The sequence below is a fragment of the Oreochromis aureus genome, linkage group 8 (assembly GCF_013358895.1).
Source record: "Oreochromis aureus strain Israel breed Guangdong linkage group 8, ZZ_aureus, whole genome shotgun sequence".
NCBI classification, from domain to species: Eukaryota; Metazoa; Chordata; class Actinopteri; order Cichliformes; family Cichlidae; genus Oreochromis; species Oreochromis aureus.
Window position 1 is genome coordinate 4,988,567 of NC_052949.1, and position 135,839 is coordinate 5,124,405.

General features: G+C 41.2%; 2 protein-coding genes and 1 long non-coding RNA gene across 5 annotated transcripts; all 3 read left to right on the plus strand.

The window, feature by feature from the left end:
- Nucleotides 1-21,457: 21,457 nt before the first annotated feature.
- On the plus strand, nucleotides 21,458-100,758 carry LOC120441427 (PH and SEC7 domain-containing protein 1-like). 3 transcript variants are annotated; one of them, XM_039616418.1, is made up of 17 exons: nucleotides 21,458-21,583; nucleotides 36,022-38,415; nucleotides 38,551-38,668; nucleotides 39,262-39,817; nucleotides 40,041-40,508; nucleotides 51,220-51,414; nucleotides 52,394-52,474; nucleotides 55,736-55,848; nucleotides 56,276-56,334; nucleotides 58,133-58,222; nucleotides 81,650-81,693; nucleotides 92,768-92,961; nucleotides 94,451-94,521; nucleotides 96,657-96,814; nucleotides 98,338-98,482; nucleotides 98,636-98,779; nucleotides 98,870-100,758. In XM_039616418.1, exons 2-17 carry the CDS (start codon nucleotides 36,286-36,288, stop codon nucleotides 99,131-99,133), a joined length of 4,830 nt encoding a protein of 1,609 aa, XP_039472352.1. In that variant the 5' UTR covers nucleotides 21,458-21,583; nucleotides 36,022-36,285; the 3' UTR covers nucleotides 99,134-100,758. The 3 variants fall into 3 exon arrangements, with proteins under 3 accessions (XP_039472352.1, XP_039472354.1, XP_039472353.1); XM_039616420.1 differs by lacking the exons at nucleotides 21,458-21,583; nucleotides 36,022-38,415; nucleotides 38,551-38,668; nucleotides 39,262-39,817; nucleotides 40,041-40,508 and adding an exon at nucleotides 45,947-46,426; XM_039616419.1 differs by lacking the exons at nucleotides 21,458-21,583; nucleotides 36,022-38,415; nucleotides 38,551-38,668; nucleotides 39,262-39,817; nucleotides 40,041-40,508 and adding an exon at nucleotides 45,948-46,456.
- On the plus strand, nucleotides 48,114-49,250 carry LOC120441430. Its single transcript, XR_005614080.1, has 2 exons — nucleotides 48,114-48,736; nucleotides 49,015-49,250. It is a non-coding gene; the product is annotated as an uncharacterized LOC120441430 (long non-coding RNA).
- A 6,271-nt stretch (nucleotides 100,759-107,029) lies between the features above and the next one.
- LOC116321245 (inhibitor of nuclear factor kappa-B kinase subunit alpha-like) lies at nucleotides 107,030-132,787 on the plus strand. Its single transcript, XM_031741038.2, has 22 exons — nucleotides 107,030-107,383; nucleotides 107,806-107,925; nucleotides 108,084-108,178; nucleotides 110,633-110,750; nucleotides 111,352-111,421; nucleotides 111,509-111,597; nucleotides 112,236-112,325; nucleotides 114,634-114,758; nucleotides 114,988-115,095; nucleotides 115,298-115,433; nucleotides 117,244-117,438; nucleotides 118,267-118,369; nucleotides 118,480-118,603; nucleotides 120,262-120,413; nucleotides 120,507-120,568; nucleotides 121,015-121,124; nucleotides 124,440-124,489; nucleotides 124,604-124,709; nucleotides 125,458-125,605; nucleotides 126,136-126,272; nucleotides 128,029-128,128; nucleotides 129,802-132,787. Exons 2-22 carry the CDS (start codon nucleotides 107,821-107,823, stop codon nucleotides 129,865-129,867), a joined length of 2,289 nt encoding a protein of 762 aa, XP_031596898.1. The 5' UTR covers nucleotides 107,030-107,383; nucleotides 107,806-107,820; the 3' UTR covers nucleotides 129,868-132,787.
- Nucleotides 132,788-135,839: the final 3,052 nt, after the last annotated feature.

Sequence of the window (135,839 nt, forward strand, 5' to 3'; positions counted from 1 at the left end):
AAAATAAGCATTACATTATTAAACAAAGTGAGGAACAAGCCTTTATTTGCATTTAAGTTTCCCTTTCACGTGCCTGCTCAATGAATCCTTTTCTCCGCTGGCAGTCTGCAGTGCTCCTATCTGTAATAAGATCACAAAAATTGACTTTCTGCATTGATCTGCTCTTTGATCCTGTACAAAGAACACAAGGAGTCCCTTGAAGTACATCTGGAACAGCTTGGTGTACAGTTTCATAAGACATCACCTGTCAGCATCGGAAGCACTGCACATGAAACCTGATAAAGGAAGCTGGGAGAGTCTCAGCGATAATGTGGTGATGTGATAAGTTCTTATTTTAATATCTACTTTTAATACACGCACAAAGACCAGGAAACTCTGAGCAGCAGATGCTTCACTTCCTGCACAAAGGTGTTTTTTCTATGCACCATTTCAACCGTTGAACACATTTCATAAGCAAAACAACCGACTGTAGAATAACTTTAGTATAATGAAGCATGCAAAATCTTACCTTCATACAGGCCTGTGAGACAGGCTGGGTCCAAATGTTGTCACTTTTTTATTTAGCTTATTTTTTCCAGCATTTTTGAGCCCTCATTCCTTCATGAGTACAGGAGATAGACACTTGAGATTTTGTGGGATGAAAAATACATTTGCACTCTGTTAATAACTACAGCTGCAAACTGCATTGGGGGATACCCTCGTCACTGTTTTCTTCATCGCCCGTTCAGCTTGAGGGAATTTTCTTTTGCCCTAAGATGGCGTGATCCTGTTACTCACTAGGAAAGATCCAGTCGCTGTGACGCTCTGTGTTCATACTCACTGTCCAGACCCTTCAAGGGTTTCTGAAAAACTGCTTCAGGACTTAGATTGTTAGATCAGCGTGACTCTCCAAACTGTTTCGCAGAGCATATGAACACCAAAGTTGTTTCTCTATTTCCCTGCAGTGCAAAAATATGACTATATTAGAAAAATTAGAAAGAAGGAACCATGCAGTTTATTGAAACTATGGTTTCCATCCTCTCATGCAGTTCAGTAGTTATGACAGACAACCATTTACATCCACACCTTTAGAACTGACATTTAACCTAACCACAAGCATGTCTTTGGACTGTGGGAGGAAACCACAGTGACAAGGGGGAACTTGCAAACTGCACATAAAAAGGCCCAAACCCATGCTCTGCTTGTTGTGAGGCAACAGTGCTAACTGTGGAAAACTATGGTATGTATCCCATCATACTGATACTCAAACTTGGTCACAAGAAAAAAAACTGTGGTGCACAAAACCTTTAAAGACTTTGGCTTTAGATTGTGATGCTTCGGAGTGTGTGTGAAATTGTTTTGGCTGTAGTTTTTAACAGAATTTAAATGCGTTTTTCAGCCCTGAAGATCTCGTGTGGATATGTCCCGCACGTATGAAGTTATAAGTGGTGAAAAACACAGCAAGAATCCAAAATTTTGGCACACCTTTATGTACTTCAACTCAGAAAATATCCACAGTGTTAAACGGATACGTAAAAGGTTTTGCATAGTGTAACGACTTTTGTACATCATTACAATCCCTGCCCCCTTAAAGATGGTGACGCTGTGCTATTTATTGTGTAAAAAATACAAACGCAGTAAAAATGTGTTAATAAAGGTTAAGAAGAGTTAAGGTGCCCAAGGACATGCACCTATGAATTATTCCAGCCGTGTATATGGTACCCAACTTAGTAGATCAATGAAACACGTGTTCAAACTGTCAAATTTCATATTTTAAGTAACCTGACATCATATCTGTAAGATCACCAAAGAAAATAACTTAAAACATTAATAAATTCAGGCTCTGAATGCAACTCAGCAAAGTGTGAACAGGATGAGTGCAGGAGGCCATCTGCTGGACAAACCATGAAGTTTGAGCCAGTCTGTAAATATTTCTTCTTTTATTTATTTTATTTCTGAAAGGAGTAAGCTCATTATGTTTCCAAACAGGTGCTCAGTGCAGCAAACTGATGGATGTTTGTATGAGAAGGTTTAATTGCATTTTAGTATCAGAGCAGCATGAATCCTAATAAAGGAAGCACCTTTCATTGGTATTTGGAGAATGAGGAACCTAGCAAACTCAATGTGACCGTTCACCTGCACTCACGGGTAAAACCTGTTAATCCATTTTCCTTGTCTGGATGAGCTGGAGTCTATCCCAGCTGTCATTCTGTTCTATCCCACGAGGGCGAACTAGTTGTGAAATGATAACCACACTGCCTTGAAAATTTAACTTAGCTCAACAACAAGTTTAAGTCTGACATACTTTATACCTTTACACTTTGCTGTCTGGGTTGAGAATTTCCTTAGTTTCCAAACCGAATTTTGATCTATAAGTCAGTTTAGTAACCAGTCTGCATGACAAGAACGGATGACTAATCATTAATTAATGTTTCAAAGAGCAGAGACCGTATTTTGGGGGGTTTATAACACCCATTTTCAGAGAGGGACATCTACTATCACACAGTATCATGTCCTGTTTTACAATATAATACGATATACTTTGTTGTCCCCTTAGGGAAATGTGTTGTGGAGTCAGGTACTGTCACAGAAGCTGACTTCACGGACTAAATACACATTGGCTACAGCATAGACTCTGTTACACACACACAACTTATTTCAGTTCCATGTGAGCATTGGGTACAATGCTGCCCTCTGGTGGTAGAAGAACCTATAAGCCTGTATTAAGAGAGAAACTAGACAGTACATAACATGCCAGCAAGCTAGCAGTGTTGCATTGTGTGATTGAGATGGTTTTCAGAATGGAGGGATTACATGGAGACCTGCAGTGAAGACAGACACACTAATGCCTTAGATCAAAGATGTCAGCAGGTACAATGCAGCTGATCTGCCTCCCACTGTAGATATCTCTAAATAATTCATTTTTCTGTCACAGCTCAGACTTCTTTTATGGCACAACAAGATCCAAAGGGATTAGAGCAGGAATTAAGGCAATCAAAATGCCTTTTAGATCAGTGTACAGTAAATTGGCATTAATGCCTCTGGCAGGAAATGATGTTGACAATTTAGACAGGCATGAACATCTCCTACAGTCTCAGTTGTCACTGTGGTCTGAAAGGAAGCAAATTTCAGAGGGAACAAATATGAGTACACTGGGCTCCCAGGCTTTAACGGCATTCAGATCACAGTGACCTGAAGATGAGTGCATTACTAGTTCAGCCAAACAAAAGCAAAGCTACCAGAGGACAGTGTGATGATGCTCATGATGTCCTAATGTGTCTCAGCGCTGCTTTATTTTTAGAAATCTTTTTGATATCATTTTTGGTCGAGAGGCACCAGAACAGATTTGCCTGTGTTTGCTGTACAAGCCACGTACGAAGGATGATGAAGGCAGAGCTGCCAGGCAGGAAGAAAAGACGAAGCCCACAGAGAAGATTCGTGGATGTGGTTAAGGAGAACGTGCAGGGGGTTGGCGTGACATGTTAGCGATAGGGAGATGGAGGCAGATGATCTGCTGTGGCGACTCCTAAAGGGAGCAGCTGAAAGAAGAAGACGATGGTTGTACATGCCAGCGAATTTCACTGTACTGTCTATCAACTTGAGGCTAAATATGAATGCACAACCGGCACCTTAAAGATGTATTAACCTCTTTCTGCAGCGCTCTGTGGTGTTTGCGTGCAGACAGCTTGAGTGCTTACATAAATGCCATTATTTTTTTAATCAAAGAGTCCCTGATATGCTTATTGCCCACTTTTTATTTTTGGACTCTGCTAGAATAGCTTTGGATGATTCACTGGTAAATAATTCTTTTTCTACATTACACTTTGCCTTGGAGCAGCCTCTCCTGGTCTGAAACTATAGCCGTATATAAAACATAGACATGACAATAGCACCCAGTGGTTTCTGGGCCCTGTAAAAAGCTTTTATCCTTTGCAACCCTGGCAGTGTTTAACAGTCTGAGAGTAAAGATTGAAAATATAAAAACAAATGTTGATTTAGTCGCATAATTCTCTTTAGGGTCTTTTATTAATACTTGTAGAAAAATAAAATTGTTTGCAGAAATAAGTGAAAAACTTTAGATCCTCCTATCCACACACAGAATGGTGATGCTTTTTCCAAGATAAGTGATCGGCCAGTAGGTGGTGACCTGTTGATCTCTCATTTTGAACAGAATCTGTTCCAGAGCAGGTTAGGTTTACAGCATAAGCTACTGTGACATCTTATCCAGGTAATCCTGATGTTACCTGGATAAGATGTCACAAGTTACCTTATCCAGGTAACTCCAGGATTACCTGGATAAGACAAAATCCTGCATTTTTACTTTTATTGCAGACCTCTGTATTCCATATGTTGAAGACTCTGCGCTTTTTTCAGTTCAAATCAATTTTGTTTGTATAGCCTCGAACATGAGGTGACTGTTCTGGACAAGATGGGTGAGTGGCAAATTATCAGTGAGCAAGAAAACGTTTGGTCAGCAAGCAACAGGTGAATGATTAAAAACAACAACAGCAGGACAGTTGCGATGAAAGACCAGGGTTGAAACATAAATTCTGCAAAGTTGGACATTTTAATTTAGGCGTCTGTGGTTACTGATTCCCAGCCAGCCTGAAGTGGTCATTAGAGGAACTGCGGCTTTTATCTGATGGGCTGAATAAAAAAACACATTTTAGCTACAATTAAGCCAACCTTTACTGTGTGGTTATCTCAAAGAAAACAAAAGGTTTGACCAACAGGTTGGTGAGATGTCTGTGCTTACAGCTGTGTGCCAGAGATATATATTAGGGAAGCCAAGTATATTATCATTACTGTTAAAACCAGACTAACCAACAGCAGAAGAGAAAACTGTCTGAAGACTTGGCCTTTGGTTCAGAGAGATACAAACTCTGTCCTCTTTATTTGAAATTTTGACCATATTTAATGAGAATCCGCCACTGTAACAGTGCAGATATGACAGAAAATAAGCACTATTAAAGACTCTTAACAAAATTATAAAATAGTGTATGTAAAACTATTGCCTGTGAGCCAAAAGCGCACAAAAGTTTTGTTTTTCTGTCTTTGGCTCTGTGTGACGTCATGAAGAGAGGATGTCCCTAATATGGTAATCTCAGAGGCCTCACCCACCATATCTTTTTTCAAGCACCAACCAATCAGAGAGCAGGCTTAAAGGCAAGGTGGCCTCAATGGTGGAGGATGAACTGAGGAGCTGCATCAAGACTGAGTATATGATAAACAAGGATTATGATGAACTGTGAATCATGCAAAGCTCCTATAACAGAACTCAAATATACAAATATGGAGCTGGAGAATGTGCGTAACTCCCCCATTAATGATTTTATATACTTAAAATTTAATTTAACCAATCACACCTTACTACTGTTATTTAAAAGCTGCATAAAATGTTTAGATTTTGTATTCTACAAATACAAAAAAAACAAAACAAAAACAACTGCATTTGCGCTGGGTTATTTATTTTTGAACTGGCCACTTTTAGGATGTAAGTGCTTCTTCTTCCACTACAGCTTGCAAGTCATAAGTTGGTGCTCACGAAGAGGCACAGACTGGGCATGCCCAGCCTGAAGGGGAGGGAGAGGAGAGGAGACTGCCTGGCAAAGACGAAGAGAGAGGCAGAGAGTGGAAGAGTTGAGATGTCTGACAGAAAATTCCCGACGAGGAGGAGATGCTCATTTCACAGCAACGCGTCACTTTCCACCTGACGTGAAACACAGCGAGGCTCTCTTCTCTTCACGCGACACACACACGCACACGCGAGCGCGCGCACACAGAGCGGATAAATGTGGACCGCAGTGGCACTCTCAGCGTGCCGCCTGCAGCAGACAGCGATGCAACAGCGTCTCATCATCTCCTGGACCGGGTAGACAAGAAGCTGCTCCGGAGCACGTTTCCTGGTGAGTAGACGCTTTCCTGTCGGCTATGTCTCACCTTCGTGCAGGAGACGGAGCAGCTCTCAGCCCTACTGTGTGTGTGCGTGCACACTTAAGTTGAAGCACTGCATCACTGGCACATCGACCTGTAGGATACGGAACCGCCGGAGAAAGGTCACAACAGCGCACTGATACCTGTGTCATTGACGCATCTGTGCGTGCCATTCACAGCTCCAGCCAAGTTTTGCCCTTGGCACCAAAAGTTGGCGCTGCACTGTTTTAGCTAAGGTGAGTGTAGACGTGAGAGGATTCCAGATAAGTTGGTCTGCACCTGGAGACACGCAGGCGAATGCACCTTGGTCCCGATTTCAGGCAGATGAAAGGATGAGGTGATTTTTTTGGATATGCATCTTTCCGCCCAACCATGAATATTCCCCCAGATCTAAGATTTAAAAAGCTAAAAACACTGAGATGTAACAGCAACAGCTCAATCCGTAATGATTACTTAATGTTTGTGTGGTGCATTCATTAATCATTGAAACAGATTTCAGATTGTTTTAAATTCTGATTTTCTTAATTTCACTTTTACAGTAAAAAAAAAAATGTAATTTTACAATAGAGTAAGAACTTGCACTTTACAGTACAATGCCTCAGTCCAGTAGGCTGTGTATATATTTTACATACTGCAACGCACAAGTGCTTAAACCTGCATTTTATTAATGGCCAGCAGGGGGCGACTCCTCTAGGTGTAAGAAGACTCGTGGCACGATGTGATGTCGCCATGTTGGTGTTGTTCCTGTATCATCAAAACTAATGTAGGTCCAGGTTCAACATTGCAGGTCACCAATCAGGTTATTGTGTTTCCAATGTTTTGGACGTGGAAACACCATCAGACCATGCACCAAGGCCTAACTCCAACCCGTTAAATCTGTAAACATGTTCCATTTTAAGAAAAATACTAGGTCATCTGTCAGAAAAGCTGGTACAGGGCCACGTTTGCCACCACGTAGCATCTGCTTTTAACAACAGCTTGTAAACATCTGGGAACTGAGGAGAACAGCTGTTGGACGTTTGGGAGAGGAAGGTCGTCCCATCCTTGTCTGATGGAGGATTCTAGCTGCTTGCTGTACTTCAGTAGGAAGTATATTTCATGCCTGCAGCATCTATGTTATCCAGACACTGCAGGAGGCGTTACTGTGGCAACCAAGTAAGCTTTAAAAAAAAGTGGCAAGTGTTTTTCTTAAACCTAACCAAGTAGTTTGTCTGAAAAGGAATAAAGTTTTGAAAATCTGTAATCAAAAAATCTATCAAAAATTACAACTGAAGTGCAGAAGTCTTTGATGTGATGGATTCACGCCATCATCAACCAGTCCAAATGTGGAATTTTGTCACCCTTCAAAAATTTATGAGCATGAACAGATATAAGTACACACGAGAACAAATAGATTAAAAAAGCTTTCAGCTGTGTCACATGCATGCTGCTGTGAGACTGCGTTTTAATATCTGCAGAATTTGCAGAAATTTCTTCGCTCCTGATAAATTACACTGCAGAAAAAATGTCATCTGCTCTGCTGTTCAGAAAGGACAAAGCTGTGTGAAAAGTCAGAGACCCTGTCGAACGTCCCAAGAGCAGATCCATTCCCTCCACCAAGGGCAGCTGGAAGCATTTTGTCTTCCTTTGTTGCAGTTTATAAATCCCCTGTGTGGGGCTCAGTCTAGACCCAGCTTCTGGGTTTTAGGGAGTGGATGGTGGGGGTAGAAAAAGACTCTATTCTTCCCATCATTCCTGGTTTCCAGGAGGAGTAAAACACACATAAACGCACAGCTACTCCATCATGTTTGCAGGACTGTTAGTCAGTGCCTCTCTCCGAGGAGGCTGGAGCTGCTGGTGTGTGTTACACTGCAGCCCCATAATTTCATATCACTTTATTTCTTTGATTCTGTAACAAATAGCATCAATTTCAGGTATTAAAAGCTGCTGAATGCCCTCACAAGGGCAAAGGGCTAATTATAGTATAAAGACAAGGATTTCCAGGATTTCCAGAACTTTCTGTGTAGTCTGCACCACAGTGTGCAAGCCCCAAGTTCAAAAATACTTAAAAAAAAAAAAAAGGGGCTCAGTAATTTCCTGCAACAGCAGTTTTCTGCAAACTTTACTATAGGAAACATAAATAAAGTATTTGTTGGGGACTATTTTTTGCTGCAGATCAATACAGACTTCAACTATATGCAGCACAGTACATGCAGCAACCTGCTCTTTAAATTCAAACTAAAGGACAATTTTGTTTTACTGTTTGGATTTATTTACTTTAACCAGCAATATGAAAAAAGTTATAAAGCTTTAAAAGACATACCTGCTGAAGAGAGACAGCAAAAGAGCATCCAGGACATCCTAAACATAAGTAGCATTAAAATGACAAAAAATAAATAAATAAATAACCTGCAAAGTGGTGTGTTTGGTTCCTTAATTAAAATTTTAGCTACTGTTATCAGGTGAATTTGATGATAGTATTTTATATTGATTATCCAAATCTGTAAAATAAAACAGTAGAATTAACACACTGGATACCTACTTCTAAAATGTGGAAAAGTAGAAATGTAAGGTGACATATAATGTCCATCCATCCATTCGCTTCCGCTTCTCCTTTTCAGGGTCGCGGGGGGCGCTGGAGCCTATCCCAGCTGTCATGGGGCGAGAGGCGGGGTACACCCTGGACAGGTCGCCAGTCTGTCGCAGGGCCAACACACAAGGACAGACAACCATTCACACTCACATTCGCTCGCACATTCACACCTAGTGGCAATTTGGTTTATCCAATTAACCTATCCCCACATATAATGTAAATACATAAATAAAAACCTAATTTATAATAATTTACAAATAAGCCAAACTTTTTATTCTTGGTCTTATCACCAAGTAGTAGGAAACAATATCTTCTAAATGTTTTCAATAGATGTACATTTTATTGAAAATATTAATAAAATATTTCAAAAACCAAAAACAATCATGATGTACCTTCTGCACATAAATAAATAAAGACATAGACGATATCCTGATAAATACCATCTCTGTCTGCTTTGTTGAATCTGTAACTGCATGTGAAGGTCAATCTTATCCCTTAACAAAAACTCTAAACTAACTACACCTTCGGTTATGACGAATATTTTAATTTAAATGTCTTCCAGCTGCAAAATTAGTTCAAACGAAGTGTTTAAAGTCACCAAATTCTGGCCTTGCTGTTGTGTTTTTTAGCAACTTATTAGTTTTTTTGCACTTCATGGATAGAGACTGGTCAGTGCTCTGTGTACGACTTATTTAGTGACTCAAAAATGCACAGCAGTGGCAGTGCAGGTTAAAGTTTTACAGTTTTATTACTGTTTATATTCATTGCTGCTATCTTGGATTGCTAGCTCTGGCTATGTTGGACGGCTCCAACTTTCTGAGTAGGAAGTCCAAGTTGAGGGGATGTTCCATGAAAAATTTTCGACTGGGAACAGAGTTTTCGTGTAGGTGTCCTCAAGACCCTAATATCACTGAAAAGCACAGAGTTGCTGCTTTCAGGAACCGTTGGAATTGTGCGATTTTGATATTGGTTCAAGAGTTGCTCAATCATCCGGGTAAGGAAATCCCAAAATGTTGATTCTGTTCATCTGGACGTAGTCTCGATCAAAGACGTCAAGACTGAGGTCACATTACGTCGTGCATCCAAGTGATGAAACGTTTTCCCACTGAAAACGCTACATCTAGATGAACACAATCAACTCTTGGGGGTTCAAGAGTTACGGTAGTTTGACTTAAAAGTTTGAGCTAAAACAGCGGTCCCCAACTCCCGGGCCATGGACCGGTATCAGTTCGTCAGTCTTTTGGTACCGGGCCGCTAGAGTTGAGGCTCAGGTGTGAAATTTATGGTTTTCAGGGGGTTTATCGTTAACTCGGTCTTTTCCCGTGTTGTAGTTGTGTGTCTTATTTTGAAAGAAATATTTACGCATTACCATAGCGACCAGAGAGCATTAAGGGGCAGAGACGAGGATGTTACTCTGAATGTTGTTGGCGCATTTCAGGAGGACACTTCTAATAAAGTTACATAATTACACAGTGAATTTGCGTTTATTATTATATTTACAAAATACCACAGTTTTTGTCTTGGTCGTATCATTTTATTTTGTTGTATTTATCCACGACACCTTAATGGCTGGTCCGTGAATATATTGTTGGACATTAAACTGGTCCGTGGGGGGAAAAAGGTTGGGGACCGCTGAGCTAAAATAATCTCTGTGGGTCTTGATGCATTCTCAATCATCCAGGAAAGTAAATCTCCAAAAGTTGAAAGGTGGGTTTTGGTCAGTGATTGTTGATCAATGGTCATGGGAATTTGCATAATTATGATTAAGGAACTGACCTCACAGCCCATTGTTCCTTCAGTGGGCTGGTTTCAGTCATTATGCAAATGTACTGTTTATAAGGTTTGGGGAAACCTGCAGTCAGCTGAGACTGAAGAAGTCACTTGGATGAGTGACGAAACGTTTCTCCCACAAAACGCTACGTCCAGATGAACAGATTCAACTTTTGGAGAAATCTCTTTGGGTGTGGAAGTGCCAGAAACTGCAGTTCCTGTAATGGCCACTTGAGGCCAACTCCAAGACCAATGTGTGATGTCATGGTGGCCACGTTCATCTTTCATATACAGTCTCTGATTTTAGGCTATATGAAGTAAAAATTTATTATTCTCAAATCCAGTAAAAGAAAAGAATTTAATTACAAAGTAACTGTAAAAGTCATATTTTTGACATTTTTCTAGCTGCTAGAGCTGCATTTACAATTTCCTATATTCCTCGTACACATATACACATTTTGAAAGGCGAAGAAACAAAAAGATCCTGCTTGTTATTCAAATAAGTCACATTTGAGTAGCTGGAACCAGCAAATCGTGGACATTTTTGCTCACAAAAGACTAAATCGATTTTAGAATTTCTTCTGAACAGAAAATTGTTGTAGTTTTGCAACAGTCAAACCAAAGTAACTGTTTAGAAGTTATTTCTCTCTCTAGTTGATCAGCAAAGTCAATCTCATCCTGTTTGTTTTTCATTTCAAGCACAGAACGTCAGACACACTCTTTGAAAAAGAGATGCAGGCAGGGATTCAGGCTGTATTTGTGGAACATGTTGTTCAGTGCGGCTCATATTTGCTGACAGTTAGCAAAAAATATAATTATCAACAGCTTGGCGCTTCGGTTAGTGGATAACAGGTTATATTGATGCCTCGGTGGCCTGTGTGTGAGCTACGATAACAAAGTGGTTAACGCTAACAATGTTTGTGTTCCCATCAGTTCTTATTGGAAGATTGAACTGGTCAGCCCTGTTGCTGTTCTCATGATGTTAATGGTGCTGAGAAAACAGCATTAGGGACAAGAGCAGTCTTGAATTACAGTTTTTTCTCCTTCCCACGTCTGTTTTTATTTCTTCCTACACTCTCCCACTCCTTGCTCTCTCCAGCCCATGGTTACTAATGTCTCTTTTCTTTCTTTTCTTTCAACGAATGAGCAGTAAGTAAGCCCACCCCTGAAGTAACTGTTATGAAGAGCCGTAAGGTGTATTTTCTACTCATAACAGGCCCAGGAATACGTTTTGGAGGTGTGGTACTAGTGGGAGTATTTCAGAGGCGACAGTGCTGGCAATGAAAGGGGCCTTTTAGCATTTGGATAGCAGCAGGCTTGTGTGATGATGGAGAGTATTAGCATTTTACATTCCTGCTGTGTTTCCCTGTAATGACTGGTCATGTGCTGCTCACCCCTCCAATCTCTATAGCTTTTTCTGGATGTTGGCTGCGGTGCAGATGGAGCGCTTTGCAGTGGCCTGGATCCTGTGTGATTAATGAAATGCAAATCTGTCGTAGAGGCGCTTTCGGCTTGTTACGTGCTGAAACGCCTCCTTGTTTGTGTCATGCTGGCCACTAAGTAACGGTGCAATATGAGTGTGGGGATCATTCTTGGCTGTTTGGTCACATTTCACTGCCAGTAATTGATTTTTCCTGATGCTTGATAGCCCACAGCACCCTGCTAAAGTGTCCGGCGGCAAGTGATATTGCTGTTTATCTGAGCTTAACTGAGCAGTACAGTTGCATATATCACAAGCTCCGTTACACACTGTTTTGATTGTCGGTATACTCAAGTTTTTATAGTGCACTTGATTGTCAGGAATCTGTTTTACAAGGCTGCTTTTATTTTCTAGAAGATTCTATTTCCTGTACAGTGTACACAATGATTTCAGTAAATATTTTGCATAAAATGCAGCAAACTCACAGGGAGTTTTGCATTACGTGCATCACTTAAAGGCAAACAAACTGTGACTTGAATTTCCTGCAAATATTTATAATTACAGTTTTTATTGTTCAAGCTGTGAGAAAGCTTTTAATTTCCTCTCCACATTGCATGTGGAGGATCCAGCGCACACTCTGCTGTATCACCTGACTGCCCCTGGATGTGTTGGTGGAGCATTTAGAAACCTGGACATGTTCTATGTGTGTGCATTAATGTTTGCATGAAAAACAACTTGTTGCACCTGTAGCAATGAGTATTATCAGCATACACTACAGTGAGATGTATCCACACGCTTGAACATTTAGTTTCTTTGTTACTAAGACCAAGGTATCTGTGTTGGTGTTTGACTGCATGGTGCTGCAGCTGTGCGAAAGACAGATGCCTCACACAATCGCTCAGAGACAGACCTGGCTACAAAGTGCACCTCCTACCTTCACAATGGTACACGATTGCCCCACCCTGCAATTTTAGGGTGTTTTCACACCAGTTCGATTACTCTGGTACGAATCAGTTAATGAGTTTGTAAACTGTGGTTTAGTTTCTTTTCACACAGGGAAAAATCCAAGTGAATCAAAATATGTCACTACAAACCAACAGAGAATGTCACTTACCCCCAGATGTGTCCCAGGCGGGAGAAACAAAAACAAACAGAGAACTTCCGTTCATTTCACAGCTAGTTGCTAGCCCGTGCATACCTTTGCACATCTATAGTACCTTGCCACATTCCTGAATACAAACCATACGTGGCTACAGGAAGCTTTTTAATGCAAACTTGCAGCGTACATCTGGTAGTTGGTTCGTGCCAAGAACAAACTTCTCTGGAGTTAATAGACCTTTTGAAGGAGGTGGTTTTGGTGCAGTTGTTTTGGTTCACATCCGAGTGCGATTACTGCGTTCACATCTACACAAATGAACCCCACTGGGGGAAAAACAAACCAGAGTTCAGTTTAAACAGACTAAACTCCACAGGTGTAAAAACACCCTTAGACTGACTTACAGTTTAGTTCAGCTCGTGGCGGTATGAATGAAAGAGACAGGCTTTGGTCCAGAAGTTCTCTCCGGGGTTCTAGAGATCATTAGTGGTTTATTCTGTCTTTATTTCTGGACTTGCAGTTTCTGACCCAGTCCTCTTTAAGCTGTTGTGTAGCTGCTGACTTTCCCTCACTCCCTACATGGCTACTGTATGAATTTCCAAGTCCAGTAACACTTGGGTCTGTCGTTACTTGCTATCTCCCACAGGAACCGACGCTTGCCTTTATGAGACAGACTTTACAGTGAAAAACACTGAAACACTGGGTCTAATTCCTATGAGACAAACCTATGTCCATTTATTTATTTGTTTTGTGCACACAGGTCTTTAGAATTCCAAAATATGTACTTTTACAGTTGATTTCCTTGATCTTTACCCCTAAGGAATCCACAGACTGAAGGAGTCTGAGTATGAAGTCTACTCCAGGGTAGCTGGATGGGACGGAAGCTAAATCCATCTATTTATAAACAGTTTCATGGTCCAAAAAGAAATTCCACGCATGCATTAACTTGAAAGAAGCATCTTTAAAACAGGGTTTAGAATGTAGTCCATTAACATTTGTCTAGGAAAGTCGTCTTATTATTTAAATTACAAGCCAACTGGAAGTCAGGTGTGTTACAGAGGGGGAGCTTGGATCTCTGCATGGCCGACAGTAAAGGATGATAATGAGCATGCTCTAGTCTAAGTATTTTAAATTAGCTCTGAGACAGACTCAGAGACGAGCATTGAAAGTGATGTATTGTTCGGATCAAGCAGCTTGCCTTAGTGTATGTTGTCTTGGTGATTTTCATTTCCTTTCATCATTTAATAAGCAGAAGAAGTCACAGATTTAACAAGTGCAAAGTATTTAAAATAGTCAGTCACGGTTTCCCAGGGCAGAAGACGACGTCTTAAAACTGCATTACACTGTGAAAATAATAGGAAAGCAAATTCTGGAGTCAAGGACATCCAGTGTTGATCCTCTGCTTGTCACAACAAGGAGTTTATTTTTACAACTCCATCGATCAATGAGTGCCGTTGTTCCCAAGATCACCCTCAAAGATCGTCACTGGCCGGTGGAGACAGTCGACATAATCTTTTAATTTGATTGTCCTTAACGTTATTTGTCTAAATTAGAACAGCGGTCAAACATGAGAGAGCTGTTGCTGTCCTGCAGGCTCGCCGCTTTTCCAAACTCTCATCCGCATCTGCCTCAGGAGTGCTGACGCTGCTGGAGGGCGAAAGCTGGCTTGGTGTTGGCTGGCGCAGTCTGCAGAGAGAGAAAGAGACATAGAGGGAAAGAGAGAGAGAGGATGAGGTGGGCTGGTGCTGATTTCTGCCTGTCATTTTCACCTATGTCACCTCAGAGGAAACCAAGTGAAGTCTTTAGATTTTCCAGAAGGAATAACACCATGATGTCAGAGGTACATCACTTGCAAACATCTCCAAACTTTTTGAGGTATTAATACGGGTACATTTAAGCTGCTTTAGCTCTAACTTTGTCTTCTTAGAGGACCGGATTAGCTGGTATTGTTACTCAGAACCAGACATGATCCTTGTGCTCGGTGGAGGAGGAGGATGCACGTTGACTGTGCTGACGTTTCATAGAGCCGTGGAGCTTTATTTACATAAACGATGACTCTGCTTCCAGGGCTAAACTAGATGTCAAAGCATAAAGTACCTCTGTGTTTAATGAAATGAAATTTCTTCCCTTTTCATCTTTTCTGGCTGCTTTTCACCAGTTTTGTATTTGGCTAGGGTCAGTGTCACTACTGGTTGCATGAAGTGATACCTGGACCCTGCTAAGGTTGCACAGGTAGTCCAACTTCTCCAGGATGCTGTTGCCAGAAGGTTTGCTGTGTCTTCCTTTGTCCAAGGAGGAACAGGATGAGCACTGTCATAGCTACAAAATGACCTCTAGCAAGACACTGATGGGAATGTCTCTGACCAAGCAATCAGAAACAGACTTCATGAGGGTGGTTTGAGGACCCAACATCCTCTACTGGGCCCTGTGGCACTGCCTGACACTGTGGAGCCTAACTGGGATTTGCCATAAAATACTAGAATTGGCAGGTCCACTACTGGTTCCCTGTGCTTTTCACAGATGAGAGCAGGTTCACCTTGAGGACATGTGACAGACTTGAAAGGGTCTGGAGAACCCATGCAGAACATTCTGCCTGTAACATTGTTCAAGATGACTGGTTTGGTGGTGGGTGAGTGACACAGACACAGTCCTCTACAGGCAAGGCAATGGCACCCTGACTGCCATGAGGTATCGCGATGAAATCCATGGACCCAGTGTTGGACCTTGTGCTGGTGCAGTGGGCTCTGGGTTTGTCCTGGTGAACCACACTGCCCGTCTCATGTGGTGAGAGTATGCAGGACATTCCTGCAGGATGAAGAAATCCTGATGCCACTGAGTGATGCCCTGGTCCAGACCTGCGATCCCCCAGAACACCATCTGTCGTCTCATTAGGAGCATGTCCCAATTCAGCCCTTTATGGCTTGATACCCAGTCCAGTATAGACATCCAGCAGTGTTCCTTTTATTTTTCTAAACAGTGTACTTTTGGTATGTATACAACTGATAATATTTCACACTCCATCTCAGCTTACAAACTTTTAAACTCACTTTGATGAGTTAAACTTTGATTCGAGCGTCTTTCGTGCTTACGAGCTGTCCAGAGGCCATCTGAGAAGACAGGAGAAGGACAAAGTCTTAGTTGAGAAGGCCACAGTGTAAATCTGAGATGTTACGGGTCAGTCGCACTGGCATTAAACATCACAGAGAGACAAACAGGTCAGACACAACTGCAAACATTATTTGCTTTTGAGTCTGAATCAAATATCATACAGTGTATGTTACGACTTTGATGTATTGACTGTCTGATGACGACCCAGCAGGATCAATAATGTCGCTATTAGTCGGGGTAAAATTGATTCTCATGACCCAGAGCTGACCTGAATGACGTCGGGGATTGTGCATGATCGTTTGTTGTTAATTTAGTCCACCAAAAGTGTTCGCGTATTATATTTCCTTATTGTCGTAAAGTTAATCATTTATTTAAAAATTTATTAAGAAAATAAAGTCACCATCACAATAAATGTCCACCCAATGCAGGATATTATTATATACTGTGTGTAAATTTAAGAACATCTGTTTGGTCATTTCCTGTTTTATTTTGTAATTCTTTGCATGTTGTTACACTGTTGTCAGTTTAACTTCCTGATGTTGCCCGTGATTGAGATTTCAGATAAGCCCTGGAAACAAAGAGTAATACATCACAATGAATATTGTGCTGTGGTCTCAACTTGGGAGGAGTTGTTCTACGCATAACTAATTAACCATTATATGCAATTTTTTAAGTAAAGCTTTAAAAGGTTTAAAGACCCACATACATGATATCATCAAATGTGTCTCTGCAGATGGAAACGTGTTTTTTCTTGTACCTGTTACATGTGGAGGTGGCGAGTCTGGTTTCTGCTATACGTGGAAAGCTCTCTGTGACATCTCACTTTGTGCTGATGGAAGTGCTTTTTATGGCCCAGTGATATAATATTCAACAATAACTCGATCGGCTTGTTAAAAAGCAGATTTTGCTCGTGGTTTAGGTGTCTGATATTATTAAAGGAATGCCTTTAAATGTTTGTATGGAAAGAGTCATGTTTGTGTGGGGAGGAAAAAAAGTGAAAAATGCTTTTTCTCTGAAATATTTCAGGGGAATGAGAGCGTGCTTGTACCTGCTTTTATATCTCTGATGTGTTCAGCTCATACGAGAGGACTGATTTAAGAGCTCACGTGTCGTTCAACTTCCTTCATGTCATGTAAATTATTGAACATCTGTTATATAGTGTCAGCATCCAATAAGTCTTCTCCAGCAGCATCTGTTTTGTGGTCACTGAATTATTTAAAAGCTGCTGCAAAATAAAATAAAAAAAATGCTGGTATTGCTGTATGTTCCAAATATACAAGCTGTTAGATAACACGACCCAGATTAGCTAAATATTAAGTATAAATGTGAATTTTTCAGCTTGTTATGAAGTAACAGTGGAGAAAATTAGATGAATTGTACAGTCCTCATAGACTGTATATAAAAGTTCGAGGACAGTACATTCTTTTTAATAGCCAGCAGGGGGTGTAACTCTTTTCTTGATGGGTTTATGGACTCAATTGCTATTTACACATCTTACTGAATAAAACATGTTTATCTGTCTTTAATAGTCAGAAAGAAAGATAAACCAGTCTGTGTTCTTATTTTAATCACCTATTGTTATCCAGTGAATGTGGAGTAACGGGGTATGCACAAAGGAAGAGGTGTAGGGACCATAGATGTGGAAAATTAATGACATTTGGCAACTTTTAGCAACAAGAAGCAAAAGTGACCATTTGTGCCACAAAATTAGGCCTGTCTCGAAGACCAACATTTCTCAACTTTGAAGTAAAGCATGAAGGATGCTGCTGGGTGGCATAATAGAACAAAACTAAACAACTAAAAGTAAAGGATCCCACTAGTGAAGAGACAAATACTTAACTGAAAATGAGCTTTTATACACCCACCTTTACTTGACATGTTTTATCTTAATAACCAAAAGCAGATGCACCAGATTTATATAACAAAACAAATGTCAGTTACTTACATAACTTTTCAGTATATTTATAACTTCTAAAACCCTGCTTTAGCCTTAGCAACTTAGCTTTTTTAGCTTTTTATAAATCTCTGTGTTCGGCTGGGTGAGGGTAATGTCTAATTAGACTTATTGTTACAGTTGCCAAGAAAAGGTGTATTTCATTGAGGTGTTGTGCAAGTTGCTGGCAGTCACTAGTGTTATCTTGGTTTGCAAAAATGTATACAATGCTGCACTTTCGAGCTTCACTACAGCTCGGAGGGTAAAGTGAGTGTTTGCAGACAGGTTGGCGTCTTCCAATATGCTAGCGACCAAAGCAATCGAAGGGAGGATTTTAGTGGAGCACCATCTGGTGTCAGCCAGCAACTCCTCGCAACCGAGTCGCTGAACGGTCTCTAGGCCTGTGTAACTGAAGCCTCACCTGTTCACCTGATACTTTTCCTTAGATAAATTTGGGTTAAATATTTGGTGGATGTATTTAAAGGAGGTTAAATATGAGTCAGTGCTCTCCTGCTGGTTTTTATATAGCATTCCTGAAGTGGGAATTAAAACTCGCTGTTGTCGCTCCTGATGTCTACTCCTATGAGCAGAGCTGCACTTAGGCACAGTCCTGTCTGTCTCACCTAAGGATAAGAAAAAAAGACTGTGCACAAGGACATGCTGAAACGTGAATCCGTCATCAGTAAACAGTTTACATATGTTATTGGGTTAAGTCACTAGTTTCAGCTCATACTGAGTAAAATATTACGTTAATTTTAGTCTTAATGTGCTATTATTAACTATTTGCACCTGTTTAGTATTTTTTTTCTTATTTGTATTTAAGGTGTTTAGGGTAAGGAACTGTTATTGTGCTGCTAGAACCATCATTTCCCTAAGGGGACCTCCCCAGGGGATTAATACAATTCAATTCCATTCTCTGCTATTCTTTATTAGAGTCACAAATGAGAATTATCCAAGATATGCTAATTGGTTTAAAAGCTTTTAGACAACCATCATGCCAAAATATGAAGGTCTCAGCTGAAAACTTCATAACAGGATGTCATTACCAGTGAGCAGTGTTGGGTAAGTTACTTTAAATTAGTAACTTAGTTACATTACTAGTTACTTCTCTAAAAAAGTAACTCAGTTACTTCAAGTTACTCGTTACTTTCAGAGTAACTAGTTACTAGGGAAAGTAACTTTGGTTTTACTCAGAATTCTCTTGTTAATGTGTTGCTTCCGTAACTGGATACCCAACAAGATTGCCAGTCTTCTATCTTGCTTACTTGCCACAAGTGCACTGTGCCACCTACCAATAGAAAGGAAAAATAATGTGCACATTTCCACGAGAGAAATCACGCCTGGACCGTCGTTGACCGCCGCCATGATTCTAGCCTGCTTTTACATCCAACACAAAAACTGCAGTCGTGGTGCTTTTGATTGTACTCAGAACTTGGAAATTCTGCCTTCTGAATAGGAAGATGTAGGTAACACCAGACTGCAGATGAGCTGCATCCAGGGCTGGACTGGGACAAAAAAAAAATCGTCCCCGGCATTTTGACTAGAGACCGCCCACCATTATAGGAAAAATCATAAAGCCTTTGAATGAAAATAAACACTGTTGTGACAGTGATGTACACTGTTCTGATGGTATATATGTATCAATCTATCAATTGTTTGTTGTAAGACTCAGATAATTATTTTTTTAAAAGCGAGACATTTTAAATGAGAATAATAAAGAAAAGTATTTCCTTGTGCCCCCCTTTCCCTGTTAATGCCCTACCTGGCCCCCTGGCAACACTTTGCTAGACCCGCCCCTGCACAGTTACCAGCTGTCAGCTACGTAGAAAAGGATCCTGGTGTTATTTGTCTCTCAGAAACAGCTCATAACTTCCTTCAACTCATTCATGTCACCTAAAAGGTAAACCTGTTTCTCCATCACCTGTTCAGCTCTGATGATTCAGTAAGGACATCTCCTGGTTTCATCTGCATGTTTCCCTCTCACCAGATAACCAAACCGATATCATGACCAGCAGCTTTACTGCTGTGGCTCCAGCAAACATCAGCTGATACTAGAAATTAATATTAAATAAATTCTAACAACAGCTGATCAAGCTTAAATGTGCTGCTGTTGTTTAACGCGACATCCGCTGGTTTCCTCTTTCTGGCGCAAAGTGGGCGATAAACAAACAAGAGAGAAAAGCCGATCAGCTGATCATTGATCAGTTTCGTGATTGAAGTAGAAACGGGAGAGAATGAGAGAGAAAGAGAGCAGCTGTGCAGCTTCAGCTTTGTGTCTTTTTCATTGTAGCTGAAGTCCGGGACAAACTGTGTTCCTTTTCACCTCAGTACGAAACGCGTAATATTTTCTCTGAATACCAGACGATTCTGTTTTTTACGGGACGGTTGGCAACTCTAATAATTAACCGTATGAAGAAAATAAAGTTTAACATCAGTAACATAGCACCCACCCAGCTGTATAGAAACTCCGTCATGCTAGCTAGCACGCAGTACGAAAGAGTCAGCATACCGAAAATAAACTCCACCTAAACTTGGTTTATATCTGACTCAGACTGCAGGTCATAACTTCTTACCTGAAGTTCAGTTCACCTGACACGCGGACCGGCGGCCGCTTCGGGTCTCTCCTCTTGCCTCCCTTTTCCTTCATCCACCTGCTGGCCTCCACCACTTGCTAATGTTATTGAATCTGTGGAAGCTCCGCGATATCCACCACACGAAGTAACGAGTAACGAGCCTATCTAAATCCCAGTAACGAGTAACGCGTTCCTGGTTTTGGCATAATAACTAGTTACCGTGCTCGTTACCACAATAATAACGTAGTTACTGTAACGCGTTACTTAATAACGCGTTAGTCCCAACACTGCCAGTGAGTGACATTCCAGCAGCTCGGTCCATCTTTTATATACAGTCTGTGGTGCCACTATATAATTACAGGTTAGCAGCAGAATGGTTTTATGTGAATAAAGGATGACAACGTTTATTTAGAACAAAGGATTTTTAGAAATCTGGTCTCAAACTGAGGATTTTTAACATTTTAGGCAAATGCATTAACTACTACAGAAGACACATCCAGAAAAATGTACTACAGAAGCTGCTTTATATGTATAAAATGTATCTTTTCTCATTAGAATATATGAAACGCTTGTAGTCTTAAAATCAAAGGTGTTATACACGAGATATTTCCATCTTTTTGTAAGTAATATCACTTTGATTTATCTTTAAAATGTTTTATATTTGTCTAATGTTGTGACGTCAGTGGATCTTTTCCATTTACCACCATATTGTTTCAGAGGAGAGGTTCACACCTGCTCGTGATGTCACTACCCTGCAGAGGATACCGCATGCCCTTGCATCTTTTCAACCTCTTACATCTGCCACTTTTATTTTGAACTGCTTCCCATGTGGAGGTGGGGGTGGTCGTAGCAGTGCCTTTAAACACTTCACGCCCCCGCCGTCTTGCACGTTCCTCCTCGCAGCACCTCCCAAGCCCCATAAAAACACTCCACACTGACTCAGCATGTGTGTGACAGGCAGAGGGGCGGGAAAGGGGCAGGGCAGTAGGTTATATGAGTGTGCTAATTGGCTGAGTGTGAGCATGTAGCTGGTTGTGCTGGTTGGACAGGTCTGCACTAACTGCTCAGCTGGAGAGAAGGAAGGAAGGAGCTGAAGATGAGAGTGGAGGAAGAGGGAAGAGGAGAAAGGATGAGACGAGATAAACCATGTGGGAGGTGTAAATCCTGTATGGATGAAGCGGCTGTGAGAGGAGGAGAGGTGAGTGTGAGATTGAGATGGAGGGGGGAGGAGGACAGTGGAGAGGAGAGGCAAGATTTTGTGAGTCTCTGTAGTACAAATGTAGCTGTGAGTGTCTCAGGTTTCTGCTGACAGCGCAGGGTGATAAAGAGCCACTACTGAGGCAGCTGACAGCCCTGCACAATGATGCCGATAATACAGATGTGCATGTCATGCTGTTGGACTTACAGACAGATGACTAATGCACGGGAAAAAGTGGCGCTCTACACTATATTGTGTGTGTTTGTGTGGGTGGATGAGAGGGTAAGTGTGAAACCATGAATGACATTACATGTGTGAGGAAAGGGACTGCATATTTTTGTATAATCAGTTTGTGTGGGCATGTCAATGCACGCAGCCCCTCCTGGACTCGTGTATACCATTACTGAGCTGCTGTACTCTAGAGCATGGTGACCGTTCAGGATAATTAGTTACTTATAAATCATATATTCACGATATAATCATTTTATAGCTGTAAAATTTTGCATGTGGTCAAGTGCACTTATCATTACACTGTTGTCAGTTTTTTAAAAGTTGTCTATATTTAAATGTTAATTAATGCAAAGGTGTTAAATTTAAATGTTGTCGAACATGGATAGAAGACATAAATATTTAAAGAAGTAGTCACATTTTTAGACTGTTAAGGAGCCCTTCTCTGCTGTGCTTTGCTTTAACTTGCATCATAATGGATACATAATTTTTAGTGTTGCAAATTAATATTATTAATACTGGAGAAACCCAAAGGTATCGCCTCTTTTTGCTGCTCAAATCAGCATTATTAGCTATTTTCATACATGCACCGCATCTCTGCAACTTTCTTTTCACTGAGGGAGGTGGATATCCAGCGCGTTAGCTGCTTTTTAGTCTGGCAGCTCCACAGTGCAAGAGCTGCATTACATTTAAAGTGTGAAGTTGTAATTTCCCAGTTTCCAGTTGGAATTTTCAATGGGAACGCCCCCTCAAGTCAGACTTTCCACACCAACCCAGACTTCATAATTCAAGATGGCAGCAGCACTTGCAAACATGAGCAAAGCTGCTGAACTGTTGTGCATTTGTGACTCACTAAATAGGCTGGGCTCTATGAATGAAGGCACTGCAGTGGTATTTTCAATGTTAAAAAAAACAAACAGGCGGGTTGTGTTCCAGGTGTTGCAGCCGGTTGGGGCTGAGAAGAGAAATACTACTACTAGAACACAGCAGTCATCCATTATCTGACTTTAAACTTAAAAGGGATGCAGCGATGTTGAATTGCACCAAAGTGAGAATAAGCCGCATTTACTGCCGGTGAACTCAGTCTTAAAAAGCAAGATAGTCATGAAAAAGTGACTTTTCTCCATGTTCATGTCAGAAAGAAAACAGAGCTTTATAAAAAAAAAAGGCAAAAATTATATTTTAACTTTTTAAATAAGTTTAAAGTGAGTGACCTACAGGTCTCAAACTTCTGAGTTCTTCTGAGTGAGTGTTTGTTATTATTTTATGCACACTTAGATCAAACAGATGAAAACTCACAGGGACAAACGTCTCTTACGCAGTATAATTTCACACCTCCTTGAAAGTTAAAAGTCTCTCACTGTCTCATACCCCAGCATGTCTCCATAGTGTAGTGGTTAACATGTTTGCTTGGTAAATGAAAGGTCACTGATTTGATTTCAGCCAGAGACCAAAGTTAAACATGCAGAGGTATCTGCTGTGGAGAGCTAAGATAAGTGATCGTCGTCTGATGGCGAAAAGCCCGACTCCAAATAAATGCTAATGTTGCTCCAGATGTGTGCACATTGTCCACTGTTCCTTCCTGTAGACATGAGACATTTTTATTGTCTGGATGTTTGCAGTCAAAGTTTGCTTTTATCTTAACCTCTCACTATGGATGTGCAGTCCTCCTAAGTCCATTGGCTTGAATGGGTAGTTTTGGTTTATCTAGGAAAATGGTTAAAATCTCTTTGGTATGGAGAAGAAAAAATGCTTTTTTTGACCTTTGACCGAGCTGCTGTCCTCTCTAAAGTCTGGTACATTTACCCATTTGATGGAAAATGACTCCTCAGCAGGGCAGAGCGTGCAAGGTCGAACGCTGGCAAAAGTGGGCTTTGATGAGCTTTGATGTGGGAGTTGTTTCGTGAGATTTCAAAGAAGTTGGTGGCTCGAAAATGCATCTGAAAACACATTTCATGAAAACCACAGTGAGCTCGGAGATGGACATGACAGACATGACTGACTGCGGAGCAGATTCAAACTGATTATTTAATGGGTCATAATGGTCTGCTATCCCTACAGGCATGAAATTCTATTAATGCCCATAATGCTGTTTGGATCAATACATGACTACTGCACTTTTAAACCACGATGGCTTTGCAGATGCTAATACGGCTCTGAAAGTCTCTAGGCAAAATATCTTGTCATAAATAGTCATGAATGTGGTAGATGGATCTGTTTACTCTCTAATGTCTCTGGGAGGTTGGTAATTGTCTCATAAAATTGCTCTGAAACATTTGCATGGATTAGTGTGAACTTTGCAGGTGTTTTTTCTGTTTCAAGGTGATTTTTAATCACTTCTGCAAGCCCATAATGTTTCATTTACCGTCATTACGTTTGATACCAACGAGCAAATCGAGGTGAGATAATCAAAAAGTTCAAAAACTGGTGACAGCACAGTGGTTGTGTTAACCAAACATATGACGTTGCATGCAGTAACTGTTAATGGAACAGTGATCTTGTCTAATCTATGCATGCAATCCATAGATTGTTTGCAAAGATTGAATGCTGTTGTAGTGTAGCATTGACTTTGAATCCATGCATGATCCATCTGCTGGTTCTTTCTGAGTACTCCTGCTTCCTCCCACAGTCCAAAAGCTGAGGGTTGTTAGGTTAATTGGTGATTCTCTCTGTGTTAGCCATCCTCTTGCCCTACGACAAATGGGTTAGGCTCCAGCACCACTGCGATGTAAGAAGATGGATGGGTGTTGTCAGCTTACTCTAGCAAGCTTAGTTAGAAAGCTGAGTCCACACACTGTGCTGGTGCTCATTAATTCTAAAGAACAGAGTCATCAGAGTATCAGACTTTTACTCATTAAACCTGTAATATTTTTTTGTCAGATAATTCTTTGAAAATGCTTCAAAACGCCACTAACACGTCAGCAAAGTCCAGTTTAATTACTGAAATTGGCAGAGATGAGGCCTAGCTGACACTAATCAGCTATATCTTCCACATGTTGGTAATTTAAGCTAAACAGTTTCATAAAAACAAACATCCATAGAAAGCAAAACCAGGCTATAAAAACGTTTGTTTTGCAGTGAGCTTGGGCATTTTGACAGTCTCTGGGGGAGTCTGTGGGCACTGACTCAGGTGGCCACTAGAAGAACTGCAGTTTTTCTGCACTTGTGCATTTTTCCTTCATTTCTCTTACCTGAGATGTTGCAGCAAATATGCAGCTATGAGACATGAGCAGGTGGAAGCGGCACTCCATTTCTGTCACTGTTGCATAACGCAACATCGTACTTTTCTGCGATTCGAGGAAAGAACAGTTTGTTGTCTCGTTACTTGTTTAGTGTTTTGGTCTAAGTGTGGTTCTTCATTCACTGAGTCAAGGTAGTGAGTGGAGGAGTTGTAGCAGCAGCAAGGTCACGGCCAACGTGGTGCTGATTGAATGTCTCCCCCTTCTTTTCTTTGCCAATAAGCCTCTCTGCATCTCCTCATACGCACTGCTGCTGCCTCTGCATGAGTCAGAGGACCAATCAGCTTTTGTCTGAAAATGCCTTTGAAGGCACCGTGAGAAGGAAAGGAAGCGATCCGGCCTTGTAACAAGTGCAAACAACAAAGTCGTGCTTCGAAGAAAGCTCTGGCACGGCTTTCTTTCATTTTGGTTCATCCTCTTCAGTCGGTGCTTGGTTAATTATGATTCAGCAGAGTTCACAGGGTTTAAGCGACACGTTTGTGGTGCAACGGTTAACGTTCAGCCATTTCTTGGGAATTTATAAGAGTAGGCAGTTCTGCCAGATACAGTACATGATGTAACATAATAGTACATGCAGATAAATCGATAGTCCATGAGTGAGAGGATGATAAGGGTGCTTCGCGTTGCAGTGTGAATGCCTCTGAGTATCCCTCGCCATCCATTAACTTAACACAAACCTCCTAATCTCCCCTCGGGTTTTTAATGTGCACAACCTGTCATGTTGCTGAAATCATAGCTGCTAGTGCACAGCGCCGGCAACAAGCAAGCTGAGAGCTAATATTAGCACCAGCTCCCCCATCATGTGCAGGGAGCTAATATTAGAGCTGCACTCTTTGGCTTGGGTTTAATTACCTGTGTGATTTGACTCATGAAAGCCTGGCCCAAGGACCCAGAGGAGTTTATCCGTGTGTGTGTGTGTGTGTGTGTCCCTTGTGTCAGCATTATAACCCACAGGAACAACAAGAAGATGAGTCATCTTTATTGAGCAGCTGTGGCTTTCTGTTTATTGAGGTTTGATCAAAGGTGCGCCATCCTTCAGGCTCCCCATCGAGTCTGTCGCTATTTTTAAAACCAAAGAACATAAACAGCCTTCACCAAACAAGTATTGAAAAAAAAGAGTATGACAGTGAATAAAAGCTGTTGACATCAAAAATGCACTCAAAGATTTTCGGTAGAGGTGGATAGATATGTCTGTGATTTGTTGAATTCTTTGCATTCTTTTTGCTGCTGTTGTTGTTTTTCTGTATTTACTGGTAGTTATTTTGTGACCTACCGGTTACTCTGCCTGTGAAATGCAATTCAAAGTATGCTAATATTTTTATTTATTTGTATTTTTAAGCACAGTCCAATCAAGCAGCAACCACTAATGAAGGCTTAAGGTCAAGGTCAAGTTTATTTTTTATAGCACATTTCCAACAGCTCATGCTGCACAAAGAGTCACAGGTTTAATCAGCAGCCTTACCACACGTACAGCTTTTACTCTATAAATATTGTTTAGGAACTTAACCAGCTGTTTCTGAACAGGTACAGCTGAAGCATCAACATCATAACTGTAAATCTAATATGCTCTCTTCTGCCACTTTGTTAGATACAACTGCTTTTTAACAAAAAGCGGCAACTCAGTGTGTTTAGGCAAGTAGATGTGACTGATATGATCTGACGTTCAAACTGAGCATCAGGATGGGGAATAAAGGTGATTTAAGTGACTTTGAACGCAGCGTGGCTATTAGTGCCAGCTGGACTGGTCTGAGTATTTCAGAAACTGCTGGTCTACTGGGATTTTCCCACACAACCATATCTAGGTTTAGTGGAAATGGTGTGAAAAAGGGAAACTATCCAGTGAGCACCAGTTCTGAGGATGAAAATGTTTTGTTTATATCAGTCAGAGGAGAATTTGAGCTGATAGGAAGGGAAGACTAACTCACTAAATGCTCGCTACAGTCAGGGTATGCAGAAGAGCATCTATGAATGTACAACACATCCAGCCTTGAAGCAGATGGACGGCAGCAGAAGACCACACTGGCACATTAACAGTGGCATAAACAGCATGAAAACACGGCTCCATCCTGCCTTGTCTCAAAGGTGGTGGTTGAGCCCATCAGTACAAATTCAGCATCACAACACCGCTGAGTATAGTTACTGACAATGCAAAATAATATGCTATGTCACAAACAGTTTTGAGGTTGTTAGTAAAAAAAAGTAATCTATTACACATTACTTGTTATTTTTCTTAAAAGTAATCAAATTGCTTCCTGGATAAAGTAATTTGTTGACTATATTTTCACATTGCTGCATAAATCAAAACACATTGTCTCAAAATTACCAGTTAACAATATAAATGTGAGGCTACAGTTCCACTTATCAACAAAAGTCCTTATTATGAACACAAAGCAAAAATGAAAATCAGTCTATTAAGACTTTAAAGTGGTAATTGTACTTTGGAAACATGTACAGGAAGAAACAGAGGCTACGGTGCTGCAAGCCTGACTGTTCATCACTGTCTTTATTAGCTGCTGAAGTTCAGGCTGTGGCTGCTGGGCTGGGGTCAGTACACACTCAGCTTTATCATCACTCTGAGGCAGGGGTAGGGAACTCCAGGCCTCGAGAGCCGGTGTCCTGCAGGTTTTAGATGTGTCCTTGATCCAACACATCTGATTTCAATGACTAAATTACCTCCTCAACATGTCTTGAAGTTCTCCAGAGGCCTGGTAATGAACTAATCATTTGATTCAGGTGTGTTGACCCAGGGTGAGATCTAAAACCTGCAGGACACTGGCTCTCGAGGCCTGGAGTTCCCTACCCCTGCTCTGGGGTCTTGGCTAGCTTAGCGTTAGCATGCTCACTGGGCAGGTGCTTACAAAGAGCCAAAGTTATCTCGCGCCACCATTTTCCTCCTCCTGACACAAACTGAAATCAGCTGATTGTGGTGCAGGTGTGCAGGAAGGTGTGTCTGACATTGTTATTTATTTGTATCATAACTACAGAACAAGTAACTACATAATAGTAGTCATGCATTGCATTACTTTACACCCAACGTTACACTGTTACACCCAACACTGGTTACAAAGATTTAATCAACTAATTAATGTTCTCAAACGACCTCCACAGTCACCAGATCTCAATGCAGTAGAGCGACTTTGGGAGGTGGAACAGGAGATTTGCTTGTTGTACAGCTGACAAATCTTCAGCAGCTGTTTAGCCACATATTTACAAAGAATTAGGGCGAAAGGCAGCCACACCTGTAACCTGCAAGGTTTGCAAACTGTCCACTGTGTCCAGTCACTGTTTCATGTAACCGTGTACACCCTCACTTTTTAAAAACCTAGCTATCTGCTTCACATGAATATTGATACTACTATATTAATACTGATATAGTTAGCCTAAAGTGTCCGATTATCAGCCAAGTGACATATCTACTAAAGATAAACCATAAAATGGGATGAATAACGCTAGGCTAAATTTTGAAAATCAGAGTGTAGCTAAAAATTACTTTTCCATTTGGATAAGTGGAAAAAGATTAATAGTCATAAACGGCTGAGATATTTAGCCAAAAAGTAGAAAATGGCAAACATCAGGGACATGTTTTAACAGACTCGCTCCGATCGCACACTCAGGCGTCCTGCACAAACTCTCCTCCCTTGGTCTAATATTTTTGGCTTTACCATAGTGCAATGTCTGAAACTGACATGACTACAGCTAATGATAAAAATGTAACAATAAGAAACTTTTGTCAAAGTGTTTTATTTCAGTACACATTTTAAATCTCAGATTTGTTTTAAGGTGTAAAAGTCATTCCCTATACATGCACATAATAAAAATTGGTCTTAATTATTTAAAGTAGGCTTGCTGCACATTTGCATTCTTCTGCATTTCAAAATAATAGTAGTAGTAAAAATATTAAAAATCACTTTAAATAGTGTGTTCATAATACACAATCTAAAAGTAAAACATGTCTCTGTTGTCCAAAACCAAATCCGATTAGAGACAGTCATTTCTCTGTTTTGCTTTTTAGCCAAACTGTCAGTAACGATGACTCAACAGTCAGTTAGAATTGCTGTGCATGCTGCATGTCCAGACACGCCTGCAAAATGCACACCCGAGCTTGTATTTGGGCTTAAAATTTTTTTAACATTGTGGGCAGAAAAAATTTTGATTAATATCAATCTAAATTTAGCCAGTACTAAATGCAGTAGCTTGAGATTTTGCTGGGACACAGCTGATTGATTCCCAACCTAAATGCATTCCACTAACACACAAAGCAATGGCTAAGTCTGAATTGCTGAAATAGCTACTGGATAAAAAAGTTTGGCTATAAAAGTAGTTAGTAAAACTAAATTGTGGAACAAATCTCACGTGACTGTTGAAGAGGTCAGAAACCTTTAGATGTAAAAGCTTAAAAATAAAAATGATGTCGTTTATCGAATAGTTTCTGATGCAAATAATCTGCAAATAAACAACACAGTACTTTGCCCCAAGCACTTGTCCTACAAACCTCTTAGCTATGAAGTGAAAACCTCACTCAGTGCATCCGCACGTGCTCTTTGGGTGCAATCGGTTAGCCAGTGAAATTTACCCCCTCAGTGATGCTGCCAGCTTTCCATTTTTAGCTTGTGGTTGATGGACAGTTTCTTGTAAAGCTAGTTGAGTTTTTTTACATGCTAGTATAGAAGTTGAAATGATAGGAAACATGCAAAGCAATGAGACTGAGTGTGGCAGGTGGAGCTGGTAAATGGATTGTTTCTCTTGTAACTCCTGGCACAGCAGTGGCGCTCCCACCAGACTTCATGCCAAGTTGTCCAGAATTACTGGCAAGCTGGACAGCTGACAGGAAACGGAGCACTCAAGCACTGCTGCACCCAGGATTTAACATTACAGTCTGGATACAGGAAGATTGGTAATAACTCCACCACTGTTTACTGTGTAGTATTTATTTCTTCTTATCTCAGCCTTAAAATTGGGAAGTCACATTTTTTTGACACATCTTATTTATTGTTGTTTTTTATGGTTGCATCATAAAAACAATGCCTTATGCACCACTTTTGACACATTTCACCGAAATTAAGGCTCCAACTTGAAATACCAATTACAAAACAACAGAACCACAGGGAAACATTACATTTCCCACATGTGTAGCTTACAAGTTGTTAGAGATTTTGATGCTGGCATCCAGACTCAGTTGGTTAAGCTTAGGTTAAAGCTGTTTCTTGGGACTCATGAATGATTCGGTGTTTGTAATTAGGTTCAGTTGTAATTTTCCTATATGATTGTGTCACTGTGAGTGTGGAAAGTTTTATTAAAGTAAATCTCCACTAGCTATCTGTATGACTAGATGCCAGCAGGAGTTGGTGGGGAAAAGGTAGCCAAGCAGTGTTTTCTTTGTGTTTTCTGACAGAAGAAAAGTGGGGTTGTGTTACATCAGCAGTTGTGTTGCTGCTTTTAACTCTGGCCTTCCTGTAACTCTACACTCCCATCACTCTGGCTTCCTGCCAGCAGAGCTCTCTCCTTCACTTACACGACTCCCTCCTCCTTCTGTCTTTTATCTATTTATCTATCTCTTGTGGTCTTTCTCTCATCGCCCAACTTCATCTCGCTCGCTCCCATCAGCTCCCACCTCGGTCAGATGACGAATAACTGGATGAAAGAGGCCCAAATTAAGTTCATGCTCATCCGCGCTCTCTCTGAATCAATACTGACTGGCATACTTCAACCTCTTCGTGGTGGAAAATCATAAGCACAGATGATCTCTGAGGATCTGTGCCTCAAACGGATATTTACATTAATAAAAAGCTCCGCATTTTTATGTGTTAGTTACTGAAAAATCTGTTTGATGAGGTTTATCATGTGTGAGAGTTGTCCGCCACATTGATGTGATACAACTACTGGTTTCTTGAGAACAATGTGTAATTTCCAACTGGTTGGCAGTGGTTCCTGCAGGTTGCTGACTCTCATTATGTGTACTGTCGTAGGGATTTCTTTGGTTGCAATTGGTTGTAATTTTTCGTGTTTAAGTGCTAGGCGGCCAAAGCAGGCGGGCTGAGGTTTTTGCCAACTGGTTGGGGAATACACATTTTGCCAGGGGCTCACTGAGCAATCTGTAGGTATGAGTGGCTGAGACTTTAGGAATTATTTTCCCAACAACTGCCATCAGCCTAGGGCAACCATTTGCAACCAACTGGGCAAAACAAATTTTTCCCCCATGACTGGTGGTTGCCAGATGGTTGCAGACCAGTCTCTAGGCCTGCAGGATTGGGGTCTTATTCACTTGATCCTAGATTGTCCCCATGATTGTCACACATCCAAAATGGTCTGTAAGTTAACCTCACATGGTTAGTGATCACATGTCTGCAAAACCTACTAATGCTTTTTAAATGTCTGCCTGGGGCACAACGACCAGCTCACATTATAAATGATAAATCATAATTGAAATTGAGAATTCATCTTTAGTTCAGCCACTCATTTATACGACAGTATCATCCCTTATTTACGGCCAAACCATTAACCCCACCACCCTCCCATGCAGCTCTCTGAACATAATACAGATATAACTTTACACCGAAATAGAACCAAGAGGAAATTAAGGCATACAAATTATTTTGCAGTACATTCATACAGTTTTGTGCAGGTGTAAGCAGACCCTAGGGTACTGGCATGGTAGCAGATTGGGGAGCTTTAGCCCTCAAGGATAAGGTTTCCACCTTAGTCTCAGCTACTTCTGTCATATTTAGAGCTAAGGAGCCACTTTGTCTTCCTCACACCTTTTTACAGAGGCCCCCAGGGAGCTACCAACGACTGGACAAAGGCCAGTTGTTGGCGGTGAATAGTGTAGCTGTGGGAAGACTAGCTGCAAAGTGTGAAAATGACAGATAATGTGACTAATGCAGAGGCAGTGAAATGCACTAAGACAGAGACGTTTTATTGCGGGTGAAGCTCAATGCTGCCATCCGCAACAAATAGGAAAGGATTTATTAAAAATTGCATGCAAGGGCTCAAACCTGCTGCAAACATCCAAACAAATGTTGTGGAAATAATTAAACGTCACAGGGAGAATTTGTCAGCTCGGTGAGACTGATGTCTTTGAAGTGAGGGCAGAAACATGAGTTGGGGTTAAGGGAGGGAAAGTTTGGTCGCTCGGCGTGCCAACTTACTCACAAGTTCTCTTTGTTCTGTCGGCTTCAGTTATGAGCGTGCACGTTCTCTCCCACTGCTACCATAAGGCAGCTCCAATCTGTCACTGCTGGCAGCAGGCTGGAGTTCACCGTCCTCATTTGAGTGACTTCTTTTTTTTTAACACAAGAGTTCTGTTGTCTGCGTCGTCACTGGCGTGGAAAGTCATTCTGCATCAATGTTAAACAGAATGGAGACGATTGGAAAGAAGTCAGCTCGGCCAAGATGAGTAACCGCCAGGGGATTTAGCTCGAAAGAGAAAACGAGGACTATAACAAAGAGAATAACAATGAGATTTCTGTGCTTAGAGTTTAGCTTCATGTGCATGTTGTGGCTGAGCAGCCAGCTGGATCTGATGGTGGACTTGTCAGTGAACAGACAGGAACTAAATATTACTTAATTCAATATCTTTGCACAGAGAAAGTCCTCTTCATCATCGTTGCATCAGTGTCACGGCGATTCCTGAATAAAATCTGATCACGCTAATCCGATCAGAGTTTCCATGAATCATTTGAACCTGCCTCATTTTCTCATTTTCCCTGTGAGTCCAGAGCCTTTAATTGTTTTATTCAGAATGTAAATCGATCCCGGTCATCAGCTCTTTTCAGAGAGCGGGAGAGGACGTGAGGGGATAATTTCTTGCTTCCTCTACAGGATGGCAGGATGAGCTCATTTTCTCTCTGACATCATAAAAAAGCTGCATTATTTACTTTTTTGGAAGTATCTGTCATTGGAAATAACAGAGGCCTTTTATTTTTCTTTCTATCATTTGTCTCCAATTGAAACTTTCATTTATTTATTTGCCTTTTTCCTTGGCTGAGATTTTAGCAGTGCAGCTACAGCGCACAGTCATACGAGCTCTGCCTCCAAAACAACCCAGGAACCATGAATTTGTTTTATGCATACTTTCAATAAAAATCAATTGTATACAAAAAAGAAAATATTTGAAAAAGAAAAGAAAAACACAACTGACTGAGGTGGAAAGCTTGATGTAACAATGAAAGCAGAGCGACAAAGTGCAAACAATGTTACTAAATCCTGCAGTGTTGATATCAGCCAAGTGTCCATTGAAGATAAAGTTCAACTCATTTATGTAACACCAAATCACAGCATCAGTCACCTCAAGGTGCTTTACATTGTAAGGTAAAGACCCCACAATAATATATAGAAACCTCAACAATCTTGGCAACGGCAGGAAGAAAAAACTCCCTTTTAATAGGAAGAAAGCTCCTGCAGAACCAGGCGCAGGGAGAGGCAGCCATCTGCCGTGAATGGTTGGGGGTGAGGGGAGAAGGGAAATGATGAGGACCTGATCATGAGGAGACTCCATCCTCTCTCACTTAACCATCAGAGAACTTTGGTTTATTGCAGGAGTGTCAGCTCATTTCAGCTCATGGAGCCACATACAGTCCTCAGGTTGACTGTCACTGTAGTTTTCCTTTCTTCCTTTTCACTGAGCTTTACATTTTATATTTCTGCAACCACACATTGTGCTTCATTTTAGGTTTTTCTGTGTTTTTAACGCACACACCATGCATTTCTTCTTCGACTGCTCCTGTTAGGGTTCACAACACAGCAGATCATCTGTGTCCGTCTAACCCTATACCCAGAATCCTCCTCTGTCACACCAACCTTCTGCATGTCCTCCGTCACTACACCATGAATCTTTTCCTCCTGCCTTGCAGCTCCATATCCAGCATCCTTTGTCCACTGTATCCACTGTCCCTCCTTTGCACATGTCCAAAGCATCTCAGCCTTGCTGCTGTACATTTGTCTCACACTAACAACCTGAGCTGTCCCTCTGATGTAATCATTACTAATCCCGTCCATTCTGCTCACTCCCAATGAAAATCTTAACATCTTCAGCTCGGCCTCCTGTCTTTTTGTCAGTGTCAGCATCTCCAAACCTTACATCATAGCAGGTCTCACTACCATCTTGGAAACCTTCTGTCACAAATCACCTCTGACGCTGGTTTCCACCACCCGCGCCACCTGGCCTGCACACTCTTCTTCGCCTTCTCATGATGCACGTGTTTAGGAAACAAGTGTGCACCCTTTAAACATATTATTTGTATTGACTTTATATGAAGCGATGCAGTCACTAAAACAATCTGTGAGACTTGGTTGTGTGCACTTGTGCGTCATACAGTGGAAACTATTTTAAGGTGCCATTACCACAGCAACAATAGTTTGTTGTACACAGAGTACATTTCTCCGCTGTTTGTTCACTGTAAAACTTCAACAGCTAAAATACTGCCAAGCTTTTAGTATTTCTGAAGTTACAAAGTGGGGAAACGTTACAGGGTCAAAGTATTTTTACAGCTGTCTATAATGTTTGGCATCATTGTGTGTGTGTGTGTGTGTGTGTGTGTGTGTGTGTGTGTGTGTGTGTGTGTGTGTGTGTGTGTGTGTGTGTGTTATTTAGCTTTTATCAATTAAAAACAGGTTCTCGTTTTGCCCGTTTTTACGTGATTACGTTCACAGGCCTTCACCAGATTTATCTCTGATCATTTAAGATCAAATCATTTAAAACACTAAGTATGCTTCATAATTACATTTTTACTTTTTTTAAGTACAAAAAGGAGCCACAGACAGGCTCAAACAAAATGCATACATGTAAAATGTTTCATGTAGTTTTGTTTTATAACTACAGTGTAAAATGTTACATTTAATTGAATCTGATCAAATTGTCTGTTTAGAAGCACATTTTCCTTCATGGTTAATTATTAATTAATAAACATTTAATTTGTTATATTTTTTCATATTTCAGTTGCGTTTTACTCAGAGTTGTTGCTTCATATTTATTGATCATGACAGTTATATGCCATGGGTATGTATGGCTGCCAGTGGAAGCAGATCACTGCTGTTTATTGATGACGTGACTGCATTAATAGAAACAGCAGCAGGATGAATCCTGAAGGACAGAGCTTCACAGTGCAAATGGATAATGACCCAAACCAAACTGCATAAACTGAGATAGCCAAGAAAGTATAGAGACCCACAAACAATTAGCAGCTGAAGGTGGCTTTAGTCTCAAAGGACGATATGCAGCAGTTGGTGTTCTCCATTGGTTCTAGACTTGAAACACTCATTGACTGCAAAGTATTTTCGCCAGTTACTTTAGAGTCTCTGTAAATTGGGTACTTTGTATAAAAATAGCTACAATGTTTTTATTAAAACCCTTGAATCAAAGTTCAAAGTCTGTACTTTAGTCACATCTTAACTCTTTCAAACTCCATGGAAAAAAAAAAACAAGATTGAATTTGTTTCATTTTGTTGTCTTAAACTTCTGGACCTAACTCTGTAATTGCACCACATAACATCACTGACTTTGAAGAGTCTCTTTAAGGTCATTCAATGTTTTACCATATAGTTTTAAAAATAATTGGGAATAATAAAAAAAATGTTCAGAAAGAAGCAGCAAAGTAAAACGTGGATGAAATCACACTGAAAGCAGGAGAGGAAAAAGCTGGCCACCATAAACACTGGAGAGGCACAATATCGTGGGAATATGTTGAGAAAACAGGGCAATCATGGAAGATACTCAATATATTTGCTCCAGTGTTTACATGAATAATGACAGAAATAGCTGACACAGTTTAGGAGTGAACTGTGTCTAGATGGCGGTTACAGAAAGCATCGAACACAGCTGACAAATTAAGACTTCCGAAATGTGTGAGTGGGTTTCCAGAGAGTAAGCTGATGCTTGGTCCTTTTGAGCATCGTAAATACTGAATCATCCAGTGTGTATCAGGAGTCATCTGAGGATACATAAAGATAACAACAGCTCCTCTCTTTCATTCACAGGTATGAAGAATAGGGAGCTGCTGGAGTCGTCCCGTGGGCATGTTTGTCCTCTGGCCGTTCAGCCTGTGTGTCTCTGCCGTGCACACAGGAGGGAGAAGAAAGACCGTCTAAAAATAAACTGACACCCACCACCAGCAGGAAAACAACATCCGAACCGACAAAAACAGAGAAAAAGAGCAAAGAAGAGCCCTCTTTCCACCCTGTCTGCCTCTTTCTCTGCTCCATTTCTGTTTCTGTGTCCTCATTACGTGCTGAGAGGAGGTCATGTCCCAGTCTGGAAAAGTCCTTCATCTGTATGTGGAAGTGAGGTCTGCCCCAGATCAGAATGGAGGAAAGAGGGAGAGTGAAGAAGGGATTGCTCAGGGGCATTCGGTTCAGGACAGTCCCGCGGAGCTCCTCTCTCAGCTAACGAGCCAGACGACACGCCAGATCGTCAGCAAAGCCTCCACGGCTCGCCGCCTGGCTCAGGACTGCACGCACGGCCAGTCTCCCTATCGAAATACCGTTAGCTTTCAGCTCCAGCAAACCAGCAGCTCACCTACGATCAGCAAGCGTTGGAGTTCACCCCTGCACCCTTCACCAGCGACCTCTTCGGGAAAAGTCAGTGTCCCTCACACCCCTCCTATTCACAAGAGGCTTAATGAAGAGGAAGTCAGTGATGGGAAGCGGAGTGTGGTCACCTTCAGTTACGTCGAGAAGTCAAATGTGAAGAAAGTGGAGAGTCCGCGCAACTCTGTGTGCGAGAGACGAGCCAGAGAGGAATATTCCACGCCTTCCCGCTTTCGAAAACGCCTCAGTGACCCAGTTTGGTTTGGGAGTCCCGATTCATCGTGCAGCTCCAGTCCCAAGCTGACTTTCCAGAGTCCAGGAAGTCACCAGCAGACGTTCTCCCCTGGCCTTTGCCAGCCACACTTTGACCCCATCGGCAGGGCAGCTACCAAGAGGGCTGTAGAGGAGTTTGGATCCCCCTTATTGAGGATTAAACTGGCCCACGCACTTGAGCACACCTCAGCTTCATGCTACTACCAACAACCGCGCTGTCAGTCCTGGGCTGGATCTCCCGTTCAGCGTCAGAACATCAGCGTAAACCCCAAAGATCTGGCTCAATGTGGGCTGCCTCGGAGCCCAGCCTCAGACCAGCTATCCTCACAGTCCAAGCAGTCCTCCCTTGAGAGATCCGGGCCCCCTGAGCCCCAAAGCCCTCTTCTGGCTGGAAGTCCAGTTGTCAACAGACACATTAAGAGGACCTGCAATATGAGCACTTCACCGCAGGGCGCAATCCTCCAACTTGGCAATAATGGAGTCGACGGTTTGAACCAGTTAAGCAACAGCAAATCTTCCTCTCCAGCTCACAGTCCTGAAGTTGCTCGCCGGCTGGCTGAGGAGGCCACCAAAGCATCTTCGGTTCTCACAGAGGCGAGGAGGTCCTCGTTGCACAATGCTTTAGGAGAGCTCACAAGCAGCTCAAACTCTGGAGAACCAGCTCCAAATGCACAACAGTTTAAGCAAACGCTCAGAATGAACATCCCTTTAAACGACCAACAACACACGCCAGCAACCGACAACACAGACTCGCACCAGCCTGAAAACTCACAATCACAAGAGACAAACTGTCACACTAATCATGACACAATGCAGCAGAGCTCCATTTTATCAGCCACTCAGAATTCCCCCGCCCTTCCTTCACGTGTCCTTCGTCCCTCTCATCCTCCCACAGAGCTCAGCTCCCCCATTAGGGACCCGAGGCTATTCCAAGCTGAGCTCCGACCGCCAGATACCCCCACCCTGCATCGCCGTCAACCGCCACAGTACACCGGAGACTCCTGGTCCCCAGGCCTGGACAGGAGAGGAGATCCGAGCTGTTTCGAGAAAGGGGATTGCACAGAGCTCGCTCGCAGGCTCTTTATCAATCAAAGTGTTGAGGAGGCACCGGTCAGCTGGACTTCCAGGCAGCAGTGGGGGAATGACATGGAAAACAGCCCCAAGCCAAGCCCCGAGCCCGGATTAGAGTCTAAAAGGGTCCAAACACCTGATCAACAATCCAGGCAGTGCCGCAGGCCTCTCAGCCCGACAGCACAGCAGAAGCGGGCTGAGCAGAGGAGGAGGGAGATCCTTCTTCTGGGTCCCGTGGTCCTGGACTCTGGAGAGGAGGATGAGGGCTGTGATGAGGGAGGACAAGGTAACGAGGGGGAGGGATACGGTGCAGCGCTGCAGCCTCGTTCACGGAGGGCCGAAGAGCCTCCTGAGGGGGAGCAGAATGGCGTCATGGGAGGGTCGTCACGCAGCTCCAGTGGGGTAACGGGGAGCTTGGGAGACAGGGACTGTGTGTCCCCAGAGTCCAGCCAGTCCAGTCACCAGAGCAACGAGACCGGGGCTGCCACCTCAGGAATACAGGTGGGTTCTGCTGATCCCAAAAAAGAAGGAAGGAAGGTATACCTGGAATTTTGACTGTTTGTTAACAACCTTTTCCCCTCCTGCCCATTAATGCTGCACTGAGTTAGGCTTTAAGTTAGTGTGTGTCTCTTGCAGACGGACAGTGGATGTGCAGCGCCCATGCCCTCGCTGCACTGTCAGAAGATCGCTCGTGCTAAGTGGGAGTTTTTATTTGGGACCCCTGCTGAGGAGGCTGCTGGCAGGGGGGAGAAACGTGAGAGCATTTCTATCCTACTTATATTGAGTTTCTGCACATTCTGCCTTCATGTTCTTCCTTCCTCATCCTTCCTCTCACGGGAACATTTCACACAGAGATAGAGAAGCCAGTGAAGTAGCAGTACTGCTTTCAATGTCACAGTGTGTCGTTCAGGGAAACATATTCAGGTGTGATGTGTCAGCTGATACAGGAACAGGGCAGCAGGGATTTCGTCACAAAAGCTTTTCTGTTTAACTAAGGAAAATAAAATCAGTGAGCTTCCTAATATAATTCTCCCGTTTATTGTAAACATTTTAGTTTCAACAAGGATTTCTGTGAATTTTATTTATTGTTATCATCACAGAAATATTTGAAAAAAGTCAAAAAAAATCAAGTTGACCAAATTTGCAAAGTCAACAATAACATTCACAATTTGAGAAAATGGTGTTTAGCAGCACAATGCAAGAAAGAAGTGTGCTACTCCCTGCCATTTACAAAGGGAAACCAATCAGAAGAAAGCTTGCTTAAACAAAGGATGGTCTTAAAGGGGGAGGAGAGCAAAAAGAGCTTGTTTCTTTTAAGTGGTCATAAATGATTTTCTTCCTCTGCAGATTCTCCAGAGGGAACCTCCACAGCTCCTCCTAGTGGTAACTCCAGCGAGTCTCCCACCCCGACTCCGCCATCCTCCCTGCCTCTGCTTTCAGCCAACCACGAGGTGCAGCACGTGGAGGTAGAGCTGGTGACCCCTCCCCCAGCCGTCATAGGAACATCGCCCAAAACGGGCATCATTCGCAGGACACTGAAGTATTCAGAAACTGACCTGGACGCTGTCCCGCTTCGATGCTACCGTGAGACGGACATAGACGAGGTGCTGCTGGCCGAGCAGGAAGACGCCGACTCTGCATTTGGGAGCAACCGCAGCGTGCAGGGAACCTCAGGGACGGGCAGCAGCCCTCTGGGAGGGCTGGCTTATGGGAGAACAGATGGGGAGGAGGAGGCGATAAGGGAAGGAAGAGCTGTGGAGGAAGAAGGAGAAGAAGATGAGGAGGAAGAGGAAGAAGAGGAAGAAATGGTGAGCTGGGCAAGTGTGAGGATGCAGGGAGACAGCAGGAAGCAGCAGTATGCAGCTGAGGAGGAGCCTGAGGTGTTTGGACACCTTCTGAAGAGGTGAGCAGACGTCTCGTGCGAGGCTGTAAACACAAACAGGAGAATTCTGGTGATGCAGGATGTTCCCCTGACCTACATGTAGGGATCTCATCCCTAACCTATTTTTCAAGTTGGTCATAATCAGGAAGTTAAAGTCACAACTTTTCAAGAGTTCAGTAAATTCCATTTAAAAAACATCTTATCAAAAGTCTCTTTTTCTTTATTTTCTATCCTGTCTGTTCAGACCAGTGGAAACCTTTTTCGACAACCACCATCCAGCCTTGAAATCCCCCATCTTGGTATCCGGACCCCGCCTCGCCACAGAGGACACCTTCAGTCGCCACTTTGAGAGCATCATGGAGTCGCATCGAGCCAAAGGGACGTCATACAACAGCCTGGACAGCGAGGAGCTGCTCACCTCCAGCACCCACACTGTCCTGACCTTTGACCTGCCCACGCTAACACCCGCTATCCACGGCCCCGTGTGCCAGAGCGCCAGACAGATCGTCCAGCTCAGCTTTGCCCCGCTGGCGCACGATGAGAGGCCCAGTTTGTCTGACTCTATCTTTACTGTGACGGGGGACTCGGACGCCACCCGAGCTCCCTCCAGCGAGAGGCTGAGCAGCGGATCAGATGATACCCCGCCCAGAGGGCAGGAGCGTTCACAGCTGGGGAGCAGCTGGTACAGCAACCCCTCCTTCTCCTTACCCAGGTGAGATCCTGTCAGGTGGGAAGTTCACTGATTAGTATTTTTGGTGAGTCTGAGATATTATTCATGTACAAAAATCTGGGGGAGGATTCTGAAAAATTCTGCATCACTTTCAATGGGATCTTAAGAGGAGGAGCAGGTTCAAAAAAAGCTATTCATTAAACCAAACTAGGGAGAAAATAACACTAAACTACAGAAAACACAGCTTCACATCAAGCTGCCACCTCCTCCATGGGTCTAACGCTTAATCACAGTATAAAAAGTACAGCTGGGGGCTGTGGCTCGGGAGGCAGAGCAGGTTTGGTGGTTCGATTGCTCCAGTCTTCATCCCAAAGGATCCTTGGGCAAGATACCAAACCTCAAGTTGCTCCCGATGCATGAATGTTAGATATAAAACACTTAGATAAAGAAAAAGTGTTTGTATCAATGTGTGTGAGTAAGTAAATGAGGCATGAAGTATAAAGTGCTTCGGTGCTCAAGTAGAGGAGAAAAGTGCTGTTTGAGAACCGGTCATTCAAACAGTGCCAGTGGTTACAGAAAACCCCTTTCATTTTCTCCTGCACTGCTACTGTGCTCCAGCCCTTTACTACTCAGGAAATAATCATCCAAACTTGTCTTCACTGCCATTATAATCCGCTGATTTCCAGGAAACACATGTAAAACACATCAGAAGAGCGGGAAATACAATCCCCAAAACATCAACCTTATTCTGACTAACAGAGCACGTCACAAACCCACAAACAGAGAACAGAAACTTGATAACGAATAAGCTTATCGCTGTTTCTCTTTGAGATCAGGGTCTGATGAAAAGGGGGAAGGATCTATTTCACATGTAAAGGTTAATGTGTCCTGATGGAGCCGTGATGGGAAAATACACCATCGTCACAGGATGTGGTGGCCGTTTTTCATCTGTTCGTGCTCCTTTTTGCTTCTCTCAAATGACCTCACCCTGCCAATGTCAACATTCGAATAAGCCGCACATGAGCAAAAGCTTTAAATTTAGCTCTCGCTCTTGACTGGCGATAAATTCGCCGGTCGAGGCCATTTTTTTATGAGAAGAAGTGACACAGACCGTAATGAAATCTGAACACAAGGAGACTCCTTGGACACACGGCCGTAAACGCCGACGTGTCTCCAGTGTCCACTTACGATCCGACCGCACAACATGTAACAAGTGTAGACAGAGTTAATATGTCACCATAGTGATACTAAAAGCGCTCCATTGCATCTCTGTATCTTTATCCTTTCACTCTACTGCATCAGCTTTGCAGTTCAAAGCCTAATTTATCATATAGTGGGCTTAGTAAAGCCCATCAGTTCATCTTCTACCTGAAATAAGCTGTTGTAGTGTTCCTTCCATCTCCCTATAAGCCAACTTACTGTATTAGGGAGGGATCCCCCTTTCTATGACATTATGCAGAGCCAAAAGTATATATGTGAATATCGTAAGGAAAATATGATGAAATAATATTAATATAAACCTCTTTGGACAGGCAAAGCTACAGTATGTATACAGCACCTTATCTTTTGTGCTTCTGAATCCTTTTTCCCTTTAAATACTAATTCTACAACACACAATAAACAAATCCAGGTCTGCCTAGTATGCTTGAAGTTGACTCTTTCACTGAGTCGACCCCCTACCTGCCACCCAGCCTGTCATAATGAGCCAACATCAGTGCCGGACCTCACTAACGCTCCTGTGGCTGAATGGCAGCAAGTCCCTGCAGCCAGGATCTGGCAGAGAGCCTGAAACCAGAAGGCAGGGGAGGCTGCTCCAGCAGGAGATTAATCTGGGTTTTTGGAAGGAGATGTTCCAACGGTCATAAGCTGTTTTCCCACACGGACAGATTCAGATAATTTTAGGAGAATCAGATCCAGATATTTTACAGTTTTTGTAAAACTTGTATCACACAGCAGGAAATAGTTCACATAAAAGGAAAAATTCTCAGTTTGGTCCTGAGTGGATGGACTCATGATGCCCACTCAGAGGTCAACACACCACACTGTCAGCTGAGCAGCTCATTCGCACATCAGCACAACAGGACATCACACTGAGTTTAAGAGGGAGCTGTCAGGTTATAGCAGACATTTACATTTCTGACATGCACTTCACATGTCTGGAAGTTGAAGGTCAAGAACCTTTATTGTCACATTGCAAACACAATAAAATGACAGTTATAGCAACCTTAGATGGTGTGTGGTGTTTAAAACAAGACAGTGCTACTTGGTTGAAAACCCTTTGCTGGCAATGGCAGCCTGAAGTCTTGAACTCATGGTTATCACCAGGTTTCCTCCTTTTTAATGCTGTGCTAGGTTTTTACTGCAGCGGCTTTCAGTTGCTGTTTGTTTGTTTGTTCTGTCCAAACTTTAGTCTTTGACAAGTGAAATGCTCAGTTGGGTTAAGATCAGGTGTCCGACTTGGCCATTTAAGAATATTCCACTTCTTTGCTTTAATAAACTCCTGGGTTGCTTTGGCTGTATGTTTCGGGTCATTGTCCATCTATATTATGAAACACCGCCCAATCCATTTGACTGCATTTAACTGGATTTGAGCAGACAGTAAGTCTCTGAATATCTCAGAATTCATTCAGTTGTTTCTGTCCTGTGTCACATCATCAGTAAACACTAGTGTCCCAGTGCCATGGCAGCCATGCACACCCAAGCCATCACACTGTGTCTGCCATGTTTTACAGATGATGTGGTATCCTTTGGATCATGAGCTGTTCCATACTTTTTTCCTGCCATCATTCTGGTAGAGGTTGATCTTGGTTTCATCTGTACAAAGAATGTTTCTCTAGCCTTCCTATTCTTGAGGTTTATGGGTGTCTTGCACCTTGCAGTGAACCTTCTGTATTTACTTTCATGTAGTCTTCTCTTTATGGTAGACGTGGATATTGATATGGCTTCCTCCTGGAGAGTATTATTCACTTGATTGGCTGCTGTGAAGGGGTTTCTCTTCACCATGGAAATGAATCTGCGATGTTAATGTGTAATGTTTTTAGTTTAATTTTTTAAAAATACTATTGAACTGCATACTCCAAAAAGTAAACTGTATTCTTTCCTCATCAGCACTTTTCTGTTTACATTTACAGCCACTTTATTAGGTACACCAGTTCAAAATTAGAGAACAGAAGATTTGAAAAACTTTTTCTGGGTCTGCTGTAACATTTAGATAATAGGGTCACAATGTTATGGAGGGAAAACAAGGTCCAATCAGGTAGTAGCAAGGTATGCCCAATAAATTGGCCGGTGGTTTTATTTCTGAAATATCATGACATGTCATTCTGTAAACATGGTAAGATGAGGTACTTTTCATATCCCAAAGGATTGTTACAGCAACCAAGACTTGGAAAATAAACACATCTCATAAAAACACAAAAAAACACACAAAGGGAGCTAAAAAAAAATAGAAAGAAAGTGAAGAGCCTGTCCAGTAAGTGGTGGTGGGGAACATCCATAACCACTGACCAGCACTGCAGTCAATCAGGTGACCTCAGTATCAGCTGATGGAGGAGTCCAACAGTGTATTGATTCATAAAGCAAATACAAGACAGTAGTTTAGATGTTTGAGGATACAATGGTTCGGTCTAGTTTACATGTCTGTCCAGTCCTCCTGCCACCCCCACAGTATTTAATGATATTTATCACATCCTGTGTTGTTATTGTTTGCTGTTTCAGTGTCGTGGCACCTGTTCTGGCTTCACAGCTGAGCACATACAGACCAGAGATGCTTGGTTTAACAGTTTCATGCATTCATTCATCTTGAAAAATCAACTCCGGTTGGGAATGAAAAAAAGAAAACAGTAAAACAGGATGATCCAAAGTCAGATCTGTTCTCTCTGAATGCAGTTATAAATCACAGTTTCTGAAGTAGATTCAGTTCTAATGCAGCGCTGATTGTCTCCTATCTGAGGTCAGAGCCCTGTTAATGGACTGTTGTCAGGCTCCAGACTAACGAGCGTCTCTGCCTCTATCCGTCTCCCTGCACAGAGCACTGCTGCAGTGCTATTCTGGAGAGTCAAGTAGCCTAAAGTGAAGGTCGTTAGAAGGCCGCCTGTGGTCCCTCTGCTGTCTGCCAGGCGTGTATGGGTGTATCCATCTGTCTGCGCATGTGTTTGTGCATGCACATGCACCCTTTTCTTTGGGTTTGTGTGTGCGTGAAGTGCATGCACGGATGTGTGATGCACAGCAGATGGCGGCTGCAGCAGTGACAGACTCACCTTGACTGTCCCAAAGACGTCATTTTGACTCTCTGCAGAGTGTTTATCTGTATGCAGATAGCCCTGACACGCACATGCCGGTATATGTGACAGATTCCACCTGTTTCTGCTTCTTGGTGTCTCCAACTCTGCTTATGTGTGACTGCTTTGTGAATGTCACCCTAACTTAGTGTGACAGCACTGCAGAGGTGGAGTGAGTGCACTGCTGCTTCTTTCACCACAAGATGGCGCAAGAGGACAGCAGTCTTGCTACCAAGTGCTGTTTGGAAAGAGTGAGCATAATATGCTGCAGGTGTGTGACTTGCAGCCTGAGCACAGTGTTTTGTTTTAGTGTGTTTGTGTGTCCAAGGTCTCAAGTTTCAGCTGATTCATAGTCAAAATCTGACAAAACAAAGCAGCTTCATTTTTTCTCATTTTGTAAACCTGAACTCGTACTTTAGTTTCAGATTTTTTCCTGATGAACTAAACAGTGAAGGCAAATGTTTGCTAAGTGCTGATCTTATCGCACTCTTGCTGGCCTGAAGCTGTGGAATCCAGGAGTGAGACGGCCAGGCAAATATCCCTGAAGGCTTGTCCATACTTTGATAAAAGTTGGAATTTCGGTCCCCTCCTCCCTCTCCGCCTACTCCTCCTCTTCCTCCTTCCCTCACATCACCCTTTTCAGATGCTCTGTACCATTAGACAGTGGCTCATTGTGTCGAGCTGCCCAGTGGACTGAGAGGGGGTTCAATTATCCGTGGACACCGTTAAAGCAGAGGCTGACACTGGGAATTCTCTCAGGCCCTCTCGGCATTGTGCTGGCTCTCGATGGGACAATGCTAACAGGTGGCAGAGCCTAAGCTACAGTGCTGGCTTAATCTTATAATTATGAACACTCCTGCAGGCCCAGATGAAGCGTATGCTGTAAACAGATGTAGACAAAAGGCCACCTCTTCTTTGCCCGAGGCAGCAGAGCAAACCGTTTGGGCGCACACACCCAGCAGTTTAAACCTGACACTTCACACTTTTGGTGTTCTGTGTAGGTGTGTGAAAAAAAGCTTACATCACAAACAAGGTAGACTACAATTTGCACAACACTCAAAGGATGGACACGCCAAGTGCGTGTAATTGGAGATGCATGTAGACGGAGAGAGGGAGAAAGGAATGAATGCAGGAGGGTGATTTTTAGGGAACAGACAAGCCAAGTCTCATGCCATGCTTTGAATCCAAGGTCAGTAGGGGACAGTGAGAGTTTACACAGTGGAACAGGGAGGGAGAAAGAGAGAGGGAGGAGTGAAAAGAGGGAAGAGAAACAACAGCAAACAGACTCAGAGGGGAAAAGATAGAGAGTGAGAGGCATTGCAGGACAAACAGCTCTTTTACTTTGGGGGGAGAGGAGGCTTGCTGAGAAGATCAAATGACAGCAAACACAGGGGGAGAGTGAGAAAGTGGACGGAAAGAAAAGAGGCACCCATGAAGTCTCAGTCAGCTTCGAGACCCGGGAGAGGAGCGTCAAAGCCTGCCGGCCTCCTGGGAGAGAGTGCAGGTGTTCTCCTACATTAGGCCTGCCAAGTGGATGGCGATGCGTTCAGGGTACGAGGCGAGGGGGAGAAGAAGGTTCAGTCGGGCGAGCGGTCAGAGGAGAAGCGCCGGCCATGTGACGCCAGCGAGGACGCCGGCCGTCTTCTGTTGTCAGGGCTCGTCTGCAGCCGGAGAGGAGAGGTACTTAGCAAATAGGCGGTCTTGCCACAGGTAGGTCACCACCCAGGAACCTGTCTCACCTGTCTGTCGTGTATATGTGAACATTTGAATATCATGTTTGTGGAACAGACGTGCAGATATGCAGATAACAGTAATTCTGGGAAAATTGTCTGACTGCCCATGTAGCTCTCGTGAACCCGAGGCCTCTGAATAAAATGGGAAAACCAAGACGTTTGCCAAACTTTTTCTTTTGCTTTGGACTTTTAATTTCAAGTTAGTGATGACGGCTGATCACGGGATGGTTCAGAACTTTATGTCATTGTAAATTTTGGCATGGATTGCTATAAAGTTCCAGACATCCATTGCCATCAGGCTTTGAACAGTCACGACTCCCAGATGTTATATCAGCACTTGGTTATTATAGTTAACTAAATCTAGCTGTGAAAAAAACATTGTAGTTAACAAAAATACAAAACAGACCTTTTAAAAATTAAAAATAGCTACAATCAAACCAAGAAATATCCTTATTTTTTTGGTATTTGTACATTTGGTAAATTAGCTTTAAATGAGCTTTAAAAAATCTGTTTAGATTGTAATATCCCTTTCCTGTAAGGGCTTTGACTTCTTGGGTTCACGTTTGGATTTTTATTTAAACTTTCTCATAAATTATTCGATGTTTTGTGAATACATACACTTCCTGGAGTGTGAAGTCTAGTGAGAGAGGGCTTCACTCTTCCTCAGCTCTAGCACCACCAGCAGGCCATCACTTCTTTTACTATTTCAGTATCTTCCGGGACATTCATGGTCCCGGGTCATGAATGCCCACGATTCCTGTTGATCCCCTGACCTTGTATCTAAAGCTAGCAGCAGGCTGACATGTTTTGGCTCTTAGTGGATTGTCTTAACAGCTGTTGAACTCATATTATTTAAGAGACCCCCCGACTTTTCCTCCAGCAGCCTGTACCAGCAGGCCACATCAGAATATCTGTTTGAAGCAATGGTGCACAGATTTCTGCAGTTAACAGATGGAAAATTAAACAGTAAAAAAAATCAGTTTTGCTGTGAGATGGTGGCCCAGTTTCTTCTTTTTCCATTAGGGTGAGATTCACTCTGTATTTTATCCAACACAGTGTCACAAATGTATTGATCATTCTTCTGATTTTTATGACCCTGACCCTGTCTCCCCTCATGTGCACTGATTCTTGTCCACATTTAGAGGTCGGAGCAGAGCTCATCAGAGATCCAAGTTTGAGTTATGACCACAGACCGTTTTTTTTTTTTTTTTTTACTACTTCACATTTTTCTACGGCGCTGGGCTGATTCTGTTCAATTTCTCAACATCTATTGACTGCATTGCTGTAGAATTCACTAAACAACAAGAGATCTGGTGGATTGGCCATCACTGACCACTCAAAGAAAACACGAATTGTATATTTTCCTCTATAAACCCATTTGTTCTCTTTCCAGTACCAACAGTTAGCAGCTACGTTCCTCTGAGCGGTTGCACCTTGGACATGAAATAATTTAAATATCTTAAGTTGTATTTGTTGCATTTTCAGCTTTTATGCCTCCTATCTTGGTTATGTCTTTTATGTAAAAGAGATCTCAGTTGGACTTTCTGGTAGAATAGAGGTAATGATAAATAATAATAAAAGACACACTTTATTCCACATTTGGGAAATTCTTTCTATTTAAAAAGTAATGAAATAATCAGGCATTCACTCCTCCCACATGTACTCATCCTTCCACTTTCATCTTGGATCACAATCTCGTAAAAATGCACACTTCTCCATTATCTTGTTTTTTTAAACTCAAAATAAAAATATTTTCAAAATAAAGGCACACATCCGCCGAACTGCACTGTGTTTGCTGCAAATTAGCATGCTAACACAAGGACCTCAGACTCAGTCTCAGTAAACATTTTACCGGCTGATCCTCTGTGTGCTTTGTGAAACCTCAGTTGACCTTTGAACCCTTGTGGCTTTCTGTTTTTAATCTCTGTTTGCTCTGGTGTGATTTGCCTGACTCAAGTACAGTATGAGAATGTGTGAATGAGCGAAGCGAAGCCTGTGGGTTTTCTTGGCTCGCTCCTCATGCTGAGAAATCCAAGTGAGAGCTCGCCTTATTCAGGAAGTGTTTTCGTTCTTTCTTTCTTTCTTTTTGGATTACATCTCTGGGCTGCTGGACTGTCTTTGTTTTCTCTGGCGTGACCAGAATGGCCACGCAGCTCTCGATGGCACAGACCAAAAAAAACAAAAAAGCCAACGTCATGTTGAGTTTTCGGAAAGTGAACTCAGAGACCTCGTTCATCTTTAAGAAGAGGATGGAAAAGTACTTCTCTTTTAGCTCGGTGTGACATAACATGCTTAAATTATTATCACAGGAATAATTCAGATGTAATAAGTTTCACACTTCTGAACTGGCTAACGCTTTGAAAGGGCTTAATTAGGATGTGATAACAAAAGTGGGAACTCTGGCAACGGAGGAGATTCTGAATGCAGTTAATAAACTACATAATCTTACAGCATGCTGTGTTTGAATATAAAATTAAAGATCTGCATATGTTCTGATGTATGTGATGCTCAGCTTGTTTATTCGGTTGTTTCCAGCACATTCAGGATTCATCACGTGTCTTTAGTAGTGATGGTGAGATGAAGCCTCGTGATGAGCTGAAGCTTTCCATCCAACTGGTCGACTCATGGTTCGAAGCATTGTGATGATTCATTTGCTCTACTGCGCCATCAAGTGGACGATTTAAGTGAAATAGGCTCTGTGATTATAATGATGTGATGTGTAAACCTCTAAACTGAATAAATAGATTGTTTTCGTGGTTATTTATCCCAAATATTGTCTCAGTATGTCTGATACAAAAGAGAAAGTGGAAACTATTAGGACAGAGTTTTGGTATGATTGTGTAACTGTTAGGCCTGCGTATTGTCACTGATTTCTAGAATCGATTCGATCAGGGGAAATTGTGCCTCAGTCAGAAATATTATAATTCAGATCATGGATCAGTACATTTCTATATTTTTATATCTATAAAAAGAAAACTGACACTTGCGAGACTTTATCGAAGGTGTGAGCATCACAGCAGATGCCTTTGTGTCAAAGCAGCTAAGGATAAAACAGAAATACGATTTATAAAAATATTCTGCAGCAGATCAAAACGAAAGAAAACCATTCATCAACATATGAACATTACCTGATGCTGCTGAATGAAGCAAAGCAAAGTTACAGAGGTTTAGAGACACGGCTAAGCGTTTTGCAATTTTGCATAATTTTAAAAAGTTTAAATTTGTTTGGTAGCCTATTGAACAGCAGAAATTAGGTTTTCTTTTCGGTAGTAAGTAAAAGGAAAAAACAGCGGCTGACAGCGCTGTAAACAACGGTAGACTTGTGCGTAACAAGCAAGGGAATAATGCAGAAAACAGATTTTTAGACGGGAAACTGTTCTTCAAGTACAGAGAGAGAGAGAGAGAGAGAGAGAGCTGTGCATGAAGTGTGATTTTTATCGTGGTGGAAGCAAAACAGCAAAAGTCAGAGGGAATTCATGACGATGTTTATGTGAAGCGTAGTTTGGATCTTCTTTTGCTGCTGGTTCGGTCAATATTGTTTGGAGAGAAATAAAACCTGCAGCGTCAGAATCAGCGCAAAAAGACGTAAAAACGAAGCGCGGACCCGCCGACACATGAGAATCAGTGAGCTGTCCTTTCAGCCCCGACCGTGTCCGTGTCGTCGGGTGAGAAAGGCGACATCTCACTGATTCTGATCCGTCAGCGGTTCCGCGCTTTGTGTTTGCGTCTTTGTGCAGAATCCGTGTACCTGCTGTCACTTACTGTTTTAGCTGTTTGGTGGTTGTTGAAATTTTTGTGAGGTTTAACCTGAGATTCTGGCATTTCGGGCAAAATAAAGTTATATTAAAAATCGATTCAGGATTTTAATTAAACAATATCACGTTTTCCAAGCGAGAATCGATTTTAATCGATAATCAAAACCCGCCCCTATAACTGTGTAATCATGCTTATGTACATCTGGATAATGACACAAACTGTGTGGCGCTTCACTTTTAATAAACTAAAAGACATAAATCAGGTTATAGGATCTGTAGTGTTGTTTATTTATATTATGGTACTTATCATTTGTGATATTTATTACTGTGTGCATACTTTATTAGAAGAGAAAACAAATCTCTTCCTTGCTGGCTCAAGTAACTATGTAGCACGTAAACAATCCAATTCCGCAACACAATGTGATGGGGGAATCAGCTGTGTTTTGCTGCCCATTTTATTTCGAATCTGGCGCGAACCAGTGAACCAGTTCCCGAATCAGTCACGTGGTACGGACTGCCCGCGAAGCCTCGAAAGTCACTGCATACGTAATCAAAGCAAGCCTCGATACGCACTTCACAGACACGCCCCCGAGATTACCCGAAGCGCGATTCGAAGCTTCGACACACAGGACACATCACTAGTCTTTAGTCTTATTTTATTTTACATTTTCACATTTTCTTAGCCGCTTTTCCCCGATCAGGCTCGCTGTTTTCATCTCTCTTTTATCTGTTCTCGTTTTCTTTACTTGAACTCTTTAAGCACACAGGAGACATTAATATCATTAAATTATTGATAAACTGGATTTATGGAGTTTATTATATCAGTGTCATTCTTTGTTCCCCCTTTTATCCTTTTGTGCACTGTCCCTTTGAATTATTCACCATTTCTGTTAACCATAATGTGCTTTATTTCCTTCTCAGCACCTGATTTTAATAACTCTTTCCACTTTGTCTTCCACTACCACCTTCCCATCTTACCCCTCAGCAGGGAGAAGGCCCGTCTTGCGACCGACTCCGAGCTGGACCAGGACCTCAGCGACAGGCTGGGACTGGGCAGCAGTGACACCCTGACCAACGGCAGCCATCGTGCCGACGTGGCAGCGGCCAAACGCCTGGCCAAACGCCTCTTCAACTTGGACGGCTTCAGGAAGTCGGATGTGGCACGCCACCTCAGCAAGAAGTAAGCTGCTGTATTGTGATAAAATCCTTGTGGCTGATAGAGCTTCGCCTGCAGCACTTTGGATCAACTAAAAGGCTTTTTATTAAGCTCTTAGTGCAAACTAATAATAATAATGATGATGTTTAATTACAGTAGTCCAGCCAAGAAGTAATAAATGCATAAGCTAGTTTTTTAGCATCATTCTAAGACAGGATGTGTCTAATTTTAGTGATCCTGAGATGGAAGAAGGCATGTTAAGGTACATACCCTGGTCAAACATGACTGGAGGCCAAGGTTGGGCTGCAAGGCAATCAAACTAATCCATTGTAGTTTAATTAACGTAGTTCAATGCAATGCACCAAGCATTTATGCTATATTCATATGCATCATGAATTATCAATAATAATTCAACAAAATCAACCTCTACAGTATTGCTACTGCCACTAAAAAATCAAAAATAACAATAAGAGGTTACTATGTGTCATCATACTGTAAGATGAATGTAAAAATCTCCTTCCTGCTGCATCTTATGTTTATTTAATAGAAGCTATTAAACTGTGACCCATGTAAATTCAGTTTCCTGCACATTTATTACTCTGCTCCCCTTTAAAAAGCGCCGTGTTACAGCAGATCTGCATTCCTCCGCTGCTCGATCAGCCCGTCAGTCTGTCAGCTGCTTTGCTCGTGCTGATGAGAAAGAATTTGGGATTAAAGGGTTTTCTCATTTTCTGACAGCTGCACCCTGGGAATCTCCTCCCTTTTTCTTCTCTGTGTTTCTGGCCTCCGGTCTGCATCTCAATCTGACTGTGCCAGTGCACGCCGACTGACTGACAGCCCAAACTGAGCCCATTCACCGAGCTGAGAAAGCTGCCATCTGAGTGTTTGACTGACACTCTGAGCTTTTATGATCGCTGTAGTTTCTTTGCTTCTTCCCGCAGTTATTTTCTCTCCTAATAAACCTGCGTATAATTCTACTGTGTCTCTGTTTGCTTATTTGCAGTAATGACTTCAGTCGCATGGTTGCAGAAGAGTATTTGAGTTTCTTCAGTTTCACAGGCCTCACTCTGGACCAGGCGCTGCGGTAAGAAATCACAGTTAAATCAGTTTATACTTTGACAGAGACTCCTGATGTTAGATAACTGAAAAATGGCCAACAGTTCCCCTAAAATCAACAAAGCATTTGATTATTGGTGTCAACCTCTTCTCTCTCTGTGATGCTGATCCCAGTTAGAGAGAAAAATGCACATTTGATGTCTTTGTTTTCTTTTGTGGTCGCCCTCCTCTGGTAAACACTGCTCTCTAGAGGCCAGCTGTGAAATTGCATTGGAAGACTATTGACAGTATAAACATGCATGATGTTAAAGAGGTTTATGTTTATTATCTTTATTAATTAGTTTTATTCATTCTGGGCATAAGCTAAAAAACAACCAATGCTGTGAGGTTTTTTTTGTCGTTTTTTTCTTCATGAACTTTGCTCAAGAAAAAGTAATAATCTACAGGATTTAAAATCAGTGTTATTACTGTGTAAAAATGCTCCATTCAAGAAAAACGTCAAACATATTATTCTCTGTGCAAACTCCTTGTACTACAAGATTACATATACAAAAGCTGGGACTTTAACTCTTTAACATTCTTTCAACACCCCTGTTTTAAGGAAGTGCAATGTTTTACATGTTGTTGATTTAATTAATCTGCATAATAATAATAATAATAATAATTATAATGTGGCAAGCTGAGGAATCTTAACAACAGAACACCCACAGAGAGGTTGAGCTTGTTGTTCTACTCCAAACAGATAGGGGGAGCTCTTTATTGAACCCTTAGACTGGACTACACTGTGCTTCAGAGGGTCGCCTGAACTCACTCATGATCTACATTCTGGGCGATCGTGGCTCAAGAGTTGGGAGTTCGCCTTGTAATCGGAAGGTTGCCAATTCGAGCCCCAGCTTGGACAGTCTCGGTCGTTGTGTCCTTGGGCAAGACACTTCACCCGTTGCCTACTGGTGGTGGTCAGAGGGCCCGGTGGCGCCAGTGTCCGGCAGCCTCGCCTCTGTTAGTGCGCCCCAGGGTGGCTGTGGCTACAATGCAGCTTGCCATCACCAGTGTGTGAATGTGTGTGTGAATGGGTGGGTGACTGGATGTGTAAAGCGCTTTGGGGTCCTCGGGGACTAGTAAGGCGTTATACAAATACAGGCCATTTACATTCTTTCCATCAACAATAACTGTCGCTGAATTTATACTGCAGCATCAAGAACAAGTTAGAGGCACGTAACCATAAACAATAAACATCTTAAACAGCAACACATATTCCCAAGGCATGATGGGAGATAACTAGCCACTCCCAACACGCCACAATAATAATAACAATTTATGTGTCAGAAATGACTCAGTCATTTAACCTATCTGGATTGCCTGAAATTTTAAGGCAATGTTTAATCCAAGGCAAACAAAAGCAGATTTACGGAGCCCCTCTGATGACATGGTCCAAAAAATAAATAAATTGTGGCCACAAAATACTACTTCGTGCCCTCGAAATAGTAAAACGTGCCCACGAAATACTTATTTGTGGCCACAAAATACTATTTCGAAGGCACGAAATAGGTATAACGTCTTGCATCGCTAATGCTAATTTGTGGGCAATTGATTGGGTATAACGTGGCAACGAATTACGCGTTTGTGGCAACGAAATAGATAACGTGCGCACATCATATTGATACAATTCCTGGACAGCTGCATAGAGACATAAGCATAAGAGTAGGCTAAACCTATACACCATGGACAGAGACAGTATGATTGAGTTTTATTTTAGGCTGGGAATGAGCTACAAATGCATTTTGAAAAGCCTGGCAATGCAAGGGACCATTATTACGGAGAGACATTTAAACAGGATATTGAGAGCCCAGTTGCTTCACAGACGTAAGTACGACCTGGACACCGGGATAGATTTTATTGTCAACCAACTGCAAGGGCCTGGGAAGGATCACGGTTATCGGTCAAGTGTTTCGTGCCCACAAAGTAGTATTTTGTGGCCACAGTGTATTTATTTTTTGGACCATGTCATCAGAGGCGCTCCGTACAAATTAAATATATGTCCGACCTGCAATAAAACATCATTTCTAAGCTCAGGACTAATTTCTTAATTGAAACATTAAAAGCAAGAACATCCTGGTGTTAAATCTCTTGGAAATATTATGAACATTTGAAAGTTTGGATGGTATTTTTTTAAACTTAAAAAAGACATTAGGATTATTTTAAGTCAGTTTTTAAATTGTCACATTGTACTTTGTATTTGAGTAGGAGCTTTTTAGACTAACATTTCAAAAATGTGATTAAAGAACATTTTTCTGTTTCTTGAGTGAGAGTGTGGTGTCATTGTATGTTTGGCTTTCAGGATACAAACAAAAAGACAGACTACGTAAGAAAAAGCCTTTGATTCTAGATTATACAAAGTTCAATGAAGAGTCGGCAAAATTTGAAACAAATCCAACAGGTACGATACCAGCACAGTTTAACAGACATTACAACAAAATGCAAAGTGAAGACGGCTCTATGATACACACACACGGGGTAATCTGGTAAGTGAACACAGCTGGGAAAACTGTGGGACAGGTGAAGGTCATCAGGGAAAATGACAAACAGGAAATCAGACTACAGAATCGGCACAGCAGACACACACTATCAAATTAAAACAGGAAGTTGGTAATAAACACACTTAGAAACATGAAGAGAAAATAAACTCAACAATCATTTTCGACAGAGAAAATGAATTAAAATCTTCAAAAGGGCAAAATCTACCTCAGAAGCATGTGAATCAGTCATTCCAGCATTTTCATGTATTAATATATTTTGGTGATGTTGTGGAACATGAAAATGATGAATTTCAGGAACATAAAGCGTCCTATTTTAAAAAAAATAAATAAAAAAATTTATTTTGATAGTTTAATTTTGACACTTCTAATAATGAACAACAAAAAAGTCTAAAATTAGACTCCAATATTACATGACATGACTACGGTTTAAAAGAAAACACTTAAAATATAAAAATCCAATTATATTTAATCTTATTTTACTTCATGCTTGAATTAGTACCTTCAGTCGCTGAAAACAATGACAAAGTTTTGAATGACTTTGTTTTTCTCTGCGATGTTATTTTTTTTCATGGAAACACTAAAGCTAGAAGTACAGCTATCGTGTTTAAAAAAGAGTCTAATAAATTTAATAGTAATGTAACACTACATCTGTTATTTTACTGCAATTTAATGGTAAAAACAGTTTAAAACAGGTCATCTGTAACCATTTTGGTGTTTAGCAACCATCTGCTGACTTTGTGTTTGTGCTGCAGGACTTTCCTCAGGCAGTTTGCGCTGATGGGGGAAACGCAGGAGAGGGAGAGGGTGCTGTCACACTTTTCCAGGCGTTACTTGGACTGCAACCCAAAAGTCATACCATCAGAAGGTGAGTGCTGGTATAAATTTATTTATGTATATATACGTGTCTATGGGTTGTTGCTTTTTTTTTTTACTTCCTATAGATTTAAATAGTCACAGCATAAATAAATGAGTAGAAATCAGTAGAACAATAGTATACTGGGTCCTTTTAAGGTAATTTAGCAGGTGTATCATTTAATTTCTCACAGCAGCTGGTAAATTAATATGCATTTACTTAGTTAATGATTAATACATAAACAGGACTAATTGTAGTACCTTTGGTGTTTGTTTTGTGTAATGACTGCAGTGGCAGGTAGTAAAAGTTAACAGCATATATGAAAGCAGTATTGCAGAAGGATGCACTTGTAATTATGCAAGTTCCCAGTAAAACTAGTTTCATAATCGCAGATGAGTCATTTTGCAGAGAAAGCTAACACAGTGTTTCCACGTTTTAGATGCAGTTCACACTCTCACCTGTGCCCTGATGCTGCTTAACACTGATCTGCATGGTCAGGTAGGTATAATGCTCGAGTGTGTTTCAGTGAAGCTGGAAGTGTGCAGCAAGTGTGTAGGTGCTCACACGATAAACAAAGAAAGAGAGCTGTTTAAGAGCTGCGTTCTCCTCAGAGGCCCTTTGGATTAGCTGTGCGGAGTTTTTTTGAATATAAGACTCGGTTTGATCACCATCTCATCTGGGTCTGCAGGTCTGCCTGCTGAGCTCCTTTTTCCATCATTAATCTGCTGCTTTTATAATCAGAGCCTTCCTTTGGAAATCTGGGGCATTGGTGGCTCTTCTGTGTGATAGTGCAGCTCAGTGGATCAATGATTAATTAAAGTGGCTGCGAGGTGACAGGATCGGGGAGCGGCTCTTCCAGGGAAGAGCACATCAGGAATATTTTAACAAATTTAACTGTGAACTTTTTTGCGAGTCTACCTGTTAATATTGGCTGTTCTTTTCTATAAATACCCTCTAATAGTGATTATAATTGGATTTGGTGTTGATTGGCAGGTCGGGTGCACAAGTTTTAATTTATTTTGGATTTTTCCAAATCAACATAGAGTCAGAAGTACACACTCACTTAAATCTTTGAATAAATGATGATGAAGGTTCTATAAATGTCTTTTAACCTGACAAGCCCGAGGCCTGTTAACTTCTCATTAGTGATCTTGATTGAATACAACTGGTAGTTTCTTTTTGCTGGAATAAAAAGGATTTGTTTGAGTGCACTCGCTGGATTGACCAACACTCAAAAGAATGGGAAAGTCCAGAGAACTCACTGAAGATCTAATAAGGAGAACCACAGAGTTGGGAAGGTCTCTGGGAGATGTTCCCAAACGGCAGCAGATTCAAATTATTGTTTATAAGTACAAGTTATTAGGATGTGTCACCACTTTGCTGAGTTCAGTAACCACCAAGGGTTAAGCCTGCATCACTGTCCACAGTAAAGCCAGTTTTACATCCCCATGGAGGTAAAACTTCCAACACCTTCAAGTGACTGAAATTTGCAGCTTCCCACATGGACAAGCCAGATGCCTTCTGGAGAAAAGTTTTATCATCAGACGAGACAAAGATTTAGGCATTTGGCCACAACGTCGAAAAATGTGGACCTTGAACGTAGTGAAAACTTGTGGACTATGATTAAAAGCTAGTTTTGTGTGAGGAAACCAACCAAATTAAATGAACTCTACCATGTCTGCCAAGAAGAGTGGACAAATATTCAGCCAGAATTATGCCTGAGGCTCATTGGTGGCTACCAAGAGCATGTGGCCAAAAAATTAGGGGACATCTAACCAAATATTAGTGGGGATGTATGTATATATTTGAGCCTGTATGGATTAGAGAAATTACAAAATAAATTTATACTTGTGCATCTTGTTTTGTTTTTTTTAACTCATTAAACATGTATTATGTACAACCATTTCACCCTGAACGAAAGAAACAAAAGAAATTATTTAAACCCCAGAATGAGCAGATGTAAGACTCTGGCCACGAGTATAAATACGGTCTATTCACTGAACTGTCAGAGAGACTTTGCCTGAAAACTATCTAAAATGTAACCATTTAAATTAGAAACTATCTCATCAAACACTAACTCAACAGCATTAATAATTTTGACACCTAACCAGTGATTTAATGCTTTTTGCATTGTCAGCTTCTCTCTACATCTCTATAAGTTTTCGTAGTCAAAGGGACACTAACAATAAAAATTTACATTTAATCAAAGTAGCAGGTACTTTTTGTGAAATAAAGAGGATAAGGAATGTGTGTTAGCATGAAATAATAAATAGTAAATGTCTAATTTTTTTTCCAGAACATTGGCAAGAGGATGTCATGCACACAATTCATTGGCAACCTGGAAGGACTGAACGATGGCCAGGATTTTCCCAAAGAACTGCTCAAAGTAAGGCAGTCTGAAATAGCACAAACGCACATGCTGTCATACGCAAACACACATCCCACATGAAAGTGAGCGGGCTGCCTCTGCCAGCGCTGTATTGTCCCTCAAATACTGCGCGCCTGAGCCTGGCTGTCTGGCTCGCGCTTGTTGCCAGCTGGCATTCACCTCATCTCCAGGGGCATCCAATCAGAAGGCAACCCCAGGCCCGCCACTTCCCGGTATGCTCCAGCTTGGAACCTTGGGGCTTGACGACTAATTGTTTTGTGGTCTGGAGACGAAGAGAATGACACACAGCCGACCTCGGGGCATCTGTGTGTGTGTGTGACTTCAGCAGCATTAGATTAGCCTGTTAGCTTAACCCAGTTGAGCTCGGTCGGTCAGACAGAGGCCTGCAGGCCACATGACAGGGGGAAATAATCCAATCAGAGCTGGTTGCTTGTCCATTGGTGCTCATAATGATGATGCTGTTGATATAGTTTTGTCTGCAGAGCGGTCCATCAGCATGCCACGGGGCCCCTTAGTGCGAGTCAACAAGTTGCATTGCAGTATTTATAATGCATGAGGGAGCAAGTCCTTCTGCTGAAATGGCGGGAACCCTGAAATGAAAAGCCGAGCCTGTTATTAAGGGCAGATAGTATCCACGCTGAGGCCTTGTGGCTGCAACAAAACCAGTCATGCATTATCTCTTTTATTTATGCTTGTGGAAATCCAGGAACGGTCTTTTTAATCATGCATTCCACTTTCCACAGCCTCTTTTATTCTCTTTCTCTCTCAATGAGACTCTATTTTTTTTTTTTTTACCCTCAAGCCTCTGCCTCCCATCCTCTGACTCTCTAAATGTTCTGCCTGCGCGCTCACTGCCCTGCTCCTTATCTCGGCTCCGTTTAGCTCCCGTGCAGTTTAATCTCTGCCTCTAGACTAAGTCTCACTGCCACCTTTATCTGCTCGCTTTCACCTCCATCCTGTTCTGCTCTGTTTTCTTGCCTCCTCTCTCCTGGCCGGTCATCTCTGCATTTGTTCTCTTGTAGTTTAAGTCATTGTTACCTATAATTTTATCAGTTAAAATTCCAACTGTTATCATTCTCTGTAACTATAAAAAGATCTGTTCCTGTGGACTACAGCTTAAGAGATATTTCACTGTACTTCTTTGCAAAGTGTATTGGAAATGCAACGCTAATTCAGTAGTTTGCCTTGATCAGACCAAGTGTTTATATCTGCTGAAGTTAATGAAATCTAGAACTAAAACATTTAAAGCTGCTTTTTTAGCTTTTGATATTTCTTTTTGCACCAAACCCCATTTCCTCTAGAGACTTTACTTTTTCCCTGGCAGCTATTATAAACAAGAACATGCATTTATCACAGACGTTATAAAAATGAATTACATTGAGTTTATTCACAAATAAAATTTTAACCATTAGAGAAAAAATTATTCACAGCTGTCCTACAGATGTAGTTAAGTACAGCAACTTTAATAGCTGCTGATATTTACCTAAACTCCTTCTCTCCTATCAAGCTTTCTGAGTTAACTTAACTAATTTCTTCCTCATACAAAATTCTTTAAAGGTGCCGGTATTTAAACCATTATTTAAAAAGCCATCACAAGCAGTCTTAGCAAATTATAACCCAGTTTATAACTTACCTGATAATTTTAAGAGTTTCTGTCAGGATTTAAATTAATCACAGTACAGAAACAGCCCTAGTGAAGAATAATCTCATCATGGCCTCTGACAGTGGACTCAGTGACCTCAGTTTAGGATTCGATATCGCTGACCACAACATTTTACTACAGAGATTAGAACACACCGTCATTATTAAAGGAACTGCGTTGCAGTGATTTGAATCATATCTATCTAATAGACTCCAGTTTGTTCATGTAAATGGAGAGTCCTCTTCACACACTAAGGTTATGGAGTTCCGCAGGGTACTTTACTGGGACCAATTCTGTTTACATTATACATGCTTCCCTTAAATAGTATCATTAGAAGGCAAAGCATACATTTTCACTGCTATGCAGATGACACCCAACTTTATCTGAGAGTGAAGCCAGATGATATAAATCAACTAGTAATAACTTTATTAAGACTTAAAACCTGGATGGCTTCTAATTTCCTGCTTCTAAATTGAGTTATAACTGAGGTTATTGTACTCAGCCTTAAAAACTTAGAAATATGGAGTCTAAACAAATATTTATCTGGATGGCATTACTTTGGCCTAAGGTAACACTGTGGGGAATCTTAGAGTTATTCTATGTCCTTAAATCTACATATTAAACAAACATGTGGGACTGCTTTCTTGCACTTGTACAATATCTCTAAAGATCCTGTCTCAGTGTGATGTTGAGAAAATATGTGCATTTATTACATCTCAGCTGGACTACTGTAATTCATTATTATCAGAATGTCCTAAAAATTCCCCGAAAAGCCTTCACTCTCTGACCGCAGGCTTACTTGTGGTATTTAAAAGTAGAATGGGAGGCAGAGCCTTCAGCTTTCAGGCCCCTCTTCTGTGGAACCAGCTCCCAGTTTGGATTCAGCACAGATACTATCTCTACTTTTAGGATTAGGCTTCAAACTTTCCTTTTTGATAAAGCTTATAGTTAGGGCTGGATCAGGTGACCCCGAACCCTCCCTTAGTTATGCTGCCAGAGGCCTAGGCTGCTGGCGACTTCCCATGATGCACTGAGTATTTCTTCATGATTCACCTCTTATACTCTCTACACGTTTTTACATCACTATTGTATTTAAAGATGAACAATTAAAGTCTGTCTTGCTTTTTGTCCTCTCTCTCTCTGCTGTCTTCTCCTACCTCTCACCCCCAACCAGTCGCAGCAGATGGCTGCCCGTCCCTGATTTCTTCCTGGTTCTGCCGAAGGTTTCTTCCTAATAAAAGGGGGTTTTTCTTTCCCACTGTCACCAAGTGCTTGCTCATAGGGGGTCGTCTGATTTTGGGGGTTTCTTTTTAATAATATAGGATTTGTACCTTACAATGCAAAGCAGCTTGAGGTAACTGTTGTGATTTGGTGCTTTATAAATAAAATGTAATTTAATTGTTTGAGAGCTAAGTAAGCACACTTAACACGTCGCATCTCACCTTTATTTTTTGTTTTGTTTGTCTGCACATTGGTGGTCTCAACAGGAGGAGGTGTTATCACTTTCTGCCTTCAAAAATAATAAATAATATTCAGCCAATCAGCTTCCTCCACAGTATTTTTAATCTAGCAGCTTTGCATGATTCACAGTTCAGACTAATCCTTCTTTTTCTTTGCTCCTTTTCCTCGTCCCACCTCTGGTTGGCCACTGCTCTTAAATTGTTTATTTGAACATCGGGTGGGTGAGCCATAGCTGACCATTATGGGGGTTACCCCTCTCAATGACATCATACAAATCCAAGATTAGAAAAGCCAGTCTGAAACAGAGTTATGAAGTCTGTGCTTTTGGCTCACAGGGACTACTGGTGCATAGGCTGACCTCGTGAATTAAAAATGTAGCCATGTTTAATAAGAGCGTTCACCACAACAGTACACTGTGTATCATGTAAAATAAGAAACACTATTGGAGGTCTTAATTTTGCTGCCACCCATTTTTATTTAGTCAGTGCGTCTCTTACTAAATAAACACTGTAACTCGTTCAGGTTTTACTCACAAACAGTTACTGTATCTGTTCCCGGTAGCCTCTCATTCCTTTCTTGTTTTTTCCTGTCCTCCCTTGTTCTCTGTTATCGCACCATCATTTCCTGGTACAAAATGACCTTCTCTCTCCCTCCCCACCGGCATCTATGTGTTCCTCATTTCCTCCGTTCATTTTCTTATTTTCCCATTTCCCCATTTGTGCTTGGTGCCCGTGTTTGTATTTGCTGTAAATACATTAGAACACAGCTAGAGATACCCCTCATTCAGTTTCATTTTCAGCACACACACGTGCTGTATTCCATTTGGTGTTCTAGGGTCAGAGCTTGTTTCTATTTTTCCACAGTTTTTTAAATTTTCCTGGCATCTTTTTCTCCTTTTGTGCCCACCTTTCCTTGCTGTATCTTCAGGTTTAACTGGTTTTTCCATGAAATTGTTTGTTAGTTTTGTTTCTTAGCTTTTAATAGCAGAACTCTATTACTGTGTGTTGCACCGGGTCAATTTATGGATGCACCTTTCTAACCAAGCTTGCTAACTTTTGCTGATAACTTATCACTCCACCCTCTCATCTGAAGGTTAAAGTGAGATTTGGCAGGTGGGGAAGCCAGTAGATGGGATGTAGCAGTGCAGTGCGGAGGAAAAATTACTTAGAAATAAGTCACAATCATTTGTATTGTGAGCTGCAGTATATATAGTATTCTTTGTGTATAGGCTGTGACCTGAGATTTGCTGCTCTTTGTGGATTAACCAATAGAATTCAGGAATATTTAAGCAGATTTTGTGCAAGCTACTGTGGCTAAATTTCAACCTCAAGTCAATATAAAGCTAGTAGCAAAAGTAGAATTTGGTAAGTCATTGTAATCCACACTGCCTTAATTTTCATTTCATGTCTAATTTTACACTCACTTCTTTTCTGTAGTGCTAGCTACATGCTGAAGTACCCCAACCACAAGTTTATAGGCATCTGCACCATGAACTCACAGGGATAAGAAGGAAAAAGCTGTTAGCGAAAATGTACAGGGGCCAGACCTTTAACCATTTCTTGTCAAAAAGTGGTCAGCTGCAGAAAACTAACACGGTGACTAAAAATGCAGAGTGCCAAAAAACGTAGGTGACATCACAGTGGTTAGCTTTTATCTGCAGTTTATAAAGCACAGCAGTAAAACTGATAAATTACAAATTACATAAATATGTTTAAAACCTTTAGATGTTACTGAGTTCTGAAATTTAGCAAGAATGAATCCTATAGTCATTAATATACTTTGTGCATATTACATGCAAATCTCATCCTGATTCCACCGCACTTTGTGCAGTGAATATGGAAGCACCTAGCTGCTAGCTACTACCACAGCTGTTGGATCTTAAACTACAACTTAAAGCAACCTTTGCAAAGATATTTTGTCATTTGGCGTCATATTGTGTCTCTTTATCATCATTTGAGCAGCTTTCCAATAAGAAATACTGTCACCTCACAGAGATCAATATTCTTTTTTAGCAGAAAGAGCAGAATTTTAGACCTTTAATTACTTTTAGGCAGTGGCATACACATTTTAGATATGTCGGGAAATAAAATCAAAAAGAGAGCCATCGTAAAGAGCAGTACAGTGTGACTCTTTAAAATGGTGCCATATGTCGCAGCTTTACTCCGAGGGGCAGAAACACTGACGTGGCACTGAGCCACTTTAGCCCTGTGGCTGAAACAGAAATCAGCTGCCTGGTGGACTGGAAAATATTGAGTGAGGCTTTGCATCCCCCTGACACCTCTTTCCACCTCTCTCCCTCAGGTAGACTACACTCCCTCTTTTATCGTCAATTAACTCATTTCTTCCTCTATTTTCTTTCTTTGTCTTGTTTTCTGGCTGTGCCTTCCTCAGTAACTGTCGCAGATTCTTCCTCTCTCTCTCAATTACTCCTCTCGACCCTCCCTCGCTTTCTCTCGTTTGATTAAACCCTATGATATGTTTCCTCATTACCACCACAATAGAGGAGCAGAATAGAGAAATCTCCTGAAGTGAGTGTGCGAAGCCTCAGCTCCACTGCCCGCCCTTACACTTTCCAGCACACCAATAACTCCCCGAAAGCCTTTTTATGTCAAGATATTTTATTTTTATTGCATTTCAACAGTAATAATGACACAGAAAGAGTCGAGATAAAGAAGGAGATTAGGTGAAACAAAGGCATTAACCAGGTATAAAATCAGGGGGTGGTGTTCCCAAATTGCAGTGACTATCAGTGGCACGAGTAAAGTTCCCAGGCAAATGTAATGCAAGGTTTTATTTGAACATATAAATATCTATTTCTGCATTAAATATGCTGCTTACTTTGGTTGATTTCAGTGCTTTTACAGCATTTAAAAGTATAATGGAAACATGAGGCAATCCTTCTGAATGTTAAAAGCCTTCAGGCAAACATCACATCGTTAGGTTGGTTTTTTTAGCATTTACTGTATTTTTTTTATTATTATTATGTTTTGATTGTTTGAGACCATAAGCAGAGCAGCATTAATTCATGTATTGGTTTGCAGGCCGCATGTCTGTGCAATCTGATAGAGTAAAAGAGTAAAAGGCTGAGTTAAATGTTTGGTTGATACGATCTCTGGTAATATGTTGATGTGCACACATTATTAAATCCAACATGTGACACGGTGGATGGATGCATTCAGCTTCAGCACACGCTTCTATTGCAGCGCTGGTGCTCATTTGTCTCAATCATTGTGGTCTTGTTCTGGGATTCGTAATGAGCCCATAAACTATCTTAATGTAGTCCAGAGGATATTTCCTCGCCGAGCTGCCCGCGCTGTGCTATCAGTCAGCGGGCATGTGACAGCCTGACAGGGTGCTCGCAGCTCGAGCACAGAGGCCGGTCAGTTTAGTCAGCAGTGTTACGTATAAATTTTTTATCACATGTAGTTGCAGGAAAAACTTGGACATTTTTTATATTTCTGTATAGTATTATTATATTATATGTAACATATCATATATATTTATTCTTTTGCATAAATAATAAAACAAAAAATATAATAAATATAAAAATAAAAAATATTATACTTTTCCCTAAATTAACTGATATCGTTCTCTGTGAGGGGGAAATGACAAACTGCAGGATTAACAGTAAATTTGAAAGGTGTTTCTGATCAGTGAGATAATGATCGGGTGTTGTTTTTCTCAAAGTCTGAGGATGTGAACTATGGTGTGAGCCAAGTCGATTGGTGAGGAAAATAAGAGTTTAGAGTTCACCAGGCAACAGTTAGACTGACTGTACAATTAAAGGGAATTCCACGGAAAGGGTCGACCAACAAAGGTCTTCACAAGAGCGAGGTCAGAGTCGGCGAGGTCACAAAGGAGCTCGGAGCAGCTTCCAAAGAAAGACTTCAATGTAAATGGAGGTCCAGGGCCAGTAAGAATATACTGTTGAACAAACTGATTGGCCAGCTTCAGGCTTCATTCGGGTCAATGACGGTTTTTCCGCCAATCTATTCACCGTGAAACAAACTGGCTGACACCTATACTAAGTGCTTTCACCTTAAGATACCAATAAACATCATTAAGTTGGCTGTTCATAGTTCCATTTAAATTTACCAATAAATTGTGCTACATTTTTAAAGATAAACCTAGCAGTATATAAGGTAATTACATTTTTGTAGGCCAGTAAAAGTCTGATGTACTTCTTTGCGAGTCCAGTGGGGAGTCCACCATCAGCAGCAGCGTTGGAGCGCATGGCAGGCCTGCTACAAGAAACCACTGCTCTCCAAAAAAAAACACAGCAGCCAGTGTTTAATTTGGTAAAGTTCATATATAGAATTTTTTTTTTTTTTAACAGATAAGGCCAAAACAGAACTTTTTAGGATAAATGAGCAGCATTTGTTTAATAGCTTGTCTCCTGTGTGAAACATGGTAATGATAGTGATGATTTTTGATTTTTTTTATGATTGATTGATGAATTCATTCTGAATTATGCCAACATATTTTAGAGGAAATATCAGAAATGTTTTTCTGAAAACCAAATTAAAACCTGAAAAGAACAGTTGTCAAATCAAAACGTTGCTTTACCAACGAATGGTCAGAAAGAAGTGATGTTTGGGAACAGTCAAAACAAAGCTCGGACCTCGATTGAGCTAAAATGTTGCAAAATGACTTGAAGTAAACAGCTTGTGAGGAAACACACCAACAGGCTGGAGTTTCGTGTGTTTTGAGCAGTGAAATAGGCTAAAATAGGAGAGCAAAACATTTTTCCCTGTGAAGGGATTCACCTGGAAAACACCTGTTTCTTTCTGTTAAAGCCAACAGGATTGATGCTAAGCTAACCAGCTATTGCCTGTAGTCTCATATATGACCAACAGCAAATAACAAGCCATTGCTTTACCTAAAAATTAAACTATTTATTTTGGCTTTTTCATATTGGTGTAATTTGTTCACATTTAAACCATTTACTCATTTTGATCAGGGCAGACAAGATTAAACACGAGTATATGAGATTATATCACAACTCATGCTGAGGCACGGCTAAGGTGGTTTGGATGTGTGCAGAGGAGGTATAGTGGATGTATTGGACAGTGGAGGAAAACAGTGAAGGAGGATTGATGTGACGGAGGAGGATGCTAGGAATAGGGTGAGATGGAGACAGATAATCCGCTGCAGCGTCCCCTTAAGGGAACAGCCGAAAGAAGAAGTAGACTCATCTCTGTTGAATCTTTTGCCTCTGTTGTTGTTGTTTTTGCAGTTATGCAGTATTTGGACTACTTGTGCTCGTGACTGATAAGTGGTTCGTGTTTGGCCCATTAACACAAAAAGAAATGATTAAGACTTGTGCTCTGAGTGCCACAGTGAGAACTCCATGTTCCCTCTATACTGGCCTGCATGGAAGCATAGCGGCTCTGTAGCTACTGTAGCTCCCTGCAGATTTTGAAGCTCTGGCTACTGGCCCAAGCTTGTGCTTCAGAGGAAGCTTTCTTCCTTTATTGTGAGGCTCAGAGATACATAGGTTTGCACTCCCTCTAAGTCTCTCTCTCTTCTCAGCACTGCTCAGGGCGCAAAGCTTGAAGTGGGAGCTAATGATGCACTGAAGTAGGTTACCAGCCCGCAGTAGAGCAGGAGAACAAATTCTGCTGAAATGAAAATGTTGTAGAGCTCAATCATGCAGCGAGCCACGCTCTTCAAACAGTAATTAGGTACACTGATGTTATCGATTGCATGGAAGCATCGATTGCGGGGAGGAAAGACGGATGGTTTATTTGTTTTTGTAAATGAGGGAGAAGAAATCTTTCTCACGTGTCCCCGCTGTCGGTCTGGCTCATGGATAAATGTGTCTGAAATCTGCACAGGAGCGCCGTAGTGCTGGCGCTCGGCGGCTGAGCCAGCCTGGCGAAGACAAACAAGTCATTTCTAAGGACAGATGCTGCTGTTTGCACGTGTGACTACACGTCTGGACAGGGTGCACAGGGAGAAAACAGCAGTTTTTAAATTGCAACACATGTGATTTTGTAAAAGCTGTCAAGAATTTGAAACCCGTGTAACTTTGGAGCAGGTTGTCCTCTTCTATTTTTAACTACACACCCTTCAAGGATGAGCAACCCCTAACGCTTACCCTCTTATTTTCCACATACTGCCCTGCATGTTTATTAGATTTCAGTCGGACTCAGATGATTCATTACGGCAGCAGGTTACAGTTAGAATCTGGCATCTCCAACCTCATCACTTCCTGCAAATATGGCACACATAGCTGATGGAGACAGATGAGTAAATATCTATTCTGAGTGATGGACAGTATGAAATATAGATGCAGCTTTCAGGTTTGAGATTCTAATGGCCAGCAGGGGGCGACTGCTCAGGCTGCAAAAGGATTCACAGTTTTATAAAAGTCTATCATTATAGATGGTTTTCATTGACTAAATTGCCAGTTTCTGGTTATACTGAATAAAATATTAAGTTTATTTTGTAAATTTTGATCACGATTAGTGTCAGAAACGCGATTAGCCGGAGAATTATCCAAGCCGGTAAGTGTGCAACCGTAGCTCATCAGGGAAGAGCCTGAAGCTTCTGCACAGGACTACACAAACCAGCTGATGGCGTCACAGTGGCTACATCCATCTTTTATATGGTCTATGGATGACATGTCAGAGAGAGAGACCGCCAAGTGTTGGAGTGTGTGTTTGGCACACTTTGGTCTTTGCTCTGTGTGTAAAACAAGGAAAAGCTTGAGTTATCTGTCTGAATCAGCGCACAGGCTTTCTTCCATTCATGTTGCATTGTTCTTAAAGAACAACTGCTCATTGTTTATAGATAGATAAATAGGCTAAATCATTATATATGAATACAGAAGTTATTTTTTCTAGGCTGGAAGTGACATATCCCTGGAGTGTCTTTGTGTCTCCTCTTGTGTGCAGAGCTGTGCATGTGCAGCCTCCCTCTTCTGTCTGTGCAAAAACATTTATTGTTTAGTCCTGCAGAGTTGGGCAGTTTTAGATATAGGGTTATATGCATAAGGGTTCATGATGCGGTTATTCATGTTGAATTTTTCTGTAGGCTGTAAAGGTGTCTGCATTTTTTATTTTATATTATTTTTTTAAGCAAATCGCAAAGTAAGTTGAAATCTCTGTCAAAGTCCAGTCCAGTCCATTGCTCTGGCACTGACGCTGGTCCCAGAGCGCTCTTCATTCAGTTTCTGTCATCTTATGTCTTTGCTTTCTTTTGCTCTTCTGGCAACAGGATACTGTTTGCTGTTTTAACTACCTGGATAAAGTTACTTATAGCAAACAGGAGGGAAAAAATGCTTTTGTTGAATTTCCTTCTCTTTGTTGCCTTCATTTTCAGATGAATTCATACTCAGAGGCAGAAGGAATTGTCCAGTTGTGGAAATAACAATTAGCTCATAATAAAGGTTAAAGTAAAACTTCTACTTTAAATGATACATTTTCTGATAATCTGTGCGTCAGACTAAAACTCACTAAATCTGCTGCTGTTTATTTTGACTCATGCACCATCCTGCTGTCTCAAACACACAGTGGTAAGAAACACTATGGTGCACACATTTGCCATTTTTTTGTATTATTTTGCAATTTTTATAGTACATATTATTTTTTTAAAGACTTTTATCATATCTCTGTATCAACATCACGCTGTCTCTCTTATTAAAAATGCAGCCTACTGCTGTTTTAAGGAAGGTTTCCAAGTGATGCACTCTGTAAGTGACAGGCCACATGTTTTCACTGTGATTAAAATGAATGCAGCCGTGCTGTGCTTCAGCTCTGATGCAGCAGATCTGGTGGAGTTGCATGTTGAGAATTTAACCGCGCCAATGTCACTGACACACTGATGGTGTTCGCTTTCTTATTTAGCATTTCGATGTGTCCGATGCAAAGAGTTTCAGGTTTCTCTCAGTTGGTGACAGATTGAGTCCAAAGTTGTGGCAGAAATCAGCAGCTTAAAAAGTTCATGAGAAAGCAGCAGACTGAGACATACTGACTGGTTTTGGATTTTGTTTGCAAGACCAAACACATAAAATGTTGTCGGTCGTCTCTTTTTAATGTGAACTAATCTTATTTTAATGGCTCCATCTCTGCAGCCCTGCTCAAAGAAAAGCCTATGGGAAGCCTTAGGAATTTGCTTGCAGTCAGTAGTTTGAGACTCTTGTGTTCAGTGCTTAGCGCTGCACTATTTTTACTTTTCATTGCTAATAGATCAGCTGCAAGGAAAATAATGCAGCTGTCTTTTTCTAGTCAGTAAAGAGACGTATGTAGGTGCTGCGATGGAGCAGGACGAGTAGAAATAAAAGCATTCTGCACATTTATTCTTATTGAATACAGATAAACTAAATCAGATTAACGAACAGCATCAATGTGAAGAGAAAAAGGAAGAAATACAGTTTAGCCCATTTTAATATAAGCAAGTGTGAGTGCGAGCAGTCAGCCAAGATGGCAATAATTGCAGTTGCTAATATACCTGCTGTACATATAGCAAGATTGCAAACAGTTGACCTTAGCTTATGTTATTCACAAGATATACCTGTGCAACAGATATTTACCTGAAACCTGCTAAATACAATATAATCTTATATTCTGGTAATTTAAAAAAACATATGACAGAAAATATAAGCTTATAAAAACTTAACTTACAAAATCTTAAGACCACATGATCACATGATTTATGATTTGACTGTGATTTTTAAGGGGGATTCGGAAGGTCAAGAGTAACAGAGAAGCACATCTGCTTTTTGCTATTAGCCAGGTCTGGCTCGGTATCATTTCTTATTTTGTCTAATATAAAGCAACATTAATTAAGATTAATTTAATTTTTCACCTTTATTTAAGCAGGAAACAGTGACTCTTGATGTTAAAAATAACTCTCTTTTGCAAGAGTGTATCAGCCGAGATAAACAGCAAAATACAACTTAAACTTCTACTCTACGATACCCATCACACTGATGTCAGGTCAAGCCAACAGGCATTATTGTTCGGACAGAACATTTGCAGCCCCCAGATCGCTTAAAATCAACTAAATTAATTCATTTAGTTGATTTTGCAGCTGATTTCATGAGGAGGGAACCCTTGTTCAACTTTCAGTACAGGCTTTAGACAGAAGAGCGAAGACAACAGCTTCCAGTGAGCAGCATTGTGCAGAAAAAGAATGTGGGGTAATTTGATTTGATTATGCTGTCACATAGTTTGTGCAGCAGAATAGCGTCTGAGGTCTGTGGGTGTGCAAGTAGTCCATGTGAGGCAAAAGCTCGGGCTTCAGACTGCTACAAACACTTAGCTTCACACAGTTTATTGGATATCAGAAGCCCCACCCCACCTGCTGTTCTTCTGTTTGTGAGGGGCAGCCAATCAGGAGACAGTTGGCTTAAAAGGATATGAGTGAAAACAGCTTGTCGGGTCCAGAAATAAAAATATATCGCTGGAAATGACCTGAATAGACCTCTTCTAATCTTACGGATATTTGTCAACCCTCCCTGGTAAATCAAGAAAAACAAGACAATGTTTTCAAGCTCGTAACGTCCGGGATAAACGAATGTTCCTTTTGCCAACACCTGCTACACTCAGCCTCACATTCGACAGCAAAGAGACACTGATTGGTACAAATCTTTCACAGTTTTTACTCCAAAAATAACTTTGAAATGTAGCGCTGCTGAGGGAGAAGGGGTAGAGAAAGATGAAGCGGAAAAAAGAAAGGCGGAGTGTAAAGAAGAGACAGCTGGTTAGGTCAGAGGAGGCATGTGGCTGAGGAAGCGCTCCCCCTCTCCCCGAGCTGTCTGGACTCTCTGTGAGGGACAGAAGGAGAGATTTAGACAGGATGTGAAATATTGAGTGAGAGGAGGAGAGAAGGAGAGGGGGAGACTGACAGCAGGCAGGAGAAACGGTAAGGAGGGGATAAGGTAACTAAAAATACCACATTTGTTTAGATGTTTACCACAGTTTGGTTTGCTTTCAGTAAGCAGGCGTTCCCTTCTTCTTCAACGTAAAGTCACCTGACATGACCCGCCATCACTGGAGTAATTGAAGGTTGATGGTTTTCTCAAGTTGCTCCCAACCATATACAGCAAAAAGGATGGATAATAGTCAGAAGGAGGTCTGCAAAGAGAAAATAGAGAAGCTTTTACCTCCTCCTGCAGCAGGCTGTTGTTTTGATGCAGGGTGCTTGCGTTCTGCAGTCAAAGGTTAGCTCTGCTCCCCCGGAGCTCCTACCATTCCTCTTCCTCCTGATCGAGCTGCAGGCGCCCGAGGGACACCACTCACATCTCAGCTCACCAAAATGTCCACCCTGATGTCAAAAGACAGATGCTGGTCATGAGAGAGGAACAGTCTTTTTTTATTTGTGTCCATCTTTGTTCATGCTTGGTATAAGAAGAGAAAAACCCACAGCAAAAGTAAGAGTTTTATTGTAACATTTTAAATTTAACAGAGAGCATGAGGTAGAGAAGGGCAGGAGGACACAGCGCATTAAGTATTTAAAACAACAACAAACACAACCATTTCATCCAGTATTTTCTTCCCTGTCTTTTTGGCGAGGAATGCAAGCTGTCGAACAAACCTGTCCATCAGAACCTAAGTTTTTATACCTGACTGTTGCGATGTGAAGCACGGTGGTGCTAATCTGTTCTGCCAGATGCTCCAGTCTTCTCAAACTCAGTAATGATCTAAAACACAGATAGATTAGGGCTGTGACCACCCCCTAAAAAATCTAGTCCTAGGGTACGTTTAACCCAGCAAATCAGCCATCCATTCATGCATTCATCCATCGATTATTTTTGGCTTATGTGAAGTCACAGTGGCAGCACACTAAGCAGATATTCCAGTGGTCCTTCTGCCCAGCAGCACTTACAGTTCTCAGGGTCTCCTTCCACTTGAGCATCCAGGAGATTTCTGAACCAGCTCATCTGTATCCCTCTGAATCTCTGAGCGCCGTACCCTGACTGTGAGCCCAGCCATTCTTTACAGGAAGCTCATTTTTCCTGTTTATGTACAAACTGGGCAGCATGGCGTCTGACCTACACAACAAGAAAGTCCTGGGTTCGAATCCACCATGGATTCATCCAGGAGTTTCTCTGGAGTCTGTGCTGAGTTTTCATGTTCTCTCCATATTTGTGTGGGTTCTCTCCAAGTACTCTGGCTTTCTCCAAAGACATCCAGATAGTGGGGTTAGGTTAACTGCACATTTGTGTGCAAATGGTTGTCTGTCTGTTTTCGTTGACCCTGCAACAGGAAAGCAACCAGTCCAGGGCGTACCACCTCTCACCCTATGGGAGCTAGAATAAGCCCCGCCCCCCGCGACCCTCAATTGGATAAGCAGAAGAAAATGAATGGATATTTGCACATCGTCTAATATTACCGAACTAATTGCAGCTAATTTGTCACGTGCAATTCTTGGGTTTACTTTCTATGTTGGCAAGCATTTCTCTCCATACCAGAGATTTTGCACCCATTTATTGGGGCTTCTGTAATCTCCATGAATAGGGATCATCCCAATCTGTCTCCACATCCCTCTTCCCAGGCATGGGACCCACTCTCTCACCCATTCTGCCTCTATATCTTGACTGCTTTTTGTAACCTCACTCCAACAGTGGACGCCCTCAGTCCTGACTGTTTTGACTGCTTTCAAAGACTAAGACGTGCCCATCAAATGACCATTTTCAGTATTATTGGATTAAACGTACTTCTCACAGATACTGGTCTGAGTCTGGGTTGTGAGACACAACTATAGTTACCTGAATCAGGCTGCAATCACCACAATAAATCTAGCAAATCAGGCCCATATGTAAGCCAGATGACAACCTGTAAAAAAGTAATTACTGACCCAGTATTCTGCCTACTAGCCCGCTCTGTGCCCTTGACTGAGTAAGGTCAGGGATGGATTTAGGTTGAATGATAAAGAGGCAAAAAATACTCACATTGAAATTCGGTTGCATGAAAACTGTCTTACTGTAAATTGTAACATATGGTTATATTTGTGCTTAGTTTCCTTATGCTAATGTCAGTGTCATCATCCCCTTTGCTTCCCTGTTCCCTGTTTGAAGTGCGTACTTCAGTTGACAAATCTCTCTTTAGGAAGCCCTTCATTAATTTGTCTTTTAAGCAAAGGTTTTAGTCAGATCCTCAGTTTTCTGTGTCACCTCCTTTTTCTTTTCTACTTTCACTTGGCCTAAAAACAGTATGGTTTATGTTTGTCTTTTTTAGGCCTTTGGAGATCACTTGTAGTTGTCACTCGCCTCCTGATGTGGCACTTTAGGGGTTACTGCAAAGGTTATGTTTGGTTGCTTTAAAATTTTTATGTTAGCTGAGGTTAGTTTCGCTGAAAGCAGAGACAATGTTTGGCAGTTAACTGTGACAATGACTTAGAAATGCTGAACCGGCATCAGGCATAAGGTTACGACCACTGACAGGTGAAGTGAAGAATGCTGGATCCAAGTAAGGTATAGTAGTGAACAAGCGACAGGTTCAGGAGGCAGTTTGATGCTTTGGGCAGTGATCTGCTGAGAAACCTCACTTTGACACGTCCCACCCAGTTTCAGGTTTAGAGCAGCCTGAAACTCTTTCACATTAATAAAGCGTTACAGGTGCATAAATGTTAAAAATGAGTCAGTTTAGCTTATTGATAGGTGGTTGCTAGGCAACGCGGTGATGCCTTAATATCTGATATATATAAAAAAGTACCTGATTTACAGGGATTGTTTATACATACACTGACCTCATTATTGGAACTTTGGCCATGATAAAGTTTGAGTAACTCTTATTATTTATGTATCAGAGAAAGTCTGTTCTGTGGGGTTCTTGATGTTCATGGATAGACATAAAAGAAGCCAAGTATTTCTATCCATCCATCAGTTTTCTGCTATTTTGCTAACCGGTCTAACCTGACGCTCTTCTGGGACACTGAAGCCAAGACATAATCTTCCGAGGCATACCTTGGGCATACCCTGGGTCTCCTCCATTTAGGACAGGGGTGGGGGAACTCCAGGCCTCGAGGGCCGGTGTCCTGCAGGTTTTAGATGTGCCCATGATCCAGCACAGCTGATTTAAATGGCTAAATGACCTCCTCGACATGTCTTGAAGTTCTCCAGAGGCCTGGTAATGAACTAATCATTTGATCAGGTGTGCTGACCAAGGGTTATATCTAAAACCTGCAGGACACCGGCCCTTGAGGCCTGGAGTTCCCCCACCCCTGATCTAGGACCGGCATCTAATCTGGGAGGCATGCAGGAGGCGTCATGTTCAGATGTTGAACCATCTCCATTGGCTCTTTTTGAAGAGGAAAGGTAGCAGCACTACTACTTGAGTGCCCAGCTCCTCAGTATCCATGAATCACAAGCTTAACATGGTGGACAAGTGTTCCCAGGATTCAAGGGAACACTTGTGAACAAGGATTAAAGAAGCCTGGTCCATACCAAGACACCAGGAGCCAGGCTCATTGGAGCGCCTGGTGGCTGAGGCTTAACTGATCTTCCTGTGGGCGCAGCACCTGTAGGAGGAGCTGAGGAGGTCCGGTGCTTTGTGGATTGGGCAGCTTTCAAAGGCAGAGGTCATGATGCTCGAATCTCCTGTTATTAATGCTGGTTTCAAGGACGTGGAGCCAAAAAATTATTTTTCTTAAAAACCCTGAACTCCTCACAGTTTTGTGCACTTTTTTCTCTGCACCTGTTCCTCTTTTCACTCACCTTACCACCTTCTCTCCCACTAGACCACCACTGCATACTAATTGCCACAGCAAACATATTTTTAAAAAGGTGTCTTTGTGTATAACCTCGCCTGCAAGCGTGTACGCATGGAAGAGGCAGTAGGAAGACTGTGATTTGCTGGTGATGACTGAGAGAAGGAGGGAGGGAGGTACGCATTGATGAAGCAAGAGCGAGGGAGAGGCAGAGAGAGAGAGAGAGAGAGAGAGAGAGAGAGAGCACTGTCCCTATCAGTGTCTTTTTCACTCTGCGATTCAGGCAGCCAGCCTTCCTTTCCTCTCCTCCTCCTCCTCCTACACCTCCTCCAGCGGCAGTGGCAGCAGCAGCAGCGGCAGCAGCAGCGAGGAGAAGGGAAGAAGGAAAGCATTGGATGAAAAAGACTAAAATCGGGACTCAACAAAGAAAGATAAGGAAGGCATGAAAGACATCAGCGACAGGAGAGCTGCGTTTTTTTCCACTCAGACACCCACACCCGCCGAATGTGCGGTGGGAAGAGACTAAAACCAGCGCGAAGAGAGTGTGAGAGAAAATACTGACTGAGAGAAGTGGATCGCAGATGGCAGAGTTGGAGCGGAGGGGGGGGGAGATGAAGGAGTAAAGGATGACAGCGGACCTCTACTCGTGGACAGAGCAGGAGGAAGAAGTGAGAGAAAACCTGAGAGTCGGCGCTGTGACTGTTAAACCGACGGTATCCATTTTACAGCGGGAGCAACAGGACCGTGCCGTCTTCTCCCCTCGGCGTTTCTGCCCCTCGATTCTGAATTCTGAATTTTATTCTGTTTGTATCGCGTCTTCGGACTTGTGACGAAATCGAGGGCTCTCTTTGGAATCCCTGCTCTGAAGTCCGAGGGCGGCCGTCCCCCCTCTCCCTCCCTCGCATCCCTCTCTGTCTCCCTCTATTGTAGTGTGTTTGTGTTCCCGTGAGCAGAAAGAGCTCCTCGTGTGTTTTCTACCTCCACATTTTCCACATTTTGCACCCATCTGTTTCACGCTGGCTGTCCGTTCTCACCTCTGCCATCTGTGAGAGTGTCAGCTTTGGTTTCTTTTGTGTCTGTGCTTTTTTATTTTTTGAGTGCATGTTTAAGGATTCATGCCTGTAACCTGCTGCCACTGTCTTGTTTGCTGCAGAGAGAGGCAGCTTTATGTCCATGGTGCAGTTTTCCCTTCAATCTTTAAAAGACAATCCAGGAAAAAGTTGTGACTGCTTCTCACCTGCATCAGGGAGCTTGGTTTCCTCCTCACAGGATGTATAATACATGGCTGTCTTATCAATAATTCAGCATCAGGTGGGTCTGGCGAGTGTTGATCAAGACATCCAGGGATGAGACTGTTGGGGCTTGATGCCTGCTGAGAGCACGGTCTGCCGATGCTGTTGACTCACTTGACAGCAGCTTGATGATGTGTTGCCTCCCTCCGCGGCCTCTGTTGATCGCCGGCTGCTATCTGTAATAGCTGAATTCGCTCCCAGCTGTCTGTTGGCACTCCCGGCGTCTACTGGACTCCATCCAGCACCTCATTTCATACTGGGATCAACTTTTTTACTCCCCTTTTTTTTGTTTAGAAGCGTGGTTTCTGCAAGACTTAAAAATAAGAATTGAATCATCTGGGTTGATTTCCACTGATCTTCAGACACTTCTGTGTAATCCGTCACCATGATTGGTGTCAACAGCTTGCACTCTGCGGGGCGCCTGCGCTCACGCTCTCTTTGCACGGTGCGATACGGCAGGGACTTCCGGATGATGGACCCGTTCCGGTATCCCAGAACCCCGCGCTCGCGTTCACTCAAACCCCTGGTATTCCCAGACCTGTTGGGCAAAGCTCAGGACGGACAGAACCACCCACAGGCCAGGAAGAGGAGGAAGGTACTTAAAACCATGTTGTTCATTTAAAATGATGAATTCTGCAGCACAAAGGAGATGAATCATTTTTCCATTTCATGCTCATGTCACAACACGGTATAAGTGCTCAGTGCCATTCAAAGCCACACATCTGTTTACAGCCTAAACCTGCACTGTACACTCAGCAAATATTGGCAATAACTTTATTTGTCTTTCAGACATAGTAGAATTTCAGATTTGAGAAAACACATTAAGGATGTGAACATAGAGTACATGCACATGTCTGAAAGTGGGAGTCGTTACAATTAACCTATAAAATAAGTTTTAAGCAGTTGTTTGAAATCTGATTAATTCTACAGCTGCAAAAGCTCGATTTAAAGTAAGAAAATGAAACAGTTAAAGGGCCCCAATCAGCTGTTAGAGGGGTCACTGGAATAAGGTCTCAGCAGGTATATTATATAAACAAGAGCTTGGCTATGTAGGGCTTCGTATGTAATTACACTCGATGGTCTAAGACCTCAATCCTAACCGTTGGTTTAGACAATTAGAATATATAACAAAAGAAAGAAATTATTTACTCAAACTGACCCGGATCAAAAACTACTCGAGTAGGGTTAATAACGATCTAAAAATGAAGTCTAATTTTTTCAGAAAGTCGATGAACGGAAGCCCGATCAGGGCCGATAGACGAGCACTGGCTAGTTTTTCTTAGCTGCCTTGCTGATTGTACATTTAGAGCACAGCAGCTTATTTAACTGTACCCAGATTGTTTGGACCTCTCAGAGATCAATCCTGAACTTTTGATCACAGTTTTGCACCTTAATGTGCAAAATTGGGCACGCGGATACCCAGGAATGTATTTTTTATTTATTATTTCAAGTATTTTTTCTGTTTTTCTCATAATATATGAGCTGGATGGAAAAAATCCAGTTTATCAAAACTGATTAAAGCCTAGCTAATTGTATATCTGAGGGGGTCAAACTTAGCTATAGCCTCTAAGGTACTCCCATTGCACCCTTGATAGGTGTACTTACTTGTACCCTTGTGGTTTGTACCTTAATGGATGGATTAAAGGATGGGCTCTATTTGTCCCAGGGACATCTATTATCTTTTAGATATATTTTTATTGTTATTCATTCATAAACTTTCAGTTGCATACCACTTTTTTACTCTCACAGACAGCTCAAAGTGTACTAAAAGCTATCCAAATAGATATCAAGGATTTTAAGCCTATTTCTATACGTCACCTCCTGATATTGCACCTTTAAATCTAAAGCAAAATGTTCAAATATGTACCTGAAATGGTAAGAAATATGTGTGTGTCCTTTTGTTGCTCTGAGAAGGTCTGGTAATTACCCACAGTGTATATTTATGCAGATTGCACCTGTAGGGACAGAAATGGCCTTTTATTGTACCCCTATGTCTGAGAGAGCGTGTGTTTACTGTTTGATTTACCACCTGTGCTGCTTGTATACATGTGGAGTGCAGAGTGTTTGATGAAGGCGGCTGGATTTCTGCCAGACCTGACGGCACGTATAGCACGGCTCAGTACAGCGTGCCACTTAACACCATCACTCAGGGCTAATAGCTCTCATCTGTTGCCTCTTGGTGACGTTGATGGAGCAAGTAGGTGAAGGTGACGAGCATCCATCTTTGTCTGAGTGAGCCTTCAGACTCAATGACTCTCAATACCGTCAATCCCTCAGGATTTACAATCAGGGGAAATACAAATAAAACATTTTCTTCAGAAATAACTCGCCAAATAGACTCAGCTGTGACACAGTTTCTGCACATGCAGCATGCAAATCAGAGCTATGCTGAAGTGGAGGCAAATGTAGCATATTACGCATACTTGAAGCTCCAGGCTATTTTTGAAATTTCTCCAGATTCACTCACTAAAAGTTCCACAAGCGTGACCCTAAATGAGAAATCTTGGGTATTTTAATGAAAAATGCTTTAAAATCTCCTTTTCACCATACTACACTTATTCAGAACCACATGAGAGGGTAGATAAGTTTTAAAAGCTCATCAGAAGTGAAATATAAATATAAAATACCTCTGATCCAGATCTTTGAGAAAAACAGCATCTTTTTGCTTTTTAATAAGAAATACAGAGTCAAAATCTGGCTCTATTACTGGCAAGAACTAAACCAACAAAACTCGGTGTTGAGTGATTGAAACCTCTAATTCCCTCTAACCATGGGAATGACTGTATATAACACACATGCTGTCAGCATTTTGAATCTTTTGAAAACAAGCAGTTTTCCTCAGTTGTCCACGTAAACTTCTGCAGTCACATCGCTGCACTTTTACTGCTAACAAATTCACCGTTAATATTTGATGTCGGTCGGATTTGTGCTACCGTAGCAGTTTGTCTCCTACTCGGGCATCCCAGGAAGATCTTCCCTGTCTGTCGTGATTATTAAAATGCATGAGCGCATTTGAGTTTGAAACATAACTCGAGAGTTTTACAGTAGCGGGAGCAAAACAGACCCAAATCTGTAACGGTCTCCTCTGGGTGGTCATCAATATTCATGGCGCTCTGGAAGTATTTGTGATTAGGCCCAGTTTCAAAGCTGCGAATGAACCTGATTAGATCACTGAATCAAACACCATCATAAAGTCAGTTTCGGTTTAAGCAGAAAAGTCTAAAACACGAGTGATGATCAGCAACTTAATATGTGTAATGAAACTGATTTTAGTTTGAGGTTTTTTAAGGAGACGCGTGGTATTGATCCACGAGGAATTCGGAGATGAACTGCCCGTAAGTGTCCTCTCCATCACCTCAGCTGGCACATCTGTCTTTCAGCTGCACTCACTACCTTAAACTCTACAGCCTGATGGCCTCCTGCTGCCTCCTCTGCCCCCCGCTCCTCTGCAGCAGACCGGCTGTGAAACGAAGCTGCTATGTGTCACATTCAGCTGGCCGAGGCCGATGTCATTGAGGTGTTGGGGGAGCTGAATGAGAAGTGTCTAAAGGTTCTGACTGTCCCTACAGATTTTGAGGAAACTAAAGCCAAATGTGCCGACTCTCAGATCAGAGAAGCAGCAGCTGACCGGATCCCTCATTAAAACCCATCGTTGCCTCTGTTTTTTGTTTTTATCTTGTGCTGATCATGACGATAATAAAAGTAAAAGACGGTGTTTGCTGTGAGGGGAAGTAATGACCTAAAAATGATAACTGGTGCAAAGGATGTGGAGAATAAGCAAGCAAACACTTCTTTGGATTTTTTCTCTACAATTTTTCTTTGATTTATCACATTTATCAGAAAGGAAAAGGACCTAAATCCAGGCAATGTAAAATCCTGAACCCAAAAATTTAATCAGGAAGAAACAGAAGTTTTCAGGTAAACAGCGAGAGCGTCAAAGGTCTGACAAGTTTGAGAAAACCCAGAAGCCTTTTTTGAGTAACACCCAGCTTTAATAACATTTCCCTAGTTTCATGCGTACTCACATACGTTCACTAGATACCTAAAATGGATTAAATAAGACCAATTAGGCTTAAAGTTCCTGCCCTTATTTTAGGAGCCCATTAAAATAAGAAAGTAAGCTAATGAAAGTCTTCCTGAAGTAACTATGAATAAATACCATCTAGTAAATGGGGAGAGCTACACAGGTTGTGTATTTACACTGACTAATTGAAAAAAGGAGCGGCAATAAAAGATAAAAGCAGAGACAGGAAGTAAAACTGATAACAGGGTAGAGGGAGCAGAATGAAAAATAAACATAGCCACATTTCAAACCCATGACACATCCCCACTGCAAATCAGAGGTGTGAGTCCCTGCTACAGAGCTGTTTGTCTGTGATTTTAGCTCATTGTTAGATGGTTGCTGGGCACCTTCACTATGCATAATGATGTATCATAATGAACATTTAGTGGATATAAATTAGATGTTTTGTGTCATAAAGTTAAATTGATGCCATGCTTTTATAAGGTGTTACAGGTGCGTAAATCCTACAAATTAGTCATTTTAGCCCATTGATAGTTGGTTGCTTGGCAACGTGATGATGTCATTACATCTAAGATACCTGTACCTGTGCTCCAATTTTAATTGCTCAACTCCTGTTTGTGTAGGAAGAGTTTGCGTGTCAGTTATTATATGAGTAAATAAAATTATTTAGCCAAGAAATTTTTTTTGTAAGTTACAACAATAAAAAAATAAGAAAAATTGTAACCAGTAAACATTTGAAATATTTGCTTATAATTAATTTGGGTTTATTGGATTTTATTTGTTCGTGTTGCCCATGCTCCTCTTTCCCAACAAGTTTCATGATGTTGAGCTTGGTACAAACTCCTTCCAATAAAAAGACAAATTCCACTCATCACATTACAAACACTGAAGGCCTGGTTAGTTGCGGTGAACTACTGTCTTTGTTATGCTTTTTGCTCCCAGACTGTAACTTAATTTTCCTCCATGTGGGTCGATGCATTTGTCTAAATTATTTATTGGCTGATTGATTTGACCGTCCATTCATTGAAAGGCCTGGGTGCTTGGCGAATAATGGCTTTGTTACTGATGCAGTGGTGATGGTGGCTGACTGATTGGATGATCGATGGATTGTGTGGCTAAGAAAATGAGTAAAGCTCATGCAAAGGGCAGTTTGAGCAGCATGAAAAGGGATGTCATTTCTCTGACTACAGTTTATTGAATGAAGCCAGCTTGCTTACTGTGCAGTTTTCACAGAAAACCACAATAAACCTGCCTATGTGTTTTACCTGCGCGCTACATTATCTGATCAATTGTCCACCTGAACACTGCTAATATTTTTCCTTAATGTGATTTTCTTGTTTCCTCTGCAGGCTCTCTACAACTCAATCAAGAACCAGAAGCTGCAGTGGACATTGTAAGTCTTTTTAAATTGACCTAATGTAAATATTACTTATCTTAAGCTGTTTTTAATTCATTATGGTTTCCCATCTGTGGAGGACCAAATGTACCCAATTTTTTAAAAAATAAAGAAAGAAAGAAATGTATAAATTACTTAATAAATCATTCAGTATTTCAGTATATGTGGAATTGATATGATTAAATTTACTGATGTACATTTTTTTATAATTACCTATTTATTTATTTAGTTATTTATTGGCTGCCTCAAATGGGGAGCTAAGCTGTCAGTGAAGTCTTCTGTGCAGATATAAATGCATGAAAGAATAATAAAATAATAAGTAATATAAAAAAATAATCATTTTTTAAAACAAATGACCTTATTATTAACTTTATTATTGTGTTGATAAATTGAACATTAATTTATTTATTTAAACTATTAAAAAATCCTTTTAGCTTATATTTTTAATACAAAAATATAAATCAATAATAATATTATCATGAATAATTAATGCCTGTCTTTGTTTTGTTTATTGTTTCTGATGCATGTAATGGTCTGTCATTTTTTTAGTAAGTCACTTATCTTTAAGCTAAATACTAATGAATATATAGAGTCTTATTTCTAAGTCAAATCTTCATTTCTTTTCTTATTTTGTTTACAAATAATCATTTATGTACTTGTTTATTTTTTCATATTGGCAGTTATGGTCCCCCATACTTGGCCTCCAAAAAACAGAAAGAAAGGAAATTCATAGATAAATAAATTTGGAGAAAATAATGGAAAGAGAGAAAATAATTTACAAAGTTACAAAAATATTTATATTAATAAAATTGAAATTATTAAAAAAATGTGGAAAAAAATCTAATTTAAACCACAAAATAAATATGAATTTATTCCATGGTTTTAAAATGAATTAACAACTTCATTTTCTTTTGTTTTTTTATTCTTTATTTATTGGCTTTTCCAATTTCGATTTTGGTAGTTTGAGTCTTCCATACGTTCTGTGCTTTTTATTCTCACACACAGACTGGAGGGCAGGAAACAATACGGGATATTGATCAGCTTGTTTGCATCCTCAGTGATGACGGTAGTGTTGTTTGGCATGTGAAGGAAACATTAGTGTGTCAAGGGTTGCTATTCTGGATCACAGCTCCACGGCGCCTCAGAGATGCCAATTAAGTCGCCAGCTTTCCAAGCTTTGTTGCCATAGTTACGGCACCATGGATACGACTCCATAGCTACCACGATGCTCTTTCCTCCCTGCATTCTCTCGGCAGCAAACAGTGGCAGGCGGATAAAATGCACACATAAGTGTATGTATAGGCAGAAATCACATGTATGTGTGTGAACATGTTGCATTTTGTATGCATTTAAAGCAAAAGAAAAAAAATCTGAAAGAAAATGAGAACAAGACAGCTCCATTTCAACATCTCTTTACCTGCATCCTGTACAAAGGTGCGACCACAGCCTCCCACTACCTTTCCAAAAATAGCAGCTGCAGCGCTCCCGAAGCAGCCGAACAAAAGTGGTCAGAGGAGCAGATTGCGGAGGAGATCCACAGAGAGGCAGGCAATCCAGTTCAAACATCTCCGCTGACATATAGACAGCTATTTAAACACTGCCACCGCACAGGAGGCCACGCGGGGATAGAAGAGATGTCATTTTTAGACACGTAAACACCACAGAGCGAAGGAGAATCCACCTCCAAACAAAACCGGTTACAGATGAAGAGATTCAGCCCACAGAAGTCTGTTGTTCATTTTTAATGCTTTAGCTGGTGGAGGTCTCTGCAATGGAATCTGCTTTGGAACTCTGATACCTATGGACAAGACTCATCCGCCTTAATATTCAGGAATCTTTCTCGGAGCCTGGCTCATTGATTGGTAGTCTTCAAACTGCGGTTAAACTTAAAATTAACCAAATCTTAATTTATTTCACAGCTCTGAATCCATGTCATTGTAAGCTGGTGTGTCTGCATTGCTATAAAAATGAAGAAAAAGCCACATGTCTGCACAGGAATACTAGCTGTTGCATTAGCATAATCAGCAAGCTGGATAGAATCACATTTACTTACACTTAGACATTGCCCTCATTCTAATCAGTATACTCTGTTTACATCACATATTAGAGCCAAACAGATGTGTTGCAGATGTTGAGGTCTGTGTGGCTGGGTGTTTATTTACATTTTTGGGAACTCGAGCATTATACTTAAGGTGAGCTCAAGTCGCTGCAGTCTTGTCCTAAATGATAAAAGTGTCGCTGCTCAAAAATAAAAGAAAAGTTGCCTCTCTAACTCTTGAATGCAAACAGAAGAAACCGAAGCAAGAAACTTAATATTCATGGATCTTTTCTAAAAGTTTGCAGCAATCTCCCTCTGCACCATCTGTGAATCTCTGTGCTCCTGCACAGACCTATCATTACATACAGAAGTTCACATCCACTCATCATGGACATGAATGCTGTTGCTAAGGGGATATTTAGCCACATGTTACTGGGGCTGGATGTGTATATTTGAGCCTGTGTGGATTAGACAAAATCAAAAATGAATTCAAACTCGTGCCCCCAGTTCTTGTTTTTTTTAAACTCTGCCATACAAGCACTCCAAGAAATCATTAAAAGCCCAAAACTACCATGACATTCATAATCATGGACTTGTGACCACAACTGCATAAGACGGGCATGAAATGACCTTTTCTTATAAACATGGTCAGCATTTTTTAAACCAGGTGTGACAAGGAGAAATGTAAAGGCATGTTTTACTTGCTAATTCTTAAAAATAGTGACTAATATCATAAACTCATCAGGAAGGTGTTTCCTGAGGTCACTGATTGACAAAGCTGAGAGCCCCCTGCTGGCCGTTAGAAAGAATGCAGAAGAATGCAGCCTTAAAGCACACCATCACTAGCTTCACAATCAGACCATCTTTTGTGGAGAGTCTGAGGCTGGACCCGCAACAACACAAATAAGAATAACATAAATAACATCAAAGTTTCCCAACCTGCCATCCCTGGAAAGATTTGGAATTTCTGTACTAACACATTTTTAGGATAAAACTAGCTCATGAGCCGTGGGCGTGTATGAATTAGGATTATATCCAATTATCTCTGTGCTGTTGATAAATGGACTGGTTCTTATATAGTGCTTTTCTACCTGTAAGTATGCCTCATTTATATAAGCACTTTTCTCATGGTTTTTCTACCTAAGTGCTTTCTAACATTCACTCTCAGATGGATGCATCAGAGAGCAACTTGGGTTTAGTATCTTGCCCAAGGATACTTTGGCACGCAGACCGGAGCAGCCAGGTATCGAACCACCAACCTTCCGATAAGTAGATGAGCTCCTGAGCTACAGCGACACCTTTTAAAGCTGCTTACTGAGCTCACAGCGTAATGATCGAGCCCTGGGGGCAGAACCTTGTTCCTGTTTGTTCTTATACAGGCTGATTTGTGAGTTTGCAGTTCTTTTCTATATTTAGCTTGTTCCAGTATCGATTTACTAATTTACTCCCATATTTTTTTAAAAAAAACCCTCTCTGCGCGTGATATTCACACTCTAAAACAAACCACTCGCTGCGATTATGTATATGTGAAATCTAGCGTCCCATCACAGGTGTGTGTTTGTGCTCTATTCTGTTTTTCTTTTCTTTTGCAATGGATGTTATTTCACACCCCCGCAGAGAGAGACGTGGACATGGCCACTCTCAGCGGTGCAGTTGGATGCACCCACATGTTCTTCACTCGCTCGCTCACAGATACAACACAGACGTATACACATGGTTCCTCATTCAGGAGCGGGGGTGGATGGAGAGCAGAGGGAGAGGCGGTGGGCATTGTGCTGTGAAAGGGAGACGCAACAAGTCGGAGATACGGGGAGAAGTGGATCCCTGGATAGAAAAGAATGGCAGGATAGTAGGATATAATGAGCCGGGAGAACGAAGCATGCTGTACATGAAGTGAGGCAGGGAGACGAGACCTTCCTGTTCTATTATTCCTTTTATTCTGTTAATCCCAGTTCTCCTATTTCCTCGCTGGCTCTAATCATCGTGTCTTATTATTGTCTGCAGCCGTCACCGCTCACCTGCAGCGGGAGGGCAGATTTGATGCCATGATACTGACTGAAATATGTCTGTAATTCCAGGCGTCTTGTTTACTCGAACAGTTTAGGCTCAGAACCTGAGAAAGCCTCGTCTCACCTGCTTTTTCCTTTTATACACTTAAAAAAAAGCTTCTCTTGCATGACAGTGAACAGTGAAGAGGCCTTGAATGTGAATTGGGGAGTATAATACACTTTTATTAAATGCAAAAAGTAGTTTTATCTCCAACTCATTTCATGTATTTGTCCCATCTGGAATGGGGAATACCTGCCACTTAATTTTTGTATTTAAAAAAAATTGTAAACAAGCTGTAAATGCAGACATCCACACACCGGGGGCGCTGCAGAAAGGACTGCATGTGTTTATGTCTGTCAAAGTCAAGTAGAAAAGAATGAAGAGTTGTTTTGTTGGCTACAAAAACTCAATTATGGTCAGTCCCATCCTTTCAAAATAAGACTGTCTGGGGGTATGCACAGGTAATTTAAAGCCTGTGTGAATGAGGAAATGCTTTGCCATCTATAAGAGTGTTTTTTTATGAATTATTGTCCTCTTTCACTTGACTGTGTTTGGAGTGTTTTGGTACAGTGACTCACAGTCAGTGAAACACAGCAGATCGCTTTCCTTTTCCTTCCTTCCCTTTCTAATTTCATGTCTTCCCTTTACCTTTGACTCCTCCTCCTTTTTAGACTTTTTTTTCCTTTGTTATAGTTTTTTATTTATTTCCCTTTCTTCAGTTTTCTTTTTCCTGTTCCGTTTCTTGTCATCTCTTCATCTCTGTCTTTTGTTCTTTCCCTTTGTTTTTGTTTCTGTCTTCATTCATTCATCTTTCATGTTGCCCTTCTTTTGTCCTTCCTTTGCTGCCCTCTGTTGTATTTTCCTTCTTAAATACAGTACAGCTGTATTTCCTTTTTCTTACCCTCTCTGTTCCTCACCTCCTCTCCTGGACTTCTTTTCCCTTCACTCTTATTACTATATTTGCTTTCATATATTTTCTTTGTTTCCTTAAATTTTCCATTCTTCGCCAGAATTCCTCTTCTTGTCATCCTTTTACCTTCTGTTGTGTTTCTTTCCTTTCATCTCTGCCCTCACCCCTATACTTTGTCTCCCTTTTTTCCTTTCATCTTTTCCTCTCCTCTCTTCTTTCTCTCCTCACCTCCTTTCTCACTCATGTTAAATGTTCTGCCATCTGAGAACGATCAGCTTTGTCTTTTCTCCCCCCTCCGTCTCTGTCACTCCTCTATCTTTCTCCTCCACTCATCCACCCCCCTCCACCTCTCTCTCTCCATCCATCTCCTCTCCACTTTGTCTCTGTGTGGAGACGGATTCAGGCAGGCCAGCAGTTACCAGGCAACAGGCTACATGCTCATTGGCTCTGTCTCTGCCTCTCGTTCTCTCACCAGCTCCTGCATGGGGTTAACTGCTGTTATGTACTGTTGGTTACTCATAGCGTGGTCTCGGGGGGGTTCGGCACACAGCCATTTTCTATTTTCAGGCTGAACTTTTGCATGGGTGCCGCCTGGTGAGGTAACAAGTGGAATTGCCATATTACCTTGCTGGGTGGATGCAGAGAGGCTCACTGCTGCAGCCTAAAGCATCTATCATCTCTTTAATGTGACAAATCCACTTAAAAACACCAAAAGATGCATGCAGTGCATTGTCAAGGATTATTTAGAGGAGAATGGGATTATCGCTGCTGTAGCAACGTTCATTGTTGGGTTTGTTTACAAACTGAATATTTAGAAAATTGTAATTGTAATCATCTGTAATGAACAATGATAAACAAAAAAACAAAAACAACAAAAGTGAATATGATCATAAAAAGTTTGAGTTTTTTTCATACTGGCAAAAAATATTATAACCTGTCAAATGAGGAATTAAAAAAAAGGAAAAATCAAAATAAATTGTATTAGACTCAGAAACAAATGACACACAAGACGAGAAGCAAACTGTAGGAAATCTGTTCAAAGTAAAAATGAATGTGTATCTAAAAATATTTTAAAAAAGAAAATAAAATTATTGTTTTTGTTTAAAAAAAAGGTTGAATTACATATTTAAAAGTATTTTATTTGGATAACTTCTAGCCCTTTTTGAATAAAAAATTAAAAAAAAAAATATAGGAAAGATGATTTAGACTATATACTATTTGTTTAACTGAAACAAAAGTAAATACAAACATAAATACAATATGTTTAAAAGAAAAGAGGTATACATGACAAAAGTAGATTAAACAATAAAAATGAAACAGAAAGATGTCTTAAAACAGTAAAAGAAAACCAAATAACAAATTTTAAAAAGGTTGGTGGGTAGTAAACAGACATGATCTTTTTGGGTGAAGAGTTCAGTTGTTAATCAGACTGAGACTCTTTTTTTTCTGGGAAGTTTAATGCTCAGAAACACATTTCACATGAGGGTAGTTAGAAAGAAATGAAGCTGCAGTCGACGACTCAGCAGCTTCTCAGGTTTCTCATTTACAGAGATGGCTCCTCAAGGCCTGTTCCTAATGAGCGATGTGCACCCTGCACCAAAACTTCAGATCCAACAGAAACACTCCCAGCCCATAAACTCATTTTAATAAAAGGTGGAGTAAGCCTGGTGTTTGATATAACACTCTGAGACAACATGGTGCTTCCAGTTTTACAATAAATTTGGTCGATGTTTGAGGTGTTTCTAAAGGTTAGGATGAAAATTATTTGTAATATCTTCATTAAAGTAATCACATGAGCAGTTAACTGAAAAGACAGGTCATTATATGGAAGACGGTTCCAATTAAAATGTGTGCTTAAGGCATTATAAGCTGTCCATTTGGGAATGACAGCCATGGGAAAATGTTCTGCATAAAAGTGCCGCTAGAAAAGTTGTTGTTATTTTTGTAACCCCAGTTCTATGAGTATGTGTATACCCCAATGGACTTCAGCGAGTTCTGTAGGGCAGCAAGAAGCAAGAGACCCTTTGCTTCCATCCTTGGCAATAATTAACATATAGTAATGTGGACTAGAGTAATATGGACCAAACCTCTAACTGAAAAGGATCAAATAGTAGTAACAGCAATAGAAGGTCAAGCAGCAAAATCCATGTCTGACAAACGAGGCTGGTAGCACCAAAAACTGCAGTTAAGGCTGGCTCCTGTAGGAAGTCAGTTTCTATAGACTCCAGTGTTAAAGGGCCCAAATTTACAGCAGAAATAAACCTTAATCACTATAACCTGTCTGACTGCTGCTGCCAGTGCTTTGATAAGATAATTGCAAACAGTGAAGGGGAGAGTGGGCATCCCTGCCTGGTGCCCCTTTGGAAACAGAAGCTGGAGGATGTTTGGTCATTTGTCCTGACACATGCTTTTGGGGAACTGTATAATATTTTTAACCAGTTCATGAAAGAGTTTCCAAAACCAAATTTGTGTAAAGTTGCACATAAAATTTCTAGTAAACTCTATCAAATCCTTTTTCTGCATCTAGAGACAATATTGTAGTGTTTTTACTACATGAATAGTCTATCAAATTAAGTCATCTAGGTGTACTTGTTGATAAGTGCCTATCTTTTATGAAACCAGTTTGGTCAGGATGTATTATGAGGGGGGTTATGTCTCTAATCTCTTTGAGAGAGCTGTCCAGACTCTTTTAAGGTCAGCGTTAATAAAGGGTTTGGGCGATAGCTGGTGGGAAATACAGGGTCTTTGCCTAGTTTTAGCAGGAGACTAGTGTTGGCAGAATTCATATTTGGTGGTAGTCCGCCATTTTCCTGGATTTCCTGCGACATTCTGTGAAATACTCCTGCCAGAATTGTCCAGAGTAGACTTTTGCTAGAAATCCATCTGCACCTGGAGTCTTATTATTGGGCTTCCTGGAGTTCACCTGATGTCAGCGGTGAATCCAGTGCTAGTGTTTGATTTGATCATTTCAGAAGCGTTATGTTATCAAGAAAGTGATCAATTTGGTTTTTAGATGGGTTTATCTCTGGTGAATATAAAGTTTTGTAAAGGTCCCTGAAAGTGTTATTTATTGTTTCAGGGTCATATTGTAACAGTCTGGCTGAAGCTGACTGTGTGGAGTGAGGAGGAGGACCCAAGTGCAGACACGCAAAACGAAACTTTGATTTAACTAAGGACGAACTGTTTATTTAAGGCTGGTTAAACAATACAAAACTAAAAGGGCAAAGACGAAACTAAACAATAACCTAGACTGGGTGAACTAAGATTAAACATGGAAAAAACCTTAACGTGAACATCTGGCATGGATACATGAAAAACCCAGAAACATGACATGACCATAGCAGACGACCAGAAAAGGAATGAATGAAAACACAAACACTAAATATACACAGGAGGTGATCAGGGGAAGTGGAAACTGGTTAGCTAGAAATTTCATTTAAGTCTAGTTTTTTACGTATTTTGCTCAGCACTTCCTGTTTCTGGGACAACACGTATGCTTCTTCTAAGGATTTGATGATTTCTTTTGATTCCTGAATATATTTGTTTTCTCTTTTCTTTTCTTACGATGTGAATGAAATTATTTTACCTCTCATTACAGCTTTCCCTGCTTCCCAGAGAACAGATGCTGATGATCCAGGCAGTCTAAATATAAAGCCCACTCTTTTTAAAAATATTTAATAAAACCTTCATCTTTAAATCTCCAGTTTTTACTTGGTGGAATGACCTTTTTATTTATTTGAATTAAAGACACAGGAGCATGATCTCTGACAGCTATAGGGTTTATCTCAGTGCCTGAAGTGTCTCTCAGCAGTGAGCTGCTGACTAAGAAATAATCAAGATGAGAGTAGAAAGTAGAAAGTATTTTCCTTACGGTTGAGGGTTGAGGATGAAGGAAACGCCATGCAGCTCAAAGTCTGTAATCGCACACGTACTGTTTAATTATATTTGTGGACTGCCAACAGTGCTGAGTTCCTGCTGTCCATTTCTTCATTTAGTCCAAAATTGAGGTCGCCCCTGAGAACAAGTGAGCAACCTTGGTGTTCAGAGAGTGCACTAAAAAAAATCGTGGAAGAACGAGGGGTCATGAACATTTGGGCCAAATACACTGACAGTACAGAACTTTTTGCTACCTATAAATGATGTAACTATTAGAAATCTACCCTCTGGATCTATAACTGTGTTGGGTATTGTAAAATGAGCATTTTTATGTATTAAAATTGCTCCTCCCCTGTGCCTAGGTCTATAGCAACCTGAGAACACATTAGAAAACTCAGGTGTTTTAAGTTCCTCTGTAGCTGTGACAAGTCTATGAGTCTCTTGTAGTAAAACAATATCTGCCTGTATTTTGGAGCCAGCTCCATGCACATTCTAAGTGATAAACCTTAGTGTGCCCATAGTTGTGTGTGTGTGGCTAATGTTGAGCGCTGCGTATGAATGAAAAAAAACACACGTCCATTGGGTGTAAGAAAGTGAGTGGTGAGAGTTTCCATAAAAGTGCAAATACATAGATCCGAGTGGTGCTTGGTGTTGTCTGATCACATGTGTGCACATGAACTTATATGATCGAGTGTGTGCACACCTGTGTGTGTGAGTCCTATGTGTCTGTGTGCACTGTGAGGCTGTAGTGCGTATCTGCGTGAGCGTGCCGTGCAGATGAAATAATGATTGCGTAATGATAGAGGGTGCAGAAGCAGAAAAAAAGGAAAGAAAACTAATTGGAAAGGGGTTGTGGGTGAGAGGGAGTGCAAAGAGTAACGAACAGCCCGCGATCTTAGAGGAAAGTTGTGTGTGACTGAGTAGGAAAACAGCTGATCTGTGCAGCGAGAGGAGGGAGAAAAACATGCAAAGGGACACGAGGGAAGGATGAAAGAGAAAACCTGACATATCTAACAATTTTTTAGCAGTTATCTAACAAGAAATATGGCTGCTGTGTGGCAGAGATCACTCCAAGAAGTCTGTATTCTCATTTTAATGAGTGAATATATGTATTTGTTTTTTAGTCTGTGACTAAAATACCAGATATTTCCCTCTTTGTTGTACAGTTCGTGGATGCAATTTGAAAAGCAAGCTAATTAGCTCCAACGTCAGCTTGGCAGCAGATAAAATGCTGATGCTGAGACTTGAAGTTGCTGACGTCAGTGAGTGACACCACTATGGCCATCTTTTACATACAGTTCATTGAAGAAGAAGAAGAAGAAGAAGAAGAAGAAGAAGAGCAGTAATAACAATCATACAATTGGAATTTTATTTTTAGTAACAGTAACAGAAAAGTTGTTCTCAGACTCATATAGCAGTTTCTTAACATAATTATTTTTTAAATATTTTGCATTAAAATTTATTTTTAACAGTTTGAAAAAAAAATGCTGTTTAAGGGTGTTTTCAGCCAAACAATAGGATTATATGAATAATACTAAACAGCAAAAACTGAAGAACAAAGATGCAGTCTTTTAGAGATTAAGTGTAAGAAAATCTTTGGTGCTCAATCTTGCATGTTAATGACTTAGCAGCTTGATGAGATTTTTAGATTTTAAAAACAGAATAAGAGTTTATGCTTTCTTAGCTTTTTGAGGAAGCTTTAAAGCTTCAGCGTTTTTTAGCATCCTCTGTGTGATGTGTCGGCATCTCTGAGAGCAGCTGTCCCTCTGGGTAAAGATGCCCCTGTTTTTCACCTCAAAGCAGGAGCAAGATGGATGGTGTCACTCTTTTCCTGTGGTATTTTTTGATCAAGGAGAGTGGACTTCTGTTCTGAGGAGAACAAGAGCACAGCGAGAAAGGCGAGAGGAAAACACACAATTAAAGCTTTGAAGAAAACTTTGTTCGCTCTGGTTTCCCCCAGTGAGATGATGCTTTGTAAATGTCTTGAAGAGCAGAAGCTGTGCCAAGACACCAGCAGCGGACAGCGATATTACTCATGTGTACGTGTGTGAAATCTCCGGACCTCATGTCCTGTGCTGAGTGTGAGGCAAATGGACAGGATGCATGATGATGTGTTTATTCGCGATGCTAATGAGACATGACACATAAGTGTTGATCACCATGGAGTCTGAACTCTTTTTTTTTTTTCCTCCTCGTAGGGATGAGGAAGAGCTGCGGAAGTCGTTTTCGGAGCTCGGGGACAGCCTGTGTGACTCCAACACCTCCAGATCGATGAAGAGGGTGGGCAGCAGCGGGAAGCCCCTGTCGGATGGGTTGCAGCCCACGGGAATGCTGCTGTACAAGAACGGATTCCTGGTTCGCAAAGTCCACGCCGACTCAGACGGGAAGAGAAGTACGAGCTACAAAGTTCAGATTTAGACGATGTTTTGAAACATTTGGCTGCTGCCCAGAGGATCATAAGTGAAACTGTAGGTCATGTCATGTAGAGCACATCCTGTGTGGAGTGTTTGTACTCCAAAGCGAGATGGTTTTTCTGCAATAGCACAGAGACTAACACATGCTGAGGATTTGGGATTTTAATGCTTTAATTCCAAGAAAAACAACCAGTATTAAATGTCACATTAGTCACTCAAATGTCTTTAAAATAAGCTTTATTATTCAACAACATTTAGGCTGGTATTTGAATTTAAAACACTGAAATGATCTGAGGAAATACAGAAAGCAAAGACCTCCCTTATTTGCTTCATTAATGAGTCACAATCAAATGAAATCATTTGCACATATTCACAGGTTAACTATGTGTTATTCATCAGGTGGATTTGTTTGTTTTTATGAATATATATGCATAAAAAGTAACCAATATCGACCCCCGTTTAAGTGCGATTTCCCCCAAAAGCATGTACTTTGCTGCTAGTCTTTGGTGCTGGTGCTTTAATGCATCAGGTTCCACATTAGTTAGGTTTTCACTCCAAAACCAGTTGGTTAGGTTTAGGCTCTCCCTGTAGGGAAGAGTGTGAACATGAGAATTAGGGTGTTCTTCGTCCAGTGCAAGCGTCCTCCCCCTGGACAGACACGAGTCTTTATTTATATTATTCCTTATTGCAGAGCAGTTGAATGAGCCTGCTGCTGAAAACACTCAATTTGATGACAATTTACTGCATACATTAAAACACCTAAGTTTCCTCAAGAAGTAGAGTCTGCTACATTTCCAGTGCAGGGATCTGGCAGATCTTAGTGACAGATTTTTGGAGGTGTATCTCTTTAATATAGGCTACGTTTCAGGAGGAGGTTGTTATTACAACACCACTCGAAACCAGTGGAGTTCACCAGTTTCCAGCCTCCTCACCACTGTTGACACACCCCACAGAGTCTGAGAATTTCTGCAGGTGATGCAGATGTTTGTCAGATCACAGTTGTCGGTGACCAGATGAATGTGAGACTGATAACTGTGATGTTCTGGCAGGGAACTGTGTGTTGGATTTAATTATGCGGCCAGCCACTACAACAGATAGCAACAAGTGTGCCCCAGACTGGCAGTTTTCTGTGCTGTGTGTTCACAGTATAAGGGTCGGATGTTAGGTGTGTCAGCTCTCCCCAAAAGTTCCTGTAATTCGAGTCGAGCCCACCTCGTGACCTTTAGGCCACACCTAGCCCAAACAACGTTGGCCAGTGCTAGAAATAAAGTGCCATAAGTGGTCCAGATTATACCCTAATGTGTGGACTGTCTGGGGACAGAGGACACTGGGTTACATGTGCAGTTTTGATTGAAGGTTTCCTGGATGCACCTCTGACTTAGTGCTGCAAAGCTAAGAGTATGATGTAAGTTTGTATCCATGACTGAAAGTCTGTAATTAACATTTAATGTTTTCTGCTCCTCGCAGCACCGAGAGGGAAGAGAGGGTGGAAGACTTTCTATGCCATCCTTAAAGGGCTAATCCTCTACCTGCAAAAAGTAAGTTTCTCACAGTAGACACATGTTTAGTTATAAAAAATAAATAAATAAATAAATGAATAAAATCTAAAGGGCTGAGTGAGAAACAATTTGCAACAGCCACTGTTTGATATTCATTATTCAACCTTTTAAAAAACGGTTGACTGCATCTCCATAAACATCCTGTCTTACTTTCATGCCAGCAGCAGATTTTTAACAGAAGGCGGCTCTTTATCCCTGCAGTGAATGTCTCTTTGGAAACCAAACAACAACAAAAAAGTTCTGCACCAAATGTTACCTGCCTGCCTGCAAACGATCTCTTAAGATAATTTATTGATTAATTTAAGCAAAATATCAGCAATGAAAAGACCAGCAGCTTTGCACTGACAGCTCAAGAAGCAATCTGTCCTTTAGAGTCACGTTTTGGTGCCTACTTCCTGTTTACACGAATACATGTTGCTGTGACATAATGTCCTCGTGCAGGCCGGGCCTTGGCACCGTGCAGAGGACCCATACGGAGCGGCGGTGGGCCTGGGTAACCTCTGCCAACATAACAGGCCACTGCTGCTCCAAATTCCCCCTGAATGCAGAGAAAAATGTGCCTGTAGGGATGCTGTGGCTCCGCTCTCTAAAATAATAACTGAACTTTATTTTTACTGAGGTTTTTTCACCAAGGTCTTCAAGGTTAATTCAAGGCTCATGATTCTTGTGGTGTATATTGTCAACACAAGTCCTGTGTAAGGATTTACAATGACCTTTGACCTCTCCTTCAAGATCAATAGATTAATTTGAAGGTCAAAGTGATAATAATGCTTTATAGAGCTATTCAAAACCATGTTTCTTATTTTTTTTAGACAATAACATAAACTTGTAATCAAACACTTTTTTAATTTAATATGTGACTAATTATGCTATGCAGAGCTATTAATTATGTTTTCATTACATTGTTATAGAACTAAAATTGCTGAATTATTTACTTTTTATTACAAACAAAAATGTCACATATGTGATGTGGAGGAAAAATATCCATTAGCATGTTTAGGGCCAGGGCGGTGCGGTGGTTCAAACCCACAGAAAGAAGATTTCAGGTTCAAATCCAGCAGCCAGGTATGGAGTTTGTATGTTCTCCCTGTACTCTGGAGTCCAGAAACATGGATGTTAGGTTAACTGGTGGTTATATGTTGGCTGTAGGGGTGAATGTGAGCATAAGTAAATACAATAACATCTAATAAACCTTTGCCAGATCAGGTTTATCAAATAAAAACTTAATGGAAAACGTGATACTTCAATATATTTTGGTTATTGATTACCCTGTGATTTGTAGACGTAGGCATTCGAATCAAAATAATTAATTTGGATATTTTTACGTTACATTAAATTGTTTCAGACTTTGTCGTGGTAAAAAATCTTCCACTAGTGCTTCAGTTTAGATATGAGAACTGTCAAAACTCAAACCTTTAAAGTTAACTGAGGTAAAAAAAAAACAAAAAAAAAACTTTTTATCAAATTAAAAATAATTTGAGAAGACTTGAGAAGTTTATGTCCACAGCTTTGTTCTCCCTAAATATAAACGTATACTTCTGTCATGAAACCAAAAGATCTTCAACTCAGATAAGGTATCAAATATATATTTTATATTTTTATTCTTACTGTGGAACAATGTTTTAATAATTAACTAAAACTAAACTTAAGAAATGAAAACTAAAAGTTAAAACACATTTTGTTTGCCAGAAATTAAAAAAAAGAGAAGAAAAGAAAACTAGACCTTTACAGAAAATCAAAACTAAATCGAATGGTGATTGTGTATTCATTCAAAACTAACCATAATAAAATAAAAATATGTAGGAAATACCTATTTTAAGTATTAATAATAATAATAATAAGGTCAATACAACCTGCCTTAGGATGCACTGATCTCTGCATAACTGTGACAAATAACAAGAAACAAGAAACTAATTGAAACTAGACTAAAATTCAAAATAAACAAAAACCTGATGAGAGACGCCTACAGAGCTCACATTCAGAGCAATATCAGTTGCTTCATGTAAATGTGTATAAGCGTCACCCACTCCTCCAATAAAATATGATCATAGTCAGCATCTTTAATGAGCCTTAGCACCGCAACACACCATTCTTCTTTATACCTGTCGTTCCAGGGGGAGTACAGGCCCGATAAGCAGCTCTCTGATGAGGACCTGAAGAACGCTGTGTCCATTCATCACTCTCTGGCAATGAAAGCTTCAGACTACAGCAAGAGACCCAACGTGTTTTACCTGCGGACGGCGGACTGGAGGGTGTATCTCTTCCAAGCACCGTGAGTCTCTTTATGCTCTTCTCGCTGAGCTTGAACAAACGCACACACTGCAGCGTGGACAGCTGTGCAACATCTGCAGCAGAGCAGAAAATTCAGAGAGCTAAAAAAAAGAAGAAATAAGAAACACCCATGTTTTATTCCACTCTTCTCTTAGTGCTGACTTGCAGTCTCTGGCCATGTTAAACTGAACAGTCAAAAGTATGTGGACACCCCTGTTTTTAACTACATGAGCCCACATGAACAGATACTGATGGATGCTGGGGTGGTGGAGGGGTTGAATCTGCAGGAAGCGATGCAAGCAAAGAGCTGCGCATATATTCCAGAGGGGGGAGGAGGTTTGGTATGTGACACAGCACAGCTCAAGCTGCATGCCTGAACTTGCTTTCGGCCTTTGTTCTGTTTCACTTCGTGTCACGTGGAAATCTGAACTGCATAAAGTCATGAACTTACATGTGTATTTCTGGAGTCTATTCCAGCTACCATGGTGCGAGAGGTGTCACACACTCTGCACAGTGAAGATAAATGCAAGTGCTAATTGAAAACAATACATAAATGGTAAAAAAGACTATAAAACATGATTAAAAGGAAACTCAAATGCAGTATCACATAAAATAGAAGTCTGTAAAGGTGTGTTTTATGAGGCAAATCATTCTTCAAGCCTTTGCTCCTCAGGTAGGTCCTTTTAAAGCCGGGGAGCCCTGATTACAACCTTGCCCAGCCTTACTTTTGGAACAGACAGAAAGATCCACCTGAAGAATAAGGCTGTGCACTGGCTTATAAGGAGTCAACATTTCTGCTCTGACCCAGATGCACTTTAAAATTAATCAGTAAAATCCAACAGTCCTACAAAACCAAAGCCGGGATTTGGGGTTATTGAACCAATGGCATGAATAGAGGCTGTTTTGGTTCACAATGCTATGGTGTCCACATATTTCTGGCCATATGGTGCTGCTGATCACAGCTGAATGTCCACCCTCAGCAGCACTCATGTGCTTACAGATTAGTGATACATGAAGAGGATGCGCGGTGAAGGTGAAGGTGTGTGTCTGTGTGTGTGTGTCTTAGCAGGATCCAGGAAGTGGCACATGATTGGCCACATGTTTCAGCCCCCAGGAGGACCGGCTCTGTGCTCCAGTTGCAGCTTGCATTTGTCCCAGATACTGTACCCCTCTCTGCGCCTTTCTCCTCTCCTCGTCTCTCTCTCCTCCCGTCTCTCCCCGATGATTTAAGCGATGCTGTCTGATTCGATCTGATATTACTCAGGCTCTTAATGGGCCTGTTAATGTAAAACAGGACTTTTTTCTCTCTCATCTGTTAATTGGCTCCAAAATCATTTCTTTGTTAACAGCAGCGCTGCTTTCTCTGATAATTATCCCTTTGATGTTGTAAACCAGCCATGAGCAGATGTGAGCGGCATCGCAGAGGAGAAGCATTTGTACTGTATGTGTTTTGGAGTTTAAGACTTGTTTGTAATTAATCGTGTGTGTGTGTGTCTGTGTGTGTGTCTGTGTTAACCATCTCAGGAACGCGGAGCAGATGCAGTCTTGGATCACACGGATCAACACAGTGGCCGCCATGTTCTCATCTCCTCCCTTTCCAGCAGCCATCGGCTCGCAGAAGAAGTTCAGCCGGCCACTCCTGCCGGGGACGATGTCGAAGCTGTCTGAGGTATCCTAACTTTAATGAGTCTGACAGGCGGCTTAAATACAAGTAGACCCAAACCATCCCAGTAAATTGCTCCAACAGGAAATCAGTTATACCTCTGGGTCAAGGTTTTAAGTTTTTCCTCTCATAATCTGGGTTGTAACTCTGTGCTTTCAGGAGGAGCAGGTCAGATCCCATGAAGCTCGATTCAGAGCCATCTCCACTGAACTGGCTGAGCTGCGCTCTTATCCACCTGACCGCAAGGTGAAAGGACGTGAGCTGGAAGAATACCGCCAGCGAGATGAGTACCTGGACTTTGAGGTGAGCTGGATTCACGGATGAGGAATCGAGTATTTACATGAAACTGTCTCGCCTTAAATTTAAGCATTTTTTTCTTTTCATTTTTCATAGAAAACACGGTACGGGACCTATGTCATGTTGCTGCGAGCTAAAATCCGAAGCGGCGAGGAAGACCTGTCTGTATTTGAGTCTCAGCTTCTGGAGGACAACGGGCTGCAGAGGGCTCACTCCAGCCCCACGCTGCAGGACAGCAGCCAGGCCAGCCTGGCCAGCAGCACCAGGGACGGCGGCAACAGCAGCAAAGCCAGCGGCTGCAGCAGCAAGCAGCGGCAGGAAGGCCAGAGACACAGCTACCGACAGGCCGTCAAGAAGTGAGACGGGGCGGGGGCGCCGGGAGCGGCACGGCGTTGCACTGCCAGCGGCAGGCTGTCTCCCTGCAGAGGTTTTGTTTGGAGCTCTGCTTGAATGGGGGAGCAGGAGTGAGGGTCTACCCCACGCCTTCCCCCAAAACACGACGCCCTACCCGGCACCCCAATCTTCTCATCTAACCGAGGAGGTGCAGATCCTGTGACTGGCAGAGAGGCTAGTGCAGGAGGTGGGAGGGAGCGCTGGGAGGTCACGGATCTGCAGACGAGGTGTCTTTGAGAACGTACGCTGGGTGCCGCAGCAGACTGTGAGACAGAGAGGCTGCTTACGGATCGGACGGGGCAGCGCACAGGGACCTACATCCAGCATCCTTTCCTTTTTTCTTCCCCTTTTGTTCTTTCAAGGCACCTCCGGCCGCGTTCTCACACCTTTTTTCTTGACCTTTCACTCCGTTTTTTGGGACCAAACATGTTTACACACACTTTGAATTGTCATCACATTATAGACGACTGACGATTTGATTTCTGTTGAATTTCTGCCGCCGCTCTTGAGGTGAAGCGCTGTAATAATAATTTAAAAAAACAAAAAACTTAGGAAACATCACCAGGTCTACGGAGCCATTACATTCCAGCTCCTTTTTTTTCCCACCACGGTGTGTTCACATTCCACACAGGAGCCGTAAATTCCAGCGTTTAGCTCCTGTATGTTTCGCTGAAGGTGGTTTCCAGTTAAATAAGTGTGTGGCTGCAGTATGCGACGTGACGAGATGGTGCCGCTGCGTGCAGCTCGTCTTTCCTCCTTTCTCTAGCCAGCTGACGGCCAACTCGAGGCGACGACGTCAGCAGAAGTTCACAGTCCTCCTGATATGCAGCAAAACACTGCATGACACAAAGAGAAAGAGGTCTTTTTTTTTGCTCTACTTGAACTCGAACATCTCTTGCTTTTTGCTTCTGTCCTGTGATGTGCTTATGTTCTCTTTCTTGGCCGAATGTTGTTTTCTGCAGTGATCCGCATGCCTGCATCCAGCACTGCTTCTTTTAGGGCTTTTTACTACTTTGAAGGCAAAAATCTGAGAGCGGAGAAACTGCTCTCGGTGAGGGGTGGGGAGCAGGTTCGTTCAGTCGCTCTCCTCATGCCGGTGCCATACCCAACACGTGTAATCTTCATCTGTACTTATAAACCCGACTCACTGGACAGACCCTGAATGTTCTTTGTTTTTCGATATTTTTACAGTATTTTACAGTCATTTGTTGGTGTTGAACTTCATGTGTATGTCAAGTGTATGAATTATCTCTTTGTAAACATCCAGGATATGTTGTATATAACGCACCATATATTGTAGGATATATGACAGTATATTTACAATATATTCAGCACACTCATGAGAAGCTGCATTAGGTATACACACACACAAGTTTGGAAATTGCTACTTGGTAATCACATTACTTTATTTTTTCTTACAAACTTTATGAATATTATCAAAATAAGTCTATCAAAGATTAGTAAGGGTGAGTTTTTTTGCAGGATTTTAGTGTAAAAAGAAAATTCTTGTTAGGATTTCAGCTCCAGTGGGAACTACTCCAAAGACAGATCATGCTCGAGGTTCTTTGAGAGTCAGCAGCCAGCTTGGTAACACCCCCGCCTTGGGCAGTTTAATTAATCCCCCCAACTAAAATGAATTAGGCAGCTGATTTAGTGGTCTCTGGGATGCAACTGGACTTTTAAAGAAACTGGTCAAAATATTAGGTTTTGGTATTTCTACCCAACACTGTTAACATCTCTGTTTAACCCACCATAGACTTATGCTGTCAACACCATAAGCCAAGAAAAGTACTCTCCTCTTTTCTACAATGAAGAGTAGATAAACTTGCCACAACACCAGTGAAATTTTGCAGATCCAAAGATCTTTTAAATACTTGAACTCATAGTCTCTGCACTTCCTGTTTCATAGGGGCACTTATGAGATAATCCATGATGATTGGGGATCTACGGAGGCCAAAACAGTGGTGTTAGCATTTGTTATTGTTATGTTTTTTAAAGAAGAGGTTAATCTATAGTTCAGTTTTTTACCATTTTTATCTTATTATTATTTTTTATTAGAGATGTAAAACTACCCTGAGTCACTTTATGGAATCTATGAATTTGATTTCAGACAGGAAGCCTGCAGGTAACAGTCACCTTTAACTACCACAACGAGCTGCAGGTTTAACTACGCTTCTACTGTCTAGTTTTTGGTTTTTTGTTTTTGTTTTTGGAAAACGGGTGCCGTCAGATTAGAGCGACTGCGGCGTGAGTGTGGTGAATCCTCGTCCCACCAATCAGCATGCGTTAGCAAAATGTCAGCAGTTAATTGACAGTTTTAGTCTTTCTGGAAAAATAAATTGGAAGCATATTTTATTTGCAGACATATTATCTGTACTGTATTTCCAAAAACTAAAAGAAGTGTATGTTTTTTTTCTTCCTTTGTCTAGAAGCAAGTGTAAATATTAATGTTACCTCTAATTCATTAAGGACTTTCTCAAGAGTGCCCCCTTCTGCATTCCTTCCTGAATCGCATCCAGTTTCTCTACAAGAGTATTAACAGAAAGTGGAATAACTCCCCCAGATCAGCTCTATAATCTAAATGAAAGGATAAAGGGCTTTAAATTTAATTATTGCGTCACAGAGACATAAAAACTGGATATTTAGTCAAATCTGATTTTGAAAAAATGCTTTAAAAGTTTGGCGACTTTACACTTGACTTCAAAAGGGCTCAATCCAAAAGTGTGAAAACAAAAAAAGTCTTTGGTTATCCTACCAGAGCACTGAATAGCACTGCAAGTACTCACACATTTTTCTACAATAAATAGAAGATAAACCTCCTGCCAGGATACAGCTGAAACAGCAGCAAAACTTTACCGTTAATATGTGTGATGCGTTTGCGTGGGTTCCCTCCGGGTACTCCGGCTTCCTCCCACCGTCCAAAGACATGCAGTTTGAGGGGATAGGTTAATTGGATAATCCAAATTGTCACTAGGTGTGAATGTGAGCGTGAATGGTTGTCTGTCCCTGTGTGTTGGCCCTGCGACAGACTGGCGACCTGTCCAGGGTGTACCCCGCCTCTCGCCCTATGACAGCTGGGATAGGCTCCAGCGCCCCCCGCGACCCTGGAAAGGATAAGCGGAAGCGAATGGATGGATGGATGTGTGATGCAACAAAACGATTGGCTCATATCTCTCCCGGGACTCTGAGTGCCACGGCTTCTCTCTCTTATAATGTCTCATTGTTTGCCATGAGCTAATGGCATGATTTAAACTGGATCAGGGCTGATACTGTTGTAAAAGATGCATGGAAAAAAGAATGAAGACAGAATGTAAAAAAGAAGAAGACAAAGAAACTCCTTATTCAGGAGTGAGTGTGATTGTGTGTTTGTGTGTGGGCGGACTGATCTAATTATGGAACCACATAATGTTTGGTAGCCATATACACTTCATAACATTATTAATGCACAGCCATTTATTACTCAGGCTTTAAAACGACACCTTGAGCAGCTGCAGTGCCAGCGTCCAACCAGCAGGGAGAGCTGTCAGCATTCACCTATGTTCTTTCAGCCATAATCACACCTGCTGCACCTGCAGTGAATATGCACGGCGTCACCCGCTCGCCCGAGCAGGTGGGTGGGGGCGGGTATTGCAGGGCTAAATGAGATAGGACCTGTTTGTATTGTAACTACGGATGTCAAGTCTGAGTGTGTGTTGGGAGTGTGTGCTTATGCGAAAGGCTGCGGAGAGCCTTCCAGACCATCTGACTTTTATCCAGCGCCAAATATGTTGTTTAAAGCTGTACAGTTTCTAGAACAGATGATTGAATATTCAGGCTTAAGCGTGTCACGGTGTAAGTCTCTTAATCATGTAGATGCCTGCAGCGTAGAGCTGAATCTACCCAGAATTTTTGGTTATTGACTGTCATGTGAGTCATTTTAAGGCAGCATCCTCCCCAGAAGTCATCGGCCTTTATGTCTTTTCTTTGTCTTATGTGATACTTTTACTTGCTTTTGGGGCTTTTTGTCAGACAGAAGAAGCAGTTTAAAGACATGCCCAATTCTCAGCAGCTTATTTCATTTAAAACTCATTGCCTGCTTCTCTTGTCTGCACCTTCGCGCTGGTGGTATTAAAAGGTTTTATGTGTATATTGTTGCCATAACTGACCTCCTGTACATTTCGTGTAACTTTACAGACTTTATACTTGTGTGTTATTTGTAGTGTTTGCTGTCTGTTATGTGGCCAAACTGTCAATAAGCAGCCAGACTTACAATGAGTACCTTAACACTGACCTATTCTGCTCATTTACAGCTATATATCTTCAGTCTTAGACTTAACTAGCGTAGCTTTGCATGATCCAGAGCTCAAAAATAATCCTGGTTTAGCTGATACTGGGTCCTTCAGGTGGAAGGCATCCTCTGTCTGAAAATAAAACGGTTTTAGACAGAGGATACCTTCCTCCTTATTGGTTGCCCGTCATAACACTTTACACCCCAAGCAGGTGGGCGGGGCTTCTGTGCTTTGATCACCACATTAGGAATCAGAGTTAAGAGTATCAGCAGCCACTTTGGATTTGGTTGATTTATACAAATAATGGCCATGTTTGATATGAGCATCCATCATTCAAACAGAATATAAATAACAGTAAATAAGGAAAAGCATAATAGGTCTACACAGATAAAATATGAAAACACGTGTCAGATTTTATCTTGAAAACCTACATCTCTTGTTATTGCATACACAAGAAACTGTTATCTATGTTACCCTAAAAGTAAATGTTTTTTGTGTGTGAATTTCAGTCATTTTAGTTCCTCTGTGTTGACATCGTACGCGTCTCATAACAAGCCAAACTGCACATGAATTTTGTGCTGTTTTTATAGAAATGTATACAAATTTCTGTTTTCTCTGTCAACTGCTGCCTCTGATGTCTAAGCTCAAATAACAGGAGAGCTGAAGGAAATTAACTTTTTAAATGTGAGGATTTTCTGCTTTGGAAATCTCTTTGGGTTTTAGAGGGAAGAGTTTTCAATAGCTTTTTCGTACCTTTATGCTAATATTTTATGATATGCCCTCAAATGGTTGATCAGAAATTCAATCAGAAGCTCTCCATTTTGTGCTTAAAGGCCAGATTACCCTCTTAATGGTGCAAATTCTCCAATATATGAGTATAATAATGAAATGCTTGTGAGCAAGTGGGTTTGGGGACCCTTGGGCCAGTGGCCCATTCGGCCTAATTTTGGTAATCCAGCACTGCTGTCTGCACAAGATAACAATAAATATCATCTTTTTCAAGTTTTAGGGCTCCACAGACTCGATGCCAAAACATTTATATTTTCAAATGTAAATGACAACATGATTTGAGCTGTTAGAGCAGCAGGGCCCTGGGCTGTCACCCAACTGATCCTAAACTGGTTCTGGCACCAGATTTAAACCAAAATTAACCCTTAATCAAGCAACATATCAGCTGCATGCCTCATCTGATGCCTTAACCCGGGCAGCCTTTCATTCAATCAACAAAAACAGTGCTGACATTCAAAAGAGTATATTAGTTGAAAGGTAAATAAGAATAAAACTCAGTTTGATTCAGTGTTAGTTATATAGTACCAAATCACAACAACAGTGGAAAGGAAAAACTGGCAAACGTGGGAAGGAAAAACTCCTTTTTAACAGGAAGAAACTTACAGGGAGAAGAGGCTTAGGGAGGGGCGGCTATATGCTGCAACTGGTTAGTTGTGAATCTTAAACTCATAAGATTCAGAATCTTTTTCACAAGAGTGTCCTAGGCCAGCTTTGACCTCGCATGTTAGCTTACTGAGGTCGAACTCCTTTAACAGCTGCTGTGTTCTGCTATCATTAATGCAATTATCGGTGCACATAGCCTCCATACCATTGCAAACTCTGTGGCCAGATCAGTTTCACCATTTATTATTAACTGACTGTTTGGGGGATATAAAGAGCTGCACTGAAGTGCGATTCATAAAGTGCCAAAGCCAAACCAACAACAGCGAGAGCAGTCACGTAATCGTCTGTGGCTTTATATGCAGTACAGATTTAAAGCAGTTTAGAGTCTTCACTGTATCTCAAAGTTATCCCCTTCCCGCGGCCTCTCTCCATGTGTTCTCACCACTCACATACATCACAGAGCAGCAACTGGTCCTCCATGGCACTGGTTAGCATAGAAATGGCTGGTTCCCCTTGATGACGCCTGCGTGATACTCAAGTCAAAGTGTTGCACCGTGTTCACAGACGTAGGATATCTGCAGCTCAAACTGTCTCTTCAGCGTGCACTTGTACATCACAGCCTCATTTCTGAATGTAAATAAAGCATGAGATATTACGGCCTGCTTTCATTTATATTATGGTTAGAGTATTAAATGAAGGGTTAATATATAAGGTAGGTCAGCATTTTTTCCTGTCCTTGAGCTCATGGTCATTTCTCTCTTTTTGTTTTTAATCAATGTGAATGAAGGGAATGGCTATATTTAATGCTGTTGTATGCTGTCGTGTTTTAGAGACTTGAGCCAGCTCATACGAATCTTTTTACATGTAGAGGTCTGATCTGATCCGTCTCAGTGTTTTTTAGACTGGTGCAGATAAGGCGATGTTCATTTTATGCTATACATACAGTGAGCTACATGTGTCACTGCCTTGTTATAACTCACCAAGGAAATGTTGTTTGTGAGCTTCTCACTTTGAGAAGCATAGGAGATAAAAATAAAAGTGTTTTGAAAGGTTTACTGCATGTGTGAACATCATTGCGTGGAACGTAAAGTGCCGTACTTGAGTGCTTTATTAGTGTGCATTAGTTGAATGCTTCTGTACAATGTGTGATACTTCAAAAAATGTCCTTATAAAATAGAGTGCTTTGTTAAGCACCAGTTAAACTACTATAATGTATAAAAATTTGCTCCACCTTGACCAGCTACAGTATTAAAAGGCAGCCTACATGTTAATATATGAGTATGAATGACCCATTAATATAATATAGCACTAAAACAGGTGATTCTTTTGCATAATGAGTAGATTTTATGTTGATGTACTTTTTATCTTACATTATGGTATTAGCTCCATCGGTGGTGTGCAGAAGGAGCTGATTATCCTGTTATCAGCTAAAATGTACTGTTTTTTGCCTCTATTAACACATCTCTTGGGAAAAATGGCTGAAAAATCTAGCCAGTTGCCATCTTTTATTAACAGTCTATGCAAACCCATCTTTTCACAGTGGTTCAGGTGTTATTGAAATCAACTGATCACAAAATACACATTTGGGGCTCTTGGGGGAGTTGCCATTTTGGTCCCAGTTCCACTCCAATGCACAAGATTCAAATTAATGTTTTAATTCTGCAGCTGAGGAATCTGAGTGTCCTCCGCTTACTCACCAAGCAGATTAGGTCTGGCCCAGTGACATACACAAAAACAAAAAACAAAAAATAAAGAAAACCACCCTTCATGTGTGGTCCAAAGAACGGCTGGTAGAATAAGATCGGTCACACAGCCACAGCTGGACCTGACTGGGTTTATGTCATGTTTTAGTTCTGGAACCAGGTGAAAGCCTCATAAAGCAACTGTCTCACTTACAGCTGGAATATTGATTAAATCACAATGTCTGTCCATCTAACTTTGATTGGTTGTATATTCTTACCAGACATCTTTCTAGTGCTAAAAACATAACTCAGAGATTTTGGTCACAGATAAATTTGAGATCAGACTAATGAACACGTAGCACATGTATCAGTATTCAGCTAATATAACTGGAAGAATGACCAATATGGCAGTATTATTTTAAAAGTAATTTCACAAGCACTCCACTGTAGGCTTCCGCAAAATCTGCCAATCAGAAGAAAGTGGGCATTAATGGGGCGGGCTTTAAGAACCAGGAGCTGTTCGGGAAGATGCTGGACAGGGGGAGCTGCATAGCAGACTCTGGGGCAGTATAAATATGTAATTTGTTTAACTATGAATCAACAAAACCCTATTGGACCCCAGAATAAAAACACACGACTTAAAATAAACACAAAAATGCCGCTTTTAAACAGTCTTGACAATGTTTTGAACGCAGTGGGCGTTGTGTTTTTTGAACGCACCCTCGTTTCATTTTCAAGAGACACAGCCGGGCTTTCTGGTGACGTTTATGTGGGGAAGTCCAGTGTCGCGGTGCTGCGTTGACCTGAAAACAAGACACACTCCAGTTACACCTTTCTACTGCACACGGCTCATGACACTTCCATAGAGACCACAGGTAAGTGTCAAAAAGCGCCGAGAAGCCTTCATTTTCTAACGCAAGGAAGCTAATAACCGGCTCCGTCTATTTCCTAGTAGGGCTACCGTTGGCTGGCTGGCTAAGCTGTTAGCTAGCTGCTTGTTTGTTGTCAAATATGAAAAACAAATGTGTATCTTGTTGTCTGGTATATTGAGTTGGGTATGTCTTGTCTATGAGTAGGCAGACCACTTGTGTCACACTGCCACAAAACGTCAGTGGTAGCATTTTTCCTGCTATATCATCGAGCTGACATTAGCCTAGCAGCCGTTCAGTATGTAGCCCTGCCCCTGTGTTTGATAGGTTTATGTGATAATCCAAACAGCGCAGTCACTTAATAAACTGAAAGGGTCTGCTGTGTTTCTGTCGCGTGACTCAAATATAATTCCCACACTCCGGTACAGGCTGCGTTAACAACAATGGAGAGACCTCCCTTCAGGCAGAACCAGGACTTCGGAGACTGGGAACTGAAAGAGAGGCTGGGCATGGGAGGCTTTGCCCATGTTTACCTCTACCAGCATATGGTGAGTGTCCAGTTAGGAGAGCTCCTGACCCTATACGTAACTTAGGAAAGGAGGATATGGGTGTTGGAAATTGAAATGGCCTGTTTTGAAGTACTCACCACCTGCTTTTGCTTGTCTGTATTTGTATAATAATGGGATGTCTGCTGTCTGTTTTGCAGCAAACACATGAAAAACTGGCTATAAAAATGTGTCGCCTGGAGCTTACACCAAGGAATAAAGACAGATGGAGCAGGGAGATCCAGATCATGAAAAAGTTTGTATTTATTTTTTGTTATTTTCCTTCCTTAGTGGCTTTTATTTAAATGTGTCACATCTGTATGTAACGCTTCTTAGTGTCACAAAAGTGACAAAGAGGTGCCATTTGAATCAAGTTCAGCTTTCTTGTTACCTGACTTGACAAAACCTGAAACCCCAGTCAGAGATAATAAAGATCGCTGGCTACTAAAGTCAGATGTTGTTAGATGAGTGTGGGATAAAGATCTAAAAAAGAATACTAAAAATAAAGTGGCAAAAGGCATCACTGGTTGTGCAAATGGGACAAGAGAGAAGTTAATATACTTTACCCCAGTTGTGGATAAATGGCACCACTCCCAAGAGGCCAAGGGAATAAACCCTGGCAGAAAATGGGGTCTTGGCCCTCCTGCATCCTGGTGTATCTCCAGTTGTTCTGACTATGTCCTACACTGGATCCAGGTGGGCTCATCCGAGACAGTGAGGCGCTCACATCCTTACTTGATTCCAAATCACATGCAAATCATGACTACCAAGCCTGATCTGTGAAGTGTCTGCAAGAGCCTTTCTATACGCACATAGAAGACTTTTTGACCCTCATTGTAGCTGATGGATAAAAAACATATTTATTTTTATCACTCTGTAGATGCTGACTTTTATTTCTAATGTGCACTTTAGCTCTTGGAAGGTTAAAAAAACATTATTGCATACTGAGGGTGTTCATGACTGTCACGGCTGTTGTGGAAATCACTTTCTTTTGTATCAACATTAAAGTAAAATAGACTAATCTGTGTTCTTGAATTGTAAAACAGACAAGCAGATGAGTATAAAGCATAAAAACATATTTATGCATATCCTGCATCATCAAATAAATACATGCTATCTTTTCAGTGGTGTCAATAAAGTACAGCTCAGCAAGTCGCATACTAATACTCTTAAATTAATCTGTATCACACCCATCATATTGAAAATTGGAAAATCTGTGAAAATGTGGTACTGTAAGCTAATTTTTAAACCGAAACTCAAGGGTATATGTTCAGCTTATAACCATAGTGAGCATTATTACCATGGTGATCTAACCAGGTAAAAAGAGAGCCAGCTTTGCGACAGTGAACACAACACACCTTGCTAACCTATTGGACTCATTTTTTAGTCTGGCCTCCAGATCAGGTTATGCTCAAAGGTTTGGTTTATTATTCACTTTAAGCACCACATTTTGTCTGATTCATGTAATTGCAGTACGCTCCAAGTGTGATACAGATTCTCTGCTGGGGATTACCTTTTGGATATGAAACCTGCTAAGCTGGTTTTCGTTAACACTGCAGGATGAAGGTGTGCAGTATTTACAGCAGCTCAAGCTGTGCATCAAAGGAATTTAAATGTATTGTGTTGTTGATGTAGCCTGATCCTCATTTGCTTCCAAGTCTGTTTTACACTGAAGGAATTACAGCTAACAAAGCAAAAGACAGGATTAGAATGGAGTACATCAAAGGGACAGCTCAGGTTGAGCAGTTTGAAGACAAAGTTAGAGAGGTGAGGCTGAGATGGATTGGACATGTGCAGAGGAGGGATAGTGGATATATTGGAAGAAAGGATGGTGAAGGTGGAGCTGCCAGGCAGGAGGAAAAGAGCAAGACCACAGAGGAGTTTATGGATGTATTGAAGGAAGACGTGCAGACGGTTGGTGTGAGAGGAAAAAGATGAAAGGGATAGTTTTAGATAGAGACAGATGATCCGCTGTGTCGATCCCTAATGGGAGCAGCCGAAAGAAGAAGAGTGCAGATTGAAAAATTAATAAGTCTGCTTTTAGGATATTTATTACCAAGAATATTAAATCATTAGAGATGTCTGCTTTGATCTGGCAACACACAAAAGTGATTCAACCCTCATCTGACATCTCCCTGGTGATAATGTTAATATTAGTCTAACTAATCTGTAGCTAGCCACAAGGTAGTGCATCATTATTTATGTATGTGTTTGTTTGTTTGTTTAGATCCATCAGAACATACTCTGTCATCCTCTGTTTCACAGATACCTGGACGTTAAGCTTTAATCTAAACCTGGGAGAAAAGCCCCACTGATCATTTTACTGGAGCTGAAAGTATTTAGACTGTTTTCTAACTCTCAGTGAACTCACTGTGTGATTGATTTTGGGAGCTGAAGGAAGTTTTACACGAGGAAATGGTGAATGACGTTAGACTTAACAAGCAGACAGCATGCCACAATGTGTGAACAGATAAAATGAAGTGTGTACTGGTGCTTTCTTTCCTTGTTCCTTGTTGTGGGCCTTCTGAGAATTCTGGCTTTATACAGTGTGATCTTCTTCACAGTTATTGGTAGTTATTAATCAATTTGTGTATCCCACAGGCTTGCAGATGCAATAAAGAGTTGCACTGTTATGCAGACACTGGATGACTGTGCAGAAGTCTGTCTGGATGTCTTTAAAAAGTAATGTGGTTCCATCTCTTTCACTCAGGTTAAATCATATCAATATCGTGACAGCCCAGGAGGTCCCAGAGGAAGTGGAGCCCATAGCCTTAAATGATCTTCCACTGCTGGCCATGGAGTACTGCTCCAGAGGAGACCTGAGGAAGGTAGGCGGGGTTCATTCAGATGGGATTGATATTATTTGGAGAGTTTAGAAATCAGAAAGAATATGCAGCAGACTTTGCCTGAGAGCTGTAATATTTTCTGTCCAGTGATAGTTTTGTGGGCTGTCATGGTGACAATGAACAAGCTTTTAATAGGAAATTCAGCGTGCTTTCTGTGGCTCCAGTGTGACGAAATGTGAATAAATTCAGACTAAAAATAAGGATCAGAAGACTTTATCAGTATGTGGATTAAAGTCACTGACCAGGGTCATATTTCACTAGCCCCACCCACAACTCAAAATGTCATTAAAAAATATTTAAAGATAATGAAGGCAGCAGATTAATGAGAAGCAGTGAGCAAGACCAGAGCCTGGCACCTATGAAAGAGGATGATAAACAGGTGTGTGAGGCAGGTAGTGTTTGGAGTGTGGTCCTGCTCCTGAAATATAGAGACCACTACACACAGTGAGCAGTATATAGAAGGTAAGATATGGAGTGATAGTGTGAAGTCAGCCTTCTTAATTTCAGGAAATTTCTCACCCTTTGGTCACATGTTCTAAAAAATACCGCAGCTCTGATAGGATTTCTTTCTCCTGATTTACAGGTGCTGAGCAAACCTGAAAACTGCTGCGGTCTGAAAGAAAGTGAAGTGCTTTCATTACTTAATGATGTTGGTATGTGCATTATTCGGCTTTTTCATTCAGACATTTCTTCTTTTAACATGTGTCATTGGCTTTGATTAACTCTGACTTCTGCTCCAGGATCCGGTATCCAGTATCTCCATGAAAACAAGATCATACACAGAGATCTTAAACCGGAAAACATTGTGCTACAAGACATCAATGGGAAGGTAAACCAGCTACTCTTCCCTTTTTTTTGTCTGATCTGGTTGACTACTTCTGTTTTCGGCTGCTCCCTTTAAGAGTCCCCACAGAAGATCTGCCTCCGTATCATCTCTAGCATCTTCTCCTGCCACACCAACCCTCTACATGTCCTCCTTAACCACATCCATGAATCTTCTCTGAGGTCTTCCTCTTTTCCTCTTGCCTGGCAGCTCCATCTTCAGGATCCTTTATCCAGTATATCTAGTATCCCTTGTCAGCCTTGCCTCTCAAACTCTGAGCTGTCCTCTGATGTACTCATTTCTAATCCTGTCTATCCTGGTCGCCCTTAACATCTTCGCCTCGCCCTCCTGTCTTTTTGTCAGTGTCACAGTCTTGAAACATCACAGCAGGTCTCACTACCATCTTGTAAACAAACCCTCCCTGACACTCGTCTCCACCCACTCCACCCTGCCTGCACTCTCTTCTTCACCTCTCTTATGCACTGTGTGTTTTTCTTGGATGGTTGACCCCAGGTATTTAAACTCTACCTTCACTATCTTTGCTCCTTGCATGTCCACCTTTAGACCTGTCTCCCTCTCATTCACAGCCCACTGTTTGACTGCTCGCCTTAAATAATCTTTTTTTTTTTTTTTTAATTCTGCAGTTGGTTCACAAGATTATCGACTTGGGCTATGCTAAAGACCTGGACCAGGGGAGTCTGTGCACTTCATTCGTTGGCACACTTCAGTACCTGGTAAATACTTACAGCAAGCATTTATTTATCCTCAGATAGTGGATGTTATGTGCTATGTGTTATAATAATTATAGATTTTAATTCCTTGACTTTACTTTCTGCCTTTTACAGAAATGATTGAACAGGGTCATTCTGAAAAATCAATCTGTGGCTCCCACCTAGGGGTGGGCGATATAAACGATATACGATAGAAACGATATAGATTTGACCAACGATAGAGATTTTGACTATATCGCGATAGCGCATGTTGATGATGTCATCAAGCTGCGCCTGTTTTGGTAGAAAGTATCACAGCGGCTACAACCATTATCATCAGTAAATTATGTTCTCCTGACTGAAGTTTGGCCCGTGTATAGCATCCTGCTATGCAATTGCATTTGTCCCTGACTACCAGAATCCCTCACGTTAACTTTTATCGAGTGGAAAAAAAGTTGACGTTCATCCTCCAGCTTCACTGTGCTAGTGTTATGCTAACATAGCTGTGTCGCTAGCAATCACGTAGCACAACATTATATACCAGGTAGTCCAACTTCGGTAACCCTGCAAACGCCACTGCTGTTTAGTGTTTCTGTCTTCACTTATGTTGGAAGTGGTAGCAGAGCTGTACGTTTTAATTAGTTTCAAAAATCTCAGTCAGAACATGGTATGAAATGTTTAGGTGTAAACTAGCGAGCTAACTTCCTGTTAACTTCTAACTCCGTTAAATTTAATAAATTCTGTTTTCATGGATGCCTGGATGTTAAACTTAATTGTTACACCCAATAAAGCAGCAACGCTGATGATTTAATTAAAGATGAAAGAATTTAGACTGTTTTTAACTCTCAGTATTCGTTTGACTTTGGGACCTGAAGAGGACGGAGTTTTGGACCCAGATTACTCCTCACTATGGCAGCCGTAATGCTCTGACAATCCATCAAGCAGTCCATCAGCAGGCTTACCAAAGTTGTACTAAAACATTTTTTAACAGATTTCTACACGCCAAAATCGGTTCAAGGTCAGTGAGCACAACCAGAATTCATACATAAGGCACACTCTCGATTTTTGAGAAAATTAAAGGATTTTAAGTGTGCCTTATAGTGTGGAAAATACGTTATACAGAAGAAAAGAATATATCGTGATATATATCGTTATCGCACATGCTTCAAATTATATCGCGATATGAATTTTAGGCCATATCGCCCAGCCCTACTCCCACCTCACCTCTTTATAGTCAGCTTGATTTCTATAATAACGTCAGTATATTGATCTCGAGACACTAGCTCTATAATTTAGGCCCTTTGATTTGCTGAAAGGATTGTGAAAAACCTTTTTAGGACCAAAAGTTTTTTAATAAATTAAAAACGTGAACACCCGTATTGTTTTTCCAGCTCATAGCCACGGGCTACATTCAGGAGTGTTAAGTAATTGAATAGGACTATATCAGAAAATTATCTTGCCTTAGAAGACGAGCCTGGTATCACAATGTGAGTGAGAAAGCAGACCTGTCATATGATGTAACTTGTTGACCAACCACATGGTGATATAACCCTTAAGAATTACATTTTCTCCGGTTAACTATCAGAAAACATAACAAACATCCAGGGTAGCAATGCTCGCCTCTCATCTGTGTCATAAACATCGAATTGGTGCAGTTTTCTTACAGAAATTATGATATATCTCATAATACCAATGCTCAAAGGTGGCTATGAAACAAATATTGTGTTGAAGAAAAACAATATTGTTGTATTTAGATTGTGACACTCGGATCAGATGTTAACCTGATGTTGTGGCAGTTTCTTTATTTTATTTTTATTTTATTTTTAAAGCTTGTTTTTTCCATCTCTGAAAATGATGTCATGAAGGCTCAAAAAATAAAAACTAATAAAAATGGTAACATTTCAACCCACCCCTACGTACAAAGTCAGCCTATAACTGTCTTTATATGTATACGTATTAAAAAAAAAAAAAAAAAAAAAAAAATATTGAGGGTGTAAATATAAAAGATACACTTTGGATGGCTTCATTAAATACATAAAAATGACTGTATTAATATAAAAAAAAAAATTAGCCAATTTGCAGGTTCTGTAAAAGTGTTCCCTGGGCTCCACTACAGTTTACCTGGATGAGTGGGTGACCCACGGCTGCTGCAGGGCTGTGGGTCCACCATTGAGATCATTTCCTGTGTGTCATTCCTGTCCGCACTTTTCCTACTTTCCTGTCTACTCTTTACTGTCACATAAAGGATGGAAATGCCAAATAAGTCTTTAAAAGAGATCACTTGGTGTTTTATGAAAAGATGAAACACTGTTGTTTTTTTTCCTCTCTCCAGGCACCTGAGCTCTTTGAGAATAAACCGTACACTGTGACTGTGGACTATTGGAGCTTCGGAACAATGATCTTTGAGTGCAGTTGTGGTTTCCGTCCATTCCTACACAACCTGCAACCTGTGCAGTGGTGAGTTGATCCTAGTCTGTGTCACTAATGTATGAACTACTGGAAATTAGATGAGTCAGATGTCTGAGTAGAGTATGGAGGAGCCCAGCTCTGTTCTCACGTCAGATTTTATTTTACATCACATATTTGTGCTTTAATTCGACTGAGGTACATTGAGAACGGTGTCTTCTAAGTCCTTCTAGTACTTTGTATTGAATTTGATATTGATCCTTTCTGATCTTGTCTTCAGGGCCAGCAAAGTGAGGAATAAAGGTCCAAAAGACATCATGGCAGTAGAAGAACTAAACGGAGAAGTCAGGTTCTCCACACATCTCCCCTATCCCAACAATCTCAGCAGGTCAGCTGAAATCATTTTAACTGAAACATTTACTTATTTTATTGAGGTGTTTGTCTCCTGTGAGGATAAATTAGTTTCTTCATGGTGTTGTTCTATAGTAATTAATATGGAACGCAAAATAGCCCAGAGCATGTGAACTGTGGTTGTTGCTAATTACCCTCCCTGAAGACCTGTTTTAAATGTTTTAACCGGTGTTGTACAGGACGCTGTTGGAGCCGATGGAGGCGCTGCTTCAGCTGATGTTAAAGTGGGATCCAGTGCACAGAGGAGGCCAAGTGAACCATGAAACCAAGAAACCCCTCTGCTTTGAACTCCTTGATCAGATACTGAGCATGAAGGTGAGGCACTGGAAGAGCTGGTTTTCATCAGGGCTCTTCAGTCAGTAATTTAGTAATTCAGTCAGTGCTCTAGAATTTTTCAGTGTTTTACTTTTCTCATCTTAAAATTGAAAAGACAAGAAATACAAAAGCTGCCACCGAAGCTTTCACTAATTTTAGGCTTTTTACTGCTAATCTCACTGAAACGACGGTAGTGTTTGTATGTTTGGTGGGCCGCTCTGAAAGAAACTTTACATGATTATTGTCACTCATACAGGAATTATTGTCATCTATTTTTCTTTTTAAGATTTATTATAAATCTAAATTCTTTTGATTGTTATGCTCTCTGTTTCCATTTGTTCCACACGTCACATTCAACATGGGTCACCTGTACGTAACTTAACGGTCACCACCCACACGGCAGGTTTTTGCAGTTTACACAAACACAGGTAGAATCCAAAGTGACATGTTAAGGAGGCCTAAACACGCTAAGAGATACGCAGCGTTTTTAAAAAAAAAATCTGTCACATTTTTTTCTGTTTTGCTAGTATCAAAAATATTTTTTAAACTAAACAAGATTGATTATTGGTGATGTTGCAAATGCAGCAAAAACATATTATAGTTATAAAAGTATTAGTCACGTTCAAAGGTTAATTAGTAATTCGAATATGTGTTATAGGTCTGTACAGATTTGTGGTGATAAATGTTGATAGTAAAGGTTGTAAACTTGTGATGTAAGTATTTAGACCCATACTTGAGGACTCGGGTCGTCTTGGGATTAACTCTGTGCCCACCTTTTTTTAAGGGAGTTTGGTTTGGAAACTGCTTTGAGCTGGTGTCTTGTTAGAAATATTGAAATAGAAACCTTAATTGTTTTTTGTTTTTTTTGTTTTTTTTTTAAGCCAATGGGGAAATGTTTGTTTTGTTTTTGTTTTTCTGAGCTCAGGATTACCCATATTTTTATATACCCATCCTTTGCTTTGTCCTACTTAGTGTCTAAATTCCTCTAATAGGGAAAAACCTGATGCTACCATCCTGTTTGACTTAGGGACAGTATTGATGAGGTGATACAGAGTCTGTACAGTGTCCTTCACACACATCATTATAAACTGGGCAGATAGGTAAACCAGACCAGAGGATTTCACTTGTTCTGGTTTCCTTCTCGCTACTCTATTATAAATGCCTGATTAGTGAAGGGCTGCTTCTTCACAAAGGAGCTCCAGGCCTCATTCACAGTGACCACTGCGTTCTTGTTCAGTTTGCTTTTGCAACAAAATCTCAAATGTTTGGTTTCAGTGCTGTGGAGATTTTATATTCTTCCCCATATCTGACACAATCCTGTAATCCCACCTCATTTAAAAGCATCTTCTCTGTGCCATAAGAGAGGCCAATAGACTCAGTGGAGTAATGTTGTCAAAACACAAGCACACACATGTATTTTACTGTTTGTGTAGCAATTCTCCAAATCCATGTTTTGGTTTCTTTTGTCTTCTTGTGGGAAAGAAGTGTAAGTGTGTGGGGATGAGTGAGGGTTCTTAATAAGAATTCTTGTATTTCCAGTTTATGCTACACATTAGAGCTTTCACCAAACATAACATTTAACAACCTCTTTATAAAAATGAACTGGCTGGCCTCGGCTGTCAGCGCCCCTCCCCATCTGCCAGTTTTTAGTAATAAATTAATTCCAGCTCTGTGGTGAGGCAGCAGTTAATCAATATTAAGAATGATTAGATTCTTGTAGCCCTCTGCTGGTCCATGTATTGCCACATACTGCAGAAAATGATAGATCACTAAGTAGTTTAGTTTATACTGACGGGTTTTCTGTTTTCAGGTGGTCCACATCCTGAACATGACCACAGCGCAGGTCCACTCCTTCCAGCTGACTCCAGACGAGAGTCTCCACAGTCTGCAGAAGCGCATCGAAGCTGAGACCAAGATTGAGGTGGTGAACCAGGAGCTGCTCCAGGAGACGGGAGTGTCGCTGGACCCCAGGAAGCCCGCCGCACAGTGTGTCCTGGATGGAGTGGTGCGTTGATTTAACCACTGTTTAGATGAATGAAAGGATTTTAAATCTTAAATCACACATAATAATGTACAATGACTTATTTTTAAAATACTCATACATAACAGCTTTGAGTTTTTCAATGAATTAAAAAATCATCATATTTATCTTGTGATCCAAGGAGCTAAAGGTGCAGCTTATTGGCAATGCTCCTCACTGATTGGTGTCCCTCACCATGCTGTCTTTATATTTTCTGATACATCCATTGCATATTGGCCTGATCCTGTCTCTTCTACATCGGGTGTTAGTGACAAAGGGCTGTGTTGTCCATCTGTTCACTTAATTTTATATAGCTGTGTTTTATCTGTGCACACACAGCAGTGCCAGTGGTAGAGGGTCGATACCGGTAAACTGAAGGTATTTTAGGCCTGTGACACCAGTGGCTTTGCCAACGGTGTCACAGCAACGTGAATATATAAATATCACATGATGTAGTCTTGAATCACTGTGGGGTTTGCTAATGTTTTGTTTACATCAATATATGACACCCATAAGTGTCTGCTTCAGTGCCTGTAAACAGCCGTAAATCAGTTCGATCTGTCACAAATCACAGGGCTGAAAATCTTGTTTGTTTGTTTTACCCATACACTACTCTGTTCTGTTACCTGTCTAAAAAAGGGAAAAAATGACCTGTGCGCTATGTTTTGCGTAGCATATACAACATCAATCTACATCTATCAATATCATGACTCATTTCCCTCTAACTGCATCTATGCTGAGAGACTTGAAATCACTCTCTTGAGTTGTAAAAAGACTAATTGGGATCTTTGTAATGGTTTTCCTCCTGTGTAGAGAGGGTGGGACAGCTACATTGTCTACCTGTTTGATAAGAGCATCACCAAGTACACCGGCCCCTTCAGTGCCAGACGTCTCCCTGAGAAAGTCAACACCATTGGTGAGTTCATATGAAGTGACTCCAGTTTCTGAAATGAAAAGGACTGTTACATGACAGCGTTGGCTCTCTTCTGCTCTCTATAAAAACTTTCATGGTTTTTATTTTCCCAGTGCAAGATGCCAAGACGCAGCTGCCTTTGGTGGTGATGAAGAAGGTGTGGGGTGAAGCTGTGAGCTACATCTGTGGCCTGAAAGACGACTACAGCAGACTTTTCCAGGGGCAGAGAGCTGCCATGTGAGTCACATAACAATCATGTGTGATGTGCTTTAGCCCAGATCATGGTTTACAATGTGAATCCATGACAGGATTAAGAAATAACATCAGCTTTATGCGTCTGTGCTATTTAAATATTAAACGGTGTAAGTTGAGCTTTTTCATTAAGAGTGTTTTATGTCACATCCCAGCAGCGTACAACCAGATGTTGTTGTTTTGGTGAAGAATAGTTATTGTCAAACACAGAAATAAAACGACCGATATTAGTTTCATATCAAGTTAATAATATTAGTTTTTCTTTTCTAAGGAGGAGATGATACTCAGTGTTTCCTACGGATGAAAAGACACCATGCTTCATTGCTTTACTATCCCACGTGCCAGCATCAGTAGCTCTGTTTATATTAGACTTTAATTTTAGTTCATCATTTTAAACAATTATGTTCAGCACCAGCCAGAACGAAGAACTGAAAGTGGTAAAAGGCTACTGTGGGTGAACGTGTAAATGGACCATTAATGGTTGCATCCAGATTCCTTTTACTCTACCATAATCCACTTCTGTTCATGCTTTGTGAGGTATTGGTTGACTTTTGGTTCCTTGTTTCTCTCAATGTGGCTACAATGTTGGTTTTTCAATGCACTTGAGCCTACTGCCGTTTGGGCCACATGTTGCTCCCGTCTGCCAGTGGTTGCCCTTGAAACATGGGCTGTACGGTCAAAATTATGGTTTGAACTTCACCTCAACCTCCTCTTTGCTTTTTATGAGTTTAAAAAAAAAAATTAAATTCAAATTATGGAGTCCCAACAAATCTCCTATAAAAAGATATTTTTGTGGACTAAATTATGAAATAATCCTGATTAATAATCAGGATTAATCAAAAATAATCCAGATTATGATTTCTGCTCTTATCCAGCAGCCCACTTACACAGGCTTTAGATACCTGCATTATTTTCTGAGTGTGGATAAAGTGTAGAAATGGAGCAGGAAAGATTAGCTTCCTGGTGACTCATGTGTACAAAGGCCTACTGTTATTAGGCTGACGACATTGTTTTGAAATGTGACACACCAACATTTATGAAAGAAAGTGATAAGGCCCTGGGCCCAGAGTTTCAGTAGGGTGGATCACTTAAAACGGGTTCAAAACTGAAACTGGTTCTCAATTCTGTTTATGCTATTTAAATCATTTCTCTTTGTTACGGTCATGACTTCTGCTTAGTAGCTAGGAATCCCAGTGTCTCCTTATTTATCTGCAAGTTTTTGTAAACAAAAAAAAAACCATTTAATGGTTTTAGTTATTGCATTTGTTGGTCCAGGTTGTATTATTTGTACCTCGAAGCCTTAAAGTTGAGCCCTGAAGAAACCCATCTAAACATTTTCTGTAAACTTTATTCCAACATTTAACTGTTGGTTGAATATTTAGCGCAATGATTTAGTTTTGAGCTGAATATAGTTGTAGTGTAGTACACGCCCTTCAGCTCTGCTTATTTTCCAGTGTAATTCTTCCAGAGCGCAGGCCTAGTTTGAATTCAACTTTCTGCTGTGTTGCTTCTCACACTCTGGTCCTTGTGACTGTTATCCCTCTGGAAGCTTTAGCTGTTGCTGGAATGTCAGTCTGTCTTCTTTAGTCCTCCGCCTTCCTCTTCAAGCTTTCTGACTTTACCATCTCCCCTTTCCCCTCAAGGTTGAGCCTCCTCCGCTACAACACCAACCTGACCAGGTGTAAAAACAGCATGTTCGGCTTCTCGCAGCAGCTCAAAGCTAAGCTGGATTTCTTCAAGAGTAGCATCCAATATGACTTGGAAAAATACAGCGATCAGATGCACTATGGCATATGTGAGTGTTTGCTGGCAGCTGTTTGCTCTTTGTTTCAGTAAACATGTTTTTTGAGGTGCTCGGTGAGCTCACATTTGTCTGATTTGTCCAAAGCCTCAGAAAAGATGCTGAAAGCCTGGCAGGAGAACGAAGAAAGAGCTGCAGCTTTTGCTCAGGTAACTCATCTTTTAAAAATAAGATACAGACTGGTAGTTGCTAACCAGCTAGTCCAGGCCCTTTCATGTTTTTTGTTTTTTCCTACTGGTTTACTCCAGTGGGTTTACCAGGTTGCTCTCATCTTGGACTGCAGCTGGTGAGAGTAGTTCTTCTTCTGGTTTCAAGATCACTTCTTAGGTGATCACCTGGCCTACTGTGAGGGCTGCAGACCAGAACAAGGACTAGCTTCGCCTACTCCAGTCCAAGACAGTGGAGTTGATGTTCATCTGCAGGATCACAGTCACTGAGGAGGCTCAGTTCAAAGCACTTTGCTAATGAAAACATTTGCCTGAATAAATGTATTAAATTCAATTTAATAAAGCACACGTGTAGGAATCACTGTGATGTTTACCAGTGCAAAGGCTTCCTATAGCAGCCTTTGGTTGATCCATTGTTTGTCCTGCAGGTGGCAGAGGTGAGCCATTTGGATGATGAGATCATGGCTCTGCACTCTGAGATAGTAGAACTACAGAGGAGCCCATATGCCCGACGCCAAGGAGACAAGATGGAGCAGCTGTGAGTATTAAAAGGGTTTAACCTGAGATCATTTAATCTGTAGACATTTATCAAGAGCCATCTAAATCCCACATTTCCCCTAATTTAAAAGACATAAATAACAGTCACTTGTTGGCCTTTGATTCTTTTTGGTTGGTTTACATAATGGAGTCTGCAGATGATTTTGACACTATTTGGTTGTCTGTAGACTGATGCAACAGATTTCCCTGCTTCACCTGAGAAAATGACCGGACGGTGCCAAAAACAATTATACATCATGAATACATTTACGTGCACACTAAATATTTCAAATATGACACATGCTTTGACTGTATACTGATGTACTTTGAATGTTTGCAACAACTGTAAACAGTCCACTCAGTCACCAGTTTGTAAGGATGGTTGTGTGGTGTGTATAAATGTCATGATGGAGAATTTTTCCAGGTTTCCAGCTCTGTTTGGACGAACAAACAAATGGATAACATTGAGGGGAGAAAAAACCTTCCCTCATGACTAAGAGGTTGAGATCGCAACAAATAAATGTGGGACAAAGAGGACAATTGTGTGAAAGAATATGGGACATATTACTAATGCTGAAAGGCATCTAACACGTGAAGGACAAATATGTTTTATTTCAGTGTGATGCTTCCAATTACCTTACCACAGTTATCATAAAGGAAACTGACATCTATATTTAATTATACAGAAATCTTCATATTTGTATGTGTTCTCCTTTTTAACCCAGTAACTTTTTTAATGTGTTTACTCAGATTTTTTTGTCTCTAAAAATCCTCCATCAACTGACACGTTTGTTTCTGAGCTTATAACTGACGACATAACTGACAAAAAAGGAGGAAAAAAACAAAAACTCTGCATACGTTCATTACCTTTATCTAGTTAGTGGAAGTTTCCCGGTCTTTGTCATTGCGGCAACTGTTTCCTTTTATTAGTTTTATTTAGTTTTAGGAAGTTTTGGTCATTCCACAGAAGTTTGTGTAAAGCTTGTGACTTTATACTAGCTTGGAATTTCCTCATAAGCAGCAAAAGACGGTGACATGTTAATCTGCACGAGCCGCATGATGTCAGTATTTCCTAACGGCAATGTATTAAAAGTCAGACTCCTTACAGGCAAATTTGTACATCTCCGTTAAATCTGTACTGTAGGTACTTTGTAACCATACACCATTCTGAAGTCCTGTGCTATAACTTACACTGTAACAATATGTTGTAACCATATGTTGCATCTCTAAAGAGAGAAAATGCACAGCTACATGCAGAGATGCTAATGGATCACCTTACAAAGACTGTAGCGATTCAAAGCAGTATAAATTAAAGTTTTGACTTGAGATGTCTGTCTAAGTTCTCAGTCATCACTGTGGTAATCTAAGGACTTCTTTCATTTCTTCTTTAAATAAATCCAGTCGCTTTTCTTTCCAAGCTCCTTAGACTTTAGAGTTTCAGAGCCGGTCATAGTTTGCAGCTTTATCTAAGTAAAAAGGCTGTGCTGCTCCACAATCTACACCAAAGTCCAGTTAAAGAAAACACTAATAAACTTGGACTGTGGAGGAAAAGCATGCAGGCACAGGGAAAATGTGCAAACGCCACTTAAAAAGGCAAGAAGCTGAAGAATGAGAAGCTGACCAGGAAGTTTGAGTCACGAACCTTATTGCTGTGAGGCAACTTTAGACCACTAACCACGCCACCATGATGCTGGCAGATTTTTGTCAGTGAAAAAGTTCATTTACTTTGAGATCTTGAGAACACACGCAGAGAAAAGGTCCAGCAAACAGTTCGATGTTGACTGACCATCAGCTGGCGGACGTTTCTCTACGGTTGGAAAAATGGCTCCAAAATAAAAGCTTTGCTGATGCCAAGACGCTAAGCTTGTCACATCAAAATTTATAAAGATGAGGTCGGGGGCAGAGAGGCAGTGTTTAAAATTGGCTTAAAAGGTTTTATTTATACTAAAAATAAACAAATAAATTAAAACATGTTAACCCGGAGGTAACGTCATCATTTCAGCCATGTTCAGCCAAACATAAAGTGAAATTTATGCAGGACTACAAAGTCTGTACCAAAGTTAATGAGAATACATGCCAGGTGATGTGAATGGAGGCAAATCCCCATCCACAACTCAAATATCCACTTCATGCTGTGTCATCAAAGCCTGCCAGCTCAGAATCTCTCACAGAGTGGACTCTCCTGACTCACTGGGAATAAGCATGAAGTCCTAGGATTTCATTTATTTTCCTCCAGGCCCTCATTTTCTTTTCCTTCTGTACATGAGTGTAAAAGTGTCTGTAGATTCTCCGGACGCCATTGCTGATAATAAACGGAGGCCAAGCTTGTTGGCTCCGTTTGTGGACAGACGTCTTATTCGACTTTATTTGTAGATAGAATCAGGGAAAAGGAAAGAGGAGATTGGTTTGGAGAAAAGTGAGTGAAATTATTGCGTTTTGTGGTAACTGCTGAAAATATGTGACTGTAACTTGATTCCAGCCGTTGGTTGTACTCCTCCTTGTTCTCCTGTCGACTGTGGGAAGGAAATATTTGTGTGTTTTGAACACATTTGGTCTGAACGCACGTTAGGAAGTACCAGATGCAGTAACGAGCCCCAGCTGAACTCTAACTGGGGTCATTGCAGTTATGTGCAGCTGTGCACGGTGAAAGCTTAAAGTGCCCCTTCTTTAAAAAATGCGTTTTGACCGGGTTAGGCTTGGCTCTGTGGGAAAGTTTCTGATCCTGGTGTCGACTGTTGACAGTAGAGACATAATGATGGGCTCGGTGCTCTTCCTCTTTTTAGTAACATAGCTGCTAAAGACTCTGTTCACCATAGCCTCTCTCCTCCTTCAGTAAATGACACAGCAGAAACCCCCCATTTAGGCCAGACCTTCTTAACATATCACCAAGTTAATGAAGAAACATAATCGCAGTGACAATAAGGGATGTGACTGAAGTTTCATACAGATTAATGAGGTGCTGAAGTGCTGGTGTAACCTCCCCTAGATGTATCTCGCTTCAGTCCACAGGGACAAGACTTTGCTCTACGTTTCAGTCGATCAAACTAGTTTGCTCTTGGGTAAAAGTTTACTTCTTTTTCTTTTGTAAATCCTGTGAATTGCTGTCACGTCATGCACTGGATTGAAAGCGTGCCACTTTAAATTACAAACCGTCCTCGGTGCTGCTGTGAAAGTTCTCACCAGTGCCTGTTTTCAACACATATGGAGAGGATACCAGTGGTGTTTCTAAACATGCAGCTTCAGACAGTAATCTGATTATGAGCTTAGCTTCAGAATTCAAAGAACATTTTAATGTGATGAAATAATTTCTTTGCAGGGAAGAAAAGGCAATCGAGCTGTACAGGCAACTGAAAATGAAATGCAAAGGTAAGAAACATGTTATTTCATTTAATGGATTATTTAAAACTCTGAAATCAGAAGAGAAGTGAATCCATTCTTTAAACTGAGGTGTTTTGAACTTTTTTTTTTCTCTTTGGTTAGTACCTGACTCTGATGTGAGCTGCGACAGCTCTGAGATGGTGAAGGCCATCATCCAGACAGTCCAGAACCAAGACAAGGTCCTCAAAGATCTGTTCACACACCTCAGGTAAGAGTCCACCCATGCTCGACAGTTTGATTTCACCCAGAGTTTTACACCTCTGATTACTGTTAATTATCCGTGGTCTCATACACTTTTCTTTTTACTTAAGTGTCACAGTACTAGTAATGCATATTTATATTTCCACACAAAGTACTTTTTTTCCTCTCTCAAGGAACTTATATGTTCTCTCAGGGCAGGTTAATGCTGAATCCACAGGTACAGAAAGATGTTTCCACTCTCGTCTCCATCCACATGAAAATGCAAATAACAGTATCAAGTGCCGCCAAAGCAAAAGGTGACACTATAACCCAAATTCATAGATTAATGTTGACCAGTCAGAAGCCTGCAAACAACACCAACAGTGCACACCTTTGTTATTGCAAGAAAAGTCTTCATGTTCCTCGTCCACAAGTAAGCACAGAAATGGAGTTCAGTAATGTGAAATAATGTTTATGTGTAGATGAAAATCCTGTTTATGTGAGGACATGGCCTAGATTAACCCGCTGATTTATAAAGACGTGACGGCTCTTAAACACATAAAACTTCTGCTGGTGTTTAGGAAAGTTTAAGCTGCAGACTTTGAATTTTCAGTTACTCCCGCCCTGCTGAGGAGGAAACTTTTGGAGCATAAATTACTCCAGAAGTGGAATTCATCCCCGGTGTGGGGTCTACACTGAGTCTGTCTAAAGGGTCATAGTGACTGTGGAAAACATCATTTATGTTGTATTTTCCCTGATTTGTCTCACCCCAACAGTAAAATCCTGATCAGCAAACAGAAGATCATTGACTTGTTTCCCCGAATTGACAAAACTCTGGAGAGCATCAAGGACGCTGACAACACCGTGATGCAGATGCAGATCAAGAGACAGAGGGAGTTCTGGCACTTACTCAAGATCGCTTGCGTGAGTAAATCTACATCAGTCATTAGGAGACCGGTCTACTTTTTCCAAGTTTGTGACTTTATTTATCTTTGAAATGTAGTGTGGGGCATGATGCAAAGAAGTGGGGGAAGTTGTGTAACTGCTAGACTAAAACTATTTATGTACAACTAAGAATAAAATGTCATCAGCTTTTCTCTGATTCTACAGAATATCAGAAGTTTTGTCTGATCAGCATCCAGCTCAGATAAATTTAGTTTACTGGTGTATAAGAAAAGAAAAAAGGAAGTCTTCCAATTGCTGGAGCTGGATCTTGGTAATATCCTGGAATAGGTTAAGTTCACTTATTCATTTTCTGATTCCCTTTTCTGCAGCTGTCAGACCCAGTGGTGGTGATCTTTGTTGTTGTTTCTGTGATCTCCTCAGACTCAGCTGCTATAAAGTAACAAGCACAGAGTGAGCGGTAGGGTGTGCCGCCTGCATTCCTGCTGTAGGAGAGGGGCGGCGTGTTTTTTACTGCTGCCTGTACCGGTGTGTTTCTGTCTCTCCTTCAGGCTCAGAACTCGTCACGGAGCTCGATAGCAGCCAGTCCCGAGTCGTCCAACCTGCTGCAGGTTTCTCAGTGGTCCCAGTCGGCACAGCCAGTCAGCTCCCCACACCCCCTCACCTCCCTACCAGGGCCAAATGACAGGTAACGTCCACTCAGCCGTGTAGGGACTGGGGTCAGCTCTACAAGTGAGATGTTCACACTCCTTTAACATAGAATTCAGCAGAAGCACCTTCAGCATTGATAACAGCTGGTAGTTTGTTTCACTTGGTGCCAAATTACTAAGGAAGTGTCGACACGGTGAGGTACCTGTTTGTGAATGTGGATGCGTATGTGTGAATAAAAAACAGCTTAGTAATTTCCTGTTCATATACAGGAAATCTCATATCAAACAAAAGACTTCACAGACATCGTCCTCTCTCGATAAATGGTCATGATTTGACTCACTCAGCCAAATTGTTCAGTGGTCTGACGGGCTGATTGTTGAGCCACAGCTGGACTCGGTCGGTCTCAAACTGAGAAGAGAACGATACAAACAGCTTTGTTCCAGTAGCTATTAATCATATCTTTCATTTCCTACATGATGTTGGTATATTTTCCTCATTATGTCTCATATTGTTGTCTGATTTTTATTTTTTTATTTTTTTATTTTTTAACTGCATTTGAGGATGGATGACTCACTAAGTGCAGATCAAATCTGCCCATGGGTACAGCTAAAGTAACCTGAAGCTGACCAGCTGTGGTGCTGGAGCTCGAATCAATGCAGTCGATCAGATCGACATGTCCAAAGTGTGAATCCTTCCTAACTGGTGCATCAACTCTTTGTTGATGTACCAGAGAGACTGAAGCTTTATTCAGTCTCTGTTACCAGTTGCTGACTGGTTGGGGTCATGGTTGTTTCAGGTCTTTAAGTTTATGAACTGTTTATTGGATCATCTTGGCACTTATTTGGCCACACCAGGCCATTTTGAAGCATTGAAAAAGCTCTAAAAACGCAACACCCTGCTCAACCCTAAAGTTTGTGACTAGCTGTGCAATGCAACAGAAGATTCCCAGAAATTAAGACACCACAGGCAATCCTTGTTGCTGTCATAAGTTTGTCACAGTTCCAGGAATGACTCATGTGTCATGAAATCCCTCCATCCTTTTTTTTCCTTCTGCTTTTAAGAAGTTTGGGCTTGTTGGCAGCTGACTAAGCATGTATTCCTGCCAGAGGTCCTTTTCCCCAGCAACATTTTCCAACTCCACCTGGGGGGATCCTGAGTTATTCCTAGGTCTACCTTTATTAGACGTTCAACCCTGAGGTCTCCACCCAGCTGGCTTTTCCCCGAAAATCTTCAAAGAAAGATGAGGAGTGATTCAAATCACCCACATGACTCAAAAAACAGAGCTGCAGCACCTGCCAGACCTGGGAGGAGAGCTCACCAGCAGGGAGCTGTACAAGCTGGACTCCAGGCAAAAACTGGACTTTGTTTTTAGGACCTGGAATATATATTAATGCACAATAATTCATTCATAACAGTTTTATTTCTGTGAAGCATTAAAAAAGACGCATGCCTGAGGAAGATCTGTGAATTGGAGCATTGCATTTGGAAAAATGCTTTTCAGAATGCTCATAGTTGGTACTTTTTTTTTTTTTTTCATTTTTCTAAATATTATTTCAGCCTGTTCTGTTCATTACTCTTCCAGCCTTTGTGTTAGCTAGGCTGTTAGTATAATAATAACTGTGCACATGACTGAAGCGTGAACATACTGCCATATATATAGTTTGTAGGTCAGTGCTTTGTGTTTTCCCCGTGGGCGTTCTTCTTTCTGTTGCAAGATAGTAAACACATTGTGCATATGAAGGAGGCGTCATGTGACTGAATTGTGTCTTACAAGCTGTGTGCATTTCTTTCAGTGATGCTGCCCCACGACTCCTGCAGGAGAACCAGAAGTACCTCAGTCAGCTGACCAGCCTGATGCAGGAAGCTGCTGACGAACAGGCCAAAAGCATAGTGGTGAGTTTGCTGCTTTAAGGCTTGTTTGTTATTGCAGCGGGCTGCATTTAAATCGGCCGTAAAGTCTTAATTTATTTTTATTTTCCCTTTGGGAAACTAGCCGCACTAGGCGTCTCCTATCTGCATCTGTGAAGGACCTGAGGCCTGTCAGCTTGTCTTTAATCTCGTTTAAGAGGACAGGACAGGACCTCGCTGTTCTTTTTTTGTCTTATCATGAAGGAAGGAATTTTTATTTTATTTTTTTAAGCTTGCAGATGTGATAAGAAAACAGAATCACACAGTGTGTTCAGTTTCCTGTATATTATATAGTAATATTTATTAGAGTGATTGATAAAAATTATACATTTAGAATTATATTTTTATCAGCTTGTCATCATCTTTAATAACTAACACTTTATAATAATCACCACTTAAAAACAAATCATAGTTAAATTGATAGTTATTTAAACATTAGGGATGCTGTTAATCATATTTATTCATGTCTTCATTATTTAGTTATATATTGAGTTATCCTAGCTGATAATCAATTGACGGCTGTTCTCATTACCAAACACTGCTGTTCATTCAAACCCATAATGCTTGATTTATACTCTTAAATTTGACATTTGACTCCCAGAAATTTGATCAATACTTTATTAACATACAAAAGTCACTTTTGTTCCACGTTCATCATAAACAGCTCAGTTTGAGTAGATCATGCCCACCAGGTGTTTTTCCATTCTTCACAGGTCTTCACGTCACACCAGGAGCATTTGGAAGCAGGGGTTTTTTATTTTGAAATTCTCTCTGTAGTTTCTCTATGCATCTTGACAGATCTGAGGTTATTTTCAGTGATGCAGTACAGAACGCTGCTTCTGAAACGCACCGCAGTGCATCAGGTGGAAGCCGGTCATGGTCATGAAAGCGTGCAGTGAACCGTTAACGGGGGTCACTCTAAACAGCGCTCTGTACAAAGTACTGCAAGTTATGCTTCAGGTTTCCTTTAGCATCAGTTCCATGAAACACATGTAGCGTTTATAGTCAGACTGGTCTCACGCCTAACCGTGGGAACGCACGGGCGCCGCTGGGTCACATTTCAGCTCTGACGCAGGCGCTGAAACTGATCCTGCCAATTTTAACTAATGTGCTGCCGCGTGTTTCAGAAACACTCCAGTGGCAGCTTCTCAACAGAAGTTCAATAGAGCAGGTCAGACAAAGAAAAGCTTTTCAAAATAAAAGACCTCACTCTAAAATGCTCCAGGTGTGATCTGAAGCCCTGCGACAAATGGGACAGAGCACAGCCCACATGGTGCATCTCTCTTTAAAGTTGCAACTTCCATCTTATGTTAGCAGTGATTTTTTTTTACCATTTATAGTAAAGTTTTATTCAAGACTGACTTTACAATAACCATCTACAAAATGTTAGACCATTAATTGTTGACAAATATTAGATTTTTAATTATAATAATATTTAACTGTGAACTAAGGTGGGTCAGCTATCAGTTTACATTTTATTAATGATGATTATTATGAAGCGTTACCAAAAACTTTAGATAAGAAGCCCTCTGTAAAACGAGACTTCTGCAACACATCCAAAACTTATTAAAAACTCAGAAATTAAGATATATTTGCACTTCAGCACATTACATATTCTTGGTTGTCTTTTACTAACGCTTCCATTTCCATCTTTCAAGGACCAAGACTGGAGCTGGACCAAATACGAAACTTTAACAACAAAACTAAAAAAGCGAAATTCGTAAAGTCCGCCCTCCACCCCCCGCCTGAGTAACACTAAGGACTGTGAGCTGATAACGCGGCTGAGCGGCGTCTAACAGTACAGTAGTACAGTTGTACATGGACTCGGGATTTTCTCGTGGAAACGACTTTCCTGCTCATCTTTAAAGAAAAAAAAAAGCTGAGTTCACACATGCTCAGCGGCGTGCGTCTCCTCCCATCGTCTCACATGGTGGAAAGTTTGATTATTGAGCTTGTTTTTTAAGACAAACAATGAAGCTGTCTCTCTCTCTCTCTCTCTCTCTCTCTCTCTCTCTCTCTCTCCTTTTCTTTATGCTGCACAATATTCATCACACTTTGGTTTTTACTATCACTGCAAAAATCGAGCAAACTATAGCACCACATTTGAGGGCTTGAGATGGGTCAGTCAGGTGGGAGAGCGTTCGACGGGAACTTGTTTGAGCCCGTGGCATAAAAGGGAAACGCAGGAAGGTGTCGGGGGTCGCTGGAAGGCGGGTGTGGGGAGGAAATAAGAATCAAGCAAAGAGCACTTTGATACTCCCATGTGTCCTCTCTGTGAAGAGGTGAAACGTTCCCAGCTGCCAAAAATGTCGCAGAATTTAAAGCGAGCAGAAACTGTCAGCGTCGGTTTGATTGATTTACTAGAAACGTTTGAGGGCGCGTGTTGAATTCTCTGTATGTACGTTTTTAAAATACAATTGTTACAGGCAGAAAACCCATGGCTGGCCATTATGTTGATATGTGTATACTGTATGTGTGTCTTTTTAACCGTCATGGATGTAAGGCAGGGTTTTCTCGTCTCGTTCGAGTGCAAATAATGTACGCTAAATTCATAGTCGTGCAGAGCTGAAACGATTAGTCCGTAGTTTCCATAGAAATCTGAGTAATTCTGTAATCAATTCTGCATCAAGACGAGCAGGTGGTGGGACTCGTGCTCAGACTGTGCCGTAAAACCACTGCAGAAGAAGAGGATGGGGTTAAGAGACCAGAGCACCGCAGGGCGGAGGCAGATTTAATGGGACGGTGAAAGATGGCGAAGCTTGCTTTGTGCTGCACACATGAGCTGCTCCAGAGGAAGTTCTTTTCAGATTAAAATGTAAATCTAAAAGTGCCATGTTTCCCAAGAGCAATTTATGCATATGAGTAAAGTTGGCATGGTAACCTTTGCGCTTTTAGTTGCTGTTGCAGAAAATAAATTGCATATTCTTGGTGATTAAAAATAACAGGATTTACATTTGGCAGTGACAGTGAACACGTTTAATTTTCTGCAAATGCCTCGTGATGCCCGTCTGAGAGTTTAGGTTTTCTCAAGTCGGCGACCACAAAGAAAGTCTCTGTTGATCTTGATCTCTGCAGTGAAAGCTCAGTTAATAAAAACATGAAAAATCTTTTTCACTGCAGATCTGATATCTTTGTCTCCTTATCAAGGCTGAAAACAAATATTTCATGCAAATCACGATTTATTGGGTAATTCTGATCATCTTCTTTTCATCTTATTTTTATGGATGTGAAAGATCTGAAAGTCTGAAACGTTGTTGGTGTATTTTTGACAGATTAAAGTCAAATTAAATGTGGAATGTTTCTGATCTCTCTGAGATGATAACGTATCTTTTTCTTTATCAAATACGGCCAAAAAGAAAACCATCTCAAATGTCTGTGCCGTTTTTGAACATTTTTATATTCAGACTTTTCGTTGAGAGAAATTTAAAGGATTCTCAACTTTTTCTGAAATCAGAGAGAAATGAGTGATAGTCAGTGATAACAAATGTGCCATCCGCCGGAGTCTGCCATTCAAAAAATGAGGAAATGTAAAACAAATGAGTAATCTTACCCTCTTATTCGGCTCAGGCTTGCAGGGAGTGAGTGTGGGAATCATTTCCTCTATTTTTAAATAATTGCATGTGTAAAGCTCAAGCCTTCACTGAGTCACACGGCACACCTCAACACGTTTATCAGTTGCAAGAAAACAGGATCCAGGTTCAATTTTATTTCATTAGCCGTCGGCTCAGTGGGATAGTCTGATGCTCTGCGTCCCACCACTCGGACGCACTCCGCAGTTTGAAAACCAAAAGGTAAAACTGGTGTAAAAAGATCCAGAGCTGCTCTTACTGTCATTCGTTCCTGTAGGAGGTCACGACTGAAGTTACTGACAGTGAGAAAATTACATTTGTAGCCTTTCAATGATAACAAGTGTATCATCTCCTGGAGTCTGTCATTCAAGAAATGAGCAAATAAAAACAAATCGGATGCATTTAGTTTGTTTCGATTGTCTGCAAGTGTCAAACTTGGCTCCAGCTCGAGTTTTCCCCTCATTAATGATCAATCTGTCAAAAATTCGGTTTTTTGTCCTTATTATTGTTTTAAAAGCCCAGAATTGATTCATCAATGGTTGAGAGTAAAGCAGTGATTATTATAATGTTACACAGTATATTGATGGTGCTGAAGATACGCTTCCTGTTTCTCCGGTTTCTCAGATCTCAGTAACAGGAAGCCGAGAACGTCTAGGGTTAATTTGCTTGAAAAACAAATAAAGACTAGCCGGCTAATCGTTTCAGCTCTCACCACAAACACGAGTCGTTTCTCTCTGACATCCCATAATGACAGGAATGCAACAGCGTTGGTGCGACACGGTCTGGTTTCCTCTAATCTGAGCGATCGAACCCGTGAGCGATGGGTCGAATGTGCTGTACGGTCGTGTTTCTTTGGGCCAGAGAGAGAAATGAGCTTTCTTGTATTTATGAAGTTAAAGTGCAATGGCTAAAATAATATTTTTCTTCTTTTTGTTTTGTATTTAAAAATAACTCCGTTTGTTTTCTTTCCATTTAAGTTTTGTTTCCGTCTGCTGGTTTATGTTCACTTTTTAGAAATTTAATTGTATGAAGATCAAATGTTTACCTGGAAATAAAATAAATCACTTTGGCACGATTCCTGTGTCGATGCTTCTGCTTTCAGTTACTCAGTGAGGAAAAGCTGGAGCCCGGCCAAGCACTTGATTGCGGGCTGGACCCAACATAACAAGAAGGTTGTTATTTCCATCTGCGATAGTTTATATTTGTTTGGGTTTGTCTCAGCTCCTCTGCCTCGCACTCTTGCAGAGGTTTATAATTTCATCCAATTTGTGGTTTAATCTGATCAATTCAGTTCAACTTTATAGCGCCAAATCACAACAGCACTCCTCTCAAGACACTTGGAGCAGCCAACCTCTTCAACTGAGCCAAGACACGATTCGCTTAACCGCCCCCTGAATACATCACGCAGCGGTCACAGCAGTGAAACGGGCTGGATTTTGGGAATCCGATGAGCTCGTCCACAGTGGAGCTACGATGAGTACACCTCGATAGGAGGAGAAAGACTAAAGTGCATCTGTGACGACAGACGGGACGCACTGATTAAATCAGAAGCATGATGCAGGTGGTCCCAAACTGTAGGCAGGCTTAAGCTCATCAGCTCTAGAAATATTAAAAAGGTGAATATAGAATTTATGAGAATGCCTTTTTCCTCTGAGGGCTTTAGCTGCCAGACTTAGGATCTTCAGTTGATTAGTTTTGTGTTCAGTTGTATTATTGTGTTTTTGTTTTTGCATGTACAGATTTAATTTCCTGCTCATTTCTTTCCTTTTTTTGTACTGCTGGGATTCTTCTGGTGGTCCCCGCTGACGTAGCAGCGTCCGTATTATTTGCTTTTTGTAACCACGGACTGAAAATGCTTCCCAGATGTGCTGCTCCTCAGCGAGGAGGAGGGCGGATCGTATTTGTTTGTGCTGAAACTTGAGTCTTTAGTCACAGTAATCATAGTCATAGTGGGTCGTTGGCTGTGACACTGTGACAGCATGTAGCTCACTAATTGTAATGTTGTGCTTTTACGTTTAAGCTGAGTAATTTGTCCTCAGATTTGACTCCTCAAGAGTTGAGCTGTTTTTTTACTGCTGTCCATTTCTTTAATTGCAGCATCACAAATAAAAGGAAGGAAAAGTCCTGACAGGACTTCCTGTACGCATTAGTGTTCTCTCGGTGTTTCTCAGGACTTCATAACAAACAAGCTTAATGCAAACAGTTTGATTGCACTCAGTGCTGTCACCTCTCTGTAATCGTGACTCAATAGAAGACTGGGGTTTTTTGGTCGGTATCAATACAGGGGAAGTTGGTATCATTCGAGATAATTTGACTCGGGTATTCAAGAATTTTATCTGAGTCTTTTAAGAGTGAGTCAGTGCAGATTATCATCTTCTTCACTCTTCTTCTCATGACCTGGTTTAAGTGTTTCTGGCTCAGCATCGACTGTTTTAGCACACGTCAGGAAGTGATTTGTCAGAAGTGTTACAAGCACGAAAAGTCATCCCAGGTCACTGCTGTCGGCCTCCGGATAGGCTTAGATTACAATCTTATCTCTGCACACTGAAACGTTTAGGACTAATACGCTGTTATTAGTAATATTCTGTTATTTTACCCTGAGTTTAAAATAGTTACAGCCAGGAAACTTAAAACGTGCTTTGGGAGACCACACGGAGGTCACTCTGAAGTCTGTTACCCTAGAAAGTCTTGTGGTTTTGTCCTGCAAAAAGAGCTCAAAGCAGAGTAAACACAAGGCTGGCTGCAGGGTTGAGTCGACGCCCGGATCTCTTTGAAGAGAGGCTTGTCATCGCGTATCATCTCGTGCAGAATGCGCTCATTAAATGGGCAGCAAGCACAGGCGAAACTTTCTGCTGCCAAACAAGCCACGCTCATTGTTAACTCGTTTTATTAGCCGTGAATCAGAGTGAATCAGACGAGCTCTCAGAGAGAAACACCACCAGCACCCGCCCCCTCTACTCAGTCCCACATTCCTCCAGGCTCGACTCCCATGTCTGATTTACAGCAGAGCTTAAAATCAGATTTCCCCCCTTTACAGTGAGATTTACACATCTGACATTAAATATTTGTGGGAGTTTGTCTAGCAGAGGATTTATGCTTCTCTTGTCTTCGTCCTGCAGTTTGCTGCTTCAGCTACTTTGATAGTTTGGACAAAAGCGAGAGGGTTGCCGGTTTGATGTGGAGGTCCTGAGGTCAGGACTCTGACCTCAACCCCATCAAACACCTTTGCCAGAGCCGGTATCACAGAACATCAGTGTTTGATCTCAACAGAATAAATGCCTTCCAGCTCCTCTCATGGCCACTTGAGGCCGACTCGCATGTTAAAATGCTTTAAAACAGAAATAAACATGTTTAGGTTTGCTTCTATGGATATCTTCCCCTTTCATAACAAAAATACAGGGTGACCTGCTCACTTACCCCTCCGTTTTTGTTTTTGAGTCCTGCTTTGTGATAATATTTCCCGATTCACTGTCTCTGCTTGTACATGTAAACCTGCAATCAGCCAATCACACGCATATCGCATGTAGACGCGGTCAAGACAACTTGCTGATGTTCAAACTGAGGATCTGAATGGGGAAGAGTGCTTGCTGCCAAACGTCGTGGCCTAAATATTTCAGAAACTGCTGATCTGCTGGAATTTTCCCACACAGCCATCACTGAGTTTACAGAGAATGGTCTGAAAGTGGAAAATATCCAGTGTGCGGGAGGTCTATGGGGAGAAAAGGCTGATGTCAGAAGCCAGAGGAGAATGGCCAGGCTTCTTCAAGCTGATAGGAAGGGAGCAGAAACTCAAATAACGACTCATTACAGTCAATGTTTGAAGAGCATCTCTGAATGCACACATCAGACCTTGAAGCTGATGGGCTACAGCAGCAGGAGACCCCACGAGCATCACTCCTGTCAGTTAAGAGGAGGAAACTGAGGCTACAGTTCCCACAGGCTTATTATAATGAGACAACAGCATAATATACATTGGATAATGGGATTTCTGTTGTGACATTCAAATGGTAGGGTCAGAAAATAACAGTCTAGCCTTGTATGAACAGTTCAGGATGCTGCTGGTGTAATGGTGAGCATCATTTAAACCCCTCAGCTTACTGACTACAGTGTACCCGTCTTCTGATTGC

Coding starts and splice junctions, on each gene's coding strand:
- LOC116321245 (XM_031741038.2), top strand. CDS start 107,821: ATGGAGAGACCTCCCTTCAGGCAGAACCAGGACTTCGGAGACTGGGAA. Junction 111,598..112,235: donor TACAAGACATCAATGGGAAG/GTAAACCAGCTA, acceptor TTAATTCTGCAG/TTGGTTCACAAGATTATCGA. Junction 126,273..128,028: donor CTACCAGGGCCAAATGACAG/GTAACGTCCACT, acceptor CATTTCTTTCAG/TGATGCTGCCCCACGACTCC.
- LOC120441427 (XM_039616418.1), top strand. CDS start 36,286: ATGTCCCAGTCTGGAAAAGTCCTTCATCTGTATGTGGAAGTGAGGTCT. Junction 52,475..55,735: donor ACTCTGGACCAGGCGCTGCG/GTAAGAAATCAC, acceptor TTTGTGCTGCAG/GACTTTCCTCAGGCAGTTTG. Junction 98,780..98,869: donor ATGAGTACCTGGACTTTGAG/GTGAGCTGGATT, acceptor CATTTTTCATAG/AAAACACGGTACGGGACCTA.